Source organism: Amphiura filiformis, chromosome 6 (genome assembly GCF_039555335.1).
Source record: "Amphiura filiformis chromosome 6, Afil_fr2py, whole genome shotgun sequence".
NCBI lineage: Eukaryota > Metazoa > Echinodermata > Ophiuroidea > Amphilepidida > Amphiuridae > Amphiura > Amphiura filiformis.
Window position 1 is genome coordinate 5,393,454 of NC_092633.1, and position 144,179 is coordinate 5,537,632.

At 37.7% G+C, this 144,179-nt stretch overlaps 3 protein-coding genes across 3 annotated transcripts; 2 read left to right on the plus strand and 1 right to left on the minus strand.

Moving 5' to 3' along the window:
• Positions 1 to 330: 330 nt before the first annotated feature.
• Positions 331 to 39,677, plus strand: LOC140154864 (centromere protein I-like). Its single transcript, XM_072177514.1, has 16 exons — positions 331 to 778; positions 12,214 to 12,351; positions 13,133 to 13,251; positions 14,233 to 14,340; positions 14,723 to 14,818; positions 15,361 to 15,582; positions 15,886 to 16,056; positions 25,826 to 25,946; positions 26,580 to 26,656; positions 31,597 to 31,714; positions 33,384 to 33,591; positions 34,240 to 34,393; positions 35,569 to 35,693; positions 36,323 to 36,377; positions 37,053 to 37,271; positions 38,997 to 39,677. Exons 1-16 carry the CDS (start codon positions 616 to 618, stop codon positions 39,138 to 39,140), a joined length of 2,238 nt encoding a protein of 745 aa, XP_072033615.1. The 5' UTR covers positions 331 to 615; the 3' UTR covers positions 39,141 to 39,677.
• An 8,550-nt stretch (positions 39,678 to 48,227) lies between these two features.
• On the minus strand, positions 48,228 to 80,831 carry LOC140154865 (ecto-NOX disulfide-thiol exchanger 2-like). Its single transcript, XM_072177515.1, has 13 exons — positions 80,780 to 80,831; positions 67,130 to 67,268; positions 65,499 to 65,618; positions 64,458 to 64,754; positions 63,659 to 63,865; positions 60,807 to 61,043; positions 60,304 to 60,415; positions 59,081 to 59,181; positions 56,386 to 56,492; positions 51,704 to 51,884; positions 50,426 to 50,586; positions 49,430 to 49,718; positions 48,228 to 48,965 (listed from the first exon to the last, which is right to left on the minus strand). Exons 2-13 carry the CDS (start codon positions 67,218 to 67,220, stop codon positions 48,739 to 48,741), a joined length of 2,130 nt encoding a protein of 709 aa, XP_072033616.1. The 5' UTR covers positions 67,221 to 67,268; positions 80,780 to 80,831; the 3' UTR covers positions 48,228 to 48,738.
• A 1,478-nt stretch (positions 80,832 to 82,309) lies between these two features.
• Positions 82,310 to 101,361, plus strand: LOC140154866 (mannose-6-phosphate isomerase-like). The gene is made up of 8 exons (XM_072177516.1): positions 82,310 to 82,437; positions 91,937 to 92,064; positions 92,626 to 92,829; positions 93,583 to 93,724; positions 94,495 to 94,677; positions 95,553 to 95,726; positions 98,853 to 99,061; positions 100,667 to 101,361. The coding sequence occupies exons 1-8, from the start codon at positions 82,422 to 82,424 to the stop codon at positions 100,901 to 100,903; spliced, it is 1,293 nt and encodes a 430-aa protein (XP_072033617.1). The 5' UTR covers positions 82,310 to 82,421; the 3' UTR covers positions 100,904 to 101,361.
• The last annotated feature ends 42,818 nt before the right edge of the window (positions 101,362 to 144,179 follow it).

A 144,179-nucleotide genomic window follows, 5' to 3' on the forward strand; every position in this document is an offset into this window, starting at 1 on the left:
AAAAAAATGGAGCAATTCTATTTCTTATTCCAAATTTCCCAAATTTACAATACAAAATGTTGAAATAAGATAGCTACCGTACACCTATAAAAAAAAAAAAAAAGAAAAAGAAAAAAAAGGCCAGCGGGTATGACTTAAAAAAAGAGGGTCATCTGGTATATTCGACTTCAAAAAAGGGGGCTCTATTGACGGGCATATCTCATCACTTCAAAAGTTAAGCCCCCCCCCCCCCCGACAAAAATCAGGGCCTGCAAAAATAAAAAGTTCGTATGTCCCCATGGTATACCGTACAATACCGACAAAACGAGAAAAAACGAAGATTTGCGAGATTTCTTCAAACTACGGCGGCAGAGAAATATTTTTATGCTGTTTTTTATCAATTCTTCGAATATGTAACTTCTGATGACAAATATAACATTACGTTATTTAACATTAATTAATAGAGATTATTATCTATTTAGTCAATTTTGATCTTAAAATTATGGATTACCGTTGATAATGGTTTGTTTACATTCTTCAGGCAGTCGAGAGCTGTAAGGTTGCCAAATTCGGAATCGTTACAATCATAGACTTTTTGACTTTGTTGATAGCCATTTTAATTTAAATTTGATTAAAATGGTGAGGACTAAAGTTGCACGTCGTCGGTCTGAATCTAATGAGGTGTCAGCTCAGCTGAATATAACATCAGGAGGTAATACCACTACCAGCAGCAGTAGCAGAAAAAATTCAGGGAAGGCACAGTACGAAGTCAATGATGCTGTAAAATATTTTACAAATGGTAAGCTTACCATTCATGCATTTCTTGATTTAGCTCGTTTATGGCTTGATAAGGTTTTGGCTTTTGTATAATTTTTGAATTTCCATCAGATAAAGTAAATACGCATCATCAATAAACATAAATCATGATTAATTTCTTTTAATTTATCTCATTAGTTTGTCATGATTATAATTCTCTAATCTGTAATCATCAAGTAGCATAGGCCTTTAGTAGTAATTTTTATAAATGTATTCTGTCGGTCGGACATCCGGGCTATCTCTAGTCTCGGGCCCAAACTGCATGTGGCTCACGGTTTGTTGTGAACAACAGAAACCGGCTGTGAAGGAGGCTACATAGCGATGTTGCTGGAGTGACCCTCAATTTCGGAAAAAACAACACTCGACCATTGAATTTAATTTTAAGTTTGTCAGTATATAAACGGTAAATCAAGTAAGTTTCTTCCACTCTGAAGACTTAGAAACGGTTGTTTGATTCCACTGACTATTTGCGATCGAAATTTACATAACACCAATGACAGAAATCATCAACAAAAATCGAATGTTTTCACTCGACCGTGAGTCGCATCATCAACCGGAAGTGACGTGGCACGGACCGACAGAATTTGAGAGATCGGCGATAGAGTCCGATACTCCGATATTTTATCTATAGATATTGTCATGACTCGTATTTATTGGTCTGATTTCTTTAATTTTAGTTTCCTAAATTAATTATTTCACATTCACAATCCATGGCAAAACACTCAAACCTACAATCATTTTCATAATTAACGACTGGTCGCATGTCATAAGTTGGGTACAATTTCCATTACATGGTCAAAAATGACAAAAAATTTATTTTTTGATATGTTGTACATATTGAAAACCTCTAATAATTAACACAATTTTTAACCTTATCACATGCTTAATTTTTGAGATAATGCTTAATTACTAATTAATTAATACACAGGCGTCTATGTAAATCTCAATTTTCAAATGCGTTTTTCTCAAATCGGACCTCAATTACAAAAATGACTGTAAAATTTTTATTTTATGCAAGAATGTCATCAGATTTGGAGGATATGGTCTCAATACATTAATGCTTCAAATGAACTATTTAAAATAATTCTATGTATGTTATTTTACATTGTGAAGGTCAATGACCTTTTTACGAGTAATTAGCGAGACGGTTATTCTATTATTGAGGAAATGAATATCAAGAAGAGAAATGTACATTAGCATGTTGCTAAAATACTGAAATTCAACTAGGATTTCATTAAAAATGAAAAAAAAATGGAACATATAACCATTTAAGGTGGTACTACACCCCTTGATAAATTTGTGACTATTTTTGCATTTTTCTCAAAAATAATAACACATTGGTAACAAAAGTTATGTAAATTATAGGGGTACTAGGAATCAAGTTACTACACTGGAATTTCAGTGACTCAAGACAAGCGGTACTTTATTTGTGATAAGAAAAGAGGTACATTGTACCGCTAGAATGTACCTCATTTCTTAACATATGAACCCTTTGTCTTAAATCGCTGAAATTTTGGTAAAGTATATTGGATTCCTTGCCCCAATAATATACATAACTTTTGTTACCAGTGTGTATCAAAATATAGTAATTTTGTAGTTACTTTTTGAACAAAATGCAAAATTAGTCACAAAATTTATCAGGGGGTGTAGTACCACCTTAAGTAGTCAGTAATTGTTTTAGTTGTACAAATTCAACATTCAAAGCTGTCAATACATTATACCCTAACTAGATTTGAAAAAGTAACCAGCAGTTTTGACATGCTGACATGTGAATTTTCACATCTGCCCTATTGCACACTCCCGCATCTGCCTGCTCCACATCCGCCTGCTCCTCCACCCCTGGCATTTTTCATTTCAACTGATGTGAATTTTTTACTGAACAATGTATAATTATATGCTTCTGTAGCTTGAACGAGTATAAAATTAGGCTTAAAATGAGGTATGAACCACTGCTGTAGGATATGGGGTTACGGAAAACCAATCAAATTTGTATCACAATTTTCAGAAAAGTGTAATCCCTCCACCCTTTTTGCATATATTTATGATCCGAACATTTATCTTAAGGGATCTAGAATGAGCGTTTATGGCGTTTCGACAGTATTTTTTGTGGGACATGAGAGCACCTCAGATGTATCGAATTGCATTCTGAATACGAAGCATGTCTTTCTGATATCAAATAATTTTCATTTTTTGAAATTCACGATATAATACAAATTTTATGACAAATTATAAAAATGTGATATTTTTCAAATTTTTGATATTTAACAGTCCTCGAAGTAAATTATATAAATCTAATGATATGTTCTTAAAGTGTATGTAGCAGGGAGGAAAAGCCGATGGTCAATTGAAAATTTTGACCTTTCATATTGAAGATATGGATTTTTTTTCCAAAAGACCTATTTTTTTGTGGTGTTTTGGGGAAAAAATCCATATCTTCAATACGAAATCGTCGGCTTTTCATCCCACCTACATACACTTTAAGTATAAATCATCAAATTGATAAAGTTTACTTCAAGTACTGTTAAATATCAAAAATATCAATTTTAATGATTTGCCATAAAATGTGTATTAAATTGCAATTTCAAAAATCAAAATTATTTGATATCAGAATGACATTCTTCGTATTCAGAATGCAATTCGATATATGTCTGATGTGCTCTGATGTCCCAAAATAAATACTGTCCAAACGTTCATACCCCACCCCTTAAATGATCCTAAGTTTGGGACTATCACGCTGCCCCATGTTTTTAGTCCATAATTTGTAGGCCAAGGCACTTCCGTTTCAATATTTCCTACAAAAGTACAATATTGGGATCTAGATAGACTCAGTACACCGGTCGATCTTACCGTTTCCGATGTTGATTAAGATACTTCTTGCATCGATCCCGAGATGCGGAAAAAACCAATAGTCATTTTGTCCCACATAAATGAATAAATAACAAAAACCCCCGATCCCCGAGTGGACTCACCCATTCGGTGACGTCACACCGATAATCACCCTTATCCTCCTTGGTTTCTAGATGAGATAGACGTGTGGATTTTTCGTTACCAACGCTAAGTATCATTACGAACCAAAGGACGAGATATACAGTTTGTTTGTTACACTGAGGTAAAAACCAACCAGTATAGTCGCTAGGGAGATAGTTTTGACGACATTTTTCGCTAGAAAAGTGACAAAAACGATCCAAAAACTTAGCTTGCATGTGTGTTTCCGTTCATATACGAGACACACGCTTTCAAAATGGTCGCCCTTAGGACGCCATTTTATTTTTGTTCTCACGTAAAACAACTATAACAGACTAGTAAGTTACAATAGATGTTTGTACAGTACTGTGTATACATGTATGGTGAGTGATTATCGCTATGTTTATGGTGTGCTCTATCGTTATATCTTTCAGTACGCGCCTGATGACGAGTTACTGCTAAGAGTTCGTGGGTTCCAGAAGGGACCAGCCTGACAAATCTTCCCAAAAGGTTTTCAGTTTTTCATCCCTTTGTATATATATATTTATATCATACCACTACATCAGCGCCAGCCACTGTGCGTGTGGGTCTGTTTATTGGGCTTGAGCTTGTGTTCGGGGGTAGTGCTGTACGCTCCCGATTACTACAATGTCTAGGCCTTGTCAATCATGCCCTTCCTTGTGCCAGAGTGGGACCCGCATCCACTCTGCTACTCCCACAGGGATTGCTCTAAACCAAATTCAGTGTGCTTCCTTTTGCATAGCCTTACCGGACATCCACTCCGACGATGCAGAAAGTCGCGCTCGTTTAGGCCTTCGACACAGACAGAAGACGAAGACTAAGAAACAGAAGCCTACAGGCAAGATTGATATGGTAGGTACCAGCGAGGCCGGCAAGGGCCACGCTAAGGTAACCTCTGGGGCTCCGGTCCCGGGCAAGCAGGCGGACCCTCCGGGGACTGCTAGCGAGCCCGAAGGCCTAGCAGCCAGCGAAAGCACTGACTTTACGTCTAAGCTAGTAGCAGGCAGCAGGGCGGTACTTGCCCTAACAGGCGAGTACCAGTCTACCAGTGAGATCTCTAGCGAGTTTCTTGCAGGTGGACACCCGCTCTATTGCTGGCGAACAGCGGGTCTAGCACCCGCGAAGTAGCCGCGACGGACAGTATGCCAAGGGTACCCGGCTTGCCTGGGTTGAATCCTAGCATACAGCGTGCAGCGGACTTGCCTCGGCCGGTCTGTAGCACGCAGCGTGCCAGTGGAACCCCGGGCTTGCCTGGGTTGCTCCACGGCACGCAGCACGCTTTTCGTTCCCCGCAAGGGTCGAATGAAAACGTGCATGGGTTTAGCAGAGACGATACCGGGGCTAACGCTTCGGGTGTAGTCTTAGCAGAACCAACTGGGGTTGTCACACGGCAGCGTTCCATGGTGGGACCGCCGAGTGATTCCCTGGGCCTTGGAATGGCTGCCGGCTGTCCTCCGGGACTGGCTAGCGGCTATACCGGGTTGGGCTCGCAGTCTCTCACGGGACAGCGACCCAAGTGCAAACAGTGGCAGCTACCGAGACGAGCTACGGCTTGACTTCAGTGGTAGCCACTATGCACGCACCCATAGCTGCCGTGAGTGGTCCGCCACACACAGCGACCTTGGGCGAGGCTCAAGAGGTTAGGGTAGGTAGTTTGAACAGCCTGGCTGATCAACAACCCACTTATGTCCTCGAGAGCCAGCAGAGCGTGGGTGATCCATTACAGTCAATGGGTCAATTACCCTCTTATGATCGATCACTATCTATTCAGCGGAGCAAGGCTCCATTGATTGATACTGCCTATTCAGGTAGCGAGGTGACTGATCGAGGGTATACACGCTCAGCTACCCGTGATACTAGGCAAGCTCCTTTTAGCCAAGGGACAGCCAGTATAGCGGGTACCCATACACACGGCTTGATCCTCTAGCGGGAACGCTGTGAGGCATGGGTACAGTGGTACGCAGCCGGAGCCCTACCGGGCACCTACGCTACAACCACGCAGGTACCGCGAGTACTGGTCCTGGTTACCACAGTCTCTGTGGCAACAGGGGGAGGCGGTACTGGTACTGCCGTTCCATGGGGTTTCCCTGGTGGCGGATCCTTTCAGGGTCAGCTATCGACAGGGTATGTCCCGTGGTATCCGCCGCAGGGTGGTTTCTTCCACGGTCTAGCACCGTGGCAAGTGCCGCCTAGCGTTGGGCAAGCAGTACCACCAGTTGTTACCCAACCCGGCGGCGAGTGGCTAACCCTGATACAGCTCAGGGTAGGCCGCACACTGCTATGGCTAGGGCGACAGCAGCGAGAGCGTCACGGATCCCGGGTGCTATAGCTAGCATCTCGGGGTCTAGCGGGAGTACTCCCTCTTCTGCTGGTGTTCAGTTGGCTAGCCACACGGTGGCGACACCTCCTGTCCACCTTCAGATGCCCGTCGTCAGATCTCTTCCTCATCAGAGAGTGAGTCAGAGTCTGAAGGCGAGGAAAGGAGTCGGAAGATGACACCAGTAGCGACTCACAGTCTGATGAGACTGTGCAGCTAGCTGCAGGTATCCTTCCCCCGCTTCCCCGTGAGGAACTCGCTAGCAATGGTCTACCTGCGGACACCGCTGAGGTGATGAGCCGTGTGGCCCAAGGTTTGGGCCTGGCTTTCTCTCAGGAGGAGTCCGTTCAGGAGGACCAGGGCATCTTTTCAGTAGGATGCCCAGCTAGCGCGTCCACACAAGGGTCGCCTGCACTTGCATTCCCGGCGGACCTCAAGGGTAGGTTTCAGTGGGGCTGTCAGGCTCGCTGGAGCTTCGACGCCGGCGTGCTTGCACGCTTCCACTGCGTGTTTCGCAGGAGGACTACTGAAACCTACCTCAGGGTCCCTGACATGGATCCAGACGTTGCCAGCGCCTGCCGCTAGCGGCCAAGGCGCCGGGTCGCTTCTCCCCAGTGGGAGGAGGAGCTAAAGCTCATCGATAAGCGAGCACGCCGCTTATCAGAGTCTCTAGCGTCGCTACCACGCTTGCCGAGCACCTCGGTAGGAAGGTAGCGAACGACCACGGGCAACGTCCGAACTCTTCCGCGAGGTTAATCTGTTAGCGGTGCTAACAGCTAACCTCAACGAGAGTTCTATGGGCCTAGCCCATAGGATGTCATCTCGCCGCCGGAGAATGCCTGTCTGTCCCTCCAGTCAACTTACGGCTCCGACTTTGCTGAAGCAATGAAGAAGTCTGACTCGGTGGGACAGGGGCTACTCTTTGGACAGGCCTTTTAGCTTCGGTGGAGGACCGGGCAAAGAAGGCCACCAATGAGAGCACTCTGAAGAAGTCAGAGGCTGCCCAGACCAAGGGGAAGGGCAGTAAGGCGAAGAAGAAGCACAAGAAGAAGAAGTCTTCTAAGCGTTCTTCAGCGCCAGCTCCGCTTCAGCAGGGCCAGCACCACAGACTACACCCGAGCCGAGGCTACTCCAGCACCTCCCAAAAAATCTGGGAAGCGCAAGAGTAGTTCTGGATCGATGGCAAGCCCCCCTAAGAAGAGCCGTTCTTCTAAGGGTGGGAAACCAGATCGGTCCTGAGGGCACGGCGGTCGACAGTCCATGCCGGCAGGTTTGGACTTCCACAGGGGATTCCCCTGTGGGCGGCCGCTGTGCATTACGCCCAGAGATGGCATGCCATCTCACCGGGCGCCTGGGTATTGTCAGTGGTCAGTGGGGGTTACAGGCTGGAATTTACCAGCCACCCCTCGTGCGCCTGCACGATTCAGAGGTCCACGGTAGTGCCGCCTGACGGCGCCCAGCGTCGGGCACTACTATCAGAGGTCACTCAGCTTCTCACGAAGCAAGCGATTGTCCCGGTCTACCCCCTTTCACCAAGGGGTTTTGGAGCACTTTTTTCTGGCTCCAAAGAAGACCGGCGACTGAGGCCCATTCTGAACCTCAAGCCGTTGAACGAGTTCATCAGGCCCAAGAGGTTCAGAATGGAGACTCTCGCTTCGGTGCTAGCCTGCCCCATCAAGGGTATGTGGGCGGCATCGCTAGATCTCTCGGACGCATATCTGCATGTTCCGATCGCACCTCAAGATCAGAGGTTTCTACGCTTCAAGGTACAGGGTCAAACTTACCAGTTTCGATGCCTGCCATTCGCTTGTCCACCTCCCCAGAGTGTTTACACTCCTGGTCAGGCGGTGGCAGCGTACCTGAAGCGCAGGGGAGTCAACATGTGTTGCTACCTGGACGATTGGTTCATTTACGGACGCACCCCACTGGAGACACAGTGTCTCGTGGAGTTGGTAGTCCGTACGGTGCGGGACCTGGGATTTCTGATCAACGTCAAGAAATCCAATTTGGTCCCGACGCAGACACCACTATTCTTAGGGGCCCAGATCAACCTCAAGGAGGGGATCGCGGCGCCCTCACCCGAGAGGGTGACGAACATGGCGAGGTGTGCCCGACTCTTGGCCGAGTCAGAGGGAGTACCCGCTGGGGCATGGATGAAGGTTTTGGGCCTTATGGCCAGTATGGTAGACCTCGCACCGCACTGCCGCTTTCACATGAGGCCTATACAACTACACCTTCTAGCCTTTTACAGGCCCAGTCGTCACCCAATATCCCTCGCGGTTCCGATGTCGGAGGGCGCGCGAGAGGAGCTCTGGGGGTGGACCCATCAGCCCAATTTGACTCAAGGTGTCAGGTTCCCTGCACCAGCGGTGCGTCACGTGGTGACGACCGACGCGTCAAAGCTGGGCTGGGGGGGCCACATCCACGGGGACTCAGTCTCGGGCCTATGGTCGGCCACGGAGACGGAGTTCCATATCAACCTTCTCGAACTTTGGGCAGTGGAGAGAACTCTCCAGCATTTCGAGAAGGTGATCGTGGATCTCATATCGTTGTCCAAACGGACAACACAACCGTGTAGCCTACCTCAACAGACAAGGGGCACCAGGTCACCACGGTTGTGCCTGCACGCACTCACGCCTGATAGGGTGGTGCAAGGCCAGGCAGATTACGTTGAGAGCGATGCACATAGCGGAGTCACCAACATCCTCGCGGGACGATCTGTCACGAGGAAAGGTGTCGGGACCTACAGAATGGTCCCTTGCTCCGCAGGTCGCCCAGACGATCTTCGGGTGATGTACCACCCCTCGATAGATTTGTTCGCATCTCATCGCAATCATCAGCTGCCGGTGTACTGCTCGAGGGTCGCAGACCCACAGGCATTCGCCGTGGACGCTCTGTCCGTAGACTGGGGAGGAATGACTGCTTACGCTTTCCCCCCGATCTCACTGCTCGCAAGGGTAGTGACCAAGATCGGGAGGAGGATTGCAACGTCATTCTGATAGCACCGTTCTGGCGAAACACCTGTGGTTTCGACCGATGGTGGATCTACTAGCGGCACAGCCGCGAGTACTCCCCGAGTTACCAAATCTACTCCGGATGCCCGGAGGAGAGGTACCAAGTCTACCACTAGAGCACCTGCAGTTAGCTGCATGGCCCTTATCAGGGAACGTGCGGCGGAGGGAGGCTTTTCATCAGAAGCTGCTTCTCTCATCGCCGGGGGTAGACGAGCGTCTACCCTCCGTACGTATAGTCAGCGTTTGGCTCCCTACTACGCATGGTGCAATGAGAGAAATACATCTCCCACTAGAGCCCCTGTGCCTCTAGTGGCAGATTTTCTGACAGAAAAGTTCAGGTCAGGACTTCAGCAGGCAACGATAGCCAACTATAAGTCAGCCATTCTCTCGATTCATCGGGATTTGAAGACGGTCGACTATCAATTCAGATGGGTCCCTAAGTCTTCTTCTCGACGGTATGTTCAACGGCGCCACGCCGAAAAGGAAGGTGGTCCCTCCATGGGACCTCAACACAGTCTTGGAGTATATTAAGGGTCCCCTTTTGAGCCCCTGTCAAAAGCGACCCTTAAATACGCACTCTTAAGGCGGCCTTTCTTCTGGCGTTGGCTTCGGGACGGCGCTGCTCAGAGTTGCACGCAGTCTCGAAGTCAGCCTCCGTATGTACTAACAACGGAGCGACGCTGTTTCTTCGCCCGGATTTCCTTGCAAAAAATGAGCGAAGTACATTCCGACACTCGCCCCTCTTCCTCCCCAGTATTGGGCAGGGTTCGTCAATAGCTGAAGACAGGTTGTGGTGCCCGGTGAGGGCGCTACAGCACTACCTTGGCCGAACACAAACCTTAAGAGGGGCTCATGACCGCTTATTTATCACTCACGCAGAACCGCACGGTCCAGCCGCTAAACAGACTCTGGCACGGTGGCTGGTCCAGGTGTTGGTGGACTCGGGGCGGCAAAAGACGCTGCGCCCCAAGGCCCACTCAACCAGATCTATCTCATCTTCGTGGGCCTACCATAGGGGGTCCCCATAGAAGAGATTTGTCAGGCTGTGTCTTGGAAGAACCCGTCGTCCTTTTCCACGGTTTACTACAAAAACGAAAACCAACGACCAGGCGATAAGTTCTCCAGGGCTATTCTGCGGAGATAATATGGTGGTTGGGTATCAGGTGTTTTATGGACAATCAGAATTCCAACATGGTAAGAACCAGTGTTTCTATTCTTAACCACTGAACTTTCAGTTCAGGGTTTTTAATCTGTTCACGTAGTCTTTCTGTTTCCGGCCGTGAGGGGGGGAAATAGTTTGACCTCGCGATTACCATGCTACCCACTCTCCGATCCTTATCAGATGCTGGCCAATCTTGTACCTCCATCCGTCGGTTACTTGCTAGATCGATCTTTCAGATGTTGATGCAAGAAGTATCTTAATCAACATCGAAGCGGTAAGATCGACCGGTGTACTGAGTCTAGTCCCAAACAAAAATGTTTGGTAGACTCATAACCGTGCGATCTTACCTTTCCGATGTTGATTATCCCGACCCCGCCCCTACAAGTTTGGCGAGTAGGGGCTGCCCAAGTCGGATAAGGGGTGATTATCGGTGTGGCGTCACCGAATGGGTGAGTCCACTCGGGGATCGGGGGTTTTGTTATTTATTCATTTATGTGGGACAAAATGACTATTGGTTTTTTCCGCATCTCGGATCGATGCAAGAAGTATCTTAATCAACATCGGAAAGGTAAGATCGCACCGTTATGAGTCTACCAAACATTTTTGTTTGGGACTAATTTATGCTCCAATTAGAGATAAAAGCAACTTCAACTTCAACTTCAACTCTGATATTGGCAGGACCCAGAACGTCTGGGTATGACAGCCAAGCTTGTGCGGGGATTAAGCGTGGTTACTGAGCCTGTAGGTGTGCTTTGAATGCTTGGTTACTTGGAGCTTGAATTATGTTTTCTTTGAGGTTATTCCACTGGGGTATTGTTCGTGGGAAGAATGAATACTTGTGACTATGGAGTCTGGTCTGGTGTTGGATAAAACTTCTGGAGTTGCAGCGGCGAGAAGGTCGGGTAACTGGCGTTAGGTAACGGTCAGAATACATGTATCTGCATCACTAGAGAGTTTATTACTGAATACTGCAAGACTTCAGTCTTCAGACACATGGACAGTCTTCATAAACATACTGCGATAAACATGCGCGGGTACATGAATATATCACAGTACAGAAGAAAGCATACATGCGCCTTACATTGCGTACACGCTTAGTACACTACATGGATGCTACACGCATGTTGACGATGTTGCAGTTTGGTAGAAAAAATACTTATATGAATTTTACTGTAATGACATTTACGGACCTGAAGTCTTGCAGCGTGCGGTACATTGCTGATCAACTGTTGACCCATTGATCACCAGCATACAATGTACATGGAATTTGAAAGAATTAAAAAAAATTACTGTACATGTACATTTTAAACAGTTTCTTAGTTGATGAGTATCATTTGTTTACTCAAGACAACATTTCTCATCTTGACTGTTGATACTGCTTGCTGGCATAAACAAAGCTCAATTTACCCAACTCCAATGCATTTAGTACACTTGAGGTGGAAATGTCAAACTACATGTTACATCAATGTGAACTACATATTATTAGACTGTGTCAAAAAGTTTCTTTACTACATGTATTACTACAAATTTGTCTGCAAATTAATTGAAATTTAGGTGCAACTTTTTTAGCACAGCAAAGTGCCAGAATAATGAACAAATTGTCCAAAAAAAACAGTGCCCAAACTCATATGGTGGGCCGGGCTCAATCCGTCAGTCAGTCAAATTGAGTCAACTCAACGGTAAGTGCAGTATGTTAAATGCTAGTCATGAGACAGGGTGACAGACTTCACTTATGCAAGCGTCAATTTGAAGCTTGAACTCAAGCATCGGCATAATGGCATATTATCGATGTCAATGATTGAGGTCAACAAAAGTATGACCTCAATCATCTGCATCGAATCGATGTTGATAATATGTCGAGGCTTGAGTTGGGTAGGTTCAAGCTTCAAATTGACGCTTGTATGAGGCTAAAAAAATTTTCTGTCATCACTTCTTTTCAGTCTCATCAAGCACCAAAGTTCGGGGCAATTTACCGCTGTCACTGGCACTAACAAGATTGGAGGAAGCAAGTCAATCATCAGGTCTTAGTGCTCAACACATCCAACAACTTGTTCAGGTTGCTTCAAGTTCACGTTTCTGTAAGTCTAGTTTCTGTTAAATACATTTTTTGTACTGTTTGATTCTTAAGCTAGGTGGATCTTCAGTCTTTATCATAAACATAATGACATCTACGGACATAGAGTCTATGGTTAAAGTTACTGGAACTAGATAGGGGTAGGGAGAGATTGACTTCCAAATTTCACATTTCTGTATGTATGGCATGTATAAAAATTGTATTCATTTAGGGATTCAATCATGTTTCGCTGTTCATCACCGATTAACAATGATGTATCCGCGTCATCTGCCTGGTTCAATTAAGTGTTTCTATTTCAAGTTACAGTGTGCGAAAATAACAAAATTAGAACAAATTATTTTCCAAAAATCCTGTCGAGAGAAATTAGTTTATGTACCACTACTGAATGTTTGGTAATCATAGCACCTTCCTGTGGGCTAAACAAAAATTCAAACTGTCAAAATTTATGGAATTTTCAAAAAATAAAGTAAAACATAAAAATTGTTCAAATTCATACTAGACTCTTAAAATAGGTGTAAAAATCCTTTTCGTTGTTATGATTAAAAGATTTAAATGAATAGTCTTGATTGATTTGACAGTTGACACAGGAGCTATTTTGCTGTAAGGGTGTAGTGTCCAAGTTTACCTTAATAAATTTAAATAAACTTGTTTACACTTTTGCTGGGTTAAATTGTGTTTTTAGCTTGACCAATTTATTTCAGGTTCATACTCAATTGGAAAGTCTGTAAATGTTCATTCATTTCTGGTACGTTAATTCCCATGTGATTTTGTCGTCTCTTTTACAGCTGGCTCAGTCAATTCCCGCTTGGTCAAGTGTCTAATCCCAGAGAGTGTTATCCCTGAAGATGCAGTCGTATCGGCTATATCATGGATGTGTACCAATAAACCATCAAGTGCACTACAGGTAGGCAGACTTGACAACAATATAAGCCATAGATGTACGTACATGTATAACGCAATTACATAAGATCATTGCACTTTACAGAATGTGTCTGCCCACTATGCCCCAAGACACACCCATCTGACCCATTAAACATCATTCCGGGATGTAGCTCTATGCAGGCTGGTGTAGAATCCTAATCAACCTACTTATAGAATAACCATCACAGCTGGGATCAGCTCCCCGAGGTTCATACCGGTAGATTCACTAGATTGGAACAAGTAGCAGGACCATAATTTACTTGTCCACAGGAATTTCAGGCTAGCTCAATTTTTCCAAGAAAACAGAATTATGACACTGACAGAGTTTGACCTTGTACTGTCACGCATCAGAATCTAGCCTTACCAATTGAGCTACATTGTAACTCGATAAAATAATATGCTCTTCTTGGTAGAGCCCATTTATCAACTAGTTCACATTTATCTGCATTCACTATACATACCAATGGAACCGCTTTAGTGAGAGGGTGTTAAAGTGGCATTTCCTGATCCAAAGCCTCATCCGCCCACTTTTCTCAAAAAAAGTTGAGATTTTTATACCTCTGAGATTAGCAGAAATATTGTCAAATTTGAATTAAGTTGTGGTGTACCAGAACAAAATTACAACACAGTGGCCTATGGTGCAGTGGTGATAAACCACATAAGATCCCTATCACGCAAGTGGAACTTAAGTGAAAACATTTTCAAATATATTTGTGAAATTTGATGTTAATATTTTATGATTTATTTGTGATTATTTTGAGTATGATAACATCAGAACATCAATGTTTCAGTACAGTTCATGGTTTTAAAAACTTTGTTTCCATATCCATATAACACATACATGTACACTGATGCTTTATTATAAAACAGTTTGTTCCACAACTGCAGAATTGCAAAGTATGGTACTGTAAATTTTTATTCAAAACTATCATCATAATATCTATTTTAAACATTAATCCTACAGACATTGCTACTCAAATGGATAATCCTCACTTATGATCTGATTGAGAGTAGAACCAGACTTCATGCCTTATATGGCATTATCTTCCAGTTTATAGAAAACGACATGATGGTAAGTCCACCATACATATTTCAATTGATTCCAAAGTTAAATTAGAATATTTCACCCTCAGTTTATTCTCCATTTTCTTTTGAAATATTTTTAATCAATTAGTTATTTGAGGCTGTTTCTTACACCCCTTTTCCACTCATCTCGTACAGGTGCACTTGTGTCCAAATCCAAATCAGTCAATTACACAGTGTTACAGAATGTGTATACATATTCTGACACTATATAATACCTACTGGGACTTGGCAATGTTTTATCCTGGCGGATTATCTACTGTGCTATTCCAGTTGAAATCCATACACCCCCTATGGAACATATGGCCTTTTACACAGGGAGTGTGAATTCCAAATGAGGTTACAATGTTTTCTTGATTTTCTATTTCTAGTGTCCACTTGTCTGTCATCTGTTGTACCTACTCACAAGGAAAGAAGATGTGGTTGGTTTCAGAGTACGAAGACTTCTGGATCTTCAGAGAAGAGTGGTAAGAAGAATGCTTAGCAGTAGTCTTTATCAGCAAACACGAGTAGACGTTATTCGTTGTTTGACGTGTTACACAAACTTTAGGTCAGAATTTTAAATGGCAGGCCTATATATCAAATACTGAATATCTAATGTCCCATGACTTTAAATATCTTGTATACTATTTCATCATACATGTAGGCAAACAAGGTACACAAGTTGATCACAATGGCAGGTGATTGATTGTGTTCGCAATACTGGACATGTGTTTGTTTGTTTGTTTGTTTAATTTGTTCTTGTTTTAACACCAACTGTGTCACAAATTTGCCATTCAGTCTTGTGTATAGTATTCGTCCAAATCAGGTAGAAATTCTAGGCTCAGCTCCAACAAAGCTCTGGGTCAGTCAAAGGGACAATGGCTTAAAATTAGAGGTCTTTTCTATTATAAGACTCATTTTGGCCTACAGAGGACCAATGTTAGGTGAACTGTCACAGGTAGTGAGACTCATTTGGCCATCATCTATTTTTGTATGATGTATTTTAATACGCTTGTAATCTCTACAGGGTATACAATCCCACATCACAGCTCTACTCTCAGTTTACAAGCTATATAAACCCCATCTAGTCTCATTAGCTGTCCCTAGCACACAGAGGGTGTACTTCAGACAGATTGACAGGAAATGGGCCGCACTAGTACAGGCAGCTAAGGACAGGATTGCAGCAGCTGGCAGACAAGCTGAATCTGTAACAGACAGGCTTCATGAGACTTTGACAGAAAAAGGACCAGTAAGTGGGGAATTTTGTTCACAAAAATTAGACAAATCAATCAGTGGTGCATGCGTCTATTTGTGTAAAAGAGTCTGCAGAGGATTGTTAATAATTTGATGACGTATCTCATTGATACCAGAAGATCACCCGTCTTTCACGGTTCTTAAATGCATAGAGTTTGAATATGATTGTTGTTAAGTTTGACGTGACATCTCCCCCTGCAGGACTTCACATAACAACATTGGACACCAAAAAAGGACATTCACTTTTGAGCAGTAGGCCTAGAATAAACATTCTCATTGATATTATGTACATCAACAGGTTAGCAAAAGAAAGCGCATGGAACTTGTACCAAGAGTAACCACATCGTCCATTATGCGAGATGCTGAAGGAGCCCACTACAGGTTGCCTGGTGCAGACAGGACTGATAGGGTCCAATTACAAGATATCTCCTCATTTGAAAATCTCTTGGAAAATCTGGAGAGATTAGAGGTAAGCAAGCATAGAGTAACCACATCCTCCATTATGCGAGATGCTGAAGGAGCCCACTACAGGTTGCCTGGTGCAGACAGGACTGATAGGGTCCAATTACAAGATATCTCCTCATTTGAAAATCTCTTGGAAAATCTGGAGAGATTAGAGGTAAGCAAGCATAGAGTAACCACATCCTCCATTATGCGAGATGCTGAAGGAGCTCACTACAGGTTGCCTGGTGCAGACAGGACTGATAGGGTCCAATTACAAGATATCTCCTCATATGAAAATCTATTGGAAAATCTGGAGAGATTAGAGGTAAGCAAGCATAGAGTAACCACATCGTCCATTATGCGAGATGCTGAAGGAGCCCATTACAGGTTGCCTGGTGCAGACAGGACTGATCACGGTCCAATTACAAGATATCTCCTCATTTGAAAATCTGTTAGAAAATCTGGAGAGATTAGAGGTAAGCAAGCATAGAGTAACCACATCCTCCATTATGCGAGATGCTGAAGGAGCTCACTACAGGTTGCCTGGTGCAGACAGGACTGATAGGGTCCAATTACAAGATATCTCCTCCTTTGAAAATCTGTTAGAAAATCTGGAGAGATTAGAGGTAAGCAAGCATAGAGTAACCACATCGTCCATTATGCGAGATGCTGAAGGAGCCCATTACAGGTTGCCTGGTGCAGACAGGACTGATACGGTCCAATTACAAGATATCTCCTCATATGAAAATCTATTGGAAAATCTGGAGAGATTAGAGGTAAGCAAGCATAGAGTAACCACATCCTCCATTATGCGAGATGCTGAAGGAGCCCATTACAGGTTGCCTGGTGCAGACAGGACTGATACGGTCCAATTACAAGATATCTCCTCCTTTGAAAATCTATTGGAAAATCTGGAGAGATTAGAGGTAAGCAAGCATAGAGTAACCAGATCGTCCATTATGTGAGATGCTGAAGGAGCCCATTACAGGTTGCCTGGTGCGGACTGTACTGATAGGGTCCAATTACAAGATATCACCTCATTTGAAAATCTGTTAGAAAATCTGGAGAGATTAGAGGTAAGCAAGCATAGAGTAACCACATCTTCCATTATGCGAGATGCTGAAGGAGCCCATTACAGGTTGCCTGGTGCAGACAGGACTGATAGGGTCCAATTACAAGATATCACCTCATTTGAAAATCTGTTAGAAAATCTGGAGAGATTAGAGGTAAGCAAGCATAGAGTAACCACATCCTCCATTATGCGAGATGCTGAAGGAGCCCATTACAGGTTGCCTGGTGCGGACTGTACTGATAGGGTCCAATTACAAGATATCACCTCATTTGAAAATCTATTGGAAAATCTGGAGAGATTAGAGGTAAGCAAGCATAGAGTAACCACATCTTCCATTATGCGAGATGCTGAAGGAGCCCATTACAGGTTGCCTGGTGCAGACAGGACTGATAGGGTCCAATTACAAGATATCACCTCATTTGAAAATCTGTTAGAAAATCTGGAGAGATTAGAGGTAAGCAAGCATAGAGTAACCACATCCTCCATTATGCGAGATGCTGAAGGAGCCCACTACAGGTTGCCTGGTGCAGACAGGACTGATAGGGTCCAATTACAAGATATCTCCTCCTTTGAAAATCTCTTGGAAAATCTGGAGAGATTAGAGGTAAGCAAGCATAGAGTAACTACATCCTCCATTATGCGAGATGCTGAAGGAGCCCATTACAGGTTGCCTGGTGCAGACAGGACTGATAGGGTCCAATTACAAGATATCTCCTCATATGAAAATCTATTGGGAAATCTGGAGAGATTAGAGGTAAGCAAGCATAGAGTAACCACATCGTCCATTATGCGAGATGCTGAAGGAGCCCACTACAGGTTGCCTGGTGCAGACAGGACTGATAGGGTCCAATTACAAGATATCTCCTCATTTGAAAATCTCTTGGAAAATCTGGAGAGATTAGAGGTAAGCAAGCATAGAGTAACCACATCCTCCATTATGCGAGATGCTGAAGGAGCCCACTACAGGTTGCCTGGTGCAGACAGGACTGATAGGGTCCAATTACAAGATATCTCCTCATTTGAAAATCTCTTGGAAAATCTGGAGAGATTAGAGGTAAGCAAGCATAGAGTAACCACATCCTCCATTATGCGAGATGCTGAAGGAGCCCATTACAGGTTGCCTGGTGCAGACAGGACTGATAGGGTCCAATTACAAGATATCTCCTCATATGAAAATCTATTGGAAAATCTGGAGAGATTAGAGGTAAGCAAGCATAGAGTAACCACATCGTCCATTATGCGAGATGCTGAAGGAGCCCATTACAGGTTGCCTGGTGCAGACAGGACTGATACGGTCCAATTACAAGATATCTCCTCATTTGAAAATCTGTTAGAAAATCTGGAGAGATTAGAGGTAAGCAAGCATAGAGTAACCACATCCTCCATTATGCGAGATGCTGAAGGAGCTCACTACAGGTTGCCTGGTGCAGACAGGACTGATAGGGTCCAATTACAAGATATCTCCTCCTTTGAAAATCTGTTAGAAAATCTGGAGAGATTAGAGGTAAGCAAGCATAGAGTAACCACATCGTCCATTATGCGAGATGCTGAAGGAGCCCATTACAGGTTGCCTGGTGCAGACAGGACTGATACGGTCCAATTACAAGATATCTCCTCATATGAAAATCTATTGGAAAATCTGGAGAGATTAGAGGTAAGCAAGCATAGAGTAACCACATCCTCCATTATGCGAGATGCTGAAGGAGCCCATTACAGGTTGCCTGGTGCAGACAGGACTGATACGGTCCAATTACAAGATATCTCCTCCTTTGAAAATCTATTGGAAAATCTGGAGAGATTAGAGGTAAGCAAGCATAGAGTAACCACATCGTCCATTATGTGAGATGCTGAAGGAGCCCATTACAGGTTGCCTGGTGCGGACTGTACTGATAGGGTCCAATTACAAGATATCACCTCATTTGAAAATCTGTTAGAAAATCTGGAGAGATTAGAGGTAAGCAAGCATAGAGTAACCACATCTTCCATTATGCGAGATGCTGAAGGAGCCCATTACAGGTTGCCTGGTGCAGACAGGACTGATAGGGTCCAATTACAAGATATCACCTCATTTGAAAATCTGTTAGAAAATCTGGAGAGATTAGAGGTAAGCAAGCATAGAGTAACCACATCCTCCATTATGCGAGATGCTGAAGGAGCCCATTACAGGTTGCCTGGTGCGGACTGTACTGATAGGGTCCAATTACAAGATATCACCTCATTTGAAAATCTATTGGAAAATCTGGAGAGATTAGAGGTAAGCAAGCATAGAGTAACCACATCGTCCATTATGCGAGATGCTGAAGGAGCCCATTACAGGTTGCCTGGTGCAGACAGGACTGATAGGGTCCAATTACAAGATATCACCTCATTTGAAAATCTGTTAGAAAATCTGGAGAGATTAGAGGTAAGCAAGCATAGAGTAACCACATCCTCCATTATGCGAGATGCTGAAGGAGCCCACTACAGGTTGCCTGGTGCAGACAGGACTGATAGGGTCCAATTACAAGATATCTCCTCCTTTGAAAATCTCTTGGAAAATCTGGAGAGATTAGAGGTAAGCAAGCATAGAGTAACTACATCCTCCATTATGCGAGATGCTGAAGGAGCCCATTACAGGTTGCCTGGTGCAGACAGGACTGATAGGGTCCAATTACAAGATATCTCCTCATATGAAAATCTATTGGGAAATCTAGAGAGATTAGAGGTAAGCAAGCATAGAGTAACCACATCGTCCATTATGCGAGATGCTGAAGGAGCCCACTACAGGTTGCCTGGTGCAGACAGGACTGATAGGGTCCAATTACAAGATATCTCCTCATTTGAAAATCTCTTGGAAAATCTGGAGAGATTAGAGGTAAGCAAGCATAGAGTAACCACATCGTCCATTATGCGAGATGCTGAAGGAGCCCACTACAGGTTGCCTGGTGCAGACATGACTGATAGGGTCCAATTACGAGAGATCTCCTCATTTGAAAATCTCTTGGAAAATCTGGAGAGATTAGAGGTAAGCAAGCATAGAGTAACCACATCGTCCATTATGCGAGATGCTGAAGGAGCCCACTACAGGTTGCCTGGTGCAGACATGACTGATATGGTCCAATTACAAGATATCTCCTCATTTGAAAATCTATTGGAAAATCTGGAGAGATTAGAGGTAAGCAAGCATAGAGTAATGTGACATCCTCCATTATGCGAGATGCTGAAGGAGCCCACTACAGGTTGCCTGGTGCAGACATGACTGATAGGGTCCAATTACAAGATATCTCCTCATTTGAAAATCTCTTGGAAAATCTGGAGAGATTAGAGGTAAGCAAGCATAGAGTAACCACATCGTCCATTATGCGAGATGCTGAAGGAGCCCACTACAGGTTGCCTGGTGCAGACATGACTGATATGGTCCAATTACAAGATATCTCCTCATTTGAAAATCTATTGGAAAATCTGGAGAGATTAGAGGTAAGCAAGCATAGAGTAACGACATCCTCCATTATGCGAGATGCTGAAGGAGCCCACTACAGGTTGCCTGGTGCAGACAGGACTGATAGGGCCCAATTACAAGATATCTCCTCATTTGAAAATCTATTGGAAAATCTGGAGAGATTAGAGGTAAGCAAGCATAGAGTAACTACATCCTCCATTATGCGAGATGCTGAAGGAGCCCACTACAGGTTGCCTGGTGCAGACATGACTGATAGGGTCCAATTACAAGATATCTCCTCATTTGAAAATCTCTTGGAAAATCTGGAGAGATTAGAGGTAAGCAAGCATAGAGTAAGCACATCGTCCATTATGCGAGATGCTGAAGGAGCCCACTACAGGTTGCCTGGTGCAGACATGACTGATAGGGTCCAATTACAAGATATCTCCTCATTTGAAAATCTCTTGGGAAATCTGGAGAGATTAGAGGTAAGCAAGCATAGAGTAACCACATCCTCCATTATGCGAGATGCTGAAGGAGCTCACTACAGGTTGCCTGGTGCAGACAGGACTGATAGGGTCCAATTACAAGATATCTCCTCCTTTGAAAATCTGTTAGAAAATCTGGAGAGATTAGAGGTAAGCAAGCATAGAGTAACCACATCGTCCATTATGCGAGATGCTGAAGGAGCTCACTACAGGTTGCCTGGTGCAGACAGGACTGATAGGGTCCAATTACAAGATATCTCCTCATTTGAAAATCTCTTGGAAAATCTGGAGAGATTAGAGGTAAGCAAGCATAGAGTAACCACATCGTCCATTATGCGAGATGCTGAAGGAGCCCATTACAGGTTGCCTGGTGCAGACAGGACTGATACGGTCCAATTACAAGATATCTCCTCATATGAAAATCTATTGGAAAATCTGGAGAGATTAGAGGTAAGCAAGCATAGAGTAACCACATCCTCCATTATGCGAGATGCTGAAGGAGCCCATTACAGGTTGCCTGGTGCAGACAGGACTGATACGGTCCAATTACAAGATATCTCCTCATTTGAAAATCTATTGGAAAATCTGGAGAGATTAGAGGTAAGCAAGCATAGAGTAACCACATCGTCCATTATGTGAGATGCTGAAGGAGCCCATTACAGGTTGCCTGGTGCGGATTGTACTGATAGGGTCCAATTACAAGATATCACCTCATTTGAAAATCTGTTAGAAAATCTGGAGAGATTAGAGGTAAGCAAGCATAGAGTAACCACATCTTCCATTATGCGAGATGCTGAAGGAGCCCATTACAGGTTGCCTGGTGCAGACAGGACTGATAGGGTCCAATTACAAGATATCACCTCATTTGAAAATCTGTTAGAAAATCTGGAGAGATTAGAGGTAAGCAAGCATAGAGTAACCACATCCTCCATTATGCGAGATGCTGAAGGAGCCCATTACAGGTTGCCTGGTGCGGACTGTACTGATAGGGTCCAATTACAAGATATCACCTCATTTGAAAATCTATTGGAAAATCTGGAGAGATTAGAGGTAAGCAAGCATAGAGTAACCACATCTTCCATTATGCGAGATGCTGAAGGAGCCCATTACAGGTTGCCTGGTGCAGACAGGACTGATAGGGTCCAATTACAAGATATCACCTCATTTGAAAATCTGTTAGAAAATCTGGAGAGATTAGAGGTAAGCAAGCATAGAGTAACCACATCCTCCATTATGCGAGATGCTGAAGGAGCCCACTACAGGTTGCCTGGTGCAGACATGACTGATAGGGTCCAATTACAAGATATCTCCTCCTTTGAAAATCTATTGGAAAATCTGGAGAGATTAGAGGTAAGCAAGCATAGAGTAACCACATCCTCCATTATGCGAGATGCTGAAGGAGCCCACTACAGGTTGCCTGGTGCAGACATGACTGATAGGGTCCAATTACAAGATATCTCCTCATTTGAAAATCTCTTGGAAAATCTGGAGAGATTAGAGGTAAGCAAGCATAGAGTAACCACATCGTCCATTATGCGAGATGCTGAAGGAGCCCACTACAGGTTGCCTGGTGCAGACATGACTGATATGGTCCAATTACAAGATATCTCCTCATTTGAAAATCTATTGGAAAATCTGGAGAGATTAGAGGTAAGCAAGCATAGAGTAACGACATCCTCCATTATGCGAGATGCTGAAGGAGCCCACTACAGGTTGCCTGGTGCAGACAGGACTGATAGGGTCCAATTACAAGATATCTCCTCATTTGAAAATCTCTTGGAAAATCTGGAGAGATTAGAGGTAAGCAAGCATAGAGTAACCACATCGTCCATTATGCGAGATGCTGAAGGAGCCCACTACAGGTTGCCTGGTGCAGACATGACTGATATGGTCCAATTACAAGATATCTCCTCATTTGAAAATCTATTGGAAAATCTGGAGAGATTAGAGGTAAGCAAGCATAGAGTAACCACATCCTCCATTATGCGAGATGCTGAAGGAGCCCACTACAGGTTGCCTGGTGCAGACAGGACTGATAGGGTCCAATTACAAGATATCTCCTCATTTGAAAATCTCTTGGAAAATCTGGAGAGATTAGAGGTAAGCAAGCATAGAGTAACGACATCCTCCATTATGCGAGATGCTGAAGGAGCCCACTACAGGTTGCCTGGTGCAGACAGGACTGATAGGGTCCAATTACAAGATATCTCCTCATTTGAAAATCTATTGGAAAATCTGGAGAGATTAGAGGTAAGCAAGCATGAGAACAACGACATCGTCCATTATGCGAGATGCTGAAGGAGCTCACTACAGGTTGCCTGGTGCAGACAGGACTGATAGGGTCCAATTACAAGATATCTCCTCATTTGAAAATCTCTTGGAAAATCTGGAGAGATTAGAGGTAAGCAAGCATAGAGTAACTACATCCTCCATTATGCGAGATGCTGAAGGAGCCCACTACAGGTTGCCTGGTGCAGACAGGACTGATAGGGCCCAATTACAAGATATCTCCTCATTTGAAAATCTATTGGAAAATCTGGAGAGATTAGAGGTAAGCAAGCATAGAGTAACTACATCCTCCATTATGCGAGATGCTGAAGGAGCCCACTACAGGTTGCCTGGTGCAGACATGACTGATAGGGTCCAATTACAAGATATCTCCTCATTTGAAAATCTCTTGGAAAATCTGGAGAGATTAGAGGTAAGCAAGCATAGAGTAAGCACATCGTCCATTATGCGAGATGCTGAAGGAGCCCACTACAGGTTGCCTGGTGCAGACATGACTGATAGGGTCCAATTACAAGATATCTCCTCATTTGAAAATCTCTTGGGAAATCTGGAGAGATTAGAGGTAAGCAAGCATAGAGTAACCACATCCTCCATTATGCGAGATGCTGAAGGAGCCCACTACAGGTTGCCTGGTGCAGACATGACTGATAGGGTCCAATTACAAGATATCTCCTCCTTTGAAAATCTCTTGGAAAATCTGGAGAGATTAGAGGTAAGCAAGCATAGAGTAACCACATCCTCCATTATGCGAGATGCTGAAGGAGCCCACTACAGGTTGCCTGGTGCAGACATGACTGATACGGTCCAATTACAAGATATCTCCTCATTTGAAAATCTCTTGGGAAATCTAGAGAGATTAGAGGTAAGCAAGCATAGAGTAACCACATCGTCCATTATGCGAGATGCTGAAGGAGCCCACTACAGGTTGCCTGGTGCAGACATGACTGATAGGGTCCAATTACAAGATATCTCCTCCTTTGAAAATCTCTTGGAAAATCTGGAGAGATTAGAGGTAAGCAAGCATAGAGTAACCACATCCTCCATTATGCGAGATGCTGAAGGAGCCCACTACAGGTTGCCTGGTGCAGACATGACTGATACGGTCCAATTACAAGATATCTCCTCATTTGAAAATCTCTTGGGAAATCTAGAGAGATTAGAGGTAAGCAAGCATAGAGTAACCACATCGTCCATTATGCGAGATGCTGAAGGAGCCCACTACAGGTTGCCTGGTGCAGACATGACTGATAGGGTCCAATTACAAGATATCTCCTCCTTTGAAAATCTCTTGGAAAATCTGGAGAGATTAGAGGTAAGCAAGCATAGAGTAACCACATCCTCCATTATGCGAGATGCTGAAGGAGCTCACTACAGGTTGCCTGGTGCAGACAGGACTGATAGGGTCCAATTACAAGATATCTCCTCATTTGAAAATCTATTGGGAAATCTAGAGAGATTAGAGGTAAGCAAGCATAGAGTAACCACATCCTCCATTATGCGAGATGCTGAAGGAGCCCACTACAGGTTGCCTGGTGCAGACAGGACTGATAGGGTCCAATTACAAGATATCTCCTCCTTTGAAAATCTGTTAGAAAATCTGGAGAGATTAGAGGTAAGCAAGCATAGAGTAACCACATCCTCCATTATGCGAGATGCTGAAGGAGCCCACTACAGGTTGCCTGGTGCAGACAGGACTGATAGGGCCCAATTACAAGATATCTCCTCATTTGAAAATCTCTTGGAAAATCTGGAGAGATTAGAGGTAAGCAAGCATAGAGTAACCACATCGCCCATTATGCGAGATGCTGAAGGAGCCCACTACAGGTTGCCTGGTGCAGACATGACTGATAGGGTCCAATTACAAGATATCTCCTCCCTTGAAAATCTCTTAGAAAATCTGGAGAGATTAGAGGTAAGCAAGTAGCCCATAGAGTAACAAAAACGTTCCATTGGTTATAAATGAATTTCTTTTTCGGTAAATCCCATAAACCGTTATGTATGTGACATATTATTATCAATACATGCATCTTTAATGTGCAATTCATCAATGATTGTGCAGTAAATATGTATGCATCGATACTACGTCGTCAGGAGTAAATACGCAAAGTCTTATGGGATTGACTTGAAGGTGAATTGTGAGAGCCTCTTGAAGCAACATTTGTTGCTGAGGAGGATGCCCTCAATATATTTCAAAATTCTGAATTTTACACAATTGTAATGTACTTTAATAACCTAGCATACCTTGCAAAAATCTAGGCTTTAGGTGGAGGGAGTGACAAAATCTGAGGTCTTCGGCTTCATGGAATACAGCACCAGACCGTAAATATTTGCTTGTATTCTGTGAACAAACAGGGGTAACTAATACTATTTTTGCTCTTGGCAAGTCAGTGACACATGGGATGCACCTTCAAATCGCAAATGTGCACCCATAGTACGGGCATACATACGTCACTGACTCGCTGAGAGTAATAGTACAAATCTGAAAGTTATGAATAAGTTGTTATTCATTGTGATGATTTCATTTCAGCTTCCTAGTCAAGTGGCAGCTGTTCTTAGAAGTCCATATTTACAGCATGTGATATCATGTCAAAGACAACGACACATGTTACAGAGGTTAAGCTTATGGTTGTTTCAAGTTTTAAGTGCAGGTAGGTATTCCTCAACAATCATGCATTGGTCCTGTCATCACTCAAGTGTGTACTAGTTAAGCAAATATTCAATATATATGTGGAAACATGTTAGAGCTTTGGTTGACCATCCTTACACAAATGGCATGAATGGAGCATGCTGTATTTGTACGAGTGAAGTGGTTACATCATATTTCATAAGGTTACAAGACACCCGTTTTACAGAGGGACAAACCTTTAAAGTAGGGTCGTTGTTTTTTTTAATTTATTTTTTACAGCTATAAGCTATAAACCCTTTAAAATCACCAAAATCTGTATTAAAAAAAAAAGATTTTCAAAATCAATTAATTTTTACCAAAAACTGGTGATTTTACATGCATCCAGAAAAAAAAAAACCAAAAAACCAGGAAGTTGCAAAATCTGGGTCAGTTGGGCTTGTAGAGCAGGTATGTTTTGTTTTTTTTTTTTGACTTACCATTTAGACCTATAATGACAGGTACCCTAACTTGTGTTAAGTTATATTTACTCAGTAGTGTAAGAAAATAACTGGTATGTCAATATGTTGTGTTGCAAGTGCTGGAGTAGCACATGCAGGAGCTCAAATGACACCAGGAACTGGCTAACACTAAATCAATGATGTATTGTCATTTTCAGAAATAACAGCAGAAGATGAAAACCAGCGAGGTGTGGAGCTTCTGCAGCTGCTTATAAACTTCACAGATTTTCTTCAGGTTGGTTGGTTTGTTTGTTTAAATGTCTTGTTGTTATTTTAAATAAACCCAGTGTATAAATACCTGTATCACACTGACCACTGTGATAATCAAGAGACAAGTAATTCTGATGTAAACAAAACTGCAGAGCAAGTTGCCTGAGAAAGGCGCAGGATTGGTTGTTTTAGTAAATTTCCTATACTTAAGGTATAGGGAAATTTTACATTTCGCCACATATATAAATTGTACAAATAGCACAAATAGCTAGAAGTAAATGCAAAAGACAAGGGTTCAAAGGGCTTTAACGTACTGGCCATAAGCAATTTTGAACTTAGATTATTTTTCTCATATCCTAGTTGCTTCCAATGATCGCTATTTGTGCAATTTGTGCAATTGGTGGAAAGGGCTTTAAGGTGCCGACTATATAAGCAATTATGACATTGATCGCCAATTCCTTCTAGCCGTCAGCAATTTGTGCAATTTATGCAATTTTGAACTTAGATTATTTTTCTCATATCCTAGTTGCTTCCAATGATCGCTATTTGTGCAATTGGTGGAAAGGGCTTTAAGGTGCCGACTATATAAGCAATTATGACATTGATCGCCAATTCCCTTCTAGCCGTCAGCAATTTGTGCAATTTATGCAATTTTGAACTTAGATTATTTTTCTCATATCCTAGTTGCTTCCAATGATCGCTATTTGTGCAATTTGTGCAATTGGTGGAAAGGGCTTTAACGTGCCGACTATATGAGAAATTATGACATTGATCACCAAGTCCATTCTAGCCGTCAGCAATTTGTGCAATTTATGCAATTACCCCCCCTTGCAAAAAAGTCCACTGTTTCAAAAGCGAGTTGACTTGTTGTAAAATTCTTAACTCGCCGGCGGACTTGCCGTATGATGCCTAGGATGATGAAGATTGATGAGGATGACAAGATGCCGATGCCTCAAATTTAGTATGACTCGGATGATGAATTGAATATAATGATGATGCCTAGGATGATGATGACTCCGATATGATGCCTAGATGATGATGACTCGATAATGATGAATATGATGATGATGATGATGATGATAATGATGATGATGATGTTGCAAGATGACGATGATAATGATGATGATGATGACGACGATGATTACGCTATTAGCGGGAATAAGGGCTAAATCAACCGGGAAATTTTGTGTATTAGCATTCCCCTAACCAAGCCTAAGCATAATGACAAAATGAATGAAGGTGTATTAGCGTTATTGAAATTAGGGGAGCCCGAGAGTTGAGTGTTACCGTAGTTAGGGCGGTTTTCGGACTGTTACCATCCCAGCAAACACAAAACGTTTTCGACATCATTCGCAAAAGGTTATAAAAGGTTGTCAGAACACGCTTAAATGTCGGGTTATATAAAGGGTATATTAAGAGTATAAAACGTTTTCATAACCTTAAAAACATTGTTTGATAATCTACTGCTCAGCAAACAAAATGTTTTACAGAAAACGCGTTTAAATGTCGGGTTATATAAAGGGTATAAAAACGTTTTAATAACATTCCAAAAACATTCTTGAACACTTGATACAAAACATTCTAAACAGAATGTTATTTTGGGGTTGAAAAAATATTTTGCGAAAAATGTTTGCCCAAAATATTTGCAATAACGTTTTAGAAACGTTTTCATGACCTTTATATAACCCGACATTTAAATGTTATTAAAATGTTTTGAAAAAAACATTCTAAGAACATTTCTGTGTTTGCTGGGTTCAAATATTTTAACATAATGTTATTTAAGTATTGACAAAATATTTGGCAAAAATGTTTGCAAAAATAGTTTACAATAACATTTTGTGAAAACATTACAAAAATATTGTTGTAGTGTGTTTTCATACAAAACGTTTTAAAACGTTATCTTGACCTTTATATAACCTGACATTTTAATGTTATTAAAACGTTTTTACCTAAACCAAAAGCCAAAATATAACTAATTTAAAACGTTTTGTAAACGTTTTTGTGTTTGCTGGGATAGTTAGGGCGGTTTTCGGACTTGTTTTTTCTTTCTAAACATCCTCGTACGTATCATTCTTCCTTAAATTTTCTCGGTTTGTAATAAGGCGGTTCTCGACAGCAATGGGACAGCGCTATTTTGGGAGTCTAATTACCCAGGAATAAGAGCTAAATCAACCGTGAAATTTTGTTGATGACGATGCCTCGCATGATGAAGACTTGGATGATCATGATGACCATGATGATGAGGATGACAAGACGGCGATGCCTCAGATTCATGATGATGATGATGATGATGATGATTAAGGTAGCCCCGAAAAGTTTAGTGTTAGTGTTAGGGCGGTTTTCGGACTTGTTTTTTCTTTCTAAACATCCTCGTACGTATCATTCTTCCTTAAATTTTCTCGGTTTGTAATAAGGCGGTTCTCGAAAGCAATGGGACAGCGCTAAGGCGATGCCTCAGATTCAGTATGACTCAGATGATGAATTGGATATAATATCATCACACTGCCGACGCAGCTTTTGACTATAATGATGATGCCTAGGATGATGATGACTCCGATATGATGCCTAGGATGATGATGACTCCGATAATGATGAATATGATGATGATGATGAATGTGATGGTGATGATGATGATGATGATGATGATGATGATGATAATGATGATGATGTTGACGACGATGATGATGATAATGAGGATGATGATGATGATGATGATTAAGGCAGCCCGAAAAGTTTAGTGTTAGTGTTAGGGAGTTTTCGGACTTGTTTTTTCTTTCTAAACATCCTCGTACGTATCATTCTTCCTTAAATTTTCTCGGTTTGTAATACTAATAAGGCGGTTCTCGAAAGCAATGGGACAACGCTACGGCGATGCCTCAGATTCAGTATGACTCGGATGATGAATTGGATAATTATAATATCATCACACTGCCGACGCAGCTTTTGACTATAATGATGATGATGATGATGATGATATGAAAGCGGTTCTCGAAAAGAAATGGGCATGGCGAGCCGGAAAAGTTGAGTGTAACCGTACTTAGGGTGGTTGACGGATTTTTCTTTTTGCTTATAAGCATCCTCATACGTATCATTCTTTCCACCAATTGCACAAATTGCACAAATAGCGCTTACTGGAAGCAACTCAGATATTGTCCTCATTGCTTTTATAAATTGCATAAATTGCAACACCTGTGGCTATTTCTACAATTTGTAAAAATTGCTTACATACGTTGCTATTTGTGCTATTTGTACAAATTGCACACTTTCCTGCAACTGTAGGCTATTCGTGCAATTTACTGACATAAATTCCACAAATTGCAACACCTGTCGCTATTTATGCAATTTGTCCGACATAGATTGCATCAATTGCAACTATCTGTGGCTATTTATGCAATTTGTGAAAATTGCTTAAGCAACTGGCTATTTGTGCAATTTGTGCTATTTATACAAATTGCACACTTTCTTGCAATTGAAGGCTATTTGTGCAATGACCAATCCTGCGCCTTTATGAGTTGCCTTGAGTACAATTGGTAGTGATTTGACTTACAGCAGACATAATAGGTGTCATGATTGGGAAGCATATTGTCCACATAACCACTGAATTCAGTACAAGTTGACCTTGGTTGGTTGGTTGATTGCTAAGAAATGCAAGATTCATATAGGCTGCTGCAAAAGTCATTGCAATTAGTGTAAAAGGCAGTTTATATTTTCCCTTCGATGATGTCCTATAAACATCAATCGTTTGATTTCATACCTGAGTCACCTGGGGAGTATAAAACCACAAAGGTCAAGTGAGGTCAAAGGTCAGGGCAAATTCGAAGTTGCTCCAATTAGGCTGTAAGTCGGGGAAAATGATCCCTGACCCTCCCTCTCTGTAATGAAACCAAGTGAGTCAAAATAACATTGATGTTTTTATTTATAAGCATAGGACTGAGAAACATAATCAACATTTTAACCTCCCTCCCTTCTCCCTAACAAAACTTGTGTAGGACATCATCAATCTTTTTTCCATATGTTCAATTTTGTGTGTGGATATTTTCAGTATCGTATCGCGATCCAATTTTTTTGCAGGTGGTTGTTTTTTGTGCACATTTTGCCATGATTGTAAAAGAGACAAACAAAACTATTCACTGTGTATTTATATTACTATGTTTCTGTTTTTGAAGTACATAAACATTGCCTTGACTGTAAAAAAATTGCATATTGCATAGCTCATTTTCTAAAAAAAAAATATAGCGCTTAGCTTTTTTACCAAATGTGTCTGAGACCTTCTTTTTGTATTGCCTTATTGAATGATTTATTTCATGATATTGGTAAATTAGAGTATGTTATAGCCAAAATAACAAATTCTCGATCATGAGAGGATGTACCTTCTGCGTCAGCGTACTTTTCATAGAATAACACGATCGCACGACCTGCATGACCGAACCTTGACCTTATCTAGCAACGACTGTGTGATTGGTCAATTCTCAAAAGCTGTGTTTGCGACGTAAGCGTCGGTCTTTGCGTAGTACGCTCGACGCAAATAACTGTGCGTACCCAAGTTGGCTCTCATGATCGAGAATTTAATATTTTGGCTATAGCTTCTCTTAATATTCAATATGGACTTCCAATGAATCGGAGTGTCAAAATTACACAAACTGGAATGATGCTTCACATCTGTGTTGTACTCAAAATGTTGCTTTAGAGTGTCCATACTCCATGTAGCACTGGCTAATGCCAAATGATATGTGGTGAATCTGCCATATTGGATTGTGGCAATGGGGACTGAAATAATGTTCATTCAGCATTTACATCCTGTACCTAATGCAGTAATTAGGAATAACCATGAAATGCAACATACATTCACAAGCAGGATAGATGTATGCAACAATAGGGTGATTACTCCTTTATTAGGCTTATGCTAAATAAAATAGAGTAAGCTCAATACTGAAATATTGTTATGTATTTTTCTACATCATTCAGGTAAATATACCGGTATGTGAAACATGGCTTGCTGATTACCTCCTCACATGGAATGGATTAGACTACAGACCATACATACTGAGAATATTCACCAGATGCAGAATATATCAATTTCAAAGTAAGAACTGACCCTTGGCATCAATTTGCCTTGTCCTCCTTTGCCTTTTGGGTAGGATTAGATATCTATTTGTATTTAAAGCCGTAATGTGTGAGTTGCTCACAGTGAACGCCCTCAACTTGTGCACAATTGTAATTCTTAATGATATACTTGTACTTACCCTGTGAAAGACTGAGCCTCAAATGCTTTATTTTGAGTAGTATATTACACACTAGGCATACGACTATGCGCTACATAAGTGCCTGATAGATGACACCTGCCTGTCATCTACCACATGGTAGAGGATAGTAAAAACAAAAATTATTATCATTTATGTGATTAATAATACAATTATGCATAAACGTGGATACAGCTGTCCTGAATCAGTTCCCCCAAAGTCTCACAAATATCACACATATTAGTTTGTCAGTCAGTCAAACTGAGGACATCATTCTAGTACATTCTCAAAAACCTGTGCGTTCTTCACAAGATACCTGTCCACTTTTCATTACAGGAGGGTTAGCCAACCTTCTGAGACTTGCGATTGCAGCAATCTGGATCTTACTCAGTTACCCTAAATCTTTGTCACATGACCAAATATGGAAGATGTGAAATGAACAATTTTAAGGGACTAGGACAGGATCCATGTTATTGTCTTGAGACACCAAGTCAAATTTGTATTACATGACCTATAGTTTGATCAGCTCGTAATTGGGAGGAATGTTAGGTTTTTACCACTACGCCAAAAAGTAGACCTGTGTTAAGAATTCTATTGGTTGACCTGCCTGGTCTATATTTTGTGTGTTAAAGAAAGTAGACAAAAGTATAGAACTTGAATTCATAACCTCATTAATATACGCAGCAAGTGCGATCCAATCACAGATAATAACTTTTAAATACGCGGACGCAAATGCAGGTCATTGAAAAAGTATAATGACCGTGTCTCGTGACGTAGCTAAAAGTACGCTCTATAATGACCGCGTTACGTGACGTGTTACGCGTTCGAACAATTTACGCGGACGCTGACCGCCGTATTTGGACATCGCATGATTGCGTGCTAGTATGATTGGTCGCTAGCGGTATTTCCTTAATGGGCTATTCGATTTTCTACAGGGAAAACGACAGATAAAGTTAAAATTGTGTTTTGTTTTCTGATTAAAAGAAGAAAATGTGACGTAAATTGAATTTTAAAAAGTGAAAAGTGACGGTTATGAGGATGAGGTTAATGACTTTGCATCAGTTATTTTTGGTATTAGAAATATCTAAACATTGTGCTTTGGACCTCGGAATATCCCTTGGTTCCAAAGCACAATGTTTAGATATTTCACAATACCCTCAAAACAACTGATGCGCAGTCATTAACCTCTAATGAATAATTTGTGATACTTCTGGTGAGATGTCACAAGAATATTGTCAAAATAAAATATTTTGATATTAACCCGCGATGTTATAAGGCCCGTCGATTACGAGCTGATCAATGTATACTTTATTCATTGGTAGTCTTTCAAATGGGTCAACCACCAAAGCCCACTGAGATGTCAGACTAGAATCAATCACTCTTTTCACTCAGCAATCTTATAAATGTTTAAGACTGGTTTGCTCTAAGGAATATGTAAATATTTGAATACATTTATAGCTAGGTTTTTGTAAATGTAATGTGCATTTTACACAATTTGTTTTTCCAACACAGAGTTGAATGATCTGATTCTGGAGCCATTACGTACCCTGTTCTTTTGTTCATCAGTCTTCTTCAAATGTCAATTAGCTTACTGTTTTACTGAGCTGCTTAGGAATTATGTGATCTTAGAGTTGCCGAGGTATAGAGGTTATGTAGCGATGAAGAAAGTAAGGCAAGCTGCATCAGTACAGGCTGCTGATCATGATGTTGACGATGCTTGGTGAGTTGTAATATGCACACGTAAACCAAAATTATACTGTAACAAATTATGCTGACATTTTTTTGCATTTTGAACTACATCACTAGTAGGCCATGTCTTTTGAAATTTCCAGGAGTGCTACAACTCACACTCCTCAAGATATTAATTTAAGGAGTGCTGTAGGGATGTGATTTGAATCGCACTCCTGTAGATATTTAGGAGTGCTAAATAGGCATAATCGATATTTCAAAAACCAAAAAAATTCTAAAGATTTTCTGCATTTGTTCTTGCATGCAGCAACTTTTTTTTCTGGCGGGTTAAAAATTTGATTAATAGGTCCATGAAGTTTGTATATTTATTCTTACCCTGACCTCAACTTAAGGACACAATGCAATCAAATCTTGTACAACCAAATTTTTGGTAGACATTTTCAGGGAACATTTATTTTTTGCATTGTTGGTTCTTGCTTCTTGGTGTATAATTTTGAAAAGGTTGATCATTTTCTCGTAGTCGCTGTAAGAAGTACTTTTAAATTTTTAGAAATGTGATTTGATGACTGCTACACTGCTAACATTGATCATGTTATGCGCCATAGAATATAAACCATTTACAGTTTATCAATGAATTGTTGAATGATATCCATATTGATAATATTGTGTGTGTTAACAGGGACCCACTGTACGAGTACCATGAGGAGCATTTTGAAGCATTACAAACCATACAGAGTCTGATATACTATGTAGACAAGGTGTTTGCTGTTGGTTTGCAGCAAGAAAGAGATAATAGTCTGCTAATGCACTTGGTTCTCTCATTCTATGAAATGGTAAGTGTTATAGTTCTTCATTACCTGTATACAAAAAAAAGGATCGGTCAGTCAGTGTTTTTCAGTCAGTTTTTGCTACCGACACAGTATTGGATGTAGAAAGTAGATGTACTAGTGGATGTAGAAAGAGTGTACATGTACTTGCATTTGTTTAAAAATGTGATTCTTAATATTAGTATTTTGTGCAATTGTGGTCACTTTCTACATCCACTAGTACATCTACTTTGTACATTGTACAGATTTTTTTGTGTCTTTTGTAACTTGTTTATTTCCTGTTTCCAAACACCCTATACAAGATGCAGTCTTAACCCTAACCTTACTAAATATCAAAAAACCTCAATTCAGAATGCGTAGGCACAAGCAGGTATCCCATGTGATGCTATTGCGTCATCATGCGAACAGTCATATGGGGACGGAAAGCTTGGCTGGGCAAGCTACTCCCCCATGGCAAGGTAGGCCAGTGCACAGGCGTTTCACCCGAAGGGTCGGGGTTCAAAACCGCACCCAAGAAAAAAAGTTTTCTCTTCTTCTTTCTTTCTTTCCTCCTTCTTTCCTTCCCCCTCGCCAAAAAACAACTGAGACGATAGGGCTAAGCGATGATTTAATTTTTCAAAATAACTGATTGTTTTTTAATTGAGTGCCCGGACGTTTGAAAACATTGAGTCAAAAATATTGCTGTTCTGTATTTTTTTAATAATCAAAATTTGCTAATGGGTTCGCAATTTACACACTGAAATTTAATGCTGTTGGTAAAATAATTAGATTTTCAATTCAATTGATTTTTTTAAAATTAATTGTGACAATCAGTTGTTTTTAACAATTGTCTGAGCCTGGTAAGATGTATATTTAACAAAATGTGTCGGGGGGATTTTTGGTTATATATGCTTCAAACTCCAAATTTGTATTGTCAGATCAGTTGCAAAGTAAGTAAATTGTGCAAAAATAGAATTTATAAAAAGCTCTGTTTTTATTTTGTAATACATGTTATTGGTTTTATCTTGATTTTAGAATAAGTGAGAACAATATGCTGAAAATATTTTTCGTAGGCAATTTATTTTGTATAAAAGTATCATTTGAGTATTTCTCAGCTAAAAATGAAATGTAATACATGAAAAAATATCATGAAAATGTATGTTTTTGTTTATTTGTTTAATCTTACATTTTATTTATTGCAGGTATCACACATTCACACAAAGTATAATGTCCCGTTCACTTGTCTGCCCTGTCCTGGCGTCGTATACAGAGCTGTGTTTTCCAGCAATGCCATGGCATGTTCACGCATGTGTTCAATTATAGCAAGGTTAGTTATACATTTTCACGACTCACTTATAGCTTCAGAACATTAACCCCATGGGTACTACTTGCAGAATTATAAGAACTATTTTGATTGGTTACAAAGATGGCTATATTATGTATTAAACCAATCAGAGACATGGTTAGAATTATAATATCATGTAATTAACCAATCAAGGATACTGTAAGAAAGGCAATATAGTGCCACAGGGTTAAAGCCGGGCATGGAGTATCACAATTGGTGATGCCAACAACAGTGTAATGAACATGAAAAAACTGCTGTACATGACAAACTTGATGTGTGTTCATAAAGCTCAGCCAGTTGAATTTGATCAAGTCCAGGGTGTCCCAAAAGTGTTGATACCTTTATGATCCATCATATCTTTCACTTGGATTGGCCGAGGGGAAATCAAAATTAATTGAATATGAATTTTAACCCAACGTTTTACAACTATCGTCACTGCAACACACCAAATCTTCTTGGTAAATATTTTCAAGACGTATCATGGGACATCCTCAATGTTCATGTCAACCTTCCATACAATTTTTGAAATATCTGTGCATTTTCAAATTTCAGTTGAATGTAGTTCTTTGTGAATTTTGATGCTACTGTTTGTCTTCCATTTGTCACTGTAGGTATAGGAATGAGTACAGTTCATTAAAGCAAAGCAGTGAAGCTTCCAATAACATGGTAAGTTGGCATGCAATTTAGTGTAACAAATATAATATGCATAAAATATCATCCTGGTTAAAAAGTGGCACTTTTCTGCTGATTCAGTTGCATGTAATTTTTTGAAGATTTCTTTTTGGTCTATTATCACTTACAGGGCATTCAGAGATCTGTTGATGAATAAAATCTGTTGCTTAAGAATGATTGCTAAATCGGCAAAATGCCCTTAAACCATTTTCATTTCAGAAATATCGTTACAACTTATATAGAAAACTGATCAGTTACGTCCGCCTAGATTTTGTTCCCTATTGGATTTGCACAGAGTTCCTTATGCCCGGGCATTTATAATGAATTCTGATTTGTCTCTCTTGACACAAAAACGCAGAGTCTATAGTATGGGCTAGTTATTTTATTACTAATTAGCATAATATATAAAAGTGCCAAAAACATGACAAAATTACATGTTTGGGGAATAATGTAGTTTGGGATTGCCAGATTGCTAAAATCATTGAGACCCAGCTTTGTAAATTAAGATTTGTGACAGACTAACAAAAATACCAACATAATATACTCACTGTAATTACAAGTTACTTTTATACATATGCAAAAAAGGCTGTATAGTTTATTTCTAGTAATGAATATGCAGGTGTACTACCAAGTATTTTTTTAACATATCTCTTTTCATTCCCTTTTCAGAGTGACTTGAGTAAACAAGTGACTGCTCTAAATGGTTACATCTTGGACATCAGTAATTCTCTGTGGCGACATAAAGCATTCACCACCAGTAAGACGCCCTCTGTGTTCAACATGCCGACTGAGATAGTGAATTCGACTCAAGTGAATCTACCCAACGGCAGCTTTTCTGTGCACAATCATATAGCCCTTGTTGGATATGCTAGACGGTTCTTGGTGGAGGTAAGTCATTACTGACAGCATGCAGACATCAGGGTTGGAAGTTTACTGTGAATCCTCAAGTTGATTCTGGCAAGCCAGTTGAATAAACACATGACAAATGCCCTCGTTATCGTGACTCAACCATAACAACATGCTCACAGGGAAGTTATGGAATGCAGTAGACATGCATGTGGAATCATCCCACAATGTCACTATAGTCAGAAATTCATATGATTGAACAACATGCGCATCTAATGGGCACATTTTGTTCATTCAATTGAATTTCTGATGATAGTGACAATGTGGTAGGATGCCCAAAAACCCAAACCTTTTACCTTTATTTTTTATTGATTAGTACAATTAAAATGAAGATTGTTGATTGTGCTCGATGAATGTAAAAATTCAGATGTGTATTATACATCCCAATATTAATCGGAACAATACATTTACAAAAGCCATAATATACGATCTTATAATATGAAATTGGTTAATTTTTTGTAAAACCCAATTTTATTCAGACATTAAGGGATCTGGAATGAGCGTTTTAAGCGTTTAGACAGTATTTTTGTGGGACATGAGACACGTCAGACATATCAAATTGCATTCTGAATACGAAGAATGTCTTTCTGATATCAAATAATTTTCATTTTTGAAATTCACGGTATAATACAAATTTTATGACAAATTATTAAAATTTGATATTTTTCACATTTTTGATATATAACAGTCCTCGAAGTAAATTTTATAAATCTGATGATTTATACTTAAAGTACTGTTAAATATCAAAAATATCAATTTTTAATGATTTGCCATAAAATGTGTATTACATTGCGAATTTCAAAAAATCAAAATTATTTGATATCAGAAGGACATTCTTCGTATTCATAATGCAATTCAATATGTCTGATATGCTCTAATGTCCCACAATAAATACTGTCCAAATGTTCATACCCCATCCCTTAAGTCCCCCATAAAACTCCACGTTAAATGGCCAGAATAGCCAGCGGGGTTTCTTTCACTTTACCTTGTTATTTTGACTTAAATTAGACAGAAACCTTTCCTGACAGTTATTACTAATTGCTTCAAGCCACTCATGCATGCATGACAACAAGTCCGAACTCACTCAAAAGCCTTTGAATGCCATTTTTTTTGTATAACTGTTTAAGAGGGATAAATATGACACACATGTGCACCACTGTAATGAGGATTTGGATGGATGGATGACTGATAATAATATATATTAGTTTAGTTACACACCTAAACTATATGCCTTTGTGGGACAACATTGTAAAGACCCAGCCATTTGATGTAATGATGGCCATATTAACATCACAATAACCCAACAAGATGTGACAACTGACAAATTTCATTAATTAATAATAATTAGATAAGGTATTTGAAACTATAATACCTATTTCAGTAGTCATTCACATATTTACTAGTAGTGTCTACATATACCGTAAAACCTCGTCTACAAGCATATATAGTGCTTTTGATGAAAGTTAAATGAATTGGAAACTAGCGTAAATATGCCAATACAATAGATTGACCTAAATATAATACTTGTTTGTATATGCTTGGATCTGTAATTTATTTGCTCAAACTCCTTAATGGCGCTTGGATTAATGTAGCTTTCATCAGACATACTCTATATGCTTGTAGACGAGGTTTTACGGTATTTACAAAATATTAAGTTACGGTTTGCCTGCAATGTTTGATTGATTTCTTTTTGTTTCTAATGATCAGACCCAGCCTGAAGGTAAACGAGTTCATCCCAGCCTGATCCGTGGCAACAACAGAGACACCTACCTGGAATTCCTGAAGACAGAGAGAGTAGATGGAGTAGTGGATTTCATCAGTACCTTCATTAAAAGGTCGTCTAATAACTAGGGTGATGCAATGTATTTTAACTCTGTTTACACCAGCCACAACATTGATTGTCCAATCATGTAAACAATTTGTGGTCTGGTAATATGTTGTTATGATGAATTTCCAATAACGAAATCTCTATAACAGGATGTTACATGAAAATTTCGACTGAATTTGCAGAAACATGTCTGCCATGCATTTTGTACCACAAACAAGTCTAGGCCCTTGTTTTAAACAGTTACTCTTTCTCCTCAACATACTTGTGACGTTTGTATGGAATTATGTAGTACATGTACTCTTTTGCTTACTCTCATATATCTTTAAGGAAGTCAGTATAATTAATTTATGCATAAGGGTTTTTATTTTGGTGTAGCTATTTTGGTATTTTCACAATGTACAGTAGATACAACCATGTACTGCCGCTCATATACTACAATCATGAAAATAAGTCTTGGAACACTTAAATTGTGTCAAGAATTGAAAACTGACACCCCCTCTCCCCCGTGCAATGTTGGGAAATGCCAATGTCTTCAGCCGTTTACCAAAGTGTTCCAACATTGATTGTATGGGGAAATTGTGGTGTTACTGTTTCAAAGAAACTTCAAGTTATTCAAAACAGGGCTGCAAGAACTATCTGTGGTGCACAATGGGACATACCTAGCATAGATGTCCGTGCTGAACTTAATTGGAAACCATTAATTGACAGACAAAACTCAAATTGTTTAATTTTAACCTACAAAATCTTAAATCATCTTGCACCTCCTTATTTGAGTCATATTTTCAGTCACGTAAACAATACCTATAATTTTCACAAAGCCAAAGCAATGTAACTATTCCCCTGCCAAGAACAGAGTACAAAAAGCGCAGTCTGTCATATAGAGGTGCTGTAAGCTGGAATGAACTAGAAAATAATATCCAAAACTCTCCAACATTGTATACTTTCAAAAATAATCTTAAAAAATCATAAAGCCATGCCTGTAAGCATGGTATGTATGTTACCATAAGTATCATTTTGACTTGACAATTAATACTTTTGAGTTTGTAATATGTTTAAGTCTAGATAATAAGCTTTTGTAATTATTTGTTATTTTGTACATGTATGTTTGTTTATGCACGGCCCCAAGGAAGAACAACTTTTGTTGAATTGGGCTTTCCGTGTTGAAATAAAGTCTAATATATATATATATATAATATATGGGGAGAGGGGAAGGGTAAATCATTGCTGTAGATGCCATGTTTGTTCAAAAACAAAATATCATTCCCATGCTCATTGCAAATTCTGCACGGAATTACGACAACGTGTACCAAGTGTTCCAAGTACTTTTTTTCCGAAGATGCAGTATTTACCAGGTATCAGCACCCACAGTGATACATTGTTGTAGCTTATATTATGGCGTAGGTGGCTGCTCGGCTGTTTTGATTGTCTGGAAGCAAAATCATTAATCCACTTTCTGCAGCTCGCACGTAATAACTGATGAGTTGGTAGGGTGATTTAGAGTATATTCCATTACAGTCTGTCCACATAGAAGTACAAAGTAAATAGACCTCGGAAACTGGAGGTATGAGAATAATTATTTCAGTGCAATGCGTGTGTAAATGCTTCTTAGGCGCGCCAACTGCTGCGGGATTTGTACTTGCCAAGTGCACCACACTCTTTTAACACAGATTTGGTTTGTACTTCTATGTGGACAGACTGTAATTCACTTTAGCTTATGCACAAAAAAGCACATGAATTCTCCAACTTGGTAGAGTGATTAGAGTATGATTACTTCTTGTGTGGTATCATTTGATGCAGTTATTGCATATTTATGAATATTAAGGAGCATATTTGCAGATTTTGCCTTAAAATTCCATCAAGAAAGAAAGGGCAATGCTTTAACCTTCACACCCAAATAGGCGCACCATAAAGGGGCTGTAACATAGGCAGAACTAGTTCTAGTTAGAGATAATGGTCCATTGAACATTTAAATAAACAACAGAAAACAAGAACCTCAACCTATTTGTTGATTTTTGACTGCCGTAATAACAAGCTATATGCATATGCAATATATCATTGTAAATCTTGTTTTAAGAATTTGCTTGTCCAATATCTTAAAAAGTGAGAATGCCTATTTTACAGCCAATTTGTGGTGGATGAGCACAAATACACAGTGTCATTCAGTAGACATGAATAACCACATTAAATTGGTTAATAATAGATTTGTATTTTTCAGTTGTCATATCATAACTTGATTATTTTAGGATTATATCTGGTATTATTTATTTGTGTATTTATTAATATTAAATTCATGTCTACTGAATGATAAATTTGGTACCCCTTGTTGTAGATTAGCTGCTAAGCTCCCAAATTTGATACAAATGTGCACTTTGTGATAAAAGCACACACACGAAGTACATGGTCCAAAGTTTATTTTAAGATGTAGAGCCATTTCAGATTTGACCCCTAGTGACCTCTAGGCTTCATGGAATACAGCATCAGACCGTAGTGGGCAACTAATAGTATCACATAAAATAATACTAAGAAATGAAGAGAAGTGTGATATTGCATTCAGTGCAGGAAATAGTTGATAATGCTCAGAGCATACACAATTAAAAATGTATCTTTTTCATATATTAGGATTTTAATTGTATATGTAAGTCACTTCAGTGATAAAACAATCCTTCCATTAAATTTTGGATCATATGTTCAGCTATTTATTTTTAAATTACAGCCTTGGATGCACTATGTATATAGTTGTCATTGGCAGTGTTCATTTATTATATCGCAAATTTCAAAAAATCAAAATTATTTGATATCATCAGGACATTCCTCATATTCAAAATGCAATTTGATAAGTCTGATGTGCTTTCAGGTCCCACAATAAATACGTAAAAATGTCGCTATTCGAGCCCTTAATGCAGAACTGCCCCTGCATATACGTTTATTAATTGTGTATGCCCAGCACTTGTTTTGATATGATTTTATAAAATAAGGGTTTCAAATCTCAAAAAGTTGTTTTGTCACCTTTATGCTCATTTTGTAGGAGGTCGCGTATGATCTATTTTGATAATTTTGCTTCCTAAATAACAGCTTCCAGCTGATTAGGTGCTTGTCTGTTTGTTTAATTGAGTCAATGTTTGCTGCAATATGACTTTCACAAAGAAATCATACTTTTGCTTTGAGTTGACTAAATTTAACACACTAAATATAGGAACTTTGACAGACTTGATGTTAAATTTCCATGGAGGAAGGGACATGAATTTGGGAACTGCTGTGTCAGGATACCCCTCATGATATTAATACTAATTACCATCACTTGAATGTGTGTCCCTAAGGACATTATTTGTGGCATTTGGTCTTCCACAAACAAAATTATATGATTGAATTTTGTCTACATGACTTTAATCCACTGTAACATACCAAATAATTTGATGTATTTATATACTTTATATGATCTTAATGTAACCATATTCCCTTTTATAATGTACTAAAGGTGTGTAAAGATTCTTGAAATAAACTTGCTTGTTATGCTAAATTATAAATATTTGTTGTTATTTTAATATATATTCATATGTATACGACTTTTGCAACCATGAGAATTTCCTACTAAACAGTAATCCCTATCACAGCTTTGAGAGACTTTTTGCCTTATGAAAAACTTATATTCCATCCCCCATTTCTGACAAATTGACTGCTCAGTACCATAAGTGGGCAAATGCAATATCTGGCATGTGTAGATGAGTACAGTATACTGTGTAAATTGCCCAGTGTTCACAGGATAGCTATTGAACTTGCCCACTATTGGCACTCGGCAGTCGAAATGCACTTGTTGAAATGCACTTCATTTAGCATTCACCTTGGTCTGAGGCGGATATTTTATAAATGAATTTAGAAGAGCAGTAACGACACCAGTTGCATTATATTCTAGATGTTAAATCTACATCATATGCAAAATTTGGGCAAAAAAGAACTGGTCATTTTTATTTTAGGACTATTTTTCTGTAACCATCCTTTACATGTAGTTCTATGGAGAATGCTCGTCGAGGGAAATTTTATTTTTCATGACTGATGCTATTCTTCTGAAATTTTTAGAGTATGTAGTATGAACATGTAGAAATATAATCAAGTAGTTGCTCTACCTGATCTTCTCGGAAAAATAAAAAGTCCCATACCTCAATGATAGTAAAACCTAGGTGCATTCTGTCGGTCAGCATGACGTTACTTGCAATAGATCGCTTCTTCCCATTGGTTGCTTTTCCTGATATTTGGCAGTTCCATCTTGCCCTTTCGGACATTGCACTCAATGGGGGAAATCACAAAACTTGCCATAAAATACCTCTTCATGAAACAATTCCAAATATTTGATTTCTTATCAGGGAAATCAACTTTAAATAATTACCAAAGACAAGGCAAATTGGTATTTTCTGTGCTGAAAAAAATTGACTTGAACTGAAAGCCCCTGTACCAATGGGGATTTCGCGAGAAGTGGATAAGTGCAATAGATGGAACAGCCCGACTGAGAGAATTAAAGGTGGGTGGATGTATTTTTATGGTGTTTTCTATCTTGCAATATCAATGTAAGTGATTCAATGCAAGTTTTGAGTTAACCAAAGCATATCACAATGACCCACCAAACAGAATGGGTGGCATACCATCATGGGGCAAATCTTGCTAGCATATTCTCTTATAAATTAAAGACAAATATTTGCACATGGTGTTACTAAAACAATGAAATAATCAGTTTATTAACATAATTTTACATCGTTACCACTGACGTGTCCGATACATAGGAGAACAATTTAAGCATGCCTCATAAATTCAAAATGTTGTCACCAGCCAGGGCTGCCACTGTAGTCTGTAACTTACAATTCCACTTTAATCCTATTGAAAAGATGTTATTTTAACACCGACACAGAGTCATTTGATACTGTAAAATTGGTAATTTTTTCGCACATTACTTTTTGCTCTTTGTCAACTATGGACTGTTTCCCTTGTTTATAAATTTGCGATTCTAAATTTCCTATATTGACCTATATATATACACAAAATGAATAGATTTGCGCATCGTTATTTTTACAGTCGCAGCTTCAAACACGAAGAGCACAAAAATAAATGTAGTGAGAAAATTTCCACTTTTACATTAGTACAACTAAAGAGATCTGATAAAAAGGATTAATTACACTATTTATGACTCGCATTCATTTTCGTATCATCTTACATAATGAAATTGCACCTTGCATATCACTCAGTGAAGTTGTAAAATTTGACCACAAACCAATGCAGTGTGCAGGTAACACTGAGCTGGCTATACTTTGTTCAGTGCCTTATAGTAGGGATGACCATCATAATTTCATGTTGCCCCTTTTGCTACAAAAGATTGTTTTCTGGAAAGAACTCATCAACAGAAGTATTTTGGTGGTTAATGGTCAAAATCGGTCAAAAACTTTTGAATTATGAATTTTCAAAGTTTCCCATTCTGACCGGTCATTGGAGCGAAATAAATTGACAAAGTCTAAATATAGCAATGTGAGCAAAATTGGTATAAGCATATATTTACCTTTTTATATTTCTTTATTTTAATATATATGCAAACATGAAACAAGCATATTAAGAAAGTATCAAAGGGTTTCTTATGAAATGGCACTTTACTAGTCAATAGCATTAAGTATTTCTTCAAACCGAGGCACTGAAATCATGCTTTTAGAAAACATTTGCCAAAAATCATCCATAATGGCCAAAGTGGCACAAAATCAAAAGTCCAGGTGAACTTTTTTCCACAACAATATACACTACACATAAGAAAAATACTAATGTACTACAAGGGATTTTCAACATAGGAATCCAAACAATCAAGTACCAACATGCACAGCTTTGTCCTGATATCACTTCTGGGGTTTTAACAAAATGTTTAACCTCTATTGTGATTGGCAGCAGCATAAGGTATCTCTTTGATAGCTGATAATGCCCAGCCATTCAGCAAGTGGCTAATAACTGACCTTGATAGGCTTGAATGAATACTGTCATGTGCTACAAAACCATCACACTCCAGGGACTGGTCACTCCATATGCTACAGGGAGCACAGTACTTTAACAATGGAGTGAAAGACTCATTATTGATTAGGCGCATATTTTAAAAGTACAGCTCCTGTGCGTGTCTAGCAGAAAATCAGTGCAGATGGTATAAATATAACAAAATGTTTAGGGTTGAGATCAGGTGAATAATACAACAAATGAGCATGAAACTTCACATTTATGTTCAGAAAGGTGTCTATTTAACATGATTTGAAAGGTGTTTGGAAATTCCAAAGGGAAGCTGGTGATTTAATTTTTAACTCGAGATCTACTTGTCCGTTTTTTTTCCTTTTTACAGAGGGTATGATAGAGGTAATAACAACAACTCTGCCAAATTACAGCTCAGTAGGTCAAGGTGTTCACCTGATCTTATTCATCTGAATATTTTGTGCCATTCTGAGCAGTGCTGCACTGGGCCACTGGCAATTAAGCGCACTGTGGCGATGGACCAATTTTGACTCACACTTACAGAAAAACCAAATAAGTTATGATGCTGTAATTTGCAGGATAGTTACAAAACATAATTGGCATTAACATCTCCAATTTTTACAGAAAAATTATGAAAAATAAAAGAATGAGCTCAATTTAGAAATGTCTGTGCAAGTAGTGCACAGTTGAGCTCCCTGCATGTCTATGGGAGTGTTCTAATCAAGTTGATGGTTCATTGGTCATCCCTACTTATAGTCAACTGATTACATCATGAATTTATATACAATTTACTGACACCTGCAGCAGCAATGTAAGATTTCTTGCAATTGCAGGAAATACTGCTTTTCGGAACTCCAAATTTCTGCAATTTTATTTATTTTCAGACTTTATAGCCCAAATTCACACACCTTTACCTTATGTCACTTCACGCCACTTACATCTCTACTGCAGTGACAAAAAACAAATTTTATGAGTTAAATAAAGTATACTTATATCACCCATAGGGAAGGGCTTAAATCTTCTTCTGCCCATGTCCATAAACGTCATAAACAATTAGGTATAACAATAATTATTATGCAGTTGGCTTTAAATGGTCTTCCTCCGAATTATGAAATACCAGCCCCTGTGCTACCAACAATCCACAAATTGCCAACGATTCCACTCCACTCCTACACTGTTTGTTCCTCTGCCAGATTAGTCTCAATCTTGTTCAAATCATGTACTGTATACATTGTTGTTTTTGCATACAGAATTTTTCATGATTTTTATGTTTAAGAATTGTTGCAAGTTGTTTATTTCACATCTATATGAAGTTTATTCCAAGTCCCTTTTGCAAAACTCACGAAAAGAACAGTATATACAGTATAAAAAATCTTATTTTGAAATGTGTAATATTCATTACTGATACTGGATCATAAAGAAACTTAAAAATGTAAGAATGTATTTGTAATGGATTTATAGTGCCTGATTTTAGTGCAAGGATAATAAAACAATGTGACTTAATTTACAATTTCTAGCCGATTTTGAAACTAAGTGCAATGAAAAGGGTGCTTTTAAAGACAAAGAAGATAGAGAAGTCCTCAAGTGGTAATAATTAGGTGTTAAAGCCATAATGTGTGATTTGCTTCACAGCGACTCCCTCAATTTTACTCGGATTTCTACTTTTTGCATAATTATAATGCCCAGTGGTGTACTAAAATACCACCTAAAAGACTAAGCCTGAAGTGCTTTAATAACAGTAAAATTTAACTTTTTATATTAAAACCGGGTTGACCCGGTTTTATTCAGAGTTCATCGATTGACTGCTTGCTAACATCTCCCGTGGATGTCAGCTTATGTGTACACACGTCGAGCGCGATGCTCCGTGTAGTATTACATATTACGATCGGCGAGCGTAGTACACGAATTGTAAGCGTGGAATGAAATCACAATTTTCTTTGTTGTACCTCATTTCTCATTTGTTTGGTTCGAAATTAAAAGGGGATAATGTGATCAGTGAAAACAAACATTTAAATAGGAATCTATTCTTTATGCAAATCACACATTATTGCTTTAATTAGGTTGAATACAGTATCTTTAAAGGGACATTCAGAGATCTAATGAGAATACCCTCCTAAAACATTTCTCAGTACTCTAGCATTTTTAGTTTTCTTCAGCAATTGTCAATATTCTTTAAATCAGCATAAAATAGTGCAAATCAGTACTAACTGGCAGCTTTGTGCATATTAGACCCCATACAACACTCCTTGTGGTTCACAAAGTATACTTGTGAAAATATGGTGATTTTGGTGGTTCCATTTCCTTGATGAAAGCATAAAAATCCCCCTTCTACAGATATATAAAACAGTGTGACAATAATAATCAACTACTACTACAGATGGCAAAATTATTCTACACAAGATCAAACAATGCTGGTTCTTAGGGACCGTTCACAAACACTTGTTAGGGGGCCCTGATGCAAAAAGGGGGCCTGAAAATTTTGACCCTCCTAAGGGGGGGCCTGAAAAAATGACCACAAATTTTCCTGGAAAAATTGAGTTAAAAATGCTTTTCTATGGGATTGACCCATAATTTTCATGTCAAAAAGGGGGGCCCTGAAATTTTCAAGGTCTGTAAAGGGGGCCCTGAAAAAAGTTTGTGATAAAATGTTTTTGCATCAGAGCCCCCTTACAAGTGTTTGTGAACGGTCCCTTACCTCATATAAATAATGTTTACTTTTAGTACATATCAAACAGCTGCATATACTTTCTTGGCTAAGTGCCAGCACTTTAAGACAAGTCCTGTATATTCAGCACTTCTTGCCATTGTCATATACACAGACTACTACAGACAAAGTCCCAGATCATTCCAGAAGTGCGATAGACAAAACTGCAATGCACAAACCGCATATTTTTACGGTCTTTCATGTAAATGCGAAAACACGCAACACTCTACCGCATAAATGTGAAGGCACACAATGATGGCCTGATTGTTAGACATGCAAGATTGAATGATCGGCCCTCATGAATATGCGAGAAATGACTGCATGCAAAGCAGCAATTAGTCTGTAGTAGTCTGTGGTTTTACAGCTTGAGTTCATAATCTTTAATGTACTTGGCATTGTTACCTCCACAGCATGAAATGATTCCATCCACAAGCTACCAACTAGTATCAGAAACACGGGGTGAACCTGTAGTGTACAAACTGATGAAAACCCTTTGGACAAAAATTGTCCAAAATCTGTGCTGTACCCCCAAATATAATATATGTATTGGGCGAGTGACATTAGCAATTACTCTATATTTGCAAATATTTCTGCGGAGCAGAGCAGTTTCAAAAATAAAATATTCTAGGGGAATCCACATAGTTTACAATGGTAATTCTGCACTCCTGCATTATAGCTCAGCTGACAAACTGTGATGCATGAAATCCTTGCGCTATTTTTGGTCAGGACGATTTGAGGAAATTGTCATGGCCAACTCAAATTGGCGTGGTTATATGCTATATCACATGTTTTTGGCCCACATATCCTAGTCTGAGGCCACTAGCCCAACACAAAGTGGATTTGACTATACATAAAGGCTCTAATATGCCTTGTACACTCTGATTGGAACATGTGATAAGCAAGCTATGTAAACTGGTGTCTACTTCAGAAGTACATCACTTTTTTGTAGTTCCCAAGCATGTTGTAAAACCAACAAATTTCCAGCGTTTCTCGAGTGTTGCTCCTACACCGAATAGCTCTTGCTTGAAGATCTTTGAGAATTTGTTCAAGAGGAGTTCAATTTCAATTGATGTAGTGGTTGGATCTAGGCGCTGTAGGTAAGACCATAAGTATTCCACTGATGCACCAAATGGATGAACATGGAGGAATGTTGACATGAAACCTGTAAATGAATGTAAAAGATACACTGTTATTGTACTATAGTCTGACACTTTTGTTGGGATCACTGTGGCAGGGGTCAGTAAATATTTTCTCCACTGGCTGTTAATTATGGTCTAAAGAAAATGGTGCATGTATTAAACATGGCAAAGTTGACACATGGCAAAAATGACAGTCTGCCATAGGTACAACTCTATGTGGTTACATTCACAAATCCCAGCTTTGATGTGACAAGAAGTAAAATGAAAAGGAATTGGACTATTACAATTGACCCCCCCCCCCTTGTGGACAAATTCAAAATTCTATGCATAAGTAAGTTACAATTTTGGAATTCCAAACAAAATTTCCCCAAACCATGCATATAAAATCAACCTGCATTTCACCATTTTCTAGTTTTCAGCTGGATTTTTACATCACACACACAAAAATTCAATCCAGTATTCCTTCATTGCTGTACAATATACATACCAACAAGGAGTGCTTCTCTCTCATTTAGATGGACTATCACTGGAGTCACTTTAGGAGTCATTTTAGGAGTCACTTTAGGTTCTACTGCAGCCTGTACAGGTACCGGTGGTGGCGATTCCGTACCTGGTGGCACTATATCAGAACCATTTGATGCAGTCTCTGCCTCCGTTTTCTTTTCGCTTGTGGTCGCTGATGTGCTAGCGGATTCCGCCTCATCTGTGGCTGATGATTTCTTGGCTTCTCTAGCCTCTTCTTCTTTACGTAATTTAGCTTTTGCTTCCATAAGTTGCTGTTGATTTGAATCAAGAGAAAATAGCAACAATCAAATTGAGACCAAAAATATGCAAAGTTCCAATTGTGACTTGATCAACAATCATTTAATAGCATGATGCATTTAATTATTTGAGTAAGAGTTTTGGGTAACAAATTTTGACTTTATTTTAGGTGGCAATGTAAGAATGTGAAAGAAGTGAGTTAAACTTGAGTTTGAATTTATAGGCCAAGACCAGGTGGGTTAAGACCTTGAAGAAGATGCTTCTTCATTCATGTATGAATCATTCATTTGAATATGCTCGACTTGAAGTATGACAGACACTGAAGAAATGTGTCCTATTTTCTTAATTATGAACATGGATGAATTGGGCTGTTCCATTTAAAATCCACACTACCCCTGTGGAAGATTTTGGAAATATCTTCCACAGTGGGAGTATGAATTTCAAATGGAATAAACATATTTGGCAGTTTTATTTGAATTCCATACACCCTCTGACAAAGATCTAACCGGAATCTTCCACAGAGGGAGGGAGAGTTTCAAATGGAGCTGCTAATGTGTTTATTCCATTTGAAATTCATACTCCCTCTGTGGAAGATATTTACTAAATCTTTCACAGGGGTAGTGTGGATTTTACATGGAATAGCCCATTACAACCACTTACAAGCTCATTTTTTTGTTGAAGAAGCATTTTTTCCCAACGTCTAGGGTGTGGTGATACATACCTGTTGCATGCCAACTAATGCATGCTGTAATGCTTTGATTTGTGTCTCCTTCTCTTCACTGTATTTATTCTGGTCACCTTTCATGATCTCCACCTCGTTCTTGTAAGCTTCTATCTGACATTGCATACTCTGATTCTCTTCCTTTACACTAATCAGTTCATCTGAAACAAGATCAGTTTCATTCTCTTTACAAGTAACACTTTCAAATTTCTTACTTTTTGTTTGTATATATGGTTCCACCTTTTATACAAGCTAATGTAAAACCCTGACCTTGGTGCAAATGACCCTAAAAAATTGCACAAAAAATCTCAAAATGCTAGATCTGGGTCAGTTGTTATTTAATGTCATTTTACAGCCAAATTTTCACTTAATTACTGTTCAAAGTTCTTTAATAATATGTGACGTGTTATGTCAAAATCAGACACTTTTGGGCAGGTTATAAATTTTGAGGTTTTTACATATCTTAAATATAGAGATATTTTGCTCCATAACGCCATTTTCCCCAATGAAATCGGACATTCCTAAGCGAAGATAATGAGTTCGTAAGTTATGGTAATATAAAATTGGAAATTGAGATATCGGTAATAATGTTGAGAGTAGGAATTACCTTGAAAAATGTCTCAAAAATACAAGATGCCAGTTATATTCGGTCTGAAACTATCAGACAATATTTTTAACATTAATAACATCACAAATTCAAGAACAAACCCAAATTGTGAAAAAAAATCATCCCGGCAGATTTTTGGCTATTTCTCCATTTATGATCCTGCCCAAAAGTGTCTGCTTTTGACATGACACGTCACATATAGGCAAATGAATTAAACCAAACTTGACAATACTCACAAGTGTCATCCTATCTGCATTTGTTACAATGCATTAATGGTAATATGCCTACTTCACATTTTGTGTGAAGCTGAATTTCGTATAGTTTATGTACATAGGCACATGTTTTGCACAAGCAACTGAGGCAAAGCTCATCAACTTATTTTTGAAATGACAGTGCAAACAACTCAGGGGGTTGATTTCAATAAAATAATGCAATGCAACATAACTTATTTTTTAGGACTTAGTGTGGGTTTGGACTTACCATGGGTGAATATCAAAGGACTTTTGACATGTCACAAATGTTACTGAAATCAACCCCATATCTATTAAGAATACAATTTCAATATTGGTGTAGAATTCATAATCCGAGCTATTTTCAGGATTCAATGGCCCTAAATGATATTTTTCTCACTCTAATACTGCATCCAACATGTAATAACAAGAAATGCTTACTTTCAGTTGCCATCATCTTAATCCGTTTAGCATCTGGTGGTTCATCATCAGGAATCTCAATCACTGTTATCTCAACATTCTGTTTCTTTGGTTTAGGTTTCTCTTCCTCATCAGACAAGTCCATGTCTTCTTCTCCCTTCTCATTTAATCCTAACTCTTCCTGCTGGTTAGCTTTAAGCTCCTGTACACAATCAAATGAAAGTGGATTAATGCCCAAACCATGGTGTAGTGGGTTCTTTGCATAACCATTTGTTAATTGGTTATGCTGTACCCAACAATGTTGTGCCTAACCAGAAATTGATGATATCTCATACATTTGCACCTTAGATAGGAACAAAACCTGGGATAAAACAAATCTTAGAGCCAGTATTCGAAATATGCCTCAAAAAGTTACAGGCCAGCCGGGCTTGACCTTGCAAACTAGATGCCAGTCAGAAAAGTTACCGGCCAGGCCAAAAAGTTACAAGCCAATGGCCGGCTGACCGGCCCTATTTCGAACGCTGCTTAGAGCTGCGGTGCGTAATCATTTTGTATCATTTTTTTCTGCCAATTTTTTTTTCCATTTTTAACAAAAATATTGTAACAAATCTGTTTTAAAAGTATACAGGAAAAATTGTGTGACTAACACAAATTTGTGAAAGTGTTTCATGTGTGTAAGAATGTATGTTTTGAAAGGTTCAAACATCTAAAGCTTATTTTGACGGTGTTTGAGTCAGGAGATTTAAACTCTTCGCAAGCTCTTGAGACATCGTTTTTCACCTTCAGTGCACAATTTTATCTGGCTTGACTGATTGCCAGTACGTAGTTCAATATTTTCTGTGCATTATGCTGCTGGTGCATGACTGTGTGTCAAAATGCTTGAATGCATCCAGCACTCTTTCATCTACTTATAAAGACCAGTACAATAAAGAATGCATTTTACATGGAGTACTGGCAGAAAAATGTTTGCAATGTCAAAATGTGCAGTGGCTCTTATTAATGTTTCACAGCCCACTGCACCAGCCATCGCCAGCTTAAAATGGAAAAACAAAGTTACGCCCAGTGAAAAAGCAGTGATGCAGATCATTTCATACAATCAAGTTTCAATCACAGAAGTCAAAAACTAAAGAGATGAATAAATATTTGATTGTTTTGTCAAACACAATCTAAATCAAAATTCCTACAAACGCTCACACTTGAAGCAAAAAAAAATATTGGAATTTCATATAAGGACCATATCTTATTTAGCATATTAGACTCATAATTTGCAATTTTCAACCACGGAACTGGAATTGCAAAGGATCGCAAATGATATTATACTTCAGTAGCCAATTCCTAAATACAATGAAAACAATGCCAACAAATATAACTGATCTCACTTTATTGCAAATTGTGAAACTCCCACTACTTACCTGACATTAAAATACATGAACTTGAGCTAATCTATATTCATTTGCAATAATACATTGATCTCTCTGTAATCATAACAACTTATGGCTGAGAATATATGCCTCCCAATCCTGATTCTGAGGTTACTTGACATTCTACATAGACAAACCAAAGATCAATTGCCTTGATGGCAATCACATTTTGTCACCAGTTTTTCAAGTTGTTTGGTAAGAGCAAGACTGTTATTTATGCAAAAGGCAGTCTTCTTGGTCATCTGGTTGAATTCTATCACATCATGATTTTCTAAGCTCCTTACTGAAGTTGTCCATACTTTCATTTTCAACTTTATCTCACCATAATGGTACATTCCTTGTTCGTTCTTTTCAGAAAGCTTGTTGCTGCAAATCAGACATGATTTTTTGAAAAAGAAACCTTCATTTAAAATGTCCAATCTATATATGACTCCTAATATGCAGATTCAACCTTCTTGCTTTCACCACCTGGTTATTGTCCTGGATAACTCTTACCTATGTCATCAATAAGATCACATAACTGCCTCGTGTCCTGGCTAGAAGGTGGTTATGTTACCATATGAAGCATCCTTGTAGACCATCATACATAGATATTCACATTGTGTATCATATAACTTAACAATTTATGTCCGTTTTTGTCTTACTGTCTGTCTGTCTAGTCTGTAGAGTGATCAGCACCAAATAGCTGGGGACTGTGGGGCTTTTTTACCATAACAAAAGGGCCCAAGTGACATATTTGTCTAACTAATTTTCACCGTAAGATGGTTTCAGGTAGTTAATTACCTATCTACAAACAAGGGAAGAGGCTTGCGCATTGTACACTTGCACATTGTACACTAGAACATAAAACCACTACAACACTACAAACTAGCGCACAAGTTCAAATTAATGATGCTTACCTGCAATTAGGCTGGCGGGTAATTTAATCATTTAATTGATCTTAAACACTGGTTTGTTGTGTTGTTTGTACTGTTTACCCTGATCGCTCATCCATAAGTACCAGACTTCAGACTTGTTTATCAGGGATTTTTTTCTCTGGCTTATCTGTGTTATGCATATTATATTTCCATTGTAATGTCATGTTTGTGTGCTAGTGTGCTACACTGTATGTGTGGTTCATCTTTCCCCTGTATACCTATCTACATTAACATCTGAAATGGGCTATTCCAGTTGAAATCCATGTGGAAGACATAACCTTACTCTCCAACACATCATGACATGGGGGTGTAGATTTTAAATAGAGTTACCCATTCAGGTAACCCCAAAAATTCACACTCCCAGTGTGGAAGATTAAAGTTATGTTTTCCCAAGGGAGATTTGGATTTCAATTGGAATAGCCCAATGCACCAATTTCAAATCCCTATATTCAACCCCTTTACAATAATATGCATGTGCATGTTAAAGCACTACAGTCTGTTTCTATGATCTCCAGTCATTGTCCAGGTGTGACTTTGTTGTGGTAGGGCAGTCAGTTTACTTATGAAAGGTGATCTAGCAGGAAAAATGGGAGTTTAAGCAAAATCTGTCCATTTTTTCACATTTTGAGTGAAGCAAAATAAAGTTAATTGTATGTGTTTTGCATTCCTTTGTTTTCAGTAACATGATATTTATCATATCTCTTTCACATAAGTCTAATGTCTGATTCTTGGCATACTGCAGTACAGTCCAACTTCCCTTATCTCTTTTATACAGATCTCTGTATTATCCAGCTGTGAGATCTTCATATGAAAATGTGTTTAAGGATATGCCACCTTAATGTCATGCTTGACATACCTATGGTGCATTAAATTATAACACTCGATACCCTATTTCAATACTGTTATTGTTACCCCTTATTCCTTCTTTCGTCTATTGAAACCTCACATGTTCTAGTCAAAATTCTAATTACACATATAATTATACCTCAACTTGTAAAATCTTAAATCTAGATCTATTCATGTATGTAAGTATTTAGCACAGATGTATAACCTTCACTTACTCAATGAATGACGCATGAAATAGTTTCACCTGCTTCTGGCACTGCTTCACTTGTTGAGATGCACTATTTGCAATCTATTTCATTCTCCTCCTTCCGAACGACCAAATGTATGCAGATCCCTGACTCTTGCTGCTTTTCATGCTTACTTGCCTGATCACACTTTTGCTTGCTTAGTTTTCATTTTTGTAGCTCAATAGAAATCCCACCTGCCGGTAAGGTCCATGGCTATTCCTTCTACTTACTAATCATATCTTACCCGTTTCATATAAAACCGATGCCATTTTCATCATCAGCTGATGAGGCCAGTGTGTTCATCTCCATAGGGTTAGCCATCTGTCTAAGCTGTGTCTTATATGCATGAGAGTATGGTACATCTTCCACAGCCATGGCTTACAGTGACTAATCAAGTCTTACCAATTTCATAAAGGTCTTCTTCAGTTTTTCATTTGGGGAAGCTTTTGTGTACCGTCCACAAAAAAAAAAATCCACCTTGGTTTTTAAGGTCTGATGCCATGTCTTCAGCTGACTGATCAAATCTTACCCATTTCGACATTATATTCTTGTCAAAATTGCTATCCATTTTTGTAACGAAGGTGAAGTCAGCATGTTGAGACTTGATGGCCGTGTACCAGATCCATAGCCATATTTTCCAGTGGTTGATCAAATCTTACCCTCTTCATATATAGGTAATTTTCATGTCACCACATATTTAGTAAATATAGATGTTGTCCCAACAACTGAGCTTATTTCCTCACATGAGTTACAATATGTTTGTTATGTGATAATTGTTTCATACATTAGTTCATAACAATACTACTTTCATTTGCCAATCTAAAACCTTATTCTACAGTCTTTGCTACCATACATATTTAGCAACCTTGTCTGTGTGATAAATAACAGAATGCTATACATATTGTTTCTTTTCTGATGAATCAATCATGGTGTACACATTTTTGACATTTATATCCTTTTTAAAAAACATTTTAATGGGGGGGAGGGCAAGAATCTTGGGTTATCAATCGGTCTGTCAGTCTGTCTGGTTGATCTTCAGAAATGGATTAGTTTGGATGCATGTATCAGATTCTTTCCAACTAAAAGTGTAATTTCTGCAATGTAATGTAAACTTATGAAGTTCATAACTCTGCCTAAAAAGACATGCTCCACATCAGATCCTTTTATTTCATTTACATCAATACTTTCATTTCTAAGTTTTTTTCATTTTAAAACTTCTTGACACCCCAAAATTATGCAACAAAGTCTGTTCCATGCATCCAAATTAACATCCCATGTCATCAGTACCCTACCTTTGCTTGTTTTCTCCATAAGTCTAGATTTTTCCGCTGCGCCTTGGTGAAGTGATCCCATGCCCTTTGCTTGCTGGCACTATTGAAGACCTGCTCTATGAGGGTGACTTTAGGAGCAAGAAAGGTAAAACATATATAATGGGACCATCAAATGGGAGACCACTCAAATTTGGTGGTAAACTTACTTCAATGACTGAAAAAAAATCATGGATCACTATGGCAATGACTAAAACTTACTGATTAAGACTGTCCTCCTATAAACTCACATGTAGAGGGTGACATTAAAATATTGCTTGACACTGACAGACTGACTTATACATGCTTTGCATGATGATCTTGTGGCAGGATGCTTCCCATTCTAGCCAGAAATAGTTCTATTACAGTACTTTCTTTCCGATCTTACCAAATCTAGCCAAAACATTTTTTACTTGCAGACATACTCTTGTTCAATACTTCCAGTTCTTGAAGACATGGAATTCTGGGTACTTGCATTTAGTGTCACTGGACAGCACATATGTAGTACTTTTCAAATCAGATGGGAAATTTTCCACTTATGTGTTATATGTAATTATATACCTTGCCTAAAGATTCCCACCATCTGATTGGTTAAAAGCGCTGGCATAGTTTTGACTATGCCCGCAAAAGTAACTATTCCCCTGGCATAGTCCTGCGTGCTTCGTTCCCAGCATAAAATGACATTACGAACACGTTAATGTTTTTGCGGAAATCGTAGATTGTAATCTGTGCCGTTCGCATTGAAACTATTAATTTCTCTTTCCAAAATCGATGCTTTTAACCAAACAGATGACAAGAATCTTAAGGTTTGGTATATAAAACAAATATTGACTGCTTTTTATTCGGGGCATGGTTAAAATTATAGGCCCGCAGTGATCTCAAAAACATGACTATGTCCCTTGGCTACGCCTCAGGGCATAGTCATGGTTTTGACTTTTGAGATCACCTTGGGCCTATAATTTTAACCATACACCTCATAGCAGTCAATATTTGTGTACTATTCACGAGACTAAAAAACTATGAACTTTGTATTACATCCAAAGCTTTTGTTAAACAGACATAGCAGATGTAATGAACCAATGGTCAAAGTGCAAAGGTCATGCCAAAGTTGGGTTCACAGGTCGATGTAGACAAAGTATTCAATTACATTTTGGCAAGACCTCTAGGAATTCAAATTGAATGAAATGACAAAACATAGAAAGGTGAAAGGAGTATCTGCTACTTCATTTGCTGATGGCAATGGTAAATCCTGGTGATGATAATCCCGTTTATTGTTTACACACAGGCATGTCCCAGCAATTTCTACTTTGACCAACATCTATTTAACAAAAACTCTGGTGAAAACTTACCTTCAAGCAATAATTGTATGAAAAACATGAACTGAATTGATCTGATTCAAATTTTCTTGAAAAATCACTCTCTATGTACTTGTAATTTAAGTCAGCTACAATCAGGAGCATGCAGTCATTAAATACCATGTGCTACCATTTTGACTTAAATCACAGCATCTTAATTCTATTTTCAAGATTACTTTTCTAAACCAGATCAATTCAGATAACAATTCCAATGTATAAAGTGTTTCACAAAATTCCTTCTACCAGTGTATACACAAGCCCTCAACTACCTGCAAACTGGGCATGTATGAATACTGTCTGATCTACTCAGACCACAGAATTAGAGAAGGAGAACCGGGACTCCCTATACCGCCACATACAATCGCGCCGTCAGCTATGGGGAGAAAATTGGGGGTATTCGGGTCCTTGCCGACAGTGCGCGGAAACGAAAGAAAACAATTCTGTGTGTCATCTGAAGCGTCTTGGTACTCGCGTGTAGGTCGCATCAAGTGCGTCTCTCAAATGCGCCCATCACCCATGTCGCGCTTGCATGACAACGGATGCCTCGAGCGCATTCTGAGGGAAACCGAATACCCCCAATTTTTGCTCCATGCCTGTATCAAGATGGCGGTCGAGTCCTGGTTCTCTGGTTTTAACTCTGTGACTCAGACCAAAGTACAAAATTGAGTTCTTACAATTACTAACTTTACTGATGCTGAAATCCTACAATTTCTGGCATGCTTGTTTGCGAAGTTATGAACTTGTTATATGCCCATTTCCTTATGCTATCTGTTTTTTTCGCTCCTTATTTTTGCTTATATCTCAATTTTATTATTACCAACTTTGGTCTGATTAGATCAGATTATGTACATATTACAGAAGTGATGTTCTGTTTTTCTGTCTCTCACTCTCATTTTCCTTGCTTTTTGGAGGTTTTTATTTCAGTTCATGCCACTGTCTACAAAGAGGGACCGGCAAAGATATTCTGTATTCAATCCAAACAAGTCACCTGTATTGAATATGTGCCCGTCCACCACAAACTGGTCGTAAAGTCGGCATTTTCCATTTTGAGATACAATCAAAAACAGTATATGGATTTCTATGTAAAATATATTAGGAATTTGACCTTTGATGAACCATAACTTCACTTCCAGATGTCCGATGAAGCTGGTTGAGGTGTCATTTTAAAGCTGAAAGTGCATTATTTCAAAATCTGCAATAAACAGAAAATGGTCTAGGGCCGACTTTACTACCACTTCGTGGTGGATGGTCACATATATTTGACAGTAATAGGGTCATGGTTCATCAGTACACTTATTTAGGAGAATACAGCAGACTGTACTTACATTGCATCAGGATTCCTGTGACCCTCTGATGGTGGAAGGCTTTTGCCTGTCGTAATTCTTCATCAAACTGCTGCTTGTCAGTCATCAATCGTCTCACATGACTGTCAGGTAATAGGTAGATGCAATCAACATATATAACAGGGCCAACACATGACACAAATTGTATATCCCAATATGCATCAAGTATATTAAAGTGCATTATGGTGTACAGTGGTACAGCAGTCTTAAGACTCATAATTGTGAGCTTGTGGGTTTGAATCCCCAGGGCAAGGTTCATCCCTTTTATGAAGAAGTAATGTAGCATTACCAATCACTTGATGCACTTGTGGGACAAACAATTTGTCACTGGCCTTTCATAAGTGATTTACATGAACATTCAGTAAAATTAAGAAAAATTCCATCAGCCTTTGATTTTTTTTTTTTTTTTTTTTTCCATTTTGGTCACAATTTCCTCCAAAAGGATCAGATAACAAATGAATTACTTTAGTTTGCCACAGACCTATAAACTTACACCTGATTACCAGATAGACCTTCGCTATTCCATGTACTCAACCTACACTAATCCTGGTCTGGTTCTCCAAGCAAGGCAAGCATGCTAACTCTGGCCTTAATTTGCCATATATAAGTTTGTATCATATTTACCTTGTTTACTGTAATTTTTCTGCATTCAAATAATCTCTTACAAAAACTGAACAAGGTATCACTTCCAGTAATAATCAACCAATATGATGATGTGAAGTTCTGTCTGAACTGGACTTATGGTACATCAGGAATATAACAACACTATGATCAAAGTTCTATCTGTTAATTCACAGACCTTAATACTTACTGTATAAATGTGCATAATTTAAGTAAATTATGCTCATATTGGAATGTTCACAAAGAACTTAATGGTGGAACAGTTCGATTAAGCAGCTAAACTGACGTCAATGCTTTTGTAGTTGCACCGTTAAAACGCTGTCATATGCGTGCATGTATGTTCTGCACGATTAACTTTATGCATACGATTCAATAATGCAACCAGCGAAATAATGCACTTATGTCACTACTGTACTTAAGGTGAACCAAAATATACCAGCGTTAGGCATATCCAGAAGCAAACATCCCTATGGTGCTGGGTTAGCCTTAATCTAACAACTGCTGTAACTGGTCTATAATGTGCATCTCCATCAGTCTCTAGCATAGTGCAAATGATCTGGCAACCTTTAAATACAATTGCTTACCTGTTGACAACTTGAATCATGCCATAGAAAGAGTTGGCTGTTCTCTTGCTGCAATCACCTCGTTCCAACCATGATATGAGCTGTGAAGAGGCTTTGGGAAAGGATTCTTCTCCTGTACAAGTAACAATTATGTCCAAAAAATTTGTTAGTTTGAAACAAGATTTCAATTGGTGTAATCAAAATTTGTTGTCATAAAATTTTCTGCATAATTCTGGTATAATCTGCAGACCCTGTGTATTAGGTTTAGGGATAGGATTTAAGAATACGATAATAGGTAGGATAAGTGTGATGTGCAAGCTGGATTTAATCAGATCGTTTTTGTTTTGCAGAAAGAAAAATCGCAATTCAGGCAAAATCCGGAAAAATGGCATCTCTGATTATTATTTATGGAAAACTATATCCTGTTTCACATAAAGTACAAATATGGTACTGCTTTACACCCATTACAGCTTAAACAAAGGTGGGGGAGCTGCTCTTTGGTAAATATTTTGAATACAACTCACCCTTCAACTGCTCATTCAATTGTCCTGCCTCATGCTCAGAGAAATGAATAACTGTAGGCGGTGGTGTAGGTGGACGCATTCTCAGGCCTTCCATCTCCTGTTGGTGGCGCATCTCTCTTGCTAATCGCCTCTGATTGCATTCATACTCATACTGGTCATCACGAGCTGTTGCAAAATCTACGTGTAAACGCCCCGTGTCTGCCGACTCTGACCCGGAGCCGATGCGCATTCGATACCCTGAAATAATGTAAGGTATACAATTATTAGATCCAAGTATAGATGCAGGATTGTAAAACAATACAGAACAATGCAGTGCTAACCTTTTATCAACATTATAAACATCTCAAAAAAAGTAACTAACCCCCCTTAAATAATGGCCATTATTCAAAAAGGGGCTATTGTATTACAGATCTGTAAAATGCGTTGGAAGCAGAATTTATTTCTGCGCATTTTGACACCTCATTTGATACGATAGCCCAGAAAACAATAAAACACCGGTCAATTTAATGTAGTAAGGTCCAGATTTGAAAGTTGCACTTACATACAAATTTTTACAATACAAAAACACTCAGATATCATTACACAGATTTCCTTCCATTACACTGAATACTAAATCAATATAATTTACTGGAACTTTCAATCTTGGGTTACATTGATTTAGGGCTCATATTGAAATACCCTACCACGTTTTCACACAGAAAGAAGGCAGGATTCCCCTCGCTAAGCGCTCGCCTCAGGAAAGCTATCGGACATAAAACGGATAGATTATATGCATCAGTGATACACCCTGCCCAGGATTTTAACAAAAGAAGGCTAGCACAGGAAAGCTGCAGGATGGCACACACCTTCCTGTGTAAGGGAATTTCAATATGAGCCCTTGATTTCAATATTTAGTCAATTGCTGCAAATGAGGTGTCTGCTTCCAACGCTTCTGCTTCCAACGCATTTGACAGATTTATAATACAATCACCCGTTTTTGAATAATGGTCATTATTTAAGGGGGTTAGTTACTTTTTTTGAGATCATGCAACAATCACTGCTATTATCCTGTAATAATTGTTAATACTTTCCATCGTAAGGGCAAAGTGACCCACTTCAGTAGAAACAAGCTATGTTTGTCTACCAATACACTTTTCCCTCCATATATGTACATTCCCAAAAAATTCTTGAGTATTAATGACTTCATACATGCTTTATGGACTTTATGTGCACATAACTTTTTAGTTTAGTGTACGATCCTGGAACCTAGGATTAGTAGTGCTGTCGTCGGCACCGTTTTTTAATGCCGACATGTTGATATAATTTGTATACCGACCATAAATTTTTTTTTTTTAATTTTCAAAAAATATTTTTGGCCAGAAAAGCAAGTTATAGGCCCAAAATGACTTGTTATATCAAGGGTTTTTTTTAGTAGCAGTATTTCTCCGTTTTCCAACCTTGAATAACAAGTCATTTTTGGCCTATAACTTGCTTTTCTGGCCAAAAATATTTGTTGAAAATTAATTTTTTTTTTTTTTTAGAATTTGTTTTTTTGATGTCGACGACGGCACTAAGGATTAGAGAGGGGATGTGTTGATAACAGACTCAGCATGATCCCCTATTCTTTTTGATAGAGTTTTTACCTGGTATTGCCAGGTATTGCCCTTCTGTTGCACAAGATGGCTCAACATGTATAACTTCTGAATTACCATGATACGCTACACACCAATTTCAATTTGCAGGTAAAATGGCTTAAATAAATAAGTCAGAATTTATATATCTCAATTTGATCGACAAACACACATTATAACTTGGTTTTCGATCTTCAGTTTCAGTTAAGGGAACTGGAATGAGCGTTTTGAGCGTTTCGACAGCATTTTTTGTGGGAGCACTTATTCAGACCTATCGCATTGCATTCTGAATAATGAAGAATGTCTTTCTGATATCAAATAATTTTCATTTTATGAAATTCACGATATAATACAAATTTTATGACAAATTATTAAAATTTGATATTTTCACATTTTGGAGATATAACAGTCCTCGAAGTAAATTTTATAAATTATTCTGAATACGAAGAATGTCTTTCTGATATCAAATAATTTTCATTTTATGAAATTCACGATATAATACAAATTTTATGACAAATTATTAAAATTTGATATTTTTCACATTTTGGAGATATAACAGTCCTCAAGTAAATTTTATAAATTTAATGATATAGTCTTAAAGTGTATGTAGCTGGGAGGAAAAGCCGACGATCAATTGAAAATTTTGACCTTTCATATTGAAGATATGGATTTTTTCCCCAAAAGACCTAATTTTTTTTTTGTGTTTTGGGGAAAAAATCCATATCTTCAATACGAAAGGTCAAAATTTTCAATTGATCGTCGGCTTTTTCATCCCACCTACATACACTTTAGGTAGAAATCATCAGATTTATAAAGTTTACTTCGAGTACTGTTAAATATCAAAAATATCAATTTTTAATGATTTGCCATAAAATGTGTATTACATTGCGAATTTCAAAAATCAAAATTATTTGATATCAGAAGGCCATTCTTCGTATTCAGAATGCAATTCGATATGTCTGATGTGCTCTAATGTCCCACAATAAATACTGTCCAACCGTTCATACCCCTTCCCGTAATTTCATCCATTCAATTACAAACATTACCAAAAATATACCTTATATAAAATAGTGAGGAACATTTTGAAATATGACAATGCCATGAAACACACAGCGATTATAGGTACATGCTGAAGGAAACATAAGAAAAACACCTTCAACCCAGCTGTGCTAGATTACAGTGTCTAATACTGTTCAGTCACCTCACAACCTGGCCAAGTTTGTATTAAAAAGTTAATCTTACCTGACAAGAAAACAGCGTTATCAACATGCATCTCCTCTGTAAATCGTATGTGACAAAAATTACGCCTTCCCTGTCTGTAGCTCACAATCACTCCACACCTCTCAAATACTTCCCTCATGATAGCCTCGTTGGCATTCTCTGGTAGACCACCCACAAATATTGTACGACATCCTGGAGGGCGCTCTTTGGTTGTCGGAGGTGGTGCATCTGATACACACACAAAATGGTGACATATTACAGGTGAGTCTAATTAAATGCTTAAAAGTTGTTGTTTTTTCATAAAAATACCTTTAGCATTTCAATGAAACCAATATATATACATGTACAGCCCTCGAATTAACCCACGGCATAATGCCGTGGGTGTTCAACCCCACTGCCGTAATGCCTTTAAAATATGTCCTTTACCGACAGCAGGTACTTGCTGTGCCCTCTTAATGCATGTAGTACAAATCCTTGACAGATTCTCTCTATAAGGCACAAAGCACAAAGTTAATTGATATGTTTTTTTAAAACTTTTTTAGGATATGTCAAAAGTTATGGGCTCTTACTAAAATGTCATTTGCCAGTGTGAAGGTGCCCCCAATACATCCTCCTTGCTCTGTCATAACATTAATCCTGGCTGACTATAATCCAATCCATTTTTATGGGTGCAAGGAACCCCCATGCTTTCCTTGGTGAGTACACTAAGTGGCAGGAGTGGATTTCTGCCTCCTCTCCCTCCCTCTGCCATTTCAGTAAGAGCCTAATTAGATATGATTTTCATTTAAACTTATTATACATTATAATACTAAGTACTCACTTGGTGGTGGTGGAAATAGTGTGGATTCCTTGAGGTAAATTGTCTCCCTGCCGCCCATATCAATGGGAGGTGGCGGAAACATGCCCATGCCTGGCATTCCCATGGCCATATTGGGATCATAGCCACTGTACTGTCCAGCCATATCATTATTAAATCCAGGCATCATCCCTGGCAAGCCCATACCAGTCATCCCCATAGGGTTCATCATGCCTGCTGCACCTGCTTGCTGTGGTTGCCAGTTATTACCACCACCAAAGTTATTGTCACCGCCAAAATTATTGTCACCTCCACTGTCACCTGTTACCAAATAAGTGAGGAAATTAATTAGACTGTTATTGAAATTTTGTCATTGCCAGGTAAGAACAAATGGGTTATTATTAGGGCTCAATCGATATGGCATTTGACTGCTGTTCTGATATCGATGTTGTAATATAGGCTGATATCAAAAAAGAAATTGAATTTTTCTTTTCAAAGTTTTTGGCGACTTTGGAGAACCACTGTCAGACCTATTCTGAAGTGCTAGTATAATTCACAGTGAATTTGAATAAAAAATTACAAAAAATTTACAGTTTGTTATCCTTAATATGTAAACTATTAACTAATGTTTACCTCTTCATTATAGATTTCAATTTTTTGTCAAATTAACTGTGAATGAATGACTTCAGAAAAGGTCCAGTGGTTCTCCAAGGTGTCAAAAAACTTTGTTTGAAATGGGTTTTTTTTCTTCAAAAATTAAAAAATAAATTTTTTACCGATATCCCATCAGATACCGATATCGCAAATATCAGGCCGATATGATACCGGTATCGGTTGAGCACTAGTTATGTTTGTCTTTACACACAGCATGTCTGGTTTTGTCTACATCATGATTGCACCAAACATTCTCAAACTAAAATTTAGCTGCAAATGTGTGTATTGTGGTAAGTCAAACTAAAATGATTAGAAATGAGCATGTGTTTCATCTGACAAAACATATTAATCATTGTCTTCATTAGAAAAACTTAGGCCAATACTTTTCTGACCAGTTCAAATCTGACATACTTTTCTTATCGTAATCATTGCCCATTGCAGGCCCTTGCTCTCCACCCATTTGTATGTTAGGTCCTTTGTTGGCGTTGAACTGTAGAGGCTGGTCATTGGTTAAGGGGTCAAACCCCATATCTTCAGATAAAATTAACAAAAATATTATCAGATTACTAATGTTGTACAGTTTGAGGCTAAAAACATCTCAAAGTCTGTGCGGGGTTCAAAATCAAATGTGGAATGCATTTTTCCCGTTCCCTCTCCCCAAATGAAACATCATTAAATCTTGTGTTTGAACGACTCACAACCTACTTTAAATGAAAGAAACAACATGCAAAGTATTGAATCAAAAAGTGAAGGCCTATTTAATACAGAATACCAATCAGTGAGTAAGGTATCAAGAACACATTTATACGTAAGTAAACAACAACAAAACCTTGATCTATGAGCAGACCGACTTGCCAAGGAGGGTTGGTCTGGCTTTTTGACCCTACAAAAAAATCAGTAAGCTTGACAAATCTTTCAAAATCTGAAAATAATATTTTGCAAGCATATTCACAAAACTTTTTGTGAAAATAAATCCACTTCAGCCAAAAAATAGCTGTTTTTCAATTTAATACAGCTAAAAAAACATCCCAAAAACACAAAATCTGTAGAACAGGTTTTTCTTTCTTTGTCACCTAACTCTTTCAATTTCTCATTCTGATTTCTTCATCCCTTTCTCTAAGTATTTAAACAAAGGGCTACTCCTGTTGAAATCCATACACCCCATAGGAGAGATGACCTTAATCTTCCACACAGGGAGTATGAATTTCATATGGGACTTCCTAAATGAGTGACTCCATTTGATACCCAAAAAAAATTTTACAGTCATGTTTTCCATTGGAGCTGTATGGATTTCAACTGGAATAGCCCAATACTTCTTGTGCAGTTTGATTTCTTTGGTCTTACAAGTAAAACTCTAAATTTTGAGCTACAAAGCACAACTTATTTATTACAATATTGGCAGTTGGCTTTTGATAAAAATTAAAACGTGATACTAAACTAAAGGTTACTAAAGTTATTTTTTTATTACTTCCGTGGGCCGGGTACGCGCTGGTGAATTGCGATCGCGTAGAAGTGACAAGGTAGCCTACTACGCGCCTCGCCCACGACCAATGGGTCAACCGGCTTGTTGTCAAGTGCGTTGATCAGCCAATCAGCATGATTGTTTATTTCTTCTGTGTGTACGCTCGTCTACGCTTGGCGCACGGCTCGGATCACGGAAGTAATTAAAAATTAACTTTAAGGGTACTACACCCCTGCCCAATTTTGTGCCTATTTTGCATTTTTCTCAAAATTATAGCGCATTGGTAACAAGTAAGATGTGTATAGGGGCAAGGACTACGACTACTACACTGGAAATTTTATTTCAGCACAGACAAAAGTTGTGGAGTTACAGTCAAAAATGAGGAAAACCAATATTTGATCAATAAATCAATAACTACTTGCCTTGAGTTGCTGAATTTTCAGTGCAGTAGTTGTAGTCCTTGCCCTATAATATACATATCTTACTTGTTACCAATGCACTATAATTTTTGAGAAAAATGCAAAAATAGGCCCAAAATTGGCAGGGGTGTAGTACCCCCTTAAAATTGTAAACAACTTACCAAATCCAGAATTGCCTCCACCACCACCTCCATGTCCAGCAGGATTACCATGACTACCAAGGAGTCCAAGATTCCTAGCAAACTGTGACATGATTCCAATCTATATTGATGTCTTTCAACTAGGATAGCAATAAACTAGCTGCATCAAGAAAACATATGGTACCGCTAAATATTTACTAGATTAAGTAACACTGGAAATGAGAATAGAACTTTAGTGGAAAGGTGGGTATGGTATGAGATTGTGTGGCAAGTTCTAAGTGTAAAATTTTTATTTTCTGGCTCTTTTTTCTCAAACTGAACGTGTTATTTTAAATTATAGGAATCCTGTGGTCAAAAAAAGCACACCATTAAGATACAAGTGCAAATTATGTTAAACTAGATTTCGCGGTTCTCGGGTTGGGCGGTTCTCGTGATAGGCCTATCTCTAATTACCCAACGCCCATTACCTATAATACTTGTCCTGACCTATACGATATATGTCTCTCAATGATTAAGACACAACTATCAACTCTGTTTTGTAGCTGTGGCGCTTACTTGAACCTATAATCTGAAAACCCATCGTTCGCCTCTTCCAAACCCTGTCCTGCAACCACATCGGAGGACCCAAAAATACCCCGAAATTTTAGTAGTGTCTGGATGTAGGCCGTCAATTCAATCGGGAGAAATGTGAACGCAAACGGGTATGTTAATCATGTCTTTAAAATAGGCCTATGCACCTGTTAGTCACTGTAATGCTTTCCGATGCTTGCACTGCGCCCGTCGGTACTCCGCAGCACTACGCGATAGCGCATCACGCACACGCGATACGCACAGCAGCGTTAGCGTTATCGCACCATGAAAGCACGCGTTAGCGAAATAACGCCTTGACGCCGATAGCAGCGGACAGAGGACAGACACGCCATAATTAGTATTAAGATAGCAAATTATACAGGACAAGTTGATAGTATTTTCACCACCGAGATCTACACTCATTTGCATATTTTGAATCTTATTCAGTTGGTAACCACTTGAATGGGTAGAGCTTACATAGTTACTGTACATGAAAAAAACTAAAGAAAGTACAATAGTCAATATTTTAGGGCTCATATTGAAATACCCTACCACATTTTCACACAGAAAGAAGGCAGGATTCCCTCGCTAAGCGGCGCCTCAGAAAGCTTCGGTCATAAAGCGGATGGATTATATGCATCACACAGTGTCAACAGCCACGGGCGATTGGTATTTCACCGAACGCAAGAAAAGGAGGCCTACCGTATCTGATTGGCTAGAAATCGATCGCTTTGTCGCTCAGAGGTGTAGTACAAACTCAAAATGGAGACATTTCGATTGAATCGATATTCTATTATTGACGCAAATAAAGAAAGTCGATAAATGTACATTTAGAGAATAAAGGTATTGTTTTTAGCTGCTGGAGTGCATCTATCGTCTCATATAACACGGGCGACATCATTATTTTAAGTAAAACAACGAGGCGAAGCCGAGTTGTTTTACGCCAAAAATAATGATGTCGCCTGTTATATGAGACGATATATGCACTCCAGCGCTAAAAACAATACCTTATTCTCATTCTTAAACACTTCAATTCAAATAAAATATCATACAAATTTTAATCAAATTAAATCCTTCATTTTGAGTTAGTCATAGATACCGTAAAAGGCCGTCGCGTTCATTGATTGGCTTACGATTGCGATGAATGGTTTTTGCAACCAATCACAAAACGGGTTATAAATAAATAAGGCGCCCGTCGGAAATTTTGTACACGTCCATGATGACGTCATACCCAGTGCCACGAGGTAGCCGGAGGCTTCGCTTTTCTGCGAACGCGAGCGAGTGGTATAAAGTCAGTTTCACACCTGTGATTTATGGAGCATATCATAAAATCTCTGAGCACGTCATCCACAGCGCATTTGACAGATAAAAATGACATTTGCAATTCTGAGCAACAGGATTCCATGAAATTGAAGATTACATGTATGTAAGTTATTCTACAGGATCGGTACCGGTAATAATTAACAGCTGGTCTGCTGTATTTGAAGTGCATATTGAAGTTTGTAAGTTTGTGACTTCGTATGTTATGTGAGTTATGTAAGCTATCCACCAGTGGAGCTTCTGCGACCCCTGCGCAGAACTTCCGATAGTGGATTATCTGCGCACGGTGGACGCAAGGAATCCACAGTCGGATTTTCGGCGCACGTGCAATGAAAATCCCCTCCGTATATAGTTCCGGTGGAGTAATTCTGCGCGCGATGCAGGGAATCCACAGACGGACTTTCGGCGCGCGTCGCAGAAACTCCCCTCCGTATATAGCTCGGTGGAGTAATTCTGCGCCGCATGCAGGGAATCCTGGATGGATTTTGGCATGCGTTTTAATCATCTCATGAATTGTTATGATTTAATATTATTAAATGGTAGAAAGTATGAAATATTATTTATATATAACTCCGGTGGAGTAATAATATCAAATCATAACAATTCATGAGATGATTAAAACGTGCGCCGAAAGTCCGACTGTGGATTCCCTGCGACTGCCGTATCTTGAAAAAAACTCCACCGTTCTGACTCTAAAAATATATATAATATTTCTTACTTTCTAAGTTATTTTTTTTAAACATGAAACTTGATGCGCAGAACTGACTCTAAACATATAGGCCCTAAAATAATATTTCTTACTTTCTACCATTTAATAATATTAAATCATAACAATTCATGAGATGATTAAAAACGTCGCCCGAAAATCCGTCCGTGGATTCCCTGCGACCGTCATAGAATTACTCCACGGAGTTATATAATATTTCATTCTTTCTACCATTTAATAATATTAAATCATAACAACTCATGAGGTGATTAAAAACGAGCGACCGTGCGCAGAATTACTCCACCTGAATTATATACGGAGGGGAGTTTCTGCGCACGTGCGCCGAAAGTCCGTCCGTGGATTCCCTGCGACCGTCGCAGAATTACTCCACCTGAACTATATACGGAGGGGAGTTTCTGCGCCGCGTCGCCGAAAGTCCGTCTGTGGATTCCCTGCGACCGTCGCAGAATTACTCCACCTGAACTATATCACGGAGGGAGTTTCTGAGCATGTGCGCCAAAAATCCGTCCGTGGATTCCCTGCGACCGTGCGCAGAATTACTCTGCTATATACTATATACGAAGGGGATTTTCATTGCACGTGCGCCGAAAATCCGACTGTGGATTCCTTGCGTCCACCGTGCGCAGATAATCCACTATCGGAAGTTCTGCGCAGGGGTCGCAGAAGCTCCACTGGTGGATCATGTACATACATAACAACTCATGAGGTGATTAAAAACGTGCGCCGAAAATCCGTCCGTGGATTCCCTGCGACCGTGCGCAGAATTACTCCACCTGAACTATATACGGAGGGGAGTTTCTGCGCACGTGCGCCGAAAGTCCGTCCGTGGATTCCCTGCGACCGTGCGCAGAATTACTCCACCTGAACTATATACGGAGGGGAGTTTCTGCGCGCGCGCGCCGAAAAATCCGTCCGTGGATTCCCTGCGATCGTGCGCAGAATTACTCCACCTGACCTATATACGGAGGGGAGTTTTTGAGCACGTGCGCCGAAAATCCGTCCGTGGATTCCCTGCGACCGTCGCAGAATTACTCTGCTATATACTATATACGAAGGGATTTTCATTGCACGTCGCCGAAAATCCGACTGTGGATTCATTACGCGTCCCACGTGTGCGCAGATAATCCACTATCGGAAGTTCTGCGCAGGGGTCGCAGAAGCTCCACTGGTGGATCATGTACATACATGGTTATGTGCAATAGATATTACAGGAAGCTTAAATTGGCACGCTTTCCTGCAATTTGTCTGTCGCTTACGAAAGTTATTTGGAGTTCAGGGCACGTCACACCGAGTGTGACGTGACCTCGCTGGGCATACTCCCGGGGACAACTAAAGAATGAATTCAGCTTGTCCCCAAAATATAGGCCTATGTCATGTCGTGCCTTTGAGTGCAAAGAATCCAAATGTGGTTGTCCAGGGGATAATTACATAGCTCAATATGGTTGTCCCCGGTGATTTTTGGACAAGAGGACAAGAGGATAAGTGCTTATTTCGAACACTGCCGCCAGGGTTCGAACCCGCAACCTCTCGCACCAGAGTCGAACGCCTTATCGATTGAGCTAACTTGACTGCTATAGCTAACTTGACTGCTATTTTAGCCAAAATAATATATTCTTGATCATGAGAGGATGTACCTTCTGCGTCAGCGTACTTTTCATAGAATAACACGATCGCGCGACCTGCATGACCGAACCTTGACCTTGCCTAGCAACGACTGTGTGATTGGTCAATTCTCAAAAGCTGTAGCGCCGGTATTTTTGCGTAGTACGCTCGACGCAAATAACTGTGCATACCCAAGTTGGCTTTCATGATCGAGAATTTAATATTTTAGCTATAATAATAACATATTTTATCAAAGTTCGACTATGGCATTAGTCTATGCCTGCCACTTCCACATACTTGTGCATAATACGGAAGGTCGAGTTGTGCCCATTTAATGTTTAGGCCTATGTTAAACTGTATGTTATACAAATTGTACAGCTATCATTTCTACCCTATGACGAACCTGTAAATCAAATAGCCCACAAAAAACTGGTCATCGCTGGTATTTTTCATGAAGAAAAACGACACTTTTTTACGCCGGAACATGTCCAAAACACGTCAGCTGACGTACAAGCCTCCCCACGCATGTACATAAACAAGCCGTGTTCATTGTTTAATTGTCACCTGCAGCTGTTCGCAAGAAAACTTTCTGCATAAAATTACCTGGGGTCGTTATCAGGCCTGAGACACACTGGCGCTAGTTTGAGGACAGTCACTATGAGTTACTAATGTCGACACATGCAGAAAATGTAGACTAATTCCAATCAGCCGTCTACACTTCGCATGTACTGTGTGTATGCTTCGTAGTGACGACTGATTATCTTACAGCCAATATCATGACGGATTTCTGAAAACTATTCAATGCGACTTTGGTTGTGCGCCGTAGCGCGACTGACTAGCGGCGCCCGTGTACCGCGTCGCTGTACCGCGCCGCTGTGATAAGATCGCGCTCTGAACTTCTAAAAACAACAAACTCGGTCAAAAGGTCAATTTGGACACAACTGCGCATGCTCTATGCCACAGGAATCCTGTTGCAAAATCCGTCACTTTTTTTCCACGTAGTTTTCTCAGTCACGTCGTCAATCCAGACGGTTGACGACTGAGGGCAGCAGTCTACAGAAAATGCGTGATGGGTCGCCATTTTTGTGACTCGTGCAAGCTAACACAAACAAATTATTGGACTTAATAATCTTTTCAAGTTTTAATAAAACGTGCATCTATCATGATAATATTACATTTTATTATTTTATTATTTGAATTACATAAGCTATGTCAATTTTGTGTCCATGTTAATTTTTATATGGATTTACCTGTGTTGATTTTAAACTGTTGTGAACGCGGAGTGACGCAAAACTGGCAGGCGATTACCCACCATGCAATGCAAATACACGGAAACGATCCAGTTTAGGTTGCATCGCAGTTCCTATTGTGTAAACCAGGCGTAAACCGCCCATCCAACCTGATCGTGTGCACAGGATTTGTGCTGGAGGCTAGTTAATGCGCACAACCAATGCATGAAGAAGACCTTGATACTAGGCGGAGCTTCGTTTCACAAGAATGATTGACAGCTGTGAGTAAGTGAAATTCTGTTCTGTGATTGGTACAAAAATATGGTTCTCGTATAAATGAATATATTATCCATGGCTTCAAAATTAGGAACCGTTTCTTCCACAGAGCCCTATATAGGGGGGTGTGATAAATTAAAAAAATTTAAACCCCCAGCTCAAAATATGGAGACAACCAATATGAACTAGAAAAAACAATTTCAGTGAAATTCGAATATTGTAACCCCCTGTACATGCCCTCTGAAAGTTTGACAATAAGGTTGCCGAATTCGCAACCTTGCAATGTGAAAATGCATTATACAGTCATTAAACATAATAGTATGAGCAAGATTTACAAACACAATGACATACAGTGGAAAACAAATTATTTTGGTGAATTAGACTGACCCAAGAGGCTCATTTCTACTTATCAGGGTTGTGATTTTTTCTTTTTTTCACCCAAATTTTAGGATTTTATTCCTGATTTCATGATTTTTGCTCCCAATTTCAAGGTTGATTCAAGTTGTCTGGGTTTAGGTCAATGTAACTCACCCTTTAAAATGTATCAACTGCAAGTGAAGAATTACATCAACAGCTGAATTAAAGTCTTGCATAGTGGCATCTGGCTTTGCTGTGACATTGTTTAAATACAGAGTATAGCATAATTATGTTTCTGCAGATAATTTTGTAGCCTTTTAGAAGTCTAAACATGTTGCTGGTTTTTGGTAAAGATAACGCTGTATCTCTAGCATAGCGAACTTCAAGGTAAAACCCCAGGTAAAACTTCCGAACTTTTGTTTTGTCATCATTATCACTCTCAAAGTATCTTCATCTCATCGAGCCTTTCGTTTCTCTAACAACTGCATCCGATACTGGTCAAAGCTCATTCCTGCTTTCCATCAACTGTATGATGATTTGCAATTCACAGATCCCAAATGCTTCCTAGATACCAATAATCCAGCATTCATGTTCATATCATGTGATCGATTTATCATGATGTGATATGATGAAGATATATGCCATTCAGGAAGGAGACCCCCATATTTAACCAAAATAGAGCTCCGAAAGACCCTTAATTTTGATAATTTCACCTCTAAAAGGTTTAATCATGCGATTTTCAAACAGAAAGCCAAGAAAGACCCTTGATTTGACTGTTTGCAGCTCCAAAAGTCACCATTTTACTTGTTCGCAGCTCCAAAAGACCCCTTTTACCGGGCCGTCAGCTTCAAAAGACCCACCACCTCAAAATTCGGGGAACATACCCACCAAAATATTTTGATGTGCCCCCGGACTCAAGTTGGCAAGGTTCTGCAAATTATGCTCCAACAGTTTATAGCTGCTGGCTTTCGACACCAGAAAGGTGGTATTTTTGGTTTCGCAGAAGAGAGTGAGCATTCTCCATCAAACGTGAAACTTGATCAAGCACCAGTCAATAATATCTCAGCTGAGAGAAGTGTGGGGTTCATTAACTATGAATTAAGCCGTAGGGGTGCAAAGCAGTTAAAGTTAAAGTTAAAGTTAAAGTTAAATTCAAATCGCCAGATTTGATTGAAGGAGGGTCTAGTGGATCATTCCAAGATTATACTAAAGTGGCACACAGCACTATACCAGAGATAATGAGGGAATGGAACAAGATAAAGCAAGAAGCACTTGTGAAAGAAGGACTGCAGAAAAAAGAAATCGCTATTAAATGTCGCTGTTGATAAAAGAAGGAACAAGGATTTGGATACACTGAAAAAAATGGGAGGACCATTTACAAGTGCTGAACGATACCTTAAGAGTGACAATGATGACATTGACAAAATAAAAGTTGGGGGGGGGGTACCTTGAAGTTCGCTATGTCTTTACCAAAAACCAGCAACATATTTAGACTTCTAAAAGACAACAAAAAATATCTGCATAAACATATTAATCTGACACTGTATTTAAAAATGTCACAGCAAAAGCAGATGCCACTATCATGCAATTATTCACTTGAAGTAGATATACTTTAAAGGGTGAGTTACGTTTACCTAAACCAAGACTATTTGAACCAATCTTGAAATTGGGAGCAAAAATCATGAAATCAGGAATAAAATCCCGAAATTTGGGTGAAAAAGGAAAAATCACAACCCTGACAAGTAGAGATAAGCCTCTTGAGTGAGTCCAAATCATCAAAATAATTTGTTTTCCACTGTATGTCATTGTGTTTGTAATTCTTGCTGATACTGTTATGTTTAATGACTGTATAATGCATTTTTCAGATTGCAAGGGTGCCGAATTCGCAACCTTATTGTCAAACTTTCAGAGGGCATGTACAGGGGGGTTACAATATTCCAATTTCACTAAAACTGATTTTTTCTAGTTTATATTGGTTCTCTCCATATTTTGGGCTGGGGGTAAAAATTGTACTTGCAACTTCGTGAAATAACACACCCCTATAGGGCTCTATGGTCTCTACTCATCATACACGACCGTAGAAGATCTGGCCAGCGACGACGCTTGCCAATCAGGCTAGCTATTTGTACGGCGTGGCCTCTCATCCTTTATTTATCTCTGGTCTTGTCACGCTGGTAGATTCGCCCATCTGTGATTACTGACCTGGATCTGACAGAAGATTGTGGAATTTACGATTTTCAGCAGCAGGATTTTATGAAACTGCCAATATTTGCAAGTATTCTGAAGGATCGGTAATAATTAAAATATTTTTCATGGTGTCGGTAGTGCAAGTTGAAGTTAGTGAATTTGTGGTTTTGTATGTTATGTGCAAGAGTGTTTTCAGGAAGCGTAAATAGGCAGGCCGTTATGCTAAACTCTCCATGTTATATGTCAGTTCGGCGACGAACTGGACACATCACACGGTAGTGTGATGTGTCCAGCCTGGATATAGCATTAGTCTACGGTCCATGGGGCAAATTGTACAAAAGACCACTTTTTCATTCTTAAAAATTAACCAACCACATGGAACTTGTTTTAGTTTTTAATTGTTGGCAGGCACATGTAGAAGAGAAATAAGAAAAAGATATAAATTACTGGTCCTTTTTTAACCATTTTATACGTACATCCGGCTTATTTCAGAACAAAAAAAATAAATTTGGCAAAATGAAAATTTGAAACACAAAAAAATTAATATCTCCGGAACCGCTTCACCTACAGAGATGATCTTTGTATCATTTAACTCTGGAAGCAGGGATTGAGGCATTCATTTCTGCATAGAAATTGACAATGACATCCCTACTTTTACTCAAGTCATCTCATGTCATGCATACATCATGGTAGGTATTATAGAAGGAGGTTCCACAGAAAAATCCTAATCCACTCAATAGGGTTAAGCCGATTACGCTATTCAACGCTAGTCATCACTTGAATGGATTTAATCAGTGCAGTCCCTCAAACATGGCCTTTGATGTTTATGATCGTTATGCGACAATATCGATCATCTATCTTAAAATTCAATTTAAACAGACCCCCCCAGGTGACCCCTACCGGAAATGGATGGTATTAGTGCCCTTTTGCATTGGTCACATGATCTTCGATTGCGTCATTGTGTTTCCGAGTTCAAGTTGATTTACTAGCGAAAACCTGATCGAATTCCCTCATTTCCTTCCAAAGTTACGGTGAATTTATGTATTTTTTTTTTCATGATTAGTAATACTGGCGGGTGTCTGCGGGACTTTTAAACCAGTGGAAATGATTTGGAAAGGTTTTCCAAGACTGGCAATATTGTTTCTATGATCCGCCAAGCTTGGCCATAAGAAATATTAGCGTTATAAAATTACCGAAGTAAATCGCTTTTCCTTTGTTTATGGTCACGGCCACAATGCTTTGTGCAGGCTCCGATAAATTTTTTTTTTTTAATTGCCCGATCGGGCAAGCTTAGGTCAACTTTTGCTTGCCCGATTATGCCCGAATATTTGTGAAATAAAACCGTCAACAAGTTGCAGTATTGTAATAGCTAAAATTGCCTAAAAACATTACTAGAGGTACCGCCGTGGCGCGGTCTAAATATATATACTGTACGGCCGACACTCCTAGTGATTTTAATCATTTTATGATGCCGTGTTGACGGTTTTATGTGACTCGTGACTGGTTTGACAATATTATAAACAATGTTTAACATGTAGATTATAAACATGTACTGTACCATCAGTTATGTCGTGTAATAAAATACAAAAAGAGCATAAACAACATTGTTACATTGTGTGATTGGTAATTATTGATACATCTTATCATTAAAGTTTTTCAACACAGTCATGAAGTTTAAAAGTCAGTTAGTTTCACCATAGGCATAGACCCTGCTTTCACTCACCATGCTTACCGCGCCGTGCCGTCATATTTAGTTCTGTGGTTCCGGTTCTGGTTCTTCAACTTCAGGGCGGGCTTCAGGGTCATTAATAATCTCAATAATATCAATGTTCCCTTCACCGACACTGCTAGTGCTAGGCGTAGTGGATGTAGATGTTCTTGTTGGCTTTTTATGCCCATGAATGTGCCTTGTACCGGGACCAGCATTGAGATATTTGTCAATGGCAGCGTCGGCCATTTCTTGAGTATATTGTTTTACAGATGGTGTGTTGATGCTTACCATCATATGGTTCCGTAGGCACTCTTGCGACATGTGGCATCTTTGAGAAGTTTTGACTCTGTTCAGGGCACTAAACCCACGCTTTCGACACAAGCCGTGCTGACACTAATTGTCATCATGATTTTGATGAGTGCACAAATGTTAGCTAAGTTGGGAGGGCTTAGGCGTATGATGTCTTTATATACTGAAAGAACATCTGCACCTGTTGCTGCTCGCGCTTTCCGTGCGCTAAGTCTACTTTTTAAAGTGACCCACTCATTCTTTATGCTAATACGTTCTTCCCTGGATAGACATGTATCAAAATGTGTAACAAGTGTATCAATGTCTTCCTTTCCAAAAGCGACCAACTCCTCCCGTTTGGAGGCCATTCTCGAAAGTCAAAGGCGAGAAGCAGCTAAGCGGGGGTTCTTGAAAGCAGCGCTGAATCTCTCGTCAATGTATTCCACTGTTGAGTCAATGATCGACTCTTGAAGTTGGTAATGTCAGGTGGTTCTCTGCGGCTGCATCTTGATCATTCATATCAGCAGTGTCATGCGCTTCACTTCGCGTTCTGGATGCAGTAGTTGGTTTTCCCAAATGTACATGTCCACTCCCATGCTTGAACTTGCGAGTAACTGGATCATAGTTTTTAACAAATGTAGTTTCTTTAGACCCAGACTCCAGTTTCAATTGCGTTAGTTTAAGTGCGCATCATCACACTCGTGAACAACATCCATCACTAGAAGGTCGTCAGCTTGCAAGCGCTTTGAAAGTGTGCTAACGATTTCCATAAAATCCAATAAGAAGTACATGCTTCTGATAAATTTAGGATCTTTCAGTTTATGGAGTAGGCCTGTTGCAGTTGCCGATAGATGCTGTTTTGAAGCTGCAAGATCTTCCAGATGTCCAATTGTTACGCGTAAATTACGTTCTACTGCATCCAGTGCTTTAAAGCGACTGGCTAACCAACGGACTTGTTTAACTCCGCTGTAGTACGGTGCATGTTCCTCAAGTACTTCAGAGAGTTTGTTAAGCCCTCTCCGTTGTTTAGGGCTTTGATGGTATATCTTATATATGCCACGCATGGTGGACTCGATTGTATCCAAAACATCTTGCCCCTTCGCCATATCTAACACTGCTAATTCCAAATTGTGGGCTACGCAGTGTACTTTTACCATGCGATCTCCAACGCGATTTGTTAACTTTTTGGCCACGCCATTTTCCTTGCCCATGTTAACAGCGGCCCCATCAAAGTTACAAGCAATTAGCTTTTCTTGTTGTATTTCCTCGCTAACTCCGATTGATTGAAGTCCAGAATCAATTCCTTCTAAAACTCCATTAGCGTCACGGATTTTACATCCACAATATCCACCATGCGAGTTTTACAGACCCATCTGTGCAAACATATCTAAGGTACACGTTTTCTTGTTCAATGACGCCGGCATCGGTTGTACCATCAGCCATAACACATAAAAATCGTGTATCTTTTACTTCCTCCGATATTTCAGATCTTGCTGCAGCCGCAATAGAATCCACAAATTGTCTACAACTTTTGTCATTCCTAAAATTGTCACCCATATCGACACCATTCTTCTCCTGTAAATCACACAACTCAGGAAATTTATTCATAGCAATATCTTGTTTTGCGGTGAAGTGTGACGTATTAATCAATGCTCGATAACGTTGTTTTTCAGCTAAACTCAAGTTTTTAAGAAATGTATCCATAGGCGCTTTACCCGGGTTTGCTTCAGCATGTTTCTTTCCCGCGACTTTTTATGTTGATTACTCCCATCATGTGTCACTAATCCAGGTTTTCTGTAGTCAGTTTTTTTAGCAGCACCAGGACCTGTCCCTTTTACTAAGGGACTCAAAGGATCAGCAAGTGAAGGTTCCTCACGACACCATTTGCAGTACATTATCTGTTTTGCATCATCGTTTTCTAACCATGGAAATTCTTTCTTCCATATGGGTAAAAATTATTAAGCTTTCGTTTAGCCTCGTAATCTTCTTTAGGCTTAGCTCCGCTTTAGAGTCTGATTTCAGTTTCACTTTCTTAGTTTTTGATCCTGATGATGATCCAGCAGTTCCTGGTTGAGATGTTCCACCAGCCGCTGTTTCTGAATTATCAGGAGCATTGTCATCCGCATTCCGCTTCTGAGCAGGCGGCGGAGTCTGAATTACAAATTTATCCATCGTGAAAGAAAGAATATCTCCAAAAAGAAATTAATTAACTGTGTTTTAAAACATCAAAACAATGTGGTGCGCTGCACTGATAACATGTGACGTGATCTGTCCTGATTTCAATTAATACAGGAAAGCCCCTTGCTGATACCGCCGGGCTGATCCCGTTATTTTATTTTATTTTATTTTATTTAGGTAATTCAATAGGCACGACAAGATCAAAGAGCCGCTGTGGGCTGTGAGCCTGTGGCTGTAATGTTCTATGCAAATTAGATCACACTCCCTCTCAGCTCTCCCGGGGCAGGGCTGCAAGCTAGCACGTGCGCTGAATAATTCATGAGTGAGCATGGTGAGTGCCGTACGCACATGGTCGTATTATGCACTGTACATGTTTTCGGGGTCATGGAAAAGGCATAACGTCACAGATTGACCTCATTAATAATTAAAAGTTTAAACATGCGCTCGTACGGTATCCACCGTATCATAAACTGCGATATGCACTGTACGTGTTTCGGCCTTCGGGGTCATCCGATTGACCTCATTAATAATGAATGAAATTTTATGAAAACATTTGTCTCACTCATGTATGCGGTGATGTGGGGATTCCCACGGACCGGGCCGTCTGAACAGGTGTAGGAATACATTGCAGTGTTATCATAATAATAGCCTGTGATCAATAACAGGGGAAATTAAGTTGCTGGCTTGTCGGAAATATATTTTGTACTGTTTGTTTGTCGATCTGCATTGCTATAATGTAAGTAAAATATGAACACAATCATAATGCCGTCATTGCACGATAATTTTGCAATTGCCCGATCGGGCAGGGTGCTTGATGATTTAGCTTGCCCGACAGTATTTTTAATTGCCCCGGGCAATCGGACAGGCGATTTATCGGAGCCTGGCTTTGTGGGTAAAAATGACGTCATTCTGCTTAGAAGTCGCGATAACGGTGGTTCATAACCGGCCAAGCTCAATAGATAAGAAGCTTAGCAAATCGATAGTGCACCATTCATACCTGATTGCTCAGTATCGACTCATAACGATCATAGTACAAAGGGAACTGGGTTCGTGAATTCTCCTTCTATAATACCTACCATGCATACATGATGAACTTTTCTAGCTTTTAAGCTTACCACTGCACCAGTCCAGGATGACCAGAAATGATAATATTTCATCAATATATGTACTCTAGTACTGGGCCTACCTGAGCATTCAAAAATATTACACTCTTATCTGTTATTTACCCTATCGCATTTCTTTCTGATGCAACTGCTTTCTTGGTAACCTTTTAACACACAGACTTTCCCCAGATATGAGATATTCTCCTTCGAAGAATCTTGCACGGCACGAATACTGTACACCACCGGATACGATCATGATACGATTCTCATAAATATTTAAATTAGATCGATGTTCTCCCTTATTTGCATGTAGGTTACGAACGCAAGACGAATTAGTCCAGCCGTTGAGTGCAATATATTGTACAAATCGTGCAATTTAAAAAATAAAGCATGAATTTGGCAAGGATCTATAGAGTACACTGCACAGACACACCCCACCCCACCCACACCCCCCACACACAAAGATGAGAGAACTGCAAGTATTAAAAAATAAATAAATAAATATAAAATAATAAATAAATACTGTAAGTTTGCTTGATGACACTGCCAGTAGCAAAATAATTTAAATAAATAAATAAATAAATAAATAAATAAATAAATAAATAAATAAATAAATAAATAAATAAATAAATAAATAAATAAATAAATAAATAAATAAATAAATAAATAAATAAATAAATAAATATAAAAATAAATAAATCCAAAATGCACATGTACCAAAAAAAGTTAAAAAAACAAAACAAAAACAAGACAAGGGTCAAGGAACTACAAGTATAAACAAAATTGCAAGACAAGACTACAAAATACAAATGAAGCAAGATCAAATACTAAAAGAGCAGTACCAAGAGCTAACAAGTTGAGTATAAAATGAAACAAGGGCCCTATAAACAAGGGGTAAAAGAGTAAATGAAGCATAAGCATAGATCCGGGGATGATGGTGTGCTTTTGTGCGCTTTAATGTGCATTTATTCCACTTTTGTACCATATTTCACCAGTTTAGCTTCAATTTGCTACATTTTTTTGCGCGATTCACATGCAATTGGACCATCATACTTATTTCGTCACCTAAAGGTGCTTTCATTATAATAGGCCTACTTCAAGAAAAAAAATTTTCCAACTGTCCATTGTTCCATTCCCCAATGTCAATGAAATCTGCTATAAAGGCATGCGCATATATTGGGGGGGGGGGGGCACAAGCCATCCCACCTCATTTGCTCTTCAAATTGGGTCAACCTTTTCAGCTGTTGATGAAGGGGCGGCAAAATTGACTTTTTGTGCACCCCCACCCCCTGTAGGAGCGGCCACATGGTACAAACGGAACAATCTATCTATGGTACACTACAAACGGAACCAAAAAAAATAAGATAAGGGATATACACATACTGTTCATTTACAAGGGGAAAATCAGGTAAAAATCAAGATAGGCCCAAAGGATCTACAAGTTAAAAAAAAAAGATAAGGGATTTTAATACAAAAAAACAAGATAAAGGACTATAAAGGAGGTAATAAAAGTACAAAAAGCAAGTATATAAAAAATTGCACCATACAGCTAGACTAATTTATTTAGCGAGCGCTTGAACGACGAAATATTTTATGACGTATCTAATAAATATTCATCAAGCACCTTGAGAGTTCAGGAGTAGTTGGAATAGTGTATCCTTTGGCAGTTGCAGAATTCAGCAACCGTTCAGTCAGCTGCTGTATGTGGTGAGGGCCATTTGGGCAGTTTTCCAGTTTTTTTCAAGAAATAGCAACATCGTCTATCATGGCGTATTGTCCAGGTAAGTTTGATGGTCACACCAACGTGCCTGCAAATTGTATAATATAAATTATTATAAAATAAATCACGTTTTCATTCATTTCAAATTCATGATAATAATCAGCTGATGATCATAAGTTCATGAGTTAGCCCTAGAACTCTGGCCATATTATCCGTTTTTACTTCCACTAGGGCCAGAGGCACTTACATTAAAAATTTGTTGGAGATGCTTGAACGATCCAGTACAAAAAAATCAATGCTTGATCGAACCAATACAAATGTGTGTCAGGTCACTAATTAACATGATAAAACCCACTTGAGAACACACAATCGCCAGTCATTTCTAAAGATACATTTATACTCAATCGCTTTTGCAGAAATCTGAATCACACGCATGATCAGTGTACTAAATCGCCGTCGTATTTGCCTGCTGAGCATGCGCATGAATCGCTGTTTTTCAAAAGCGACACGTAGGCCTATATTGACACCCTCTGTCGGTCAACGTTCTCTAGAATTGCACACATAACTTGTGTAGTTAGCGACAATGTCAATGATTCAGTCTGATGATGAGTAACCTATGGTTATACCTGGTCTCATGTACCCATACCTAGTGTATGGGTACATGGTATAACCAGGCATTCAAACAGGCACGGAGAGAGCTGTCAAAGAGTGTATATGTAATAATCCTTCATATAGGTAACCTAGGCAAACCTTAGTTTAACACATTTACTAGTCAGCGAATTACGCCGAGACCGGGCCCCAACACAATGCATATTTACATAGAAATTTGAATTTTTTTTAGAGAATAGGTGGGTGAAGGAAACCTACATAAATATGTTTTCTATACTTCACTTGACCCAAATATATGATTTTTTATGGTGATAATCAAGTCGCACATGGAATTTTAGAGGGATTTTGATAGCAGTTCCAGGGTCATTATTTCTCAAATCACCCAAAAAAAATATGATTTTACACCTCACCCCCTTCAAATTTGTTCAAAATTGGTATACAGGGTGATTTTGGCTGTAAAGCTCAAATTTCAAATTTTAGCTTAATCGGACGTCTGGTTTTCGCTATGCCCGCCCATTTTTGGCGATTTAGTGAAAAATGGCGCACCCATCAATATTGTCGCAACCATATCTCCGTAACCGTAGGTCCTACTGAGCTGAAATTGGTGTCATTTTTTAGCTAATCTCTCAAAGAATCCAAATCTGCTATCATTTAGTGTGTAGGAAGAAAAGAAAAAATATGACCTTTTTTTCTGTACTTTGACCTTGAATTTGACCTTGTTGCCCACATGGCCGCGAGGCGAATTTGCGTTGGAATTACACCTCCATATGTTGTCTACATAATATCAAAAAATTGGAGGGGTAATATTTTTTGTTTTCTTGCTAGGCTTTCATAAAGCAAGCATGTGGTTGAAAAACTGTAATTTTGTATGTAGGCTCAGTATATTGTACACATGATACTATTATAATATAGGCCAATTGTATAGGCCTATTATGTACATGCATTAAATACATATGTTTTCACCTGCATGCTTGCTTTGTTAAAGTCTAGCACAAAAACAAAAAATATTACCCCTCAATTTTTGATATTTTGTAGACAACATATGGGGTAAAATTCAACGCAAATTGCCTCGCTGTCACGTGGCAACAAGGTCAAATTCAAGGTCAAAGTACAGAAAAAAGGTCACAAATTTTCTCTTACTCCTACATACTAAATGATAGTAGATTTGGATTCTTTGAGAGATTAGCTAAATAAATGACACCAATTTCAGCTCAGTAGGACCTGCGGTTACGGAGATATGGTCGCGATAATATTGATAAGCGCCATTTTTTCAAAATCGCCAAAATGGGCGGGCATAGCGCTAAGACCGACGTCCGATTAAGCTAAAATTTGAAATTTGAGCTTTGCAGCCAAAATCACCCTGTATACCAATTTTGAACAAATTTGAAGGGGGTGAGGTGTTTCCCATTGGGTGAATTGAGAAATAATGACCCTCCATTAAAAAAAGCTGCCATCGCCATGAGACTAAAAGATCTAGAAACACCCCGAAATGCCGTTTTGGGGAATTTTGCTAGCTGAATCTTTTTGATGAAAGTCAATCTTTGACAAGATGTAACTTTGCTACGGAAAGTGCTATGAAAAAAGGTTTTCAGTTTTGGCTTAGTTTACTCAAGGGCTTTAATTTGATATATAAAACGATGCAATTTGATGGCAAATTTGAATTCACCTAGCATACCTACTTCATAAGAAGTACCTGGATAGACAGTTCATACATAGTTCAGATTCGGAGGAAAGTGATGTGTCAACATTTATTACTCTTAGCTTCTACTAGCTAAGTCCACGTGTTTTTCAGTGGTACTGCCCTCTCCTTAGAAAATATGCCATTCAAAAGTAGGATGCACAGAGAGTAGAGAGGAGTCGTGTGTTGCTATTCAACAGGGAGTGAGCTAACACCATCGCTAAGAAGTGAGTTGGTAGTTAAAGCTGATAGTTAACTACATGTATGTACATGTAGAAGTTAACAGGTTTCAATATGGCATGATTCTATAGGCAGGAGAAGTAACACTGAGAACTCGTCTTATTAAACATTAAGGCACGGGCCAGGATGATTTGCACATCGATCTTGAATGCCCATCGAAATAAAAGAGAGGTATCTCGACAGTCGTAACTAAAAGAATGTTGTCTTAACGTCTTTCGATCAAGTCACAAGTGTGTTTCTCCAGATCAAGATGAACCGAACCCAGAAGGGATGTAGGCCCATTCGCGTATCTTTTAAGTAAACATAATGAACGTACTTCCATTCAGCCACAGAACAATCAGAACCGCACAGATTCCTACATATATTTCAAAACATGATAAATGCACCAGTTATAAAAATTCACACAAACCTATCATTTTCAAAATACACTGAAACCCTGTAATCCATTTTTGAAAAATATGATCCCTAATGTTTACTTACTTTTGTTCAGCAAAAACCCATTTCCAGTAAGTCAAATTCTGTAATTGTACATGTCTCCATGTTTACATTTTGTGGACTAAAAGAAATAAATACCTGTTTCCATTCCAAATATTCCACCCAAAGTGTTAAGTGCCAGACACATATGTTGGGGCTAAATATTAGAAGTCATGAAGTATACTCTTTTGACCATGCACACACAGCTGTACATAATAGATTAAGCTATTCTTTAATCCACCATAATGTGGTGGATTTTAAGCATGGCAACTCTTTCTCATGCCAAGGTTAAATTGATGACATGTCTTGACCTAATTGGCCAATTTACCAAACATATCATACCGTAACAAGATAGACTTTAACCAAGCCTGAATGTGCTCCTATCACATGCCTGTAACAGCTTCTATAAGCAGAGATGAGGTTATAATTACATGCTATGTGTAAAGGGCTACATGCTGGAGATAGCACATTCTAATGGTGGGAATTTTGATCACAAGAATTTATGTGGTGGAATAAACACATTTAAACACAGTTTTGGCAACAAATTTCAACCAAATTGATATTTTAAGTGGACTATAATGCAGTAGGACTTTAAATAATCAAGTTTGGCCACAGAAGACATTGGTGAGTAAGTCATTTGTTGTGAAAAAAACCAGCTGTACATTGAAAGTATGCTTTCCTAGTTTGTATGTGGATTGTAAGTATGTACCACAGGGGCGTTTATTCTTCCGTTAATCGCCCCCAAAGGGGAGGGAATAATTTTACCCCTTTGGGGAAGAATTTTGCATTTTGAAAAAGAAAAAAAAAAGAGAGGGGAAAAACAGTAGAAAGTCAACAGGATTCAAGGAAGATTAAAAATAATATTAACTAATTTGGGGAAAAATGTATAACTGGAACATGTATTATGATGTTTTATGGTATTTTTGTTATTAAATAGATGGTCACTGGCTGGCAGTGACTGCTCTACAGGGTGGGTGAATTCATCACGTGTCATTTAGGGAAGAATTATAATGGGTACATAACATTAGCATACATGTAGTGGTACCCTTAGCTTTTACCCATTCGGCCATTCCCATCCCATAAATAATTATTTGAGGGAAACCATGGACTTTATCATAAAACAGGGAAAAGTTGGGTCAGTAATTCTTCCCTGCCTGGGCAATAGTGACTAGTGGTCATACTATAGGTAATAATGCACAGTTTGCACACTAAGATTAAGGGAGCTCTGCTTTGCATATTTCATACAAAATCCATTTTCTTTTTAGTTTGGACATCTGCCTATCTATAGGGAAGCATTTGGGATTCTAAGGGAAGAACCATCAATTAGTTAACAGCTCTATTGTCCAAGTTTATCTTCCCTTTTAAACCTCAGCTTCAGATCCAAATCCTTGATTATTCTTCCCGAGATGCAATAGTTCAGTGGCATTCTCCGAACTCTGCAACAGAAGAATTTTAATTCTAAAACTTTAATTTATAATAAATCAGGGGCATGCGAGTCACCACATATATAAAAGAGCTGACAAAAACCAGATAGCAAAAACCTCAAAACACCTAGCAAAAAGCTGCAATTTGGGAAGATCCTATACTTTTATACAGAGCAAGTGTACTGGTACAAAAAAAGCTGAAAATCAAAACAAAAAAGCGGAACTCTCACACCCCTGTAAATAATTCACAGCTACATGTAGCTCTGAAAATAATAAAGAGCCTCGAGGTGTTTAGCAGCCTGTCTTCCCTTTGAACCATTAGTCCTTAGATGCAATGGTTCAGACTGTACCATCTAGGAATTTGATGTTTTTAGGGAAGATAGAATAGAACAACTCACAACACATATTCAGTCAGGGAAGGGAGGGAACAAGAAAATAAGGAAAAGTACATGTAGATAGTACCCGGGGAGCACTCGAATATGAAAGTGACATACCTGTGCCCACCAGCGTATGAAACTAGGGGTCTATCGGTGTGGAAATTTTCAGAAAAAAGGGGGTCATTCGGTGTTGGCAATGTCAAAAATGGAGTGATTTTGTATGGGAGCGCCTAAAATTTCACATCATTGACAATCAAAAATAGCTTTTTACCCAATTTTACAGTACAACATAGACAAAACTCATTTATTTTGCTCAAAATGTGTGTGAAGCCTTGAAATTTCAATTTTGAGGACTAATTGTTCAAGAAAGGGGGTCATTCAGCGTAGACTACTGACAAAAACAGGGTCATTGGGTGTAGGATTTGCCAAAAATAACGGGGTCTTTTGTCAATTTTGGGGGTTTTCAGTTGGGGAAGAATCTGGGGATGGATGTGACACAGCGTGGTAGGGTGAGGGAATAATTTCAATTTTCTGGAAGAATAGACACCCCTGATGTACCATTTTCTGCGTATACCTATGGGTATAATTTCAGCTATACACAATGAAGCTCAATGACTAATTTACATAGGCACAAAAGACCGTGTTCATGTACCGTTAGTCCGTTACTCAGCCAAACACGGCAGAGTAGGTCCCGGATCTTCGGTACATGTTCCTATCTCGTCAACGTTTATACCTTTCCAACAAGGAAAGAGATACTGAAAAGCGAACGTCTAATGATAGTACTAGATAGTGATATGACATGAAATTCAAATTCAATCATATAATTTTTTATCAAATCAATCATGTCCATGCATGCATGTGACTACTATAATATTTTGGGAGTAAATCTTTGACGAGAGCGTATTATATCGCATATTTACTGCGTTGAAATGCATCATTTAGTGAATGAGGTGCCGATATGATGATGATGTGATAAAAGGCTTAAAGCCAATCAGAACCCCACTTTTGTATGCGCCATAAACTGCGCCAAATTAATTGGCAGACTGCTGACGAATTGTGCTGAAAACTTTAATATGGAGTGATGGCACGTACCTACTTTATGTGTACCCCTCACAGTGTCGACACCCAGTATTATAAATATAAACTTAATACTCCGTTGGTGAGCGACGGGCGATTGGTATTTCACTGAACGCAAGAAAAGGAGTCCATTCTGATTGGCTAGAAATCGATCGCTCAGTGGTGGAGTACAAACTCAAAATGGAGAGATGTATTCAATTCGATTGAAATCAATATTCTATTATTGACGCAGATAAAGAAAGTGGTATAATGGTATATAGTGTGTCGATAATGTACATTGTATACAGCACCTGGATCTTACACAGGTTCCTTTATATAATTCATTTCTCAAACAGTTGAATATATCACAATTTTGACTTTTGATTTCAAAATCGTTACTTATATTTACTGCAGTAAAATATATCCACAGCAAACAGCATTCCCCGCTAATTAGTGTATTGCATTTCGAGTTAGTGTATTGGAAACAAAACCTGGGTTTTACCTGAAAACAAATCGAATTTTCTTGAATGGCAACACCATATGTGGTACTGATCATGCGCAAATCGTAGAATAAAAAAACTCTGCGGCAGTCTCTATCTCATATCGTGTAAATGGTATGCTTAGGCCAACAAAAAAAAGTTGTTTGTTTGTCCTCCACCGCCCGCTCCTCAGATTAAGGCCTGACCAATATTTTTTTCATTTTTTTTTTAAAATAAAAATAAGTAAAATTCAATTTTTTTTCCAGATTTGGAGTATCTCTGGACCTAGCTAGAGCTAAATACTAAGATCTTTCATGGTTGAAAGTAAAAAACCCCCCCCCCCCAAAAACCATTTTGTGTCTTCAATATGCAAAGTTATAACTTGTGTTCATGTCATAGTCTATTATTTGTAGTGACTTCAAAATATTGGATTTGAAATCATTAAAAGACTATGACATGAACACAAATTATAACTTTAACTGCATATTAAAGAAACAAAATGTTTTTTTGTTTTTTTAATCCACCACCCCATACGTCCTCTTTCAAAGCTGTGGAGGACAAACAAACAATTATTTTTTTTGGCCTTAGCCTGAGTCGCTCGGCCTATCTCAAACAAAATCGCCATGCGTAGCTTTTGAAAAACGAGAGGATTCGCTGTACTATCACAGCAATTTTTGACATGAAGATATAGGGATGATGAATGCTGTGCCCCTGGGCTAGTGAATTATAGAGGGGGGGAGCAAAGATTTTTGGCAGACCAAAGATTTTTTGGCAGTTCGAAAGGGGGGGGGGAGTCAAGCAATTTTTGGCTGGTTGAAAGGGGGAGGGGGGCAAGCAATTTTTGGCACAGATATTTTAGGCACCGTTTCTATATTACGCCCTAAAAAGGTGTAGGAAAACATTAGGAACACATTCAAATATATGCAAAACTAGCAGGAGACCCGCACGAAGCGCGGGTCCCCGCAAGTTGAGTAAACAGGAGCAGTTAGTAATTGGGAGTGGTTAGTAAACATGGTAAATGGTGATGATAATCATGGTGTCTTGGTGTAGGTTATTCATTCAGTATAGTAATGATCATGTTGGCTTGATAATCATAAATATCCAGACCTGTGATAATGTTGTTAGTCACTCAATCCCTCAGATTACTTTGAAACAGGTCGTGACAAAAATGATTGATTTTAACTTTATCCCAACAAACATAAAACATCAGCTAACACCCAATGAACCCCCCGAAATGGCTTCAAGGCCTTTACTTTGACCAAGTTTCAAATTCTAAGGGGACGCAACCCCCTGCACTGCGCGCGACACAATTCGTGGCCATTCAAAAAGGTGGCGGCAAAAAACTTTCCCAAATTCCTGGATCTGCCACTGTCTCAGAGAAGAAGTCAGTCACCTCAGATTAATAAGTACATATGTACACACATACGGAGGCCTACGCGCGATAAGCCAGCATTAAGTGCGTCCATACCATGCGCGGCAATGCGCGTGAAACCATGGTGCCGTGACTCGACCATTTACCGCGCGTGTTGGACACCGCTTGCATTTGACGCGCTTGCTGTCATGACCTGACCCATAAGGTTATTGACCTCAACGGCCGGCCTAGCAACCGACCAATTTTTGTTATTTCCATAGTGATTGAATAGTTTTACAAAAATGAACGTCAGATGGTTTAATGGCAATATGTACCCGATCAATGTCCGAATAAATCAGAGCTGAAAGTCAAAGCATCTCGGAGCCTATTCGCGAACAAGATTTAGCGACTTCCTTTTATTTATATAGATATCCTGCTCGTTCTTTCGTATTATGATAAGACAATTTAAGGTTTTAAATTCCAGTTCCTAAAATTTTAGTGTGTAAAGGGGGGGAAGATTTTTTGTACGTCGAAGGGGGGGGGGCAAAGGTTTTTTACACATCAAAAGAGGGGGCAAAGATTTTTTAGCACGGCCAAAGGGAAGGGGCAAGCGATTTTTGGCAGACCAATTTGAGAATTCACCACTCTGGGGTACACATAATTATTGCACAACCCCTTATTCAACCAAAACATATCATGTCGCATAACCTTTTCATGTTAAGATCCTCCACTTTCTTGAGTTTTTTTCACTGTGGCCGCATCATCCGTAAGTGATGGACGTCCACTTCTTGGCTCATCTGTGAGGGACATGTGGCCAGTTTGGAAATTCCTTTTTCAAAAAGCAATAGTGCCATATGATGGGCAATCATCACCGTAGAGTGCTTTCATTTCATCATAGATTTTCTGAGCATTGTAGGCCTAACCCTTCAAATGCAGGAACTTAATCACGTTCCGTGCCTCAATTTTCACCATCTTGCAGGTTATGCGCCTTCCGCCCATCTAGCGCCACCTGTAAAGAAAGTAAACTTATAAGACCATTTTTGGACCATAATGTACATAAGGACCAGTGATTACACTGACAAAATTTCATCGGTATAGCTCTTTCACTTCTGGGTGATGTCAAAAACTTTTGGATACCCCCTCGTACATACATACATAAAGATATTTATAAAGCGCCTTTAAAATTTATCAAAGCGCTGAACAAGGAGAGAAAGAATGGAATAAAAAAGAAACACAGAAGGAACAAGAAAGAAGCTAACTGAAAAGGTGAGTTTTCAGTTTCTTCCTGAAAACTGGAATTGATGGAGACTCCCTGATGGCTTTAGGGAGTTTGTTCCATTCCCTTGGGCCAGAGACAGAGAAGGTATTTAAACCAGATCCTCTATGTGCCCTAGGCTGACTGACTTTTAATTATCTTACCTATTTTAAACAATATATATATTTGGCTATGGTCCAGTGATCTTTAACCTTTTCCCACCATGTAATGTATGGAATCTATTATAAACTGTGTAAAACTATAATGGAGCTAAAATGATTTTTACTGGTGATATATAATGAGAAATACTGGTGATATTAAATGTACCTATGCTATGCTGTTGCACCAGCAGACAATAGTTGTTAAAAGAATTTATTATTAAATAAAACACACCACATGTTCACTGACTTTCTAGTCAACCAATGATGAGGTGATGAATTCATCAAGTTGATAACTTAAATACTGATTTTTTTCCCTTAAATATGAAGAGTAGTTGTAAACATCAACTTACCAAATTATGACATAACTGTGTGGTTTTTATTTCCATTTTTATCCAAATTAATGTCGGACAAGTATATCTTATTTTCATTACAAACCATGTTTTGTTTACTTTGCAGTATTTCCACTGAAGTGTGCTGTAAATCAGTATGCCTGGGGTAGGATAGGGGAGGAGAGTGAGGTGGCACTTCTCACACAGAGTAATGATCCAGGCTTCCAATTGAAGAAAGATGAACCATATTCAGAGGTAAGTGGACAGGGATTAGAGGGGGGCACCATGGAGCAGGTGGGCTGGGGGAGGGGCATATCATGGCGCAGGGGAGAATTCTACCCATAAACATGTAGTGTCTTATAACTTGAATCTTCTACAGAGGGAGGGTGAGTTTCAAATGAGAGTTGGTTATGTGCTAATTCCATTTAAAATTCATATTCCACCTGTGCAGGGACTGCCTTTTGATGAAAACGAGAGTAATCGCTCTCTGCTGCTCTCCTTAAATCTGATATAGGAGAGTGATTTTTAGCTCTCCTTAGTTGGCCATTCTCTCCTTACATTATATTACAAATGCTCTAAACAGATCTCCGTGATCATCTCACCAACACACAATTGTGACTGGGAAAAAGAAGAGCTATTTAATGCTCTACTGCAAATTTCAAAAGACAGTCCCTGTCTGTGGAAGAGATGTCCAAAATCTTCCACACGGGGATTGTGAACTCTAAATGATTAGCCCAATAGCATCACATAAGATGGTCAATTGTCTCTTTTGAGCAGATTTACTTAACTGAAATCAATATTATGTTTTCCTTTTAGCTGTGGATGGGAACCCATCCTAGGGGACCATCGATAGTGCAACCTCCTGGGTCACAACAACCTCAGCCACTTGACGATTGGATAAAAGCACATCCAGATTGCCTTGGTGATAAGGTCAAGGCAAAGTTCAAAGGTCAACTTCCATATCTGTTTAAGGTGCTGTCAGTTAACAAGGCATTGTCCATCCAAGCTCATCCTTTGAAGGTAAGTGATTGACAGATTTATTTGGACAATAAGTTGGTAATATTTTTGATTTTGCCTGGTGTCCCCAGATGCATTGTGGTTCTTACAATCACTTGTTCCAGTGTACCCTATGTATTCTAGGTTTGATTTATTAGTCCATGTTGTTTTGTAAGTTGGGGTAAACTTTTCAATTGTCAAAAATTTCTTGCAAGTTTAGCTTCTGCAGAGTTTTACTTCTGTCCTGGCATTTGTGCATTTTCTACATATTTGTTGATCTTGTCTGTGTTTCTTGTATGTGTTTTGAAACTTGGCGGTGTTGCGGCGGTGGGTCTGTCAGAAAATCTTATGATTTTTTCCACTATTGAGTTATCATTGTTGTTAAATTACCTGCTGTATATTGTTAATGTTATACAGCTGAAAGTACATGTAAATATGAAAAATATTTGATACATTAAATGTTTTTGGTGGAAAAAGTTGGGTGTCAGTGGTCAATGTATTTTCAATACTGCAACAGCTTGTGCCTTGCAAAAACTGTATAAATGATGGGAAACTATACTGTTCTTCATTCAGTCATACTTGGTTCAAAAATATTGCCACACAGGAAAAAAATGTGTACATAATTGCAAAAAGTTATTATACTTAGTTCTGGGTATATACATTGCAATTGCTGCATAAAATAATTGCAGATACAGTAAGAACACACTAGAAATATTTAGTTATCCACATGTATCTCCTTATACTTTTACCATATTCATTTTCATGACATTACAATAGAGCCATGCAGAACAACTATATAGTGAGAGACCATCTGAGTATCCAGATCCCAATCATAAGCCAGAGATGGCCATAGCACTCACACCATTTGAAGGACTGTGTGGCTTCAGACCTGTAAAAGATATAGTCAACTTCTTTCAAAGTAGGTAATTATTTGTTGTCTTTTGCTTGCTATATTCAATTTGAAAATGGGGTAACCTGATAATGGTGACTCCAATTGAAATCTACCCTCCTGTGTGAGAGATTAAGTTAATATTTTTCATAGAGGGTGTATGAATTTTAACTAGATTAACTAAAATTTGGCTTTGACATTTACTTAGAGTTGTTGTTTCTAGTATTGTGAATTACAACTCTGTTTTGTGGAAAATGTTTAACTCCTGTTTTGTGGAAAATGTTCATTTTGACTTGCATAACATGACCAATAATTGGCTCCCCCTTTACATTGAAATTGGTTTTCTGATGGTGTCAAAAATGTCATTATGGTGTTACAGATCAAGTCTCCTTTATGGCCATAACATTGGTCTAACTTGAGAAAAGGAGGGGAGGGGCATGTTTTTCGCTCGTCATGACTGGGACAAACCCAACCACTACTGACCTGACCCCTGATCATCCTGATCATTTTGATTTCACTCCAACTTAAAATTACCCAAGGGAAATAGTTTGTAACTGGGGCCAGCAAGGTAGTACCCATTTTCAACTCTGATCTTGACAATTCCAAGACTGGACCAGGTATGACAATTAGCTGTGTATGTTACTTTGTTGTGAGTAGAATTCGCTTGTTTTGAACTGGACTTTGAATTAGTCCAGAAAATGTTAGGTTTCCAGGTGCCCCACTCGTTTCATGACCAAACAGCATTATTGCGTCTTAATATTCCAATCCTGTGTTGACTTGGAGTTTACCTGTTTTTACAGCCATACCAGAATTCCAGGCAGTTGTGGGACAAGAGAATGCTGAGACTTTGGTAGCAGCATACAAGAATGGCAATGAGACATGTAAGGAAGAACTACAGAAATGCTTCACTGGCCTCCTGACAAGAGAAGAGGATGTCATCAAGAAGAATCTAGAAACACTTGCTCAGAAATTAGAAAAACAAGGTACCGTAAGAGTTAAATGTAACAGCACATTGTGTGCTTACAAATGTACATGATTATGCATTGGCTGTAAGTTATGGATTCAGAGTAATACTTGTTTCAGGCTCATACTACAATATCTAATAATGCAGTAATTAAATTAAATATATTTAGATTTAAGATGCATTTTTATCAGAGACAAAATCATTGTACATTTTGTGAGAGCTGTCCTTTGAGGTTCACCTCAAAGTGCGGTAGTGACATCAATGCTTTTTCATGATTGCATGGCAAGCAGGCTGTCAAACTGCCTTTACATTCATGTATATGCTCTGTGCAATTAACGTTTTGCATGTGAGAACACTTCAGCTGGTTCAATGCCCACTGAATTCCCCTAATGTAACAAACAAGTAATTTGACTTGGACATCTGGACTTTTTTATTTTTGCTGGCTTCAGTATCACACCATCACATGTCAACAAACCTGCAAAAGATCAGTTGTCCTGATGATGCACCATAAATGTGGTGTCATACTGCAGCCAGCAAAACCTAAGTGATGATTATTTGTAGAAATTAATGAATAAGTCCAGAAGACAATGTTTCCTCTGGCAGAACAGAATAACATATTTTCCCTTGGGGAGCAAATTAAAAAACATGCTCAACTGGTGGATGGACTTTTTTAAGAAGGGACGGTCAAACTCAATCCACTTTTGGCCAAAAAGGTCCTGATTATACTTGCATACAGCAAATTAAAAAAAAAATATCCCAAAAAGAAATATCTGGGTTGGTCAGGCCCATAGAGCAGAGTGGTAGATTTCTGTCGCCTTGCAGTGCATTTTCTGATGTGAGAATAAGAAAACTGGCATTGACCTCCCATGTTTCTCTGTTTAATTTGACATATAGCGTCTGCTGGAGAGGACATGAAAGCCAACAATGGAGAGTTAGTTATGCGTCTCAACAAAGCCTTCCCAGGAGATGTAGGCTGCTTTGTAAGCTATTTCCTGAATCATATGATTCTACAGCCAGGAGAAGCCATGTTTCTGGGTCCAAATGTGATCCATGCTTATTTGCTTGGTGGTAAGTAATATCACAAATATTATTTGCTGTATTTGCGTGTATGTGATTGTCTGTATCTTCTTGAAGTTAAGGCATGTACAACAGGATTTCTTATGAGACATTTTACAGCCATGGACCAGAACTCTGACTTTTTGTGACTCCAAGTTTATGTAATTTAATCTTGATGTAGATTCAGAATTTCGATGGATTTGACGAGTTTAAAGCTATCAAGCTTTTGTCAGGATTGCAACATACAGTAATGCATATATATTGTATCTAACTGAATGGATTCATCAGGTTTGAAGATAAATACAAAGTATACAAATTCTTCTCAACAAAACCAAATTTTACTCCCTAGTTTGACGGTTTCGCTTTTCATGGACCAAAAGCATCATCAGAATATTGATTGATGATCACATTTTCCGGTTGGACGAATACCGACCAGAGAGGGTATAGAATTGTCACGCAGTATGTGATCATATACGTGACTTAGATAGTGGGGCCAGTCGTCCCTGAAAAAGAGCAGGAGGGTATGTACCATTTTTGAACATTAATTGTTCTAAAGTGAAGCTACTTTTGTATAGTAGAAAGGTCACTCACACTGACCAATACCTCAATTTTAAATCACACCACCCCTCCACCAAAAACTTGGGGTGATCAAGACCCTTTTTGACAGAATGAGCTCTATTATTATAGAGGATGCAGATAGGAAATTAGAGGAACTTAAGATCAAAGAAGCCCTCATTCGTTGTGGATCCCCAAATTGGTCTTTCAAACAAGTGCAAGAAAAAATGGATGAGAAACAGGCAAAGAAACCTAAAAAGAAAAAGGACAATGACACCCAAACAAAAGGACATGTGGTTATTCTATATGTGGAAGGGCTTGCGGAGAAGGCCAATATAATTTTCAGAAAACATGGTATAGCCACGGTTATGAAGGCTAACACTAGCCTCAGGAAACTTATGGTGCACCGAGAGGACAAAATAGATCCTATTAACAGCACAGATTGTGTTATGCATATGAAATACCTTGCACTAACTGCAATCAAACATATGTCGGTGAGACCGGATGAATATTTGAAATTCATCTCAAAAAACATCAAAAAGAAACTATGAGGGTGGAAAAGACAAAGCAAAGCAAAATCAAAAACAAAAGACAAAGCAAAATCACATGTGACAAACACGGAAACAGTCCGAAACCAAACAATTAAAATCAGCCTTAGCAGATCATGCAGTACAGAAAAATCATGTTTTAGACTGGGACAATTCAGAAATCCTTGGCAAATATAAGATGCATCAAGGAGTCCATTCGGATTCGGAGAAGAGGACCCAACGTCATGAATAGGGAATATGATCCTCTATTGAGTGACAATTCTACACCCTCTGTGGTCGGAATTCACCCAACCGGAAGATGTGATCATCAATCAATATTCTGATGATGCTTTTCATCCATGAAAAGTGAAACCGTCAAACTAGTGAGTAAAATTTGGTTTTGTTTTGAAGAATTTGTATACGTACTAGATGGTATCTTGTCCACAGTGAGTTCCTGTGGACTGCCTCCTACCAAATAATATACAAGTAGATTGGCTCTTATCTACTTGAGAAATGGTGGCTCTGAAAAGAGTGAATGGACAGATTGACTTCAGATTTTCAGGATAGGTGGACCATGGTCAGAAACTCTGGCTACTTTTTTTTATGGGTGGTGTTCTAGGTCAAAGGTCATTTGAGGTCAACTTGTAAATTCAAATTTGGTCTCATATGAACAGTTTAAAGGTCCGTAACCCGATCGACAACATCATCCCCCCGATTTTTTTCATTGTCGATGAGTTTTTGGTATCACACAATACATAATATTTTTCTCATTACTATCCTGAAATTTGACACTCACGGTCCATGTATTTCCGGAGAATTCACGCAAAACTTGCTCAATTAGAGGCTACCACTTCGGACTTTTGGGCAGGCATTATTATGATTGAAATCGTAATATTCAGTTTCCTCAACAGCTAGTTTGGTTCCGCGTCATTCACATTGTATGAAAAGAGCGAACTGCAATAACTGCTGAGGAGACTTCAGATCGACGATGTTACTATAAACCTTTAAAAATTCCTTTGAAATTTAGAAGCTGCCTGCGTGGGGCAGTCGGTTAGAGCGTAGTATTTTTGTACCAGAGGTCCCCGGTTCGAATCCCGGTAGTGACAGGTTTCTTTTTCTGCTCCATTTTTTAAAGCCAAACTTTTTTACATTCATTTTAAAAGGGGAAATATATTTTGTTTCTTTTTTTTCTGAACCGGTACGAAAAAGAGTTTTAAAAAATCAAAACTTTCCGTTCAATACGGGCGTTTCCAGCATTGTCGTCGGGGCATTTCTGTTTTGCTTTACTATTGAGCTCTATTGCCATTATGCCATAATTTATATACAAAAATCATCATGAGCGATATACAGGCGAACACGAAAAAACTGGTTGTGGGGAAATGTCACCGTAGTATCGGGCGTGTACCTATTGGAGTGGAGCTTGGTTAATGTCAGTGCAACCACGCACGCACGGCACATGACGAACGGGAATTACGGCACATGCTTGCCTTCCCAGAATGCAATTCACGATTACCAAGTATTGGGTTACAAATGTTGCTATTTATTCACATTTACGCAGAAAATGCTCTCGTTTTTTTCACAAAGCTGCATAATCACCAATATTTGATATTATATGTAATTTTAAAGACAATCCATATTCAAAACCAATAGGGTTGCCCCCCTTTAAATCCTAATGCAACCAAAGGTCAGTTGAGGTTATATTTGTTTGTTTACCACTCATACAGTTTGACATTTAGCTGTTATAATATCTTTACTAATTTAAATTGCCCCATGGTGGATTGGTGGAGGCAATCCAAATCGACGCCTTGTGCCAAAAACTGTGCCGTTTCTAGTTTGAGTTATATAAAGTGATATATTTATACCATTGCACAAATAGGCAGACAATGTGTGTTTAATATAAGGATACAAACCAAATTTGTTTCCATACATTGAGTCAGTACAAAACATTCAGTGGCTCATATTAATGTCATCTTTATATAATACTTTATGAACACTGACATATAAGTATAATAGCATTCCAATCTATATCATAATCATAAATTACATTGCCTTTCAGATTGTATGGAGTGCATGGCATGTTCTGATAATGTAGTGAGAGCCGGTCTGACTCCCAAGTACAAAGATGTGCCAACTTTATGTGAAATGTTATCCTATAAGACAAGTACTGTTAAAGAGACATTGTTTCCATGTGTGACAGACCAGACAGATAGTAACATCACCATTTACAACCCACCTGTACCAGACTTTGCTGTCAGAAGGATTAAGGTAGGTTGGTTGGTTTGTTAAACTGTTGCTTCATGCAGAGGCATGCTTGGGTCCTGATGACACAGTGAAATGAACAAGCCAGGCTAGAAAGCCTATGCTGGCCTATATGGAAAGAAAAGAAATGAACATAATTAAGAAATACATGTATATGGTAATGCCCTACACCCAAATAATGTGTCCTCGTCAGACAAAATTTAAATAATGGGTGAAGCACAACCAAACCCATTATTTAAACATTTTTACTGCTGAGGACACATTATTTGGGTGTAAAGGATAAGTCAGCAACCTTTTTCTATTCATTTACAGCAAAAATAATCTGATTTGAAAATCAAACAAACATTCGCTGAGAATTTGAACCCGCCAAGTGCTTTCAATCATGACTGGGCTCATATTGAATGACAAATCACACATTTTAATTAAACACTGCTAAATAGTATAATACCAGGGTGCAATACAGTTTTCCCTGCGTTGTTGTGTGGTTCATGTGACTGCTGCATTTAGTGGAGTGAGTGTAATGTTATGGACAGGAATCAGTGCTGGAGGGAAACTAGATATCGTTCCCATCAATGACAACCTTGTGAGCTTCGAGTGGCAGGCCTTATCAGTTGCCAGCATGAGGGATTTGTCCCCCTATTCCCCCAGTAAAAACCCCAGATTATGAACAAAAATGTCCTCAATTTTGTCCTGTATTTCGCTTCTCCCCCCTTTGCCAACTAAAAAAATCCTGGTGCCGCCACTGCACCTCATCAACACTATGCAAGATCGATGCTGTCTAGTAATACAGCAACACAGAGTAATACAGCTTTACACTATAAGCTCATTGATGTTCTATTGCACTTTTTGGCAGCTTTTCTTTAGATGGGTGATTCCTTACTCAATATGAGCCCAATCATGCATGAAGCACTTGTTGGTTTCAAATTCTCAGTCAATGTTAGTACGGTACGCATGATGAAGTGTGCTAAGACCCATTTCAATCGCATATGTATTTTTGGTCAAATTAAGGTAACTGGTGATGTCCCCTCACCAAACCAGTTGCAAAACATTTTTCAATGAATGGTCACAGTAAGACATGCGAATTACTGGACTCAAAAAAATGCCACAGTAACACGGCAAGTCGCCGTAAAGATGAACAGCAGCTAATTTTCAATTTAAGAAATCTTACTCCTTCAGGAATGAACGTTGATTTTCTTGCTTTCCGATGTTAGACCCTTTGCGTTGTGTGCTCGCACGTTTTTTGTGCTTCCCTGCTCGTGCTTTCATCCCTTGTGCGCACACGCGTTTATCAATGTTCATTCCTTGCGGATATTTTGTTTTGTTTTCACAGGTATTTTATTATGGCTATGAAAAAGGCCTATGGCCGAAAGCTTGCCAAACTTTGTATATTTTTCGGTAGTTTCACACTTTTTACCTTTATATTACTATTCACACTGCCAATGCAGCATTTTTCAATATTATTATCAATTGATGGGCTAACTGACTCCACACTATGCAGTTAGGAAGAGATCAATGATGCTTAATTCCTTTACCTATTTTGGACAAGGTCGAGGTCCAATGCTCCAATGTAATAGCTAACTTACCCAAATTTGATATTTGTTTGTGTTACAGGTGCCTACAGCCACAGATCAGTATACTCTTAGCTCCGTAGACAGCGCCAGCATCCTTATCACAATCAATGGTGAGGCACAAGCATCAGCAGCAACAACTCAACAACCATCCCATGGTAAAGCTCTTGGGCTGAAGAAAGGATCGATAACTTTCATCTCAGCAAATCAAAGCATACAACTCAAGGTGACTTCCACTGAAGGGTTCCTAGCCTTCCAGGCCTACTGCCCCTTAGATTAATCAAAGGGTCAGGTGTTTTTGTTCAACAGGTTTTTGTTCCGAATGGTATATAATTATGTATTTCTGATTAAAGGACAAAAGTTTGTGTGTGTGTGTGTGGAAATTGTATTTCTCATATCAGGTCTTACTATAGTCTATATAATCTACCTCGAATCACCTTTGAAGTTCAGCGTGTTCTGCGTTAGCTTAGCGTTACTTGGTGTGTGTACATACTTTTACGCGCGTGATCAACGTGCCGCATATGTACACGCAAGAAACCACACTGTAAAGGCAGCACACGCTTAACTTCAAAGCTAGTACCGGTGACTCAAGGTTGATATATAGACTATAACAACAGAGTTGGCAGGTTTTTAAGAAAATTTTGTGATTCCAGGAAATATTGTTCAATTTTCCTGTATGCAAGTATAGGAAAAGCTACATTTTCAGAAAATTGCAGTATTTTTAGCAAACTGATAAAACTGATAATTCTGTTATAAGGAAGTTTCTGGAACACTCAATTAAGCCCTTTCAGAAAATCAGCCTATCAATAGACCTTGTTATGAACATTGTTTTTTTTCAGAAATTTAGTGGGAAGAAAAACCTGTTAAATATTACACCACACCTGATTGCATTGATTTAGTCATTAATTACTAATCTACTAATGAAAAGACAATGTGTAATATTCAGCATTTGGATATGTGATTTATTATTGATACAACATAATACATTATGTTTTACTAACTGCTTAACAAGGAACAATCTGTTCATTGGACGTAAAACAGTATAAGTTAAATTTTGACTTAAATTTTGATGAGTCACTTGGAAAGGTAGGTAAATATTTACAATGTTTAATTGTAATATGACATGAACAGAAACTGTGGTAGTTCTTCAGTCAAAAAGTGAAATCTGTTTTGAAATTGTATGTGCTCAAATTGGTGATTGTATCTTCTCCAGTACATGTTGTCAGGCGGGTTAATGTTCATAAGCAAAATGGCTAAACGAGAAGTACCAGCTGACCCCAAACATTTGCAGCTGAGACATCTGTGCAATTTTTGCGAAATGTTGAAATCTTAAATAATACAGTATGTGTGGCTACCTGACAATTATAATGATCCAAATCATGTGGCTTGATGTCATATTTTTCATGACAAAACAATCTATGGAACCAAATTCAATACATTTAACTTGGGCTTGATTATTATTAAGCTTACTTTGAGCTTAATTTATCAGTTGATGAGTGAAAAGAAGAATCTTGCGTCAACTGTTGTGTGTGTGATATTGTTGTAATTATTTTTCATGATCTATGGAACCATGTCAATTAATTTAACTGGGACTAGATTATGAATTTTGTAAATGTCTTTGCTGATTGAGAAGCTACTGATATTTGACTACTCAGTTTCTAAAGCAACAAAAAATGATCACACCTAATTGGTAAAAGCAATCACTTGCCTATGGACTGAGTATGAATTCAGTTATATTACAAGCCATCCGTTGAACAAATTTAAACAAGTGAAAATAATGAAAGTACTAAAAACGTAACAATTACAAAGAAATGAATATATATATGTTGTTGGTGAAACTTAAATATACTAAGGCATGCATATCTTATTATGAACCTCTTAACTTTAGCATTCCTGATAATAGTGCAGCTATTTAATTAGGGATTCAATCATGTTTCACCGTTGTTCATCACCGATTAACAACGATGCGTCTCATAGCGTCGTCTGAGTGGTTTACTTGAGGGCAGCTTTAGCTGCCCGAGCCGAAATAAACTGCGACGCAACGCTGACGCGAGTTGTTAATCGGTGATGAACAACGGTGAAACATGATTGAATCCTTTCAACAACGAAAAGAAGCTAAAAATCGTATAATTCACGATTATTTTACGAGGAATGTCATTGCCACTCAGCCGTACAAAAACTTCGATGATTTCTCTTTTGATATCAGCAATAAAACTACAGAATAAAACGGCAATGTTTAGCCGCTTCCTGATAAATACGGAATTCAACTTGTATGCTGGCATACGCACAAAGGTTCAGGCATGACGAATTTTCGGCGCTCTCGCGTAGCGCGTAGTCTCGCTTCGCGTTCAAGGCGTATACGCTTCAGTAAAAGTGTTGGTTCATCACGGATTAACAACGGTTGGCTCCTGTACAAAGGTATAGGAAGAGTTGTTGAATAGGTCATGACACCTGTTGCGTTATTTGTTTGTATTATGATTTATATTTGATTCCTTACAACAGGTTGTTGTGATAAAATATGAAGATAACTTGATATTGGCATGTAAGAAGAATATAAACTATGCAAAAACAAAAGTTTCTTTATGGTTAGGAAATTTACCCACTATTAAAATCTAGCAACTACTTTTGTATGTTTGCTAAATAATCGCATCTTGAGGATTCTCCTCGCATTTTGACACCTCAATCACTACCCTACGACACTCCTGAAAAAATATATGAGTGTTTAAGTACCAAGAGGTCGACAAATAAAAATGGCAAAGAAGCCTATTCAATGGTTTTAGAGCTGATTCACTGATTCAAGATGGTTTCATTATTTCCGCCTTTTCAATTTGAATTTAAAGCATTTTCCTTGATGCATGTTGGATAATCCTTTGCTTATTGTGGAGATGAATGATTAAAGACAAAGGTTAGTGGGTACTAAGACATTTACATTTTGAAATATGGGTTTGGAAAAGGGATTAAAAACAGGTCATGGTTTCAGCCAGGACACTGCATTCCTGGAAGCAGAAGGAATTGAGACACTTGAGTAACCCTCCAGAAGCCCTGATCTTAACCCCTTGGAGAACCTTTGGGATCAGCTCAAGAGACGATTCAACAAGAAGACAAAGGCAGATACCACTCTGGTAGGATTGCGTCGCATCGTTATTAACGAGTGGAACAGGAACGACATTCGATGCCTCATTAGGAGAATGAGATGCCACGTGGCTGCTGTGAGGGAAGCCAACAGTGGACACAAAGTACAGAAAGACTAGTAAAGAAAGAGATTAATCTCAAGTGAAGTGGCAGTATGATGCCTGAAATGTGCTCAGCAAGTAAACAAAAATGTGCATGTTTGTTGTTTTTTGTGTTCTTTTATGCTGAAAACTTGAATAGGCCTTCTTGCAATTTTTATTTTTCGACCTCGTGTTACTTAAACATTCATATCTTTTCTCAGGAGTGTCGTAGGGTAGTGATTGAGGTGTCAAAATCGCAGGACAATCCCCGCATGCGTTTATTTAGCAAGCGTACAAAATTAGTTGCTAAGTGGGTAAATTTCCTAACCATAAAGAAACTTTTTTTGCGTAGTGTATTTATGAATATCCCTGTTTTTATCAAACAAGATCTTTGGAGCTGATTGAGTCTGTGGTTTATACTGCTGACTAGTGCATGTGTTTCAGAGCATTGTTTCTGCATGATGATAAAAGGATTTGTTTCGTGTCCAAGGCCTCTGATATCAGCTACCGTATATGAAGTGTGTATAAGTTTTGTGGGTTTGGAATGTATACGACGTATAATAGTCACCAAAATGATTTTGTGTGAGCCTCACAAAAAATAAACCTGTTGCACTAATCGGCCGGTCATATTGATTATATTCATCTTGATGTGATTAAGAATGACTGTTGGGTATATTTATGGGATAGCATCAGAGATGATTTCCAATATATCCATCCATGCAGCTCATTGCACAGATGTTTGTTCAAAGTATCAAATTTCAGACCATTCCTCAATGCAGGTTCACAAATAAAATGCCCATTCTGCATTCTCTGGTTTACCGTGTAAAAATTGAGCTGTAGTAAAAAAAATTACTGAAAATTGCAGCAATGTACGCCTATTTCTTTATGCTCTTTTTTATTGCTAAAGCCCAAAAATATTAGGGAAAACACATGGTTAGCAAAGAAGCCAGGGAACCAGCAAATTGTCATTGTATCTCAATGGTTTATGTTGTTGCTGTGTCAATAATTATTCATAATTTATACTGGGACTCCCCCAACATACCTGGGTGTATGTACATGTGGCTTGATGCGACAGTCTAGAAATCTTGTCCGAGGTAACATGTCTCAAGGTTAAGAGTATGTGTCTCTAGTGCACACTGTCCAAGTTCAATCCTTGATGGGACTGCTTGCTTGTGTATTGGCCAAATAGTCTGAATTTAATAATAGATATGATTTCTGCTGTGTACCCCAATGATAAATTTGGAATTGGATAAATGAACCACGAGAGTGCTTCCTTATGACGGGATGTTAATGATTTGTGTGCTGGCTATAGGCTTCAACATAAAAACTATAAATTTTGTGATATTTTTCAAAATATCAAGTGCTATCTCAAGAAATACAGAGCCAATTCAGTTCTTATATGCCTCATTATGTTTATTAAAATTTACTTTACTAGTAGTATACAATTACGCATTGCTGTTGATTGGCTGTCATGTAATCCACACATTGCAAGCAACATCATAGGCCTTTTCAACAGTGGAGTAGAAATCTTTGCCTTCTTTGGAAAAAGGTGCTGCTTGTGGTAAACTAAAAAACTAATCACACACTGGTGGCCGGCAGTGCGTTTGATGAGTATGTGGCATATGGTATGATTTTTTGTTAGTATTAAACAATAATTATGTAATTCATCACTTCATCCGTTTCTATACTTCAAAATGTATGTATGGGTAACTGTATACCAATGTGCAATATCACAACTCTAAATCTAATATAGTATTTTGCTGTAAACCTTGGACAAGAGCGTACTTCTGGATCTCATTGATAAATTGATTGATTATAATCAAATTTAGAATTATCTGAAACATTGCAATTATGACAGTGTATTTTTCTAAAATAAATATGAATATTTAATATCATTAAGTGTGTATATGACTGTGTTATCTGTTTTTATTAACATATGGTCAAAACAACCAAAAGTGTACATGCGCCCTTTTTAAAGTCCAAAATAGAATCTTGAAAAATAAATCCAGGACATGTGATAGTTAATGTGACATCATAAGCCAATGTTACTTGCGAATACCACTAGGATGCTCTCACTATCGCAATACAAATCAATCTAAAACAAATGCTTTTTTTGTGTATTGTAGACCACAGGGTGTCAGGAAAATGCTAGCGCAACCAGAAAATATTCGTTTTCGTTCTTATAATGCGAACAATATGATCATATTCAATTTATGCTAGTTTATTTTTTTTAATGAAGTTTAGGTCAGTTTATTTAAATATTGTATAAGAAAGGAGGATATCTGTTTTCTGGAATATTAGGAATTACATGTATATATAAGCAATACACCTAACGCTTTATTATGATAGGTGAAGAAATCCGGGTATTCGTAGGTAACATGATCAATTTAACAATATCTAGACTATGTTGAGTTTAGAGGTTAAAATTTGGCTATTATGTTAATGAATGGATAAAATGGTAGTTTTTAGATCTGTTTCAGATGGTACGTCCAAATGAATAAATGTTATTACCTTGGATAAAAAAATTGATGTTTTTAGCAAGATTTTGAACACTTCATTTTGATATACAAATAGTTAAACAGCAAATTTACATAATAAATAAGTGTTGGATGCATCCGTATATGGGGAATAATATTGTCCGGGGGTACCAGTTAAAGTTTTTACAATTAATTTCCATTCGTAGGGACACTTAGGTAACAATTAGACTATTGTTGGATATCGCAATCAAATCTTCATTTTATAAAGCACTTTGAATGTATTCTTTTCTTTATGTGCGTTTATTGATACTAGAGACCCTATCATATATTAATAACATCGGTTCAAAGCGGTTGAATGAGGATTGAAGTAAGAAACAAAGGAACTAAAATAACTTTAATTTGCTTGATTGCTCACAAATTGCTTACAATTGTTATTACAGACTTGTGAAGTCCATCTTGGAGTCAGTTACATCATGTGGCCTTTCATTTGAGGGCAACTACAATTAGCTTTATACAAAGGTCCATTACGGTGTTGTTTAGATCATGAGACAATGAGAACAGTCATCTTTGCCTATGGTATTCGTAGGTAACCTTAGTGAAAACGTTAAAAGTTACCTTCGAATAAACCAATTTGGACACAAATTACTCAGAAACCAGAAGGGTGGTAAAAGTTTAAAATGAAGCACACATGACAACTGACAAATCCAAGTATTTATCCCTTCTAATCTTCCTTGAATCTGATTTTTCTTTCAAATGAGGGGCTGTTGTCTATTTCAGTACATATTTTTCAACAATTTAGCCGTATTCAGTTTTGCATGCCAGGTATGTATGTGAATTCGCAACTTCCATTGGCATATGATTTGATAGCGAAGTTCGTACGGGCCTTCTTTATGTACTTATATGGGCATTGGCATGAATGTTGATGTTTCACAATACTGCCATGATTTCAAATTGTATTTTTAGGGCAACATTCGGCTACCAAAAGTTACCTACAAATAATTCCCTTTTCCGTTAATATCTCAGAAATTTTCAAATGCAGGCTATTTAAGCCAGGTATTATCAAAGAGTGTATTACCCTGCACCTATTGCTTAAATATTATTTACTATTCTCTCAGTTTGTGGAAATGACACAGCTTTTAATATGTATTCGGAGGTAACACATATATTTTACCAAACCTACCTTTGTACCATTTATAATTTCTGGCAGCTAAACACAATATTGTTCCTTTCATAATATTGTGTAATTTTTGATGTAACTTATGTGCAATATTATATATTTTTTGTAATTCTGTGCCAGTGATAAAGTATAATAAATAAATAAATAAATAAAAATAAATAATAATAAAGATGTCTGAATGCAATGCATTTCAGTATTGGACATATCAAAGCTTCTATATATCGCACATCAATTAGTGACTTCCACTTTTTAAACAGATATCTTGTGCCATGAAAAATTGTATGTGTAGGTAACATAAAAAAATACCACTCGAAAAATTATCACAAAAAATCCACAATTATGTACAAATATGTGAACATTTTAACAGGCAATCTTTGAATACACACCTTTTAGGAAATCAATACAGAATCCATCCAACAACTGCTTTTTTCATAACTAATGTAGGTGTTTTAAAAAATACTTTGAAGAAATATTTTCAAAAAATGGGTCAAAATAGCATGTTTTTTGGTCCCTGTGTTCAAGTTTTTCACAGAAGGGGGTATTATTATATATGGGGTGAAGTGTATGATTGAGGAAAATAAACGCAATACAAAAACACAAGCTAAGTGTTCAATACTTTTGAGTTATGGCCCTGAACAAGCCGAGTACACTTTTCGTTGGATTCGACCATATGCATTATGTGTGGCAGCAAACTAAATATTTTGCTATCCACAATCCACCCTGTAAGTATTAAGTCAATTGTGATTGTGAGGAGAAAGTCTGATGGGCTATACCAGTTAAAATCCATACACTCTCTATGGATTATGGAAGACATGATCTTAATCTCCCACATAGGGGTGTTGATTTCAAATGGAATTGCCCATTCAGGTAACCCCATTTGAAATTCACACTCCCTGCGTGAAAGATTAAAGATCATATCTGCCAAACAGGGTGTATGGATTTCCCGGGGGGCCACTCAAATATAATGATGTAAGCATGCGTGACCAAAAAAAGCGTGTGAAAAGGGTGTGTTTTTTCTCGGTTGGGCATATTACAGCGTGACGCGTTAAGGGGCAAAAAGCGGTGATTTTCATGAAAAGGGGTTGTTTTAAAATCGTTTGTAACGCATTTAGGGTACCATTTTAATCCGCTTTTTAAATCTGCTGAAACTCCGATTCCGAAAAAAGTTTATTCCAGTGTCGTATAAATGTTTAAAGCACTATGTTATGCAAACATATTTCATGACGTGTTACATGTGATTTAACCATGGCCTCGTACTTCTATGTAAAATGCCGTTTAGATTAAAAAACATGCATATTAATTAATGACGTCATATAAATGTTGCTTGAATTATGATCATGATGATGGGTATATAGTTCAGTGGACAAATGGGGAGACGAAAATCCGGAACGAAAATATCATGTATTTCAAAAAGATTTGTACGACCTTTATAGATTCCTCACATTATTTACTACTCCTGCTGGTAGATTTGCGAGTTTCCCCTTCTCTGGATTACTTTAGGAAATTATATATATATGCAGTAGAAAGCATGAAAAGGGCACACGATATCGGGACAAGATAATCAACTTTAGGTGCCGAATTCGGAACCAACTTCGATGTCAATACTGCTTAACGTTGCCTCTGGATAAGTACGCTGAATATTGGTATTTTATATTCTCACAAAACTACTTTACGAGAATCCAATCAGATTCATGTAACAAGCTACTGAATCTGAATTATTTATATTTTAAAGTGGTACGGTATGGTACGACTATACCGGAGGGGGAGGGGTATATCCCCGGGTATATCCGGGAGGAGGACTTTTTAGTCTTTTAGTGTTCAATGACAAGTTAGTAACTTTATATAGTAGGCCTACAAAAATTTGTTCAATTTGTCAAAATCCATCAAAACTTGTAAAGTGGGTCAAAATTAGACAAAAACTTGTTTAGGGGGTCAAAATTAGACAAAAACTTGTTTAGGGGTCAAATTTTTGGGGAAAGCGCTAAAAACTTGCTTAGGGGTCATTTTGCTCACAGAGGAAAACTTGTTTAGGGGTGTTGAAAAAATTTGGTCACGCATAAATACACTCTCATATTTGAGTGCCCCCCGGATGGATTTCAACTGGAATTGCTCTGTGAATCAAGTTTTATATGTGAAATTGAAAGACTAATAGGTCTTGAAGCTTGACAAGTGGTCAGGCTTCTTAAAGCAATAATGTGTGATTTGCATAAAGAATAGATTCCTATTTAAATGTTTGTTTTCACTGATCACATTATCCCCTTTTTAATTTCGAGCCAAACAAATGAGGTACCATCTGAGACGGTACGGAATCTTGGAGTCATCTTCGACACTCACATGACAATGACATCCCACATATCATCCATCTGTAGCAGTTTGAACACACATCTCAGGAATATCACCCGCATCTGTCGTTACCTGGACTTGACACCTGCAATCACATAATTCGCTCTCTAGTTCTGTCACGCCTTGATTACGGCAATGCTCTTCTTCTGGGTGCAAGACAAGCCGATATCTCCAGACTTCAACGTCTGCAGAACTGGTCTGCTAAACGGATCTTTCGCGCCACCAAATATGACCATGCATCCCCCTTTCTCCAACAACTTCATTGGCTGCCAGTCAAGGAGCGGATAGCTTTAAGATCTTGCTGTGTGTGTTTAAGGCCATCAATGATATTGCACCAGCCTATTTGTCATCGCTCCTGACTTTGTACTCTCCTGCCCGTGGGGATTGCGCTCATCCACCGGCGTCACTCGTCTTGAATTACCAAAATAAACAGCAGAACTCTCAAATCAGCCGCTGACAAGGCGTTCTTTTTACAGCACCATCCATGTGGAACAGCCTGCCTCAAACCATAAGATCCACCGGCTCACTTCCAGTCTTCAAAAAGGGCCTCAAATCCCACCTTTTCCCACAATAATAGTTCTTGCATTGTATCATGTTGCTTTTTTGCTTCATTTTTCTTATTGTTGTGTTTTTTATGTATATTGTTTCATACGCTGTGATCACCTGAAATGGCGCTTTATAAAAGCCTGTGTATTATTATAACGAAGAAAATTGCGATTTCATTCCAGCGCCTACAATGCGTGTACTACGCTCGCCGATCATAACATGTAATACTACACGGAGCATCGTGCTCGACATGTGTACACATTAGCTGACATCCATGGGAGATGTTAGCAAGCAGTTGATCGATGAACTCTGAATAAAACCGGTCGACCGGTTTTAATATAAAAGTTAAATTTTACTGTTATTAAAGCACTTCAGGTTTAGTCTTTTACGTGGTATTTTAGTACACCACTGGGCATTATAATTATGCAAAAATAGAAATCCGAGTAAAATTGAGGGCGTCGCTGTGAAGCAAATCACACATTATGGCTTTAAGCCAGCAGCCTAGCCCAACCAATGTGGATCAATTTTATTGATTTACCTTTCTACAATGCTGGCCATAAGTGTTGGGACGGTTTGATAGGGTAATGTAAATAAGCCCCCCACTCCCCCGATCAATGTTGAATTCGACTTTTTTGGTCACACGAGCCTTGTGGCACCCAACATTGATTGGTGGGGAAGGGGAGGTTGAGTGTTAGGAAAGTGTTTAGGCTTGACACCAAAGAAACCTCCACTTTATCACGTTAATAATAACGGAAATAAGGTCATACTATAGTGTACGTTTTCCATAAGTGTCCCAACACATTTTGGCCATGGTTGTATTTGAAAAGTTGAAAAAAAATCATCTAATTTCAGTTTTTGCTTATAACTCAAAAAGTAAATATGATATTGACACCAAATTTGGAGCAGTTAGAGATCTTATCATGTGGCTTTACCAAAAATTTTTGGATGGCTACATTTGAAATTTAGGGACTGGTCACTTAAAATGTCTTAAAACGATATTTTGGCCCTGTCTAAGTTCACTATTCGTGACTTTAACTGTCAAAAACTTGGGTTTTAAAATGGAAAATTATTGTTTCCACCAATTAAAATGTTACATTACAGCTATAGAAGAAAATAAAAGTTATCACAACATCTCGTGATCAAAAAAACAAATAAAGGAATCGAACCCATGCACACTTGTTTTCCCAATTTACATGAGTCTACCACAAATGAAGCAACAAAATACAGAAAAAAAAAGAAGGGCGGACATTGGCAAAAATTAATAGAGCAGCGAATATGATATGATGAAGGATATTGTAAAATAATAACAAAAAGAAAAAAGAAAAAAAGATATATAAATAAATTCAGGGCTCGAACCCGTGTCCACTGTGCCTGTGGCAGATGCATTATCCATTGCACCACAGAGCTGTATTACTTTAACAGGCTTAAACTGTAATATAATGCTATTCAAGATGCATGTATATAAATATCGCTCTCGGACGATAAACAGTCAAACAAATCACACTTTTACGGCATTTGTTTCATTAACTGAATATTTATCATATAGCAGTGTTGGCTGACATTTGTATTTATATACATGCTCCACATATATTTCATTTTGGGCGAGGTAAAATGATTTTGGGACAAAAAGCGAGCGATATACTGCACGTTTGTAAAAGAAAAAAGAAAGTAATATTATATTAAAATTCTTTTTCTCTTTAAAGGCGTGTATACCGTCGATTTTGTCCCATATCATTATCCGGACAAAAAATGAACTAATTTTGCCAATGTCATAAATAAACGTATTAATTCAATTTATATTTTTCTGTATGTCTACCTATATTTTACTTTCTATACTTACTATAAGTTTCTTTGAAAGCGCTTTAATAAATTTCAGTCATAAAATGTAATTTAAGCCTACTCCTGCCGACTATGATTATATTTACACGATATACTGCGTTGCAAATACCACATACGTTTTTGATGCAAGCGATGAAAATGATTAAAGTTTTGTTTTTTTCTTCTAAAAATTAGCTTTTTTTAAATTTTAAGTATTTTTTCCCAAAATCACTCTTTTAAAAGACTTCAATCAATTCCTGTCAACAAATATCATGTATTTCTGGCGATTAAATCACTACTCTTTCAAAATAAAACGTCATTTTACGCAAAATACGTAGTTGGCATAGGCTAATAATGTTCAGAACGCACTGTAAAATACATGATATTGCGTATAAAGCGTGACCGTATCCCTAAATCACATGAGGAAAATGCAATAATTTTTATATAAGTGAAAAGATAAATAGTTTCTCCATTTTCATGTAAAATTTGATGAAAATCCAAGCTATGGTTGAGGAGATATGGGCCAAAACACACATTTTAAAATTAGATTTTTTGTACCTTAGAGACAATGCTGGCCATAAGTGTTGGGACGGTTTGATAGGGTAATGTAAATAAGCCCCCCACTCCCCGATCAATGTTGAATTCGACTTTTTTGGTCACACGAGCCTTGTGGCACCCAACATTGATTGGTGGGGAAGGGGAGGGTTGAAGTGTTAGGAAAGTGTTTAGGCTTGACACCAAAGAAACCTCCACTTTATCACGTTAATAATAACGGAAATAAGGTCATACTATAGTGTACGTTTTCCATAAGTGTCCCAACACATTTTGGCCATGGTTGTAGGTGATGTACAATGTGAAATTGTGAGCATTGGTATATGACTATTGGGCTTAAGCTGTTGACGTAGGAAGTCTGACCACTAGCCATGCTTCAAGAAACTGGCCTGTAGAGTCCAGACCCTGCCATCACATGCACAGCAAACTTTGGTTTCAATAAAGCCAAAAAAAAAAGGGTTGTCTCGGCTTCCTTTGGACATAAAACACTTTTTTTAGACGAAAAAGGCTATGCGGATGCAGGATTTTTTGCCAATTTATTATATTTTCTTTGCAGACAACTAAAAAAACCCTCAAAAATATGAAAAAAAAGAAAGAAATGTGCTAGAAATGCAAATTTTGCAGGAAGCTAGACAAACCATCTTATTTTTGGCCTAATTGGTTACATCCTAATATGCTACATCCAAACACCTTTAAAATGCTCAAGCTTAAAGTTGACAATTATCTTTTTATTTCAGACCTTCCCCCCCCTCCACACAAACCAATTCTCCTGTGGCTGATTTTCAGTTGCTTTCAACAGGTGTTCACTCTGATGTTTTGCATCATGTGAACATCACATTGTCTCAACACGGCACTCGGCCCTGTGGAAGAAATCAGGGCCGTAGCAAGGTTGTAAAATGTGGGGCGGCCAAAATACAAATATATGACCAAATTGAAATATAAAGAAAAACATAACAAATTTCTCAAAAAGTGGGGCGGCCATGGCATCCCCGGCTGCTCCGCTTGCTACGGCCCTGGAAGAAATACTCATAAAAATAACATGTCCTTGTGTCCTGCATTCAACTATCTGTGTGTTGGTGACTTAGTTGAAATTTGTGTTACTATGTCAGCATTCTCCAACTTAAATACTGCCCTCATATGGGCAATTTGAATCATTTCCGTTTTTTGGGATGTTTTAGGTCAATTACATGTCAAATTATTATGTAATGATCGTATCTAGTACTGCCCCCATGTATAATAGAGAATGTCTGATGCGCTGTGTATCTGTCTGATATGTTTGTGCCCATCCATTTATGTGTGTTTGCTTGTGTACATGTAGGGGTGTCTGTGAGTGTATGTTTCTAATCTCTGTCCGATTCTCTACTTATGGTGTTTCTGACGATTTGGGATATAGTCTAATATGGCATTTAGTGATGCAACATGTGCTTATATGGAGTATATGTTCAATAAAACGCATCATAGTATGGATTGCAGAGTAAATGATGTGACGTAACACTAGTACATGAGATGCATGTCGACAAATGCAAATATTTGTAGTAGAGGCTAAAATATGCATGACGGATGTAATAGGTCAACATGCAAATTAAACAAAATACACAATATCACCTCTTTCTTTTATGTCTTGATCAAACAAAAAAGTATTTTAGTGAATTTTGAGACACATAATTATTTACCACAAAAAATATTGTTGCTTTTTCGATCAAAAGTGTAACCTTTGAGCTTTCTTTAGAGGTGTAAGAAGTTTAACATTAGTTTATCAGAAAGTATGATCATCTCATGTACATGTGTGTAAAGTTTGGTGTCCTGATATAGTTTGGTAGCTCTAGTGTTTGGAATTGATATATGACAGAAATAACATAAATGTTTACAGTAACCTCCCCTGGACCTTTCTATACCTTATACTGTTTCATATTGTCATAATAATCTTTGTTGTATTCCTATGACATGGATATCGCTGTGATACCAAAACTTCAATTTTCTAATTAAAAACAAACCAGTTTCATCTCCCTTAGGGATAATCCATCGTTCATCATGTGATTCAACCACCACACTCATTGACAGTTACTGATACCATCCCTCTGTTGAGGTGGATGATGCAAAGTAATATCAATTAATTATCTCAGTACACACATTATAGTCATATTCTATTACCCTCACGAGCCATTATTCAAAATCATGCTCTGTGATTTGTTAAAATGCATCATGTGAGGGCCCTCTTTATTTTCGAGATACACATACACACTCCACCTTGAAATAAACAACTTTGGGCAAAAAAATTGATATTTTCTCTTTAAATCGCAGTTACTTGGCAGTATCCACATTTAAATAATGGGTTCATTTGCACCTCGCCCATCATTTATGTTTTCCTGCCTTGGACACATTTGGGTGTAAAGGATACTGTATTAGTCATTATTTAAAGTTCTGCCACAATACATTCTTGACCCAATTATACTGTAATGCCTTGTAAGAAGAATTTGTTATTAATTCTTTAATGTTAAGGGGGTACTACACCCCTGTGGTAAATTTGTGACTATTTTTGCATTTTTCTCAAAAAATAATAACACACTGGTAACAAAAGTTCTGTATATTATTGGGGCAAGGAATCCAATTACTACACTGAAATTTCAGTGACTCTAGACCAGCGGTTCCGTATATATGATAGGAAATGAGGTACATCCTAGCGGTACCTTATTTCATATCATAAATAACGAATCGCTTGCCTTGGGTCACTGAAATTCCAGTGTAGTAATTGGATTCCTTGCCCCAATAATATATATAACTTTTGTTACCAGTGTGTGATTAGTTTGTGAGAAAAATGCTAAAATAGACACAAATTTATCGAGGGGTGTAGTACCCCCTTAAAATGTTTAGAATAGAGAAAAAATTGATACATCCTCAGTAGTTGATGGAAAAAAGCTGCAATTGTATGTAACATGTAAATGGAGGAGAATGTCTGCCTGAATTTCTAAATATTTGGTCAGCAAAGACTCTATTTTTGGCATATGTGAAAAGATGAAGATTTCTATCTATAATCTCAAGAGGAAGAGGTAAAACGTTTCATTTTGGTGCAAAAAACAACTCAATAAAAGCTCAAAATGTACTAATAATACACTTTTTGAGAATTTAAAAGGTATAGGGCATGAAAGAAAATATCTTGTTATCAGGTCTATACTGTATTGCCGACATTCACCTCATTTGATCGCCTTACCACAAATATCTGTTTAGAATGATTGATTTAGACTCCCGAAACCTCAATTCATTATATTGGGATGTGCTGCAATAATTTGCGTCAAGAAGTCACCAGATTCCAGCTAGTCTAAATTATAATTGTCAATGTTAAATGGTTTAATGCAGTCCATCTATTGTGTGATTTGGTTACAGGATGAATTCTATCTTAAAGCCATATTATAACATTTCTGTAAAAATAGATTAGTATTTATTTTCCATAAAAAAATGTTAGCTTTTACTGTCAGATATGTCCCCTTTTAATTTTGAGCCGAACAAGTGAGGTAAAGCATAGAAAATTGGAATTTACTACTAGCAAATGTTATAATATGGCTTTAATTGAAATGTATGTTGGGGGATGGAAAATATACTTCATTTGTTGCATGTGAATCGAGGAAGAATTCACCTTATTTTTCCATTGTTGGTGTGTGAAATACTTCATACAAGTCCTGAAAATTCAAATAATTCTACCTAAATCGCCCAATGTTTAGTGGTAGAAAATATTCCACATGTTGGATGTGAATAAAGAAAGTATTCTACATCTTATTTGGTTGGAAAAATAATCCATTTGTGGCATGTGAATATTGAAGAAGAATTCTACCTGAATTTCCAAATGTTTGGTGTTGGGAAAATTCTTCATTTTGGCATGTGAACAAAGGAAGAATTCTACCTTAGCTTCAAGGTGGAATACTCCATCTGTGGTATATGAGTAGAAGCTTACAAAAAAGTACCAGTATGAATTTGACTGATATGTTTGCAAAATAATTAAGTTTTGTTGAAATTGTCACTTTTTACGACAATTTACTTTAACATTTTTGATTTCCCCCTGAAATTTTTTGCCCCCAATGCCCCCCAAAAAGTCCCGTCGCAGCCACTGTAAGCCGCACTGTAATTCATCAAAATGTCCAGAAGAAATTTTTACCATCTACAGAATGCTATAATTGTGCTTATTTCTTCAAGGAGTTGAATCTTGTTGAAATATAACAATACCTTATGCAGTTTATGCATATGTATTTGTTCAATTTTGGTTATGATTTTGTGCTTTAATTCTCATATCTCATCAATGGTGATGTCTCTTAATCACTGGAACTCTCTATAGCCCTTTATATCAGAGAATCCTTTTGACATCTTTTCATTGATTGTCATTCACAAGTATGAATGCTGCTAGTTTTCTAGGTCAATGTCAAGGATTGCAATAGTTACAATATGGCGTACATGAGAAGGGATGACAGATACACCTGTCGGCTATCATGTAGCAATACATCAGGAGAGATACTGTAAATGTCCACATTTTTTGCCCTACATTTATTTTCACATTTTTTTTGTTTTCCAAGCAGCTATCATGGATATAGCAATGTGTGAATATATTCCTTTTGTGTAGAGGTCAATGTATGCAAGCGTAGAATCACAAATAAGTGAAATATTTCATAATTGGCTAAGTGTGAAAATTTAATGGTGTGAAAATGTTAACAGTGACTTAAAGGGGAATCTTTGGTTCAAAAATTGAGAAATAATTTTCTTGCCACATGACATGTGCACCACCATTTTGCTTTATAGTACAGCCTTCAATGATAAAATTTTGTTTAAGAACTGTAAAAGTAACTGAACGTTAAAAAATATCAAGTACAATAGATACTCTCAATAAAGGAAATATGAAATTAAGAATTGATTTGCCATGTGTACCTGGACTCAAAAATAAAATAGTTTTATAATGATGCTTTACTACTGATTAATAGTCAAAAAGTAACATATTTAACCTAATTCAACTCATCCCTTAATCAGCGCTTATACGGAATTTTTACCATTGAAGGCTGAAAATGTGCTCAAGCCAGAAATAGGGTATCCCTTTTATGGATTGTGTACATTTTCAAAATAATTAAAAAAGTACCTTTTTATTTTATTTTGTGAAATTGAATTTTCAAAGAGCATGTGTACCCAACAGTTTGGAGAGTGATGCTTCTACTGTCTTTCTCCTACAGTATTACCTAGAACTACATTTAGGCAGGTCTGATGGCAGGAGCAATATGTTTCCAGTTTCAGCCATTTAACTAAATAAACTGCAGTGCACTTCTTATAACATTGATCATATAGGAAATGAGTAAAGAAAGTTAATAAGGCTAAAAAAAAAGTTATGTCTCAAAGCCCATGGCCGTTTCAAAAAACGAATGCGAATGAGGTTTTTTTAAGATTTTTTTAAAGATTTTTTAAAAACAAAATTATGAATTAAGATGTCATTTTCGAGTGTTCAAAAGTACACAATATGAAATTGTGGTTGATTTACACAATTGAAGTACAAATATCAACCTAAACAATGCGAGTATCGAATCAAGTAACTTTTCTTCCAAATTTGTCTCAGAATTTCATGATTTTACTGCAAAAACTATAAAAAAAAAATTTTGAAAAAATTAGAAATGAATTTGCCGTTTCAGCTGACATGGACGCGCTACAAAAAACAAACGCGGGCGTGGGCTTTGAGACACAACTTTTTTTTATTAGCCTAATCTCATTCAATAGGTCTTGCAGTTCTTGAGTAAGGCCAATAATATATAAAAACAAAAGTTTAGGGCTTTCCCCCGTCCAAGAAAAATCATGCACATGGGGTAGAAATGACACCCATTATGATATAAAATTGGATCGATTGAGCCCATATTTATTGGTCGAGCTATGAGTTTGAAAATATTGGACGAGACATAGTCAAGTCCAATATTTTAAAACTCATAGCGAGACCAATAATATTGATTGGCGTAAAGCATCAATTTTATCATTATTATGTTTTGGATCCAATATTTTTACACACTTGGATTCAACAAAACATAATAATATCAAACCTTCGGATCTCCTTTAAGAACCCATACCATTCCTCTTGTGTGTCAGCTTTATTTGAGTACAAACACCTCCAACCCACCTTAACAGCATAGAATAATATCTATTCGTAAATAGTTTCTCCCAGATATGTAAACGCACCAGGTTTTTTTGCCACATTTTGTTCTTCTCAGGAAAACCTGTACAAATTTGACACATGATATCAAATGGTATTATGTTATGGAGAAATACTACATAATTTTTCGTTGCCATAGAAACACATTGTTTTACAAAAAAGCCATGAACATAAACCATATTCAAAATATATCCACTTATAGTTTGCAGGATGTGTGCAGTGGGTGTAATCTTAATATTCTTATTTTATACATTGTCGTGGCAACCCTTGGGTACCGACACCTATCAATCATTAGTTGTACCATTGTCATGGTAACACTCAACCATCTTCTAATATATATTAGTTATGCTGTGTCTAACTTGGGAAAAAATACAAAGAGTAAGAATATTTTTATTATTAAATTATGAATATTGTTTTCCTTTTAAAATGTATATTATGTTAATTCTTAGCAACTCATCTAGTTTTTAAAAAATAAATGTTGTGCAGACTTCAGTACGAGAGCAACTAAGTTGCTCACAAACCATTTTTGGCTATTTATATAATTGATTTAATGGCTGTTAAGTATAATTTATTCAAATTGATGATATATTTAAACGATCTATGTAATTGAAAATGGCTATAAAAAATCACCAGTTTATTCATCTTGAATCATGAGTCTTTTTTTTCACTGTAAAACTCATTAATATTAGAGCAGAGTTGAGTGTTGGGGGAGACCATTATGATCCTTGTGTGTACCTCAACCTCACACTGTTTTACTTGCATTTCACACTAAAACTGGCTTCAGACACTTTCTTGAATTGCCCATGTGGATGAAGTGCAAATGTGCACAGTAACATGCATGTTTATGATGTGAGGAACAGAGTGATTTTTTTAATATAATACTGAACGGGGGAGAATCAAATTGTAATGGGTAGAATTTAAATTTGCAAACAGAATTTGCTCTTATTAGTCTAAATCTCTAATTCAACAAAAAAATGTGAAATTAGTTATTCCAGATATTCAATTTTTATTCATTTATAGTTAATTAATGGATATTTTGAAAATAATGAGAATAAAAGTATTATTTATCCAATAATTATTATGAGGTGCAAATTTAAATTATTAAATTTTGGTATAAAAATATATCATAAGGTGTTTAATTTGTATGTAAAAAATCTGGCCAATTATTTTGCAGACGACAGTGGCATGCAATCTGCTTGTATTTCAATGTGAATGCAAGTATTCACTAGGGATGATGGTTAGCCTGCCTACTTAACCTAAATCTAACTTCCAGTCTATAATCATGCAGGTCAAAGGTCAACAGCTGCTCAGATACTGTGAGGAGTTACGAGTCCTTTTGGTATTCTGCAATCGGATGCAATTCAATTTCGTCAAAACGTGTCATTGACTGAAATTTGGTAGGATAAGTTAACTGAAGACTAAATTTGGTCTTTGACAACTGTCAATGTTAAAAATGGTTTGTCAACTAATGAGATTTTTTGAGATTTGTGCTAATTAGTCTGCCAAAAAGATGTCACTTGAGAGGATACTATGGCCAATTATCTTACCAAATTGAATTCCCTAGGCCTCGTAAGAATATACCATAGGACAGCAGTTCCCAACTTTCAGCAATTGTGGTAACATTCCAAAATGGTTGAGAAATGTGATATACCAACATTTATGGTTTCTAATACTGATAGCAACATTTAGTGTGTTATCTGTAGACAGTGCACAATCTGAGGTTACTGTTCCGAACCTAGGCTACTTGTTGAACATTACAATGCACACTGCCCGTAGTATGGCCTCTATAACAATACATGTACTGTACAGAATAAAGCGTAGTATCAACACATCCGTCAATAGCTTCAGATTGAGCATGTTATGGTTATCTACCATATCTACTGCAAATGGCAATATTTAGTGACTATCTACAGCTGATAGCAACATTCAGTGTGCAATCTACTGTTGTAAGCAACATTCATTATCTACTGCTGATAGCACCATGCATGGTTATCTACTGCTGATAGCAGCATAATAGCATTCAGTTTGTTATCTACTGCTGATAGCAGTATTCAGTTATACTTGATTCATTTTACCTTGACAGTTACGGGGGGTCCTTTTGAACATTCCAATGAGTCAAATAGGGCCTAAGCGTACGCTAGAGTGAACACGATAATGCGATTGATTTTCTTACCTGTAAAAATACGGCCAATTCAGAGAGAAAATCTTGTTTGTCGTATAGGGCCTACTATAGACAATTACTTTTGTTGGCCGCTTAAAATGTATGTGGTAGTTATCTACTGCTGATAGCACCATGCATTGTTATCTACTGCTGATAACAACATTCAGTTTGTTATCTACTGCTGATAGGAACATTCGGTTTGCTATCTAATGCTGATAGCAACATTCGGTTTGCTATCTACTGCTGATAGCACCATTCATTGTTATCTACTGCTGATAGCACCATGCATTGTTATCTACTGCTGATAGCAGCATTTAGTTTATTATTAACTGCCCATGATATCATCTACTGCTATAGCTAAAATAATAGTTTCTCGATCATGAGAGTATGAATGTTCTGCATGCACTGCGTAATGTCGCAAGTTTAGTGGAATGACACGATAGCGCGATCGATTGTACACGCACAGGAAATGCAGCTCTACCCAAACCATGTGTGGTAGGCGTTGTACGCTTGACGCAATTGTCATTGCGTGCCAATTGAACTCTCATGATCGAGAAACTATTATTTTAGCTATAATAGGAACATTCGGTTTGCTATCTAATGCTGATAGCAACATTCATTTTGTTATCTACTGATAATAGGAACATTCATTTTGTTATCTACTGCTGATAGCACCATTCATTGTTATCTACTGCTGATAGCACCATGCATTGTTATCTACTGCTGATAGCACCATGCATTGTTATCTACACGCTGATATCTACTCGGTTTGCTATCTACTGCTGATAGCACCATTCATTGTTATCTATTGCTTATAGCACCATGCATTGTTATCTACTGCTGATAGCACTATTCATTGCTATCTACTGCTTATAGCACCATGCATTGTTATCTACTGCTGATAGCACCATGCATTGTTATCTACTGCTGATAGCAGCATTTAGTTTATTATTAACTGCCCATGATATCATCTACTGCTAATAGGAACATTCAGTTTGCTATCTAATGCTGATAGCAACATTCGGTTTGCTATCTAATACTGATAGCAACATTCATTTTGTTATCTACTGCTGATAGCATAATGCAGTTTACTGAATTACATAAAATTAATACTGTATTACCAGGAGTACCAGGAGTAGTACCAACCAAATGGGGACCTATCGTCAAATGCAATTTAACAGTGTTCTAGCCTATGGCATCAATTTTGAAATGCGGACTGTCCACAATTCTGTGTGCGTTTGGAGGTGTGATGGCAAACACACGCCCACCCACACACATTTTTATTTGATTTGATTTGTTTGGGTTTTGACAACCCTGGATAACACAAGAAAGCCTCTATTGAAGCTGATTTCCATTGGAGTCCATTTGAACACCGGGACGGGTTGGGAACAGTCGGGGGTTAACACCCTACTCTTTTCTAAACTGGCTGCGAGATACATGTACAGGTATGGCTCTCTAAATGAACCATGGGGAGAGCGGAAGTCTGAATTTAATCTACAGAAATTGCCAATAATTAATTTCAGATTTTTTTTCCAAGTCAATATCCCGGCAAATCGCCACCACCGGGAATTGAACCCGGGACCTCATGCACTAAAGGCAAGTACCCTAACCATTGCGCCAACTGCCCCACACCTCTGCAAGAACTGGCAAATGTGGACATTGGCCCACCCTATTGAATTTACATACATAGATTTATTTTTCACCTTGACATAAATATTAAGGTGCATTACAACAGAAACATGAACATGAATTAAGCATTAGGCAAAATGTGAGATTTGAGGAGCTGAGTGTGAAGGCCTCATGGATGTGTCTTGGAAGGGCATTCTACATGTGGTTTGGAGACATGAAAGCGTGATCATCAATACGATGGCTAGTGACAAGTATGGCCAGTCTAGTATTATCCAGAGCTGAGCATTATAGCAAAGCATGTCCAGTATCCAGAGATGAATCAAGTTTTAATGTCACACAGTATCTACACATGGAATATAATTGTAACAAAACATGCAATATTACATGTTTTTGGCACGTTTTCCCTCAAAATGCAAAAATATTACAATTTTATTTTTATTGCTAGTTTGAACTATTAAATTAATTAGGATTTAGCTCCGTTTCATTTGGTGAAACAAGATAATATTTATTTAATTACAAAATATTAGTGCTGTATTTTTCTGGAATCGGAGTAGTACCAACCAATTGGAGACCTATCATCAAAAGTAATTAGCAGTGTTCTTAGCCTATCGCATCAATTATTTGGAACTGCGGACTGTCCACAACTATTTGTGTGGTTGGACCCTAATGATTTTTTTCAGTCAGCTCAGTTTTCCAAATTGCACTGAAAAAAATTGCATATTACTGTGCCTACACATTATCATGACGTAGGTGGAAAATTGAAACTCATTAATAAATTTGATTAAGGATAATACAATGTCAACATTGTATGTCATCTCAAAGGTACTGTTTATAGTTCATACTATTCAACTGAAGAATTACTATGCGCTGTAAAAGTTGTCATTTTAGTGCTTCACCAATTTTCAACTACCGGTACTTGGCTTGTTTTTGAATTCACAATTTAAGAGTTTTCTTACAAAGACCTATAATTGAAGACCAAATCAAAAAGACTATGTTACGTCTGACGTCCTGCGCAGGTCAGCAACCAACCACACCACGCTTTTGCCCTGACGTCAGACGCAAACTAGTCTTTTTAATTCGGTCTTCAATTATATACATAACAGACAATATTAACATATTGTTATTTTAAATTAATAATAATATTCCACAAAAATGTCCACTCTAACAGTGTTATATTAATTATTTTCCCCAATAAGTCAAAAGCAATGAAAATATGAAAAAAGAAAATACATGAACACTGCAGCATTGATTGACCTGTTTTTATTGCTACGGTACTTAATTCTTTGTTATTTTTTAATTATTTTTTGATTCATTGATCTGTAATTTTATACTTTTGTCATTGCTTTATACCACATATGAAAATTTTGTAAGTATTCAATTCAAATTAATAAATCACTTGAGAATTCTGGATGTTGGCAAACAAAATATTCAATCTTTATGGCCAAAATGCGGCACATACATGCAGAATTTGATACTGTGTGTTTCCGGTTGTCACAGTTCATCTTGTAGCAGGCAAATAGAAAGCGATATATTTGTCACATTTTATTTGTACCCTAGTGTCGGGATATTTGAATATATTTTCCATTTATTTGTTAAAATCCATGTCCCGTCTATAAGATGTAAAAATTGAAATTTGATTTTGTTTTTGTTGCAATCTTGAAATTTATCGAGTTGATTTGAAGCAGTGATTTATACAACATGTTTCCTTCATTTTATGTTGATTCGTTGTAAATACAGTACAACATCACGTTATAAAAAAAATGATTGGATCTACTGTTTTAATTCAGGATTTCTGGCTAATTAGGTTTGATTGGAAAACATAGTCTAGCTTAATTAATAATATTATGATTTAAAAATGAAAAATAAAGGGATGTTCAACTTGACCAAATCTGACTAAATTAAAAAAATTTAAGTTTACATCTTTGCATTAAAATGGAGGGGCAATTGTGTGTGTTTATTAAACAAATTCAAGTAAGACTAAGAGATTTTAATTTGTGTAATTATTATTTAGGATAATGTAAGTTTGTCACAAACAATGACCCTAAAACAAAGAATATATTGCAGATCAGACTCCTAAATCCTTATTAAGCATCTACATAATGAAATGAAATCAGTGAAAATCTCTTCAAATAAATGTCCCCAATCTTAAGTATTCCGCTAAGAACCTGTATCAACTTCCTATTGCTGTGCATGTTTCTGTACAGTACGTGTATATCTCGGCAAACAAAATTTCCTGTAGAATCGGCCAGCCAAGCAGGCAGGCAGCTAGGGCCATGCATCGTACACTGCTGCTACTGAATGCTGAATCTGTAGCTTCATTTTGTTCACAACCAACCAGGAATATGTAGCTGATCCCGTTTTTCATCAAATTACTCGTGGTGTGTGCATTTATTATGCGCGTTACAGGTCTCCACGGCCTTCAACTCATAAGGCCTGAAGTGTAGTCAACAACCAAGCTCTGATACATGCACTACAAATCTTTTTCTTTCTTTCTTCCCCCCCTTTTTTTTTTTTTTGTGGTTAAAAAATATACATTTAGGAACAATTTCTATTTTTTAAATAAAATAAGCAAAGTATTTACTAACATATCGTGCTGTTGAATGTGTGTGAAGTTGATTTTCTGAGTGTTATAATATATCAGGGACTAGTGCTTATGTGATGGGAGGTGATGAAATGCTGCAGCCTGATTTTGTTATCATTATTATTATTATTATTCCCCATATAAGGGATGCCTATTTAGAAGTACACATTGAATTTGTTTCATGTACATGGACCATGCATGATGTGCATTGTCTTTATCTGTGCCTGTGTGTGGTGGAGATGAGTATTAGAGTTTAAAAACATCACAAATTTATCAGTGGAGCTGTGCTATGTGGATAGTTTAATTATTTACGTTTTTTTAGTGATATTTTGGGGTGTTTTTTTTAGGATATTAAATTGAAACACATTTCAAGCTAGAGTTGCCCAAAAATCTGAAAATACTGGAGCATAGATGTGGCAAAAGGCCCTATTTTTTTTTTTTTTTTTTTTTTTTTTTCAATTTTAATAAAAATATTAGCAACTAGACTCTGACCTTGGCATATTTTCTGAGGAAATAGTCATTTGTGCCCATGGTTGGTCTGACTATTTACAAGCCTGTAATTAGAATTACGCAGTTAGTAATTAAGGTGGCCCCAACACAAAGGTGTGTAAATAACAAAGGTTGGTACAAATAATAATATGTAAATAAGCTCATTAATATGCATATAGCACCTCAGGCCACCATACAATGTATACTATCACAATATCAAGTTTGATTAATAAAAGTGTAGGCAAAATATGCAAATAAGCTAATTAATATTCATAAATATACAAATAACATGACACAAAACTATACAGCACATCATACCACCATATCCAATCACCATACCAAGTTAGAAGTTGATCGGTTATTGTGTTTAAGTTGCAGAGTGGATTAATGAAAATCTAAGCAAAATATGCAAATAAGCTCATTATTATTCATAAATATGCAAATAACTGACACAAAACTATACAGCACATCAGGCTACCATATCCTATCACCATACCAAGTTTGAAGTTGATCAGTTATTGTGTTTGAGCTGGACAGTGGATAAATGAATTTGTTTCCACCCGGACAGCCAGCCAGCCAAACAAACAAACAAACAACCAGGCAGCCAAAAATGAGCCTATGTGATGTTCTGAGGCATTAATAACCATTTAAACTTAAAAGGGCATTTCGTGATCCACAGCCTCATCCCCCCACTTTTCCCAAAAAAAGTTGAGATTTTTATACCACTGGATACCTCTGGCTACATAATGTTTATGTTCCAAATATTTCTTGCAGATTAATTCAATTAGCAAAAATATCGCCAAATTTGAATTTCGTTCTGGTATACCAGAACGAAATTACAACAGTGGCCTATGGAGCAGTGTAATACACATAATCATGCATAATTCGCAAACGAAAAATCAGAATCAATTGAAATTTTGGGAATAAGCTTTTTTCGTGGATATCTACTGAAAAATGTCATAAAAAGAGGATGCTAGGATCACGAAATACTCCTTTAATCCAGCAACATGTCAAAATTGTACTTTTAAAGATTTTGATATAAAAAATAGCCGTCATGGCTGGTTGCTCATATGGCTGTAGTTAGTCAATAATTATAAATTAAATTAAATATAGTATGTACTAGCGAAAAAAATTTGGTCCGCATTCCACCCCCCTTTTTTTTAGATTCTTGAGCGTCCTGCCGGAAAAAAAAATTGGGTCAGCAATTCAGTGAAATTGAGACACAGGTAAGACGCTATGCTCTATATTTCAGAAAAGGGGCTGGTCACTTTATATTTGCCATGGCCACCTAGAAACACAGTCCGCCCCTGAAAGAAAGGAAGTAAAGGAGAATAGAGAGAAAAGGGAGAAAAATAGCTGGAAGAGATAAAATAAAATTGCATGTAGGCTTAATTGAGTAGGTCCATGCCCACAGCATGCCTGTAAAACTATAAACGATACATAGATCTCAAAGCCAGGTAGACCATGAGTAGGCTTGTGATTATTTTAGGCATAAGCCAGCTGCATTGCCTTTTTTGCGACTGGGTTTTATGGATAAAAAGTGCCTGTTTTGGCTTAGACACCTGTACATTTTTTGGCTCATTTGGGCCTTCATTTTGAAAATTTTGCCATTTCTCAGTGGGAGCACATTGGCCGAGCGGAACAGGCTCTGACTCATAATCGAAAGGTTGCGGGTTCGAGCCCCAAGTGACACCATCGTGTTGTGCCCTTGAGTAAGGCACTTTATCTCAATAACTCCTCTCCACCCAGGTGTATAAATGGGTACCGGCATTCTTAAATGCTGGGAAGATAACAGACTGGCTATGGAGGTGTGGTGACCCCCACACAGCAACATTTTACATGGAGACTGGCCTAATCGCTAATGAAAGAGAGATGGGCACTCCATCCTGTAAAAAAAATGCTTGTTCGACTCCTTTACCTTTACCTTTTTACCAGGGATGAACATCGATGATATCCCCCTGCATATGGATAAAAAAGTAGCTGGTTGGCTTCTGTTTTGGACATCGTAACACTGTTTTTGCTTTAGAGCAAAGACCAAAGTGGATTTTGCACTTTTACAACTTATTTGTTGTATTCATGTAAAATCAGCCATTTGTTTTTTAAATTATAACTTTTTTGGGAAGCTACAGAGTGATTTAGATTGATAAAGTTACATTTTTTAAATAATTTTTGGCCCCCACATATATGTGGGGCTTATGTTATCATCCAAATGGTTGTTTGTTTCCTTGCCTGTTTGTTTCTTTCTTTGTATCTTTGTTTGTTTGTCCGGCGGAAGCAAATTCATTAATCCACTCTGCAGCTCCAACGCAATGGCCGATCAACTTCATTATTATGTCTTCAGAATCTGGGCTCCTATACTTTGTACATAACCTGGCTGTCTGATCAATTTGTGTATCGGTCACCTGGAGCTACAGGGTTTTTCATATCTGTAGCCTCTTCATAGAGTGCATAGTTCATATACTTTATATGTAAAAGTCTCTGTTGGTGTGATTTTTTTGTTGTTTATGTGACAAGCCATGACCAAAAATCACATTTTTGACCAAAAAAACACATTTTTGACCAAAAATCACATTTTTGACCAAAAATCACATTTTTGACCAAAAATCATATTTTTGACCAAAAATCACATTTTGACCAAAAAATACGTTCTTGACCAAAAATCACTTTTTTGACCAAAAATCACATTTTTGACCAAAAATCACATTTTTGACCAAAAATCACATTTTTGACCAAAAATCACATATTTTTGACCAAAAATCACATTTTGACCAAAAAATGCGTTTTGACCAAAAACACATTTTTGACCAAAAATCATTTTTGACCAATAATCGCATTTTTGACCAAAAATCATGTTTTTACCAAAAAAGATTCTGAAGACATAATAATGATAAAATTGATGGATAATTTAAGCATGATACCTGAATTTATCAGTCTCGCTAGAGTTTTCAAATATCACGCTCGACTTCGTCTCGCATGATATTTGAAAACTCTAGCTCGACCGATAAATTCAGGTATCACACTCAATCCGTCCAATTTTATATCAAACTTGGTACGGTGATAGTATATGGTGGCCTCATATGCTGTATACTTTTGTGTCGCATTATTTGCATATTTATGAATATTAATGAGCTCATTAGCATATTTTGCCTACATTGTCATTAATCCACTCTGCAGCTTAAACGCAATCACCGATTAACTTAACAAACTTGCTAATGTGATAGTATATGGTGGCCTCATGTGGTGTATAGTTTTGTGGGGGCCACCTTAATTATGAACCATGTAATTCTAGTTTAAATAGATTTTGTTATAAAAAATGTCTGACCAACCTACCCTACTTGAAAGATCTGACAGTATAACAGGTTGGGTTTATTTTTGCTTCCTTATTGAGTGGTGTACCGTGGCCGCTCCTGCCCCGGGGGGCTGAAAAATTCAATTTTGCCACCCTTCATCAACAGCCGGAAAAGGTTTACCCAATTTTTTTTTCGTTGGTTTGAAAAAGTGAAGAGCAAAAAAAAAAAAAAAAAAAAGGGATTATAGGCGCTACCGCCCTAAAAGCAACACATTTTGATGTATAGTACAATTTTTTCACTAGTTTTTATACTTTTTCAAATTTTTTTCTTTACTAATTCTTTTTGCCGACCCTTCTTCTTCCACCGCCCCTTCGATTTGGCCGCCCCCTGCTTTTACCCCCCAAAAAAAATATGAACATGTTATTGCCATTGCCAAACAAAGCTTGAAAAGGGGACTATGAAATGAGCTCTGATGTCATTGTGTGTGTAGGGGGGGGGGTGGCTGTATGTGGTATGTTAACCCTTAACCAAAAATGTTCATCCTTATCTCCTTTTGTTGATTTCTCTCACATATTTGAATGAATTCATTGCATTTGGACACAATGATCCTTGGGGTACATTTGCATGTGTGTGATGTCAACAGGAGTGAGGTCAAAGGTCATCTAGGGGTCATTTTACAACTACATCCAAAAAAATTATTTTAAGAACCACAAAAGCTTAATGGGGTATATTCAGGGGTTTTATTTTGTCTTCAAACAGTTTGGGGGTGGGGGTCCCAAATTTTCCAAAAATCAGCGTCAATAAAATTGTGACCCGCCCTATTTCTGCAATGAAAATTTTATGAACCCCTCATCACCACCAATACAACTTACCCCCTAAACAGGCTAAAATTGTATTGAAATCAGTCTTTTTGATTAAAATAAACATACTATCTGTGGTCATTTTATGACCCCCTATTGTTCTTTCCAAATATTTATGACACCCCCCCCCTGTAAATTTGGGACCACCCTTCTGAAGAAAATGATAGCCCCTTACATGTGGACAAAAAATGATAAGTTATTAGTGGGTTGTATGTGCATAAAATGTTTACAAATGTTAACCCTTGGCTTCTTTTGTTGATTTCTCCAACATGCTTTGATGGATTTCAATGGCATTTTGACAATTTATTTCTACCAATGGAGCAACCCCTTTTTGGATGGACAAATTTGTCACACTTGGTAATTTTCTAATCTACTTGTTTATTTATTTATTTGTTTACTTTTTTCACAAAAAGGTTTAAATCTCTGGGTCCAGCATTGTGATTTCAGAACTGTGGGAACTTTTTTACTTACCACATAATTTACTAATCTATTTATATATATTTAAGAAATCTTGCACAGTATTTTTTGTGGGAGCTGAAAGTACCTCAGACATAGCGAATTGCATTCTGAATATGAGGAATGTCCTTCTGATACCAAATTATTAGATTTTGATATTTTTTAAATATTTGATATTTAACAGTCCACGAAGTAAACTTAAAAATCTAATGACCTAAATTGTTTTGGTGTTTTGGGGGAAAAAATCTCTATCTTCAATACGAAAGGTCAAAATTTTCAATTGATCAGCGGCTTTTCATCCCAGCTACATACACTTTAAGTACATATTATTAGATTTAGAAAGTTTACTTCGAGGACTGTTAAATATGAAAAATATACATTTTTAATCATTTACCATAAAATGTGTATATACCGCAAATTAAAAAAAAAAATCAAAATTATTTGATATTAGAAGGACATTCTTCATATTCAGAATGCAGTTTGATATGTCTGATGTTCTCTCACGTCCCACAAAACATACTGTCCAAACGTTGCTACCAGAGCCCGGAAGGTAACAAATATTTTAGTCAAAATCAATCCACATTCACATTGGCCCCAAAGTGTCTGTTTTTAATTGCATATAGCTAAAAAATGCAGACTCTGGGTGGTTGGGCTTGCAGATCACATTTTTTTCGTCCCCTTTATGCTTTAATCCGGGGGGGGGGGGCACATCAAAAAAATTTGGTGGGTATGCTCCCCCGGAATTTTGAGGTGGTGGGTCTTTGGGAGCTGACGGCGTACCGGTAAAAGAGGGTCTTTCGGAGCTGTGAACCGGGCTGTGAACAAGTAAAATGGGGTCTTTTGGAGCTGCGAAAAGTCAAAATCAAGGGTATTTCTTAGCTTTTTGGTTGAAAATCGCTTGAAAAAACTAGAAATATGAGGAATAAGCAATTTTTGGGTCTTTTAGAGCTGAAATTATCAAAATCAAGTGTCTCTCGTAGCTTTATTTTGGTCAAATATAGGGGTCTTTCGAGCTGCGAAAACCCAAAAGGGGGTCTTTCCGGGAGCATACCCGTATGGTCATTTGTGTTGAGTGCCCCCCAGACTTTAATTAAATCCAACATCAAAATGTGCCCAAAGATGGCATTATCCTTCTCCATTATAGGTCCTATATGGGACATGATCCAATCATACTTCAACATGGAATCCCCCATCAAAATCTCACAGAATCAAATTAAATCACACCGCATATCAGAAGTATGACAAAATACGACACAACAAAATTCAAGACATTTTAGGTTTATAAAATTTATTATGAAAACAGAACAAAAATCTCTATCCCATCCACTATACTTTGTAAAAGAACCAATACTGATATTTCTTTGAAATACACATTAAATACACAGTCTATATTACACATTATTTTCTCTTTCCTTCCCTACCAGAAGGAAGGTCAAAGGTCATTTATATATAATTATATATTAGTGCTATGTTATATGTTACATTTGTGATATTTATTAAAATTCTCTAATAATTAGCAATAAATAAACATGTGGTGCATACAATGAAACAATATTTAGGTGATGTTGATGTACAAAAATGCAAATATATCATTACTGCAGTTTTAAACATGCACATGGTTGCAGTTACATACATGCATGGCCACACACACACAAACTCTCTCTCATATTCTTACATAATGAAACATGTTGTATTTACACACAATATAGATTTATAAATTGAACAAAATGAGGCATAATTTCATCAAGTTCAAAGTTATGACATGATTTTTCCATAATTTTCCTGCATTGGATATCTAAATTATGACATAATTAATCAGATGAAAAACTTATTGCAATTAAGTATTCACAATATGACAATTATGCAATGTTAATGTGTTAGGTAATTGCTGCAGTAATTTATATTAATTTAAGAATAATATTTTAACCAATTTGAAAAATGAAACTCTGCTATTATTAATCTGTTAAATATTTTCCAACTTCAAAATAATAATTCTCACCAACCAGAACTGTGTGAACTACTGCAATCATCATTATTACAATCAAAACACATTTTCTTTCGATGGGGAGGATAAACAGCAAACTTTGTTTGACAAGAGTGATCTTTAAAAAAAAACCCAAAAATTCCAGACTGTTTCTGTTCTGTAAATGAGGTTCTGGAATTATCACATAAATTTGTGGTATCTTGTTTTCTTATTGAAATAAAACTATTTCAAGACTATTTTAGTCTCAGTCAATACACATGGGTAAAGGGATAGCTGGCTTTGAACCAGTACATGTATATTTGCAGCCTTCATCTTATTGCATACATGTACAGGCCCATGTCAAAACTACACATTTGCTTGTTAAAAACATCTGTAGAGTTCAGGTACAATAATACGATATCTCAAAACGCTGCCTTTTGTATGTGTCCACTAATATATGATTTCATGTACTGAGATGACTCTGTCATTGCTAATCATAGAGGTACACTTGTGCCCGGCTCTTGGTGCACTTGTGCCCGGCTCTTGCGATGGTGAATATTATATTAAAAGCTCTTGCGTATTCAAAAAAAATACCTGTATAATAAAATTATGACATAACAATATCCATGAAAATATCTCAAGGTCGGCATATCGTTTATGTCACATTTTGTACATGCACTCTTCTTTCAACAAATCTATTCATCATCGATGTAAGCGTACAGTACCGTATACTTAATAAATTTCTGAATAATGTTTTATTGTATACATGTGAAATACTTAATTTTGATGCAGCATTCTTTGAACTCAACTCCCCAGATCTTTAAAGACACTATCACTCCATCATTGATTCGCAAAATCAGAAAATCAAATAAAATCATTGAAATCAGATTTTTGCATATTTGTAAACAGTTTAGGTGTGCTAATGTACTCTGCAAGTGATGAGACCAAATATGACCCATCAAGGTCACATTCCAATCAATGTTGTAGGAGTTGGTTCATACATACACTTGTAGTTACACTAACTAAACTGAACTTCATATTAATATCAAGACCACTGTTTTTTCCCTTTTGCCAATATTTTTCATATGAAAAAACACCAGACAATTTAAATCACTTACTCTTCACTTTTATGCCGTTCCTGAAATATTTGTTACTTCTTTGTAGTATCCCTGATAGTGCTTTCAAGTCTTCCACAGCAAGTCCAAATTATTATTAACCACAGAGTTTTGTTTCTGCATTCAACTTAACAAATGCAAACTTCTTGAAAATAATTGCTTGTGGACTTGGATTGTGTCTTCTTAAAGTATTAAAACAAGGATATCCTTTTCATGATATAATTGGATTTTAAACTTCTCCATGAATAATAGCCAGTGAATAGAATTCCACTGACCATCAAGGATTCAAACCTGGTACCTTTGGTTTACCGGTCCAATGTTCTACCAACTGAGCTTGGTATGTGAAGAGCAAAAGATTTGTAATCTATAGGTGCTCAATTTGATCTGGTTTTTTTTAACCAACTTCTTAAAATGTTCACTATTTATCATACAGCCTGCAAATGCATCCAAACATACCCAAAACAACACACATTGATTCTTTATACACCCCTTTTATACAAGACAAAATTAGTAAAGTCCATCGCTTAGCAAATCACACATTATCTTACTTTACACCACAGATCAACTGTATTGTAATGTCTTGATTTTTTGGTATTAGTCGTAAAACCTAAATACACAGGTGTTTCAATCAATCATAATAATAATGCACAGGTTATATTATTAATAATATATTTTCTATGGTACATATGAATACAGATATCAGATTACATGGCCACAAGGCTATTTTAGAACCAGTGACATATCAGCAGATTTTTGAAGTGTGTCACTCTGCAAAATGTGCATTCACACAACTTTGCATAACAAACACTTGATTGTTCTTCTGCCTTACACTATTAGAAGTATCACAGAGTGTGTCATCTGTTAGTGACAGCAACATAGTCAGGCAGCAGCAGATAGAAATAGGCAGTGTACTCATAATGCGTCATGTCATATGCAACTTTCTTTAAAGCAATTTTCAGTGTGTTTCTAATGGCTGATAGTGACTCTTTCTTCTGTGGCTAGCAACAGACTGCTTGTCGTGCTTTATTTACTGCATGGTAGTAGACATAACATGCAATGTACTACAATATTCAGTGTGTGTTATCTACTGCTGGTATCAACATTCAGTTTGCCATCTACTGCTGATAGCAGGTTTTGTGTGTTATCTACTTCTAATAGCAATATTTAGTTTGCTATGTACTGCAGCTAGCAATATTCAGTGTACTATCTACTGCTGAAAGCAACATTCAGTGTGCTATCCACTTTGTCTACTGCTGATAACAACATTCAGTGCTATCTACTGCTGATAGCAATATTCAGTATGTTATCTACTGCTGATAGCAACATTCAGTGTGCTATCTACTGCTGATAGCAACATTCAGCATGCTATCTGCTGCTGATAGCAACATTCAGCATGCTATCTGCTGCTGATAACAACATTCAGTGTGCTATCTACTGCTGATAGCAACTATATCTACTGCTGATAGCAACATTCAGTGTGCTATCTACAGTGGATAGCAACATTCAGCATGATACCTACTGCTGATAGCAATATTCAGTGTGCTATCTACAGCTGATAGCAATATTCAGTGTGCTACCTACTGCTGATAGCAATATTCAGTGTGCTATCTACTGCTGATATATCTAAGTGCTGTCTACTTCTGATAACAACATTCAGTATCTATACTGCTGACAGCAACTCAGTTTGCTATCTACTGCTGATAGCAAATTCAGTTGGCTAAAATAGCAAATTATGCCATCTTATGCTGATAGCAGCATTCAGTTTGCTATCTATTGCTGTATAGCAACATTCAGTTTGCTATCTACTGCTGATAGCAACTTGTGTGCTATGTATTGCTGGCAAAGTGCAGTTTGTCAATCTTAATAGTATAAATATGTCACTGATTATAAACATTGATTATTCTCATCACATAATATTTGCATTTGTGTACATTCATTATATCACAAGACAACTTGCAATGGGTGGGAAATAAAACTACAAATATTAATTTATATTTTTTCTTACTAAAGTGAAAAAATATAAAGAAAACAGAAGTTGAACAGCAACATCACTAATATGTATACATGAGCAATGAGCCTTTGCAAACTGCATGTGATAAAAAACATTGGCTGTTCCGATTCACTGAAACAAACAGTTACTACAAAAACCATTGATTGGCACAATATAAAATTCATGCTAAATTTTGCTCATATATTCTTGTAAATATACCTATTATAAAGATAAAACTGAAATATTGCAACAAACATACTATATTTTTGCAATTTGTTTTTGTTCTTTTTTTTAATTGTTCTATTTTGATTTTTGTAATCTGCAAACCTACTGAATAATTTATCATGGAAAATATCATGAATGTTGGTACAAAAAGTGCAACGTGAATGCAATAATGTATTGGATACCACAGTCAAGAAAAAACTACCTAATAATGTGTGAGACCAAGTTACGTATGGAGGTATATGAATTTTAGGACAAAAAATAAACATAGAACATAGTTTTTCATTATTTTTTTTTTGTCAACATTTTTTTTTTCAACAATTTTCATCAACTGTACTCAATGTACTGGATATGACACACAAGTACACAACTTTTTGGACATTATGTAATATTTTATTATATAAGAGTTGAGTCATCATAAAATTGGCATACCTAAGTGTATAATAATCATCCCCTATGTCTAATATAATATATATATATATAATGCACCAAATCTGCATGGGACATGGATGTGCTTAGCTCTATACACATAATGTTAATGGTATAGTACAGCTTTAGCATGTAGTATACCACTTTCCAGGTGGGATGATTTTTTTCTTGGCAATGAGCACACTTGAAAACGTGACAGCTAGGCTGCAAAATGAGAGGTTTGACTTTGATACAATCCCACAATGCATCACAATTTGAGCTGACCAATGATTATTGACCATGGTAAATCCCCAGGGGTAAATCCCATAAACCTTTGTGAATACACCTGAGATGTCATCATTTGATGTCACACCTACGATGTCACACAGTAACGATGTGCGCATCGGCCTGGTGCGTACTGACATCAAATGACCACATCTCAGGTGTACTCGCAAAGGCTTATGGGATTTACTAAAAAGGTGAATAATGAGTGGTTAAACTTAAGCCTGTAGAACTTTCTCTCAATATCCCATCATGCACTATATTTTTGGGTACACTGTATTCTCATCTCCATGCACAAGAGTTTTAACATGGTCCATGAAATCCAACATTTGAACTGAGAATATTGCTGGGGGCTCCCTGGAATAGTGAATGTTGGGATATCAGGAAAAAAACAGAAAGTATTAGGGCTATTATACTTGCAGTTAAATCATATATTAATTCACCTAGTGGGTTATATCATTATATTCATGTTGGTTCAATAATTAATATAAAAATATTACAGCTGGTGTGGATTGGATTAGTAAAGCATCAAAATCAGGCTCTTTTGGTCAATCTAATAGAACAAGACAATTTCCCCATTACAATGGATCATGTTCATCGGTAAATAAATACCAGCCTTATAAAAAATTGTTGGTTGGTCCATCAGTCAGATTTTTATCTTTTTTAATAATTGTTTTTAAAATGTATAGCCAAATGTATAGACCAAGTAAGCTTTTAATAAAAAATAATATATAGGCTAATTTGATTGGGGCAAATTGGGATATTTCTCAACTGCATCATCACTTCTTTCATTTTTTAAAACAGTCTAGAAGTGTTAAAGAATTAAAACAGTCATATCAAAAATTCTGGAAAAAAACTTTTGTTAGGTTTCCAAAATTCCTGTATTCTTTTGTACAGGTGAGGTTGTCAATATTAGGGTCAGTCGGTGGAGGACATCCAAGCAATTGTTTTTGGTAATGCAATTCTAGCAACATTGTGTAATACAGAAGTGTATTACTTCCATGCTTTTCTTGAATTTGTGGTACTAAAGCTGCATTTTGAAATTGAAAAAAACAACAAAAAAAACAAAAAAACAATAGGCCTTCAGGGTATAAGGGCTTCTGTTATGATCAATAGGTTTCCTACAGGCTGCATGTATCAAAATGATTGGTACCCATCAGTTTCCCGTGACCAGGCAAGATTGTCACATCAAAATGAACATAAGATCAACCTTAGTTGTTAATGTTGTTAAAGGTAATTTAACAATATTGTAGTCATTGTACAATTTTGCATATGGGAGAAAAGGGCTTTTCAATAAACATAAAAACTGATACGTAGGTAGGCCTAATGATAATAATTTTGATCCAGTTTTTATAGTATGTCTTTAAATATAGTTATATATGGGGCTGTATTGAATTGCGTATTCATGCACCTGTGCCTTTGGACTCATCAAGTAGTTCTTATACCACCTCTAAATAAAACACAGATGTCAAATAATCTGTCGTGCGAAGTATATGCAAGTTACATGGAGAATATAATACCATAAAAAAGCTTTTTCTGTTTGAATCCCAATTAAAATCAGCTCAAGTTAGAAAATGCACTGCAGAATTGGATCACATTCCTCTCTTCATAAAAAAATAGGAAATAAATAAAAATGTATTGCCAATAAAGTGCCTGGGATACGCTATCAAATGGATATGAAGTTCACTGGTCATTCAGTAGAATTCAACTTATGGTTAGCACTACCTAGTAATGACAATTTGGTTATTACATAATCAATACCACATGACTCTAGGTGACTCTACATGAGAGACGCAGGATCCGCTTTAAAACGATTCAATGCGATCTTCTATTGTACGTGCAAATGGCATTGCATTATGAGCGCCCTACACGCACACAGCATTGGGCATGAGCGCCCTACATGCACTGTAACACAACAAACACTACATGATCATTTCCTGGATACGGATTCAAGTACTGTGTATGCGGATCCCAGGATATCACATTGAAACGTTTTATTATGAATCTTATTCTGGTGTGGAGTCACCCTGTATAATGATATTACCCTAGGAGGTTCATATCCTTTGTTAAATCCAAATTTGTTATGCAAACAAGTTGACAGAACAAATAAATATATTTAAATACAAGATAGTTTCACAGTGCCGAGTCATTAAATTGATACTACATTGCACAAAATTCTTTTTTCCAGTCAAGATCATCTTGAAAATAAATAAAAAGATTGTAAGTGGAGAAAGGTCATTGAGATTCAAGTTAGATTTCTAGGGTGCAGTTGTTAGCTATAAATGATGTCTTGGTTCACAGTAGTTATATACTGATTCCTCCCACTTGTCCCTGCCACTTGAGCATTTCAAAGGTTACATATATGTTGTTGCAACCCACAGATACAACAAGCAGGTACATAATGTTAATGCATGTACATGATGTTATACATACAAACATGTACAATGCAGTGCGTTTTTTTATACAGACAAAATGTATGCGTATAAATCGCTCTCCTGTTCTCATGTTACATAATTTTTGAGTGGGAGATTTTTTTTCGTCCATATATTAAACCTGCTGTAATGGGTTAATCCGATTCACCGAGTCTGACTCTGTGTGATACGACATATCTGCATGATGCAGTATGATCATTGAAGATATTCAAGAAAGACACAAATTATGATGGCAACCCTATTATTGTTATACCACAATATGGATGGTAATCACAGATGGCTGGTAACCCTTGATATTATCAACTAATTAAAAAGTATCATAATAAAAAGAATTGTTTGCAACATACAAAAAAATGTTGCATCTTCATATGTTTATAAGAGCATGATCCAGTTAGGTTTTAAGTTTATTTCCACATGGAATGTCTGGGGAGCCATACCGGTTCGGCCCCTGCCTCAAAATTGACAAAAAGGTCTACTTTTCAGGGTAAGTAGTCCAAATTAGAAAGAAAGGTTAACAAAGGGAACAACCCTTTTTCAATATTTACGGGGTGAAGTCCACTTTTTTTGTGTGCAAGCAACATAGACCCTTATTTCTACAGTCTATGCAAGCAATTTGTTTGGTGGGAAAGGTCCACAATTTGACAATTCTGCACCCCCTGGCATAAAGACTCGCTACATGAAACAAAGGAGTCATTATATAATGATCCTTTGTCCTGGCAGGTTTTAAGTCATTACCACCTAAATGATTGTCTACTATTAGACCATTGCCAGTCAATGTTATTAGGTGAATATACTTTTTTTGTGTGAATACACTTGTTTTTGCACCAGCTGTCTGAAAATGTTTTTGTGCTAGATATCTATCTATTTAGTAAAATAAAAAATGTTTAATGATGTGCAATAACTGGTGTCATTTCATGCAGAATACCGGTTGAATGAATCAGAATAGACAGTGATTTGAAAATATTTTTCTGTACATCTGCATTAATGAAGATTTATGAATATCATATAGAAAGATAGATACTTTGATCATCCTGGACTGAGGTGAGATTTGATTTGACCAAGTTAAAGCCATATTGTAACATTTCCATAAAAAGAGATTTGTATTTCTTTTCCATGACCCGTTAGCTTTTACTGTCAGATGTCCCCTTTTAATTTTGAGCCGAACAACTGAGGTAAAGCAAAGAAAATTGGAATTTACTACCAGCGCCGATGCATATCACTCCATTGGTCATGCTATGACACATCCTTTGATGTGTGTATGACTGTCCTGCATGGCATACATGTACTGTGTTATAAACATCGCATATGTGTTCTAGTAATATTTCCATTGTAAAAATTAAGCAGAATCACGACTCTCTAATATATCTTTGATCCTTACAAGTGAGTGAGGGGAGCATAAATTCACCCCAGAAATTCACCTTCATCCATTTGCAGGGTTGCCATGATAATTCAGCTTATACATTCAAATCAGAGGTAATGAAAATTCTATCTTGTTCAAGTAAACAATATTTGAGGCCAAAACTCCTAGTTCTAACCAATTCTCTTGTATATTGACAAAATGTGACCATTTTATCTGGATATCAACACTAATAATCTACTGCAGACTACATATACATCATCTGAAGTACTTTGTCACCTCTCTCATGTCTCGCACACGTCTCGTTATGTAATCATGGTCAAAAATGTCATGAATAGTTTATAAGATTTTGACAACAGAAACTTTGGGAAGAGATAGAAAAAACCTGTAACATAATGAACAATACAAAAGAGATATGTACAGTTTGGTCTTAACTATTAGTTACCACACTTATTGACTGACTTTTTTACTTGAAAATTGATTGGGCTTTTACTATTTGAGGATTAGATAATTATAGCTCTCTGTGAGAATCTATGAGGGTATGAATGATATAATGAATCAGTAATGGCAGCAAATGTTGGAGAGAGACCAGGACTAGGGAAATTCAGTGTTAATTCTTTAGTTTAAAATATGCAAACATGTACCGGTTCAGTGATTTTAGAGATGAGAAGTACACAAAAATCTTGCTAAGTAAAATCAGGTATTGGCTAATCAGAACATTTATTGAATAATTTCATTAAATTTGGATTGATTAATGTTAATGTATACTATGTATGTACTCAATTAACTTTTAGACTGTTATCTTGTCAATGATAAATCTGCAATAGCATGAAATTTATAATTCCTGAAGAAAATAAATTCATTCAAATCAGTTTTAATGTTCAGTGAAAAATGCAATTTTTGGTTTTTATTTTTCAGTGGAAAACTCACTTTTAATGAAGATATCGTGAATGAAAAGTTTTGTGATATCACTGGACCTAATACATTTTCTAGCCAAAAATAAAACGCACTTTTGTTCAATGCATAATTGAATAAAATCTATTCAAATCAGGTCAAATTTGAAAATAAGCATCTTATTTTCTAGCACTGGTTGCCATGGTTTTAGGTAAGGCATTGAACCACATATTCCTCTGTTGCCAAGCTAGAGCGTGCCAACATTGAATAGAAAAACATAGGAAATTTACTGTTGCTAAGAAAAAGAAATTAATCCTGGAATGCAGAAACACATTTTTGTGATATTTTTCTATTATTCTATCAAACAAAATTGTGAGTCTGTATATAGTAACATATAATACTGATTTTGACTTTAACAAGCTTTTTAATTTGTCCTGACTGCCAACTTTCTTTGCATGCATACAGTGCACTAGGAAGTTAAATGCCTGTGCCAGTATAAAGTCCAATATTTTTGAGTTTGTTTTTCTATTGTGATTAACAAAGGCTGCATTTTAATTATTTGGTCTCAAGTTTGTGCTTTCAATGTGAGGCCTTGTTCTTGATCAGGATTTTTTGCTGCACATTTGCTGCAGTGAATAAACAGCAGCAAAATGTCTGCTAAGTTAATTGCAATATGCACACCAAACATGGAATCGTGTACTGGTTAAACCTTTCACCTGACTTTCTCCTATTCGTCTCTCTCATTACATTTTGATGACATTACTGGTATAAACTCAAATACAAAATCTGTATCCACCAATCAACTACCAGGCATCATTTTATATCCTTTGCACCATATTGTCCCAGGCATTTTGTTATATTAGTGCAGAACCATCCCCGAATGGCTGTATTTAGTTAGGTTAACTTTTAAGTATTTTGCATATAATATCAAAATGTGGTCTAGTGGTTCTTGGTATGCTTCCTGAAGCAATTAATGCACATACACCCATCCACTGACATTTTAACAAGTTATTATAGCTGTTCTTGTCTTCAGAGATATCTTTAAAATGATATTTTATTGATTTAAATACTTTTGGTCAACCTGGGAGCAGCCATCTTGCCAATTGTGAGAAATGCTAATAAGATCAGGTGTTTTGATGAATGTGGGTGTAAAGAACAGGAGCTCAACACAGGAAAGATCAGTGCACTGTGGTTCCCATCATTGATTACAAAGTTTATAAAATATCTTGATTGTCCGTATTATTAAATATTAAAGATGTGGGTTGACAGTTTGAAACAATACACTTAAATCCACTCTAGAGCTTGTTTTAACACCCAGTAAACCCACACGAAAAATTCTAGTAGCAAGCAAAACTAGCAAACTTGAAAGATGTGATTAATTATATTTAAGAAATATTGTTAAGATTAAGGATACAGTTTTGTGCAAAGGGTATAAGAATATGATGCCAGATTTTCATCCCGGGATTTTCATACACAATCAGAATCCTGCCCATGTGTGCAAATGTGGAACACCCATACTCTATGGGTATGGTTTGCTGAAATGTCACAAAGATAAGATGCTGGAGCAGATTGGTCACACTCTACTGGTAACTGTCATAATGAGTAGACCATAATGGCAGAATCTCATCTGCATCATTGTGGTATTTTAACAAAACTACAGCTCCCTAAACTGCATGACCACATATTGTCAATTTCTCAGGATACTGATTATGCATATTCCTACCTGATTAGTAGTTCCCGGACGAGCCCCCAATTCTGTTTTGACCTTCTGTGTCTTAACAGAATTAGGTTGGTGTATAAAGTATATGAATAAAACAAAGAGATTATACCCAAAGGGTACCAACTTAAAATTGGCCCATGTGTAGATCCGCCATGTTGGTATTTGCTAATGGAGGGCAAAGTGTACCTCCTGTGTTTTACTGCAAGAGCCCAAAATCGAATGATAATTTGTGACTTTAAACTTGAACATTAAAAAGATTTCAGCACTCGGCGCTTTAGCGCACATTTGTGGCACAACGCTTTACATGCAGAATGCAAACCACCACTTTGAATCAAAGCTTGGTGCATAGCGGAATTATCAGGAGGTACACTATTTACTCTCCATGAGTGACACGCAAACATGACAGAGTCGTTACTCATTTGTTTTACCTCATTGGAATAATATGAATTGATAATAACTACACCTAAAAATAAAAGCGTGTCAAGGTCGTTGTCCACTTACAAGGTCTATACTGCATGTATGCTCAGTCATTATTTTTAAATATTTAGAAATGAATGATAATATAATACGGAAAGCTCCACAAGATATATTTAGAAATACTTTTTTTGTACAATGTCAGTTTGATACAGGAAAACAGCTAGGTCTAGCAGACAAGTACTAACAATATTAGTCAACAATTGCGTAAAAAGTAAGATGTATCATTTCACATATATGACTCCACAAATCAGTAGCAGTAATTTTTTTAATGTAAAAGTGTCCTACTACACTAGTTGATACCTTTTTTTAAAATAGAAGACTCTCTTTGGTAGAAAGCAAATCCTTTTCATTCTTCAATGCTGGGTTGGTATTACCGTTGGTCTCTCCGTCACAGTATCTAGAATTTTTCCTTTTCTTGATGACAAGATATGCCAGTCGTCCACGTATAGTACCTTAGTGGTCCATCACAAGGTATGAGCGTAATCACTCCGTACGACAGTAATATATATATATATGCAGAAATATAAGCTATTGATTCCCACAATCCGCTGTGGCAGAAGTGTAACGGATCACTGTATGCTTCCGAAGAAAAAATCCACTGGGGTCACATCCAACTCCAAAAACTTTTGACCATATTTGGTCACATAATCTACATGTACATGTATGTACTTCACAAGTTCATCTCCATATGCTTCCAAGAAGCACAGTGTCTTGGTCACAATTTGTGATGGTGATAGTCGTCAAACAAATCACATTTGTTACATGTTTTCATTGCAAATACCACAAATGGTATAAGCGAATGCTTAAAATGCATGCACCTCTCCAAATCTCGCATTGGTGGTACTATTTCCGACTTCCTTGTACAAAAATACAATAATTATTATTTGAGCTAGATTGCAGTGGCTGTGGTCAAATCGCGTTAATTCATTCCAACGTCCACGT

Bases quoted from the DNA above. Each gene is read 5' to 3' on its own strand.
- LOC140154864 (XM_072177514.1), top strand. From the start codon at position 616: ATGGTGAGGACTAAAGTTGCACGTCGTCGGTCTGAATCTAATGAGGTG. The intron at 779-12,213 runs GTAAGCTTACCA...ACTTCTTTTCAG, and splicing joins TGTAAAATATTTTACAAATG to TCTCATCAAGCACCAAAGTT. The intron at 14,341-14,722 runs GTAAGTCCACCA...TTCTATTTCTAG, and splicing joins TTATAGAAAACGACATGATG to TGTCCACTTGTCTGTCATCT.
- LOC140154865 (XM_072177515.1), bottom strand. From the start codon at position 67,220: ATGTCACAGTTTGCTAGGAATCTTGGACTCCTTGGTAGTCATGGTAAT. The intron at 51,885-56,385 runs GTAGGGTACTGA...GATTGTGTACAG, and splicing joins TATGGAGAAAACAAGCAAAG to GAGCTTAAAGCTAACCAGCA. The intron at 48,966-49,429 runs GTATGTATATTG...ATTCATTTACAG, and splicing joins GAGAGAAGCACTCCTTGTTG to GTTTCATGTCAACATTCCTC.
- LOC140154866 (XM_072177516.1), top strand. The intron at 92,830-93,582 runs GTAAGTGATTGA...ACATTACAATAG, and splicing joins TCCAAGCTCATCCTTTGAAG to AGCCATGCAGAACAACTATA. The intron at 94,678-95,552 runs GTACCGTAAGAG...TTTGACATATAG, and splicing joins TCAGAAATTAGAAAAACAAG to CGTCTGCTGGAGAGGACATG.